Source organism: Coregonus lavaretus, assembly GCF_964263955.1.
Source record: "Coregonus lavaretus genome assembly, chromosome: 13".
Lineage (NCBI taxonomy): Eukaryota > Metazoa > Chordata > Actinopteri > Salmoniformes > Salmonidae > Coregonus > Coregonus lavaretus.
This window is the reverse complement of record NC_140000.1, coordinates 8,829,546-8,961,409: the sequence shown is the minus strand read 5'-3', so window position 1 is coordinate 8,961,409 and position 131,864 is coordinate 8,829,546. Positions and strand designations below refer to the sequence as shown.

The following is a 131,864-nucleotide window of genomic DNA, read 5'->3' as shown; positions in this document are numbered from 1 at the left end:
GGGGCTGTATCATTGCGGTATCAGATTTGGTTGTCATTCTTACCAAGTGCAATACATATTTTTAATTGAATCTGTCTTTTATTGTCGATCTTGTTGTTTGAACCAAGAGATTACTTAAGATAAATATGAATCAATCAGTCGTGCTGTGTGATTGGCCAGATGTAGTTTGTGATGGATGTGATTCGCTGTTGGCGTTTTCTGTTACCTGTTGGTACTCCCAGCTGTCGGGGATGAAGAGGTTGTCTCTCATCGTCATGGTGAGGTCCAGCCGGGGGAGGGCGTGGCACATCCTCACCCATAGCGAAGGAGTGTAGCTGGGCACGGTCGCCATGGCAGCCATACTCTATCGCCTAACCCCCCCTTCTCCACCCTGTTGGAAGGAAGTAAGAGGAGAGAAGGGTTAGAAAAATCAAAGGTGTGTGAGTGATACACATATTCCAAATCTCCACACCAGTGCTGGACCAATGAAAAATACTATGAGTAAACAAAGCCTTATGCAGTATGTGATGCCGGGTGATGGCTATTGCAACTGAAATATTGTCTGTCTAACACCCTTTCTTACACACTGTGGTAGAGCCAGGGAAGAAAGTTGAGACGGTTCAGAACAACCCTGCCAAGGGAGGGAGGGAGGGAGGGAACTAGGGGACATCAGGTCACCAACCACCCCCTCCTCCAGTCTGTGGTTGAACCGTTGTCAGCCATGCTCATGTTCACTGAAACTTCCTATTGCATCAATCAGTGTACTGTAGGTGGGTCAGGACAATGTGAAGTTGCCTCTAGACTCTGATCTAAGGTGAGGTTTACATTGTCTTCTCCTAGACTCTGATCTAAGGTGAGGTTTACATTGTCTTCTCCTAGACTCTGATATAAGGTGAGGTTTACATTGTCTTCTCCTAGACTCTGATCTAAGGTGAGGTTTACATTGTCTTCTCCTAGACTCTGATCTAAGGTGAGGTTTACATTGTCGTCTCCTAGACTCTGATCTAAGGTGAGGTTTACATTGTCGTCTCCTAGACTCTGATCTAAGGTGAGGTTTACATCGTCTTCTCCTAGCCAACATTCCATGGAGGTCCGAGTGTCTGCAGGTTTTCGCTCCTCCCTTGTACTTGATTGATTAATTAAGGTGGTTGTCTAGGTCTTAATTGAAAGGAAAAAAACAAAACCTGCAGACACCGTGGAATGAGTTGGACACCCCTGTCCTAGACTCTGCTCTAAGGTGAGGTTTACATGGTCTTCTCCTCATGCTTAAGGTAAAGAATTGTGAAAGTCAAGGTAATCTAATCCTAGTCCCCTGTAGTTCAGTTGGTAGAGCATGGCGCTTGCAACGGCAGGGTTGTGGGTTCGTTGAATGTATGCACTCACTAATTGTAAGTCGCTCTGGATAAGAGCGTCTGCTAAATGACTAAAATGTAAAATGTAGATCAGAGCTATGCCTAAGGGCTTCTACCTGAAGCGAGGAGGTATGCAGGGTGAAACCAGACAGATCTTAAATAAAGATAACATTGTGGAGCAGAAACCAAAGAGCAAGAGCAGACATTCACCTTCTTTTCATTGCTAGATATTTTTGTTCAGCTTCAATGCCATGTTTGGATCACGGTCGTGGGCAATTCCATTCCAATTCATTCAAGAACTGAAGTGAAATTCATCTGGCTGAACTACAGTGAGGGGAAAAAGTATTTGATCCCCTGCTGATTTTTGTACGTTTGCCCACTGACAAAGAAATGATCAGTCTATAATTTTAATGGTAGGTTTATTTGAACAGTGAGAGACAGAATAACAACAAAAAAATCCAGAAAAACACATGTCAAAAATGTTATAAATTGATTTGCGTTTTAATGAGGGAAATAAGTATTTGACCCCCTCTCAATCAGAAAGATTTCTGTCTCCCAGTTGTCTTTTATACAGGTAACGAGCTGAGATTAGGAGCACACTCTTAAAGGGAGTGCTCCTAATCTCAGCTTGTTACCTGTATAAAAGACACCTGTCCACAGAAGCAATCAATCAATCAGATTCCAAACTCTCCACCATGGCCAAGACCAAAGAGCTCTCCAAGGATGTCAGGGACAGGATTGTAGACCTACACAAGGCTGGAATGGGCTACAAGACCATCGCCAAGCAGCTTGGTGAGAAGGTGACAACAGTTGGTGCGATTATTCGCAAATGGTCAATCTCCCTCTGCCTGGGGCTCCATGCAAGATCTCACCTCGTGGAGTTGCAATGATCATGAGAACGGTGAGGAATCAGCCCAGAACTACACAGGAGGATCTTGTCAATGATCTCAAGGCAGCTGGGACCATAGTCACCAAGAAAACAATTGATAACACACTACGCCGTGAAGGACTGAAATCCTGCAGCGCCCGCAAGGTCCCCCTGCTCAAGAAAGCACATATACAGGCCCGTCTGAAGTTTGCCAATTAACATCTGAATGATTCAGAGGAGAACTGGGTGAAAGTGTTGTGTTCAGATGAGACCAAAATCGAGCTCTTTGGCATCAACTCAACTCGCCGTGTTTGGAGGAGGAGGAATGCTGCCTATGACCCAAAGAACACCATCCCCACCGTCAAACATGGAGGTGGAAACATTATGCTTTGGGGGTGTTTTTCTGCTAAGGGGACAGGACAACTTCACCGCATCAAAGGGACGATGGACGGGGCCATGTACCGTCAAATCTTGGGTGAGAACCTCCTTCTCTCAGCCAGGGCATTGAAAATGGGTTGTGGATGGGTATTCCAGCATGACAATGACCCAAAACACACGGCCAAGGCAACAAAGGAGTGGCTTAAGAATAAGCACATTAAGGTCCTGGAGTGGCCTAGCCAGTCTCCAGACCTTAATCCCATAGAAAATCTGTGGAGGGAGCTGAAGGTTTGAGTTGCCAAACGTCAGCCTCGAAAACTTAATGACTTGGAGAAGATCTGCAAAGAGGAGTGGGACAAAATCCCTCCTGAGATGTGTGCAAACCTGGTGGCCAACTACAAGAAACATCTGACCTCTGTGATTGCCAACAAGGGTTTTGCCACCAAGAACATTTTTAACATGCGTTTTTCTGGATTTTTTTGTTATTATTCTGTCTCTCACTGTTCAAATAAACCTACCATTAAAATTATAGACTGATCATTTCTTTGTCAGTGGGCAAACGTACAAAATCAGCAGGGGATCAAATACTTTTTTCCCTCACTGTAACTGAATAGAAATGGGACCTGCCCACACCTGGATTGGATGAGTGTGATTCCTCTCTTATCCAGGGGACATCAACTAAACTAACTCCCCTGTCATTATGTATGAAAAATGTATGCACTCACTAACTGTAAGTCGCTCTCGATAAGAGCGTCTGCTAAATTACTAAAATGTTAAAAAAAAAAAATGTAATCTCTACTAACAACCTAATTCATCATCCTCCTTCACCTACGGGAGCAGAGTAGGGGAGATATGGGGAGGCCCAGTGGCAATCTCAGCCACACCACACAACCAGCACTATATAATGGAGGCAGAGTTGGGTCAATACAAGAGGGAGATTCAACCGCCATCAGACCAACTATCAACACACCATCCCTCAACCATCCTGGAAATGAGAAGATACTATGAGAGATAATAGTATGTCGACAACAATGATGCACTGTAGCAGCCTTCACACAACCACCCTCCAAAGGGAAGGAGAGAGGGGGGAAAACAAGGGAGAATAGGACATTCTTCATAGCCAAACTCCACCACCACACCCTGCTGAGAGACACTGCTTCCCCTCCTTTCCTAAAGCCCTGCCGAGGGGGAGAAAGTAGGGTAAATACAAAGGGAAATCTGGTTAGCCCAAACAGACACTGCAATCTACATTACAATCACAGAGCTATGTAGAGGATATGAGGGGGAGGGTAAGGGGGCCACAACACTGATTGTGCAGATTAAGAGAATATCAGGGTTTTACAGTTGAAGACGAGGGTTTCAAGAGAGCCTAGGAGATGAGATCAGCACAGACTAGATCATTGACAGGAGTTGTACTGAGGAGTAGAGACGGGGGGTTGTACAGTACTGCTCTACATACAGGGAGACAGACAGATGGACGTTGAGTCAAGATACAATACTGTATTTGATAGCGTCTAACAGGGAGGGATTCTTAGATTTGGATTCTGCACCAGGCTCCTATCTTGCTTTTGCTGTCTTTGAATGTTGCAGAACATTCAACATTGTCTCACATGAATTCTCAGCCTTTTTAATGATCCATCTGTATGAGCACACAACTCTACATTTGAATAGAGGCACTAGACACGATAAAGAATCAGATATGACCATATCTGATCTATTTTATAAATATCAATCCAGTCTTTTTACTGTAGCAGCCATTTAAAATCAATGACGTCTCCATGGACACAGTCCAGGTGTTGGGGTCATTGTTTGGGATGTGTGTGTGTGGTGTGCATGCATGTGGATTTGCGGCATCCCTGGCCCAGAGAGGGTTATACAGACATCCCAGACAGTCAATCCCAAGCTCATTAGAATAAGACAGTTTGCCTTAATGGCTCCAAACCCCCAACTGTTACTAACAAAACCAATGCCAACACTCCATTTCACTTATGAAACTAGCGAGGAGCAGAATGGTTTCTCACACTGCCGTCCATCTCTTCACACTGAGGCTGTCAACAGATTCATGTTATTGTTGTAGTCTTACATTGTTATGGCCAGACTCAGATGGTAAATCAACAGACAGGAGTTTCATGTTATAGTCTTGAATTATTAGGCTGTGAGGTTGGTAGAGGATACTGCCACATTAGGTCAATTATAGGAATGTTATAGTGTGGTTAGACTATAGTGTGGAAGTGTGAATTGAAATTCAATTCATGTTACAAGTTACGGAGGGAGGCAGGGAGGCAGGGAGGCAGGGAGGCAGGGAGGCAGGCTCAAGTTGACGTGATGCTTCCTGCCAGCTTGTTATCATGCTGGTTACCATTGCATAACTGAAGGCAAATAACTGGGAGTTTGCGCTCACATGATAGAGGGAGCAAGGAGAGAAGGGGAGAGGAGAGGGAGATGGAAGTAGAGAACCCAAAACATAGCCTTCTGTGCTGTGCACTAGCTGCTTCAAAACCAACAAGAGACTCTCAGGAACAACAAAGCTGAGGGGAAATGGATAGAATACAGTAGAATAGACGTCAACTATCTGTCACTGCACTGAACCAAGCTGACTGAATCAGCCCTGGGAATGTCTCTGTTTTGAAACAGTCAGTCAGGTATTTGTATTGAGTGAGACTCCAGAATGTGTTTCTCTACGAGGCCATTTTGTAAGGCGGTTAATGAGGAAGATGTGCAGCTGGGAAGAAAATCCTCTTTGACAGTAAAGCCACCTTCTCCTTTATCATGCATTGAACCACACATTCTCATTACTACACATCACAAACAACAGCTTTGATCTGGGTCACTGGGTATGAATAATGACATGCAACAGAAATCATCATGCCACACGTTAAGGCCCAATGGTCCCCTTAATGATCACTTAACGACACTCTTAATGACTGCAGTTTATGAGACAGCTATCTGACCCTGTGATGATGCACACCACAGCCCAGTTATCGTCAGTCAGTGGGGACATGAACAGCCCATTCAGTGTGTCTGTGTGAGGAGTACTGTATCTATAAATACATATCATTTTCAGAACCACAAAAACAGACTATACTAGAGGTTTAATTGTTTTATATAAAACTCATATTCAAGTTTCAGTTGAAATTCATGTTTGTGCAAACAATTTCCCACCAGGATCACGCACACACGTTTTAACAATCATTGTGGGTAACAAACAATTGATTTCCATTCAAAATCCTATTTTTCCTAACCCTTAACCTAACCTTAACCCAAAATTAACCCTAACTCTGACCCTTATTCTAACCCTAACCCTAATTGTAACCCTAACCCTAAAATTTCATTTTTTCTTGTGGGGACCAGCAAAATGTACACACTTGTCCGATTTTTGGATACAAGGATAGTTCAACCAAACCATACACACACACACACTTCCCCAAATCAATGAGATATTGAGTGCATTCGGCTGCAGGGTACTCAGTGCTGTAGAGTCAATAAATCCAACATGGAGCTTTGGAGTGTACAAGAGGACAACATACGGTACCAAGAGGATAGACAAATGCTCCCACACGAACAAGCTCATTGAGAATCTTGCACAATGTGAAATGTAGCATTTGAGAGAGGCTTGCTGAAGATTAGCCAAGCAAACTATTCGGTGACATAAAATGTGATATTTTATTAATATAAATAAACTCTTATCATTCCCTCCTGAGTGGCTCAGTGGTCTAAGGCACTGCATCACAGTGCTAGCTGTGCCACTAGAGATCCTGGTTCGAATCCAGGCTCTGTCGTAGCCGGCCGCGACCGGGAGACCCATGGGACGGCGCGCAATTGGCCCAGCGTCGTCCAGGGTAGGGGAGGGAATGGCCGGCAGGGATGTAGCTCAGTTGATAGAGCATGGTGTTTGCAACGCCAGGGTTGAGGGTTCGATTCCCACAGGGGGTATGAAAAAATTAAATAATGTATGCACTGTAAGTCGCTCTGGATAAGAGCGTCTGCTAAATGACTAAAATGTAAATGTAATAAAGTCGAGATTGACAAAACAATTCAAAACAGAGTGAATCAAACTAACATCGTTCAACCTCAATGTTTTATAAATCATTTCCTAATTTCAACATCAGCCAATGCACACACATTGTGTAAAAATCCAAACAACCTTTGATGTAAAACCCAGGCTTCTCTCCACTTTCCATCATTGAACATAAACTGCAATGGCCTAACAGTGCATGATGAATCTATTTCACTTGACTGCCCATTAATCTTGTAGAATACAGAGACAATTAACCCATGGTGAATGAGTGATTGGAGAGTGATCCGTTTCTTACCTTTGACTGTAGCGTTGGGAGAGTGTTCTGTTATCTCCTACTCTTCTCTGGGGTTCCGTCAAATCTACACACTCACTGAGGTATACCGTTGGCAACCATCAGCGCTGGATCCTCTTGAAAAAAACTCATTCTGGAAAATATAGGCTTCGGGACATGAACCCCAAAAATATGATAAAAGGGAAAAAATGACAAGGTCTGTTTTTGGTTTTGAAATATTAAACAGCCTGTGATTGTTTGGTTGTCTGGTCACAGTGGAGAGGTGCTTGTGTTGATGGATAAGAGAGGAGCCCTCAGTGAGTGAGTGAGTGAGTGAGTGAGAGTGAGAGAGAGAGAGGGGATTAGGATTGAGAAGACACCCCAGAGGGACCCTTATCGTTGTGTCGGAACCCCATGCAGGCAGCAGATCGCTCAGCCAGGCGACTTCACAACAAGGCAGCGACACGATTGTGCCCAGCGATAATTAATCTGTTAACGGGGATTAGGGTTCCGTCCCCTCTCAGCTCACACACATGATGATGCTGCTGGGCGACACAGACACAGCTCTAACTGAAACCCCCATCAACACTCAGTCACACACACAACATACCAATCTACACTCTCAGATTATGCAAAAATTTGACAAAAATTAACAAATCATCACAAAAAAATCTAAGATTGTCTAAATGCAAAACGAGAAAAGGTCCAATGATTCGAGTTTGAGTTACATTTCAGATTTCTGGACAAAAAAAGCAAAATCCACAAAATATTTGTTGAAGAAATCTCCTGTCTGGTTAGGCAGGGCAGTGTTTTGCTGTGTTGTGCAGAGAGGAGGAGAGAGGGAGAGGTAGAGATGCACATATATTTAGACAGAAGCAAATAAGCACACCACTTAGATGGATACTGAGGGCAAGAGAGAAGGGAGGGAGGGAGGGAGGGAGGGAGGGAGGGAGGGCAACAAAGATATTGTGAATAGGAAAAAAGATGGGTTGTCAACTGGGCAATGAGTGAGCGTGAGAGAAAAAGGGAGGGATGGAGGGAGGTTGAGCGATGAACAGAGGGAGAGGGGAGAAGTGACATGCAATGGATTTGTAGGCAAAACCAGTTTCGAGTGGAGACTGCGAAATAGTAGCAAATCCATGATTCAACAACAACCAAGAAAAGCAGAGATAGAGAGAATAAGAGAGATGGGAAGATGGGAAGATGATAGATGGTCTTCCATGACCGTGGGTGATTTGACCGAAAAAGAGGGGGATTACTAATAAACAATAAAAACAAAGTGAGAGTGGGAGAGTGAGAGACCAGCGTGTTTGTGTGCCATTGGAGGATGGGGGAGAGTGAGAGAGCGAGAGGGAGGGGTGGGGTTAGTTTTTCTGTGTCACTGAAAGGGAGTGGGGGAAGGGAGTCAGAGAGATAATGCGAGCAAGGGAGCGTACAGGAGTGAGTGAGAGAGAGAGAACACACTGACTCATATGTATAGTGTGCGTGTATCTAGGAGGAAAAGGGGGGAGAGAGACAGAAAATGGTATTATGTATGCAAGAGTTACTCAGAGAGAGTTAACCGTGCCTCCATGGCTCTCATTCAGACACAGCACTATACTGTAGCAGCCCATCTCCTCTCTTCATCCCTCTCCTCCCTTCATCCCCTCTCCTCTCTCCATCCCCCCTCTCTCTCTACTTTCTCATCCCTCCCTCTCCTCTCTCCATCCCTCCCTCTCCTCTCTCCATCCCCCTCTCCTCTCTCCATCCCCCTCTCTCTCTCTATCCTCTCTCCATCCCCCCCTCTCTCTCCTTTCTCCATCCCTCCCTCTCCTCTCTCCATCCCTCTCTCTCCTCTCTCCATCCCTCCCTCTCCTCTCTCCATCCCTCTCTCCATCCCTCTCTCTCCTCTCTCCATCTCTCTCCTCTCTCCATCCCCCTCTCTCTCTCCTTTCTCCATCCCTCTCTCTCCTCTCTCCATCCCTCTCTCTCCCCATCCCTCTCTCTCCTCTCTCCATCCCCCTCTCTCTCTCTATCCTCTCTCCATCCCCCCCTCTCTCTCCTCTCTCCATCCCTCCCTCTCCTCTCTCCATCCCTCTCTCTCCTCTCTCCATCCCTCCCTCTCCTCTCTCCATCCCTCTCTCTCCTCTCTCCATCCCTCTCTCTCCTCTCTCCATCTCTCTCCTCTCTCCATCCCCCTCTCTCTCTCCTTTCTCCATCCCTCTCTCTCCTCTCTCCATCCCTCTCTCTCCCCATCCCTCTCTCTCCTCTCTCCATCCCCCTCTCTCCTCTCCCCATCCCTCTCTCCTCTCTCCATCCCTCTCTCTCCTCTCCCCATCCCTCTCTCTCCTCTCTCCATCCCTCTTTCTCCTCTCCCCATCCCTCTCTCTCCTCTCTCCATCCCGCTCTCTCCCCATCCCTCTCTCTCCCCATCCCTCTCTCTCCTCTCTCCATCCCTCTCTCTCTCCATCCCTCTCTCTCCCATCCCTCTCTCTCCCCATCCCTCTCTCTCCTCTCCCCATCCCTCTCTCTCCATCCATCTCTCTCTCCATCCCTCTCTCTCCTCTCCCCATCCCTCTCTCTCCTCTCTCCATCCCTCTCTCTCCATCCCTCCCTCTCCTCTCTCCATCCCTCCCTCTCCTCTCTCCATCCCTCTCTCTCCTCTCTCCATCCCTCCCTCTCCTCTCTCCATCCCTCTCTCTCCTCTCTCCATCCCTCTCTCTCCTCTCTCCATCTCTCTCCTCTCTCCATCCCCGTCTCTCTCTCCTTTCTCCATCCCTCTCTCTCCTCTCTCCATCCCTCTCTCTCCCCATCCCTCTCTCTCCTCTCTCCATCCCCCTCTCTCCTCTCCCCATCCCTCTCTCCTCTCTCCATCCCTCTCTCTCCTCTCCCCATCCCTCTCTCTCCTCTCTCCATCCCTCTTTCTCCTCTCCCCATCCCTCTCTCTCCTCTCTCCATCCCGCTCTCTCCCCATCCCTCTCTCTCCCCATCCCTCTCTCTCCTCTCTCCATCCCTCTCTCTCTCCATCCCTCTCTCTCCCCATCCCTCTCTCTCCTCTCTCCATCCCTCTCTCTCCTCTCCCCATCCCTCTCTCTCCTCTCCCCATCCCTCTCTCTCCATCCATCTCTCTCTCCATCCCTCTCTCTCCTCTCTCCATCCCTCTCTCTCCTCTCCCCATCCCTCTCTCTCTCCTCTCTCCATCCCTCTCTCCTCTCCCCATCCCTCTCTCTCCTCTCTCCATTCCTCTCTCTCCCCATCCCTCTCTCCTCTCCCCATCCCTCTCTCTCCTCTCTCCGTCCCTCTCTCTCTCCTCTCCCCATCCCTCTCTCTCCTCTCTCCATCCCTCTCTCTCTCCATCCCTCTACTCTCTCCATCCCTCTCTCTCCTCTCTCCATCTCGCTCTCTCCATCCTCCCTCCATCCCTCTGCTGTTACACAGAAATATCACCACTCAGACATTCACAAAAATAACCAGTTCAATATTTAATGTCCTTGGAAATCCAAAGGTCATAATTCTTTGCAAAAGCAGATATTTTACATTATCAATGTTGCACCGATCAGTGGATTATATTAAAATATTAATATTAAATTATTACAATTATAAAATCATATCTGCAGCCGCAAAGCAAGAATTGATTGGTTGAGATCCAGTTCCCCTGATGGAAAGATAATATTTCAGTCATTATTATATTAAATAAATTACATTACTAGATTAGTATTAAAGTCTGCAAAATTAAATGTAATGTGGGTGTCCCTCCCTGTGAAAGCTATAGAAATGGTACAATAAATTAGTAATTACAATTACTGCTGCTTCATCATGGTCCGTAGCAGATAGTGGCACTTCAGGAACATTGGGATTTCATATTTAATCAATGAAGTAATTTTCAAGCTGCAATATGCAACTTTTAGGCTGACCCAACCAAATTCACATAGAAATATTAGTTATAGATCTGTCATTGTCATTGTAAGCAAGTCTAAGAAGCAGTAGATCTGTTCTATGTGTGCTATTTCTATGCTCCCCGTTCTTAAGTTTCATTGTTGCCTTTTACTTTCGGTTTTGTACACCAGCTTCAAACAATATTTTTGGTTATATAAAATATATTTCCCAGCGGTTTAGATGGTATAATGATTCTCTACACAAAACAAGCAATGATTGCTTGTTTTGTCACATAAATTGAAATTAGGCAAACTATTTGAATTTTAGCAACCAGGAAATGGAGAAGCGATTTCTGCATATTGCACCTTTAAATGTGAAACCATGCAGACTGTGAGGTGTGGAAATGTAGGTTATTCTGTGCACATGTAGCTCTGTAAAAGAGCACCTCCATACCTAAACAAACACACACCTCCATCTTACCAGAGATTGACCAAACCCAGTGTCTCATAAAACCCATCCCCAGTCATCCCCATGCTACACAGGTGCAGCCTATTTATAGGCAGTCGCCCAAAATTCACCCCCTTACCCACCTTCAGCTCCCCCACCCCCTCAAACACCCTCGCTCCCTCCCTGTCCTTCACCTTGGCCAGGGTGAGGTGGTAGCGTGGTGTGAAGGAGTCCCTGTGCAGCCAGCCCTGCTCTCTGAAGGCCTCCTGTAGGCCAGCGTTCAGCTGCTGGAGGTGGCGCTGAGGATGGGGGCTCAGGTAGAGAACCTTCCCACCAAAGTGCTTCAGTTTCAGGGGGAAAGAGACGGCCACAGGGGGGTTGCGGTCCAAGTAGGCGAAGCGTTGGAGCATCTCCCCAGCGGCGGTGACCTCGGCTGGGCCGGGGAGGACCAGGAGACAGAGGGTGACATGAAGGGAGGAGGGGGGTAACCAGTGAGGGGCGGATGAGGGGAGGAGGGAGGTGAGCTCCTCCTGAAGGCGCTGGAAGGAGGAGAGGATGGAGGGAGTGTTGGCCCGGAAGGTGATGAAGTGGGTGGGCTTACGTTTGGAAGGCCGGCCTCCACCCCTCTCTGTTCTCTGCTCCATCCCTCTCTCTCCTCTCTCCATCCCTCTCTCTCCCCATCCCTCTCTCTCCTCTCTCCATCCCCCTCTCTCCTCTCCCCATCCCTCTCTCCTCTCTCCATCCCTCTCTCTCTGGGCTAGGTCTGGGCCTTTCTCTCCATCCCAGTAATCTTTCCATTCTTCCTCCCCACCTTCCTCCCCCCTGCTCTCTCTTTCTCTCTGGGATAGAGAGATCTGGTCTGCTATGACGACTAAAACGGAATCCTTCCCAACTTCCTCTTCCGAGGGTTCTGATTCTCTTCCTACTTCCTGTTGGTTCAGTGGAGTACTTCCTGTGCCTGGTCTGATCGACTCAGGCATCTGAACACTTGTCTTGCTCTGATTTCTTTCCTCCAAGTGTCCGTTTTCAACATCCTGTTTTATCAGGTACTCTTCACTCTCTTCTCCCTCCTCTGTAGTGACGACGCCATCTTGTTCTTCTCTTGGGTCTTGTTGTTTAACATCTTGTGTCCCTGTTCCTGCCAATAAACAAGCAGATTTTGAAGGGTAACCAAACATTATGACAAAAACATGTTATAGACTAACAAAGTGAAATAGAACAGTATGTTAATCCAGGTTCTAGAGCTGTGTAAATCCCTCACCCTCTCACTCTCCCTTCCTACCTTCCTCTCTCCCTACCTACCTTCCTCCCTCTCTCTCTCTCTCCCTACCTTCCTCCCTCGCTACATTCCTTCCTCGCCCTCTCACCTTCCTTCCCCTCGCTCCCTCACCCTCACCCCCTTCCTCCCCCTCTCTCCCTCTCCCTTCCTCCCCCTCTCTCCCGCTCCCTTCCTCCCTCCCTCACTCCCTCCCCACCCTCCCTCACTCCCTCCCCTCCCTCACCTGCTCTCCCTTCCACCCTCCCTCACCCTCTTTCCCTTCCTCCCTCTCTCTCCCCTCCTTTCCTCACTCCCTCACCCTCTCTCCCTCCCTTCCCTCCCTCACCCTCTCTCCCTTCCACCCTTCCCCCCTCACTCCCTCCCTCCCTCCCTCACTCCCTACCCTCCCTCACCCTCTCTCCCTTCCACCCTCCCTCGCCCTCTCTTACCCTGCTCTTGCTCCTCCTCCTGCCCAAAGGGGGGCGCCAGACACTGTCCAGTGGATCCAAACACCCTGTCAGTCCTGTTGTTGCGGTCCCAGACTCTACGCCCTCTATGGGTGAAGTACTGGATCCTGTGTCTGGGCAGGGCTAGCTCAGAGGAGTAGTCACAGTCGCAGGGGTCGGCATCCCAGTTGAACTCAGAGAAGGGGCGCTCCAGCACCCCAAGGAAGCGGTCCACGTACCCCACCACGAAGTCCGCCGCCTCCACCGACGGGTCCCACAGGATCCGCGAGATGACGTCATCGGCTGTGCGCATGCGGGGCTTCTTGGTTGATTCTGAGGGGAGAGAGAAACACGTTTGTCAGCTAGTTATACTTAGTTTGCAGTAAATTTTAGTGGGTTCTCATATGTTCAGTTAGATTTAATGGAGGGAAATTGTACCTTTTCCCTCTGTGTCTTTTGGCTGGTTTGTTTTACTGCCTTTTGCTTTCTTCTTGAGTTTTCCCTCCTTTTCTCCATCATCCTTCCTGTTTTCCTGGTCTATAACAGCCTCTGGGTCGTCTAATGTTGGAGTGCTGAGGAAGAGGGAAGGAGAAAGAGGGATTTTATTCATCACTATGGTCAATGTAAGAGCTGACCTGTTAGGTCTACCTCATACTGATAGGACAGTGACCCCTTAGATGGATGTATTTTAAGAGGTTTATCTAGATGTCTAAACAGATGCATTCATTTAACTCAGCTATTCTTTACTATTCTACCTCTTCACTTACCTATGCTATGGAATTAACTACCTATCTATCCTATTTCTATTGTGCTACATAATTGATTACCACTTGGTTCAGAGGCTCTGTCTGCTGTGAGGGCATCAGCCAACATCACAGATACTGATTCTCACAAGAGGGAAAACAACATCTTCTTCTGAAGATTCCACTGTCACCAGGCAGAAGGCTTAGTAATGAGAGGGAGGACTCAGATTCTGAGGGCCATCTGTTTAGGGCTGGCAGCTATATGCTTTGAAGATTTCTGTCTTTCTGTCTTATTTTGTTGTTCAAGTGGTTAGAAGTCTGAAATATACTGAATATTGAGTAAAATATTAGCCCCTAACCCCTGGGCATTTTCAGCTGTTCTAGGGCTGCACAAACATTATACATCAGACAATTTAATTCATGTTTTTTTAACCATTACATGAATGTTAAAGAAATGTTTAGACATCACAGTAACAATGTCATCATGGCACCATCAAAAGTCGAAATGCAATGTTACTTAGCCATTGCCCTGTCAAAATTCCTGGTATATAACATTATGTTCTTACAGGTCGGTGGTGAGCGTGTTAGCTACAGACCTGTGAGATCGACGACACCTGTTTCCAAAACGACACTTTCCCAACAAGAAGAACTGACAGACACCTGCTCCCTCCTCCTGGCCTAGTACATCAGAGAGAGAGAGAGAGGGGGGGGGGGGGGGGGACAGTTATTTTGCAGACTGTTTCATCCAAAGTCAGTTACGAAACAATACAAATAATGAGCTGAAATATACTGATTCATATTCTCTTGAGGCCTTATATAATATGTGGATGGTAGTTTGTCCTTCCCAGTGTTATCACAGTGTCCTTGGATTTGCCTAGTTTTAGATTTTCCATTGAGAACAAATGTTAAATTCCCATGTATTGGTCCACCAAGACCAGTGTGTATATAAAGAAGGAGACTGAGCCCAGTAGACTACATTAGTTCTGAAGAGACATTGTTTCAGAATGAGGGGTGCTGTAGCTCTGCAGGTGTTGCTGTTCTGTCTGTCTGGGACATGGGGTCAGGGAGAGAGAGGAGGGGTCAGAGAGAATGACATCACTCAACAGGGTCATGATTACCCAGAAATTACCCCCAGACACGCAACCTACCAGACCAGCCAACCTGACACAGTCTTTACTGAACTGAAGGAGCTGAGAGACATGGTGGTGGAACAGAGAGTGGAGCTGAGGAACATGTGGGCCAGTGACAGCTAGTGAGAGCCAGGTGGACGAGCTGCAGAAAGAGGTGGTGAACCAGAGAGTGGAGTGTCACTTTGACTGAACTGCACTTCCACAAGAACAAGGTGGAGGAACTGGAGGGAGCCAATGCAGGTAAAAAAAATAATTTGCTAATATTTAAATCGAACAGACAACGAACAAAATACCATTCTGTTACTTAATATTGTTCTGTATGTTATTGCAGTCTCTGAAATCAAGATTAAAGAGCTGAAAATAGAAAATGCAGGTAACAGTTTAAGGACCTACAGCTCTCAAAATATGTTCTCCGTTTTTGTTCTCTCTAATTCCAGGCCAAGCAGCAGAACTGTCAGCCATGCAGGCCAGTGACAGCCAGTGAGAGCGAGAACTGATGTGGATTTTTACATTGATATGGATTTTTTAGATTGGTACATCGCTGTTGCTAGGCAAGACCTTAATTAATTCCTCTCACTAGGTTTGTGTGTGTGTAAAATGGGCATCTGACCTGTCATCGGGTCAAATTCTACAGCTGTCTTATCTTATCAGTGACTGAAATCAGACTGTGACCCTGTGGCTCTCCTTAGGCATATCCCTGGAACAAGCCAGGGTTGAACAGAGTTCAGGCTAAACCCTTTGTCTCTCCTTGGGCATCTTCTTGATTAATTACAGCATGACGGGTTGGGCTTGGGTATGTTTGAGAGATTGATTGTGGACCTGCCATGTCCACAATCAATCTCCAGGTCAAGCCAGGGTGAGCCGGGGTTGAACAGAGTTCAAACTGAACATGATTTTGCATGACAAGCCTTATTTGGTCAAGAGGTGAAAACTGGAGACAGAGGTGGTGGAACCAAAGAGGGAGGGGTTAAGCTAAAATGTATGTAAAATGACTATATAAACTGAGAGCTGGGAGGTTGAAAAGGAGATGCTCTGCAGACCACTCGGCTTTGTCCATTGTAATAAAGTCTATCTTAATTCTACAAAAACTCCGGAAATACTTTGGTTCTTTGATCAATATAAGGACGAATTTGCCACAACAGAACACATGTACAGTATTGAAAGAGCTTAATGATGACAGATGAATCATTTGTTTACAGTCGGTAGGATTTTTCCTTTCCCCCAGTAGATCATTGAAGAGTTAATATTTGCTCTGAAATGTCTCTCTAGCCCAGGAGGCCAGACTGAGTGCCAGTGAGAGAGGTGGAGGAGCTGAAGAAGGAGAATGCAGGTTAGAAAACACACAAATGTAGTTCATGTGCCACACTGACATTTTCTTCACAGGTGTAGGATTACTGTGTATACTATATCATATAATGGGAAATAACATACACTACCGGTCAAAAGTTTTAGAACACCTACTCATTCAAAGGTTTTTTCTTTATTTTTACAATTTTTCTACATTTTAGAATAATAGTGAAGACATCAAAACTATGAAATAACACATATGGAATCATGTAGTAACCAAAAAAGTGTTAAACAAATCAAAATATATTTTATATTTCAGATTCTTCAAATAGCCACCCTTTGCCTTGATGACAGCTTTGCACACTCTTGGCATTCTCTCAACCAGCTTCATGAGGTAGTCACCTGGAATGCATTTCAATTAACAGGTACGCCTTGTTAAAAGTTAATTTGTGGAATTTCTTTCCTTCTTAATGCGTTTGAGCCAATCAGTTGTGTTGTGACAAGGTAGGGGGGTATACAGAAGATTTGGTAAAAGACCAAGTCCATATTATGGCAAGAACAGCTCAAATAAGAAAAGAGAAACGACAATCCATCATTACTTTAAGACATGAAGGTCAGTCAATCCGGAAAATGTCAAGAACTATGAAAGTTTCTTCAAGTGCAGTCGCAAAAACCATCAAGCGCTATGATGAAACTGGCTCTCATGAGGACTGCCAAAGGAATAGAAGGCCCAGAGTTACCTCTGCTGCAGAGGATAAGTTCATTAGTGTTACCAGACTCAGAAATTGCAGCCCAAATAAATGCTTCACAGAGTTCAAGTCACAGACAAATCTCAACATCAACTGTTCAGAGGGGACTGTGTGAATCAGGCCTTCATGGTCGAATTGCTGCAAAGAAACCACAACTAAAGGACACCAATAAGAAGAAGAGACTTGCTTGGGCCAAGAAACACAAGCAATGGACATTAGACCGGTGGAAATGTGTCCTTTGGTCTGGAGTCCAAATTTGAGATTTTTGGTTCCAACCGCCATGTCTTTGTGAGACACGGTGTGGATGAACGGATGATCTCCGCATGTGTATTTCCCACCGTAAAGCATGGAGGAGGAGGTGTGATGGTGTGGGGGTGCTTTGCTGGTGACACTGTCTGTGATTTATTTAGAATTCAAGGCACACTTAACCAGCATGGCTACCACAGCATTCTGCAGCGATACGCCATCCCATCTGGTTTGGTCTTAGTGGGACTATCCTTTGTTTTTCAACAGGACAATGACCCAACACACCTCCAGGCTGTGTAAGAGCTATTTTACCAAGAAGGAGAGTGATGCATCAGATGACCTGGCCTCTGTGAGAGCAAAATTACAAGATTATGTTCTAATACTGTTATTACATCAAATGGTTGTTTTCTGCAATAGAATAGGGTTCTTAGAACTCTCATGTATCTGTTAACACTGACAGTAGATTTACGATGCCTTAGGTGATAAACCTAACAAGCCACATTCCATTCATGTGAGGAAGATGGCTCCAGTCTGACTGAGCCTGCAGTTTATAGACCCAATTGGTGTTTGTGTATAATGAGGTACAAGGGAGAGATGGCTCGGGTATGGCTAATGATGAGAGGAACCTTGTTTTGGGGGCCAAACTCTGGTTTCTGTACAATAAGAACAGTCTTCATGGCAAATCCTATCTGGCTGGGGGATACTCCTTTCTCAAATATCAAGTCTCACCTTGTGACCCATTCCATACATCTGTTATTTGTCATGTAGACTAAGAGAGTGTATCTTTGCTATGAAATTTATTTGTATTCTTTGTGTCAGGGCTCTCAGCCCAACAGTCAAGAGTGTTGGGCCGACCAGCCTCGTTATTGCAGAGCTTTTCAACCCAACAGTCAAGAGTGTTGGGTCGACCAGCCTCGTTTTGAATAAAGTCATATCCTGATTGGTGATTGACCTTGTCTCTCCTCATTATTGATTACAATTTCCACTACACCTCCACAATCCCCCGACCTCAACCAAACTGAGATGGTTTGGGATGAGTCGGACCGCACAGTGAAGGAAAAGCAGCCAACACGTGCTCAGCATATGGTGGAACTTCTTCAAGACTTTTGGAAAAGCATTCCAGGTGAAGCTGGTTGACAGAATGCCAAGAGTGTGCAAAGCTGTCATCAAGGCAAAGGGTAGCTACTTTGAAGAATCTCAAATATAAAATATATTTTGATTTGTTTAACACTTTTCGGGTTACTTGAGGTACAGTGAGGGAAAAAAGTATTTGATCCCCTGCTGATTTTGTACGTTTGCCCACTGACAAAGAAATGATCAGTCTATCATTTTAATGGTAGGTTTATTTGAACAGTGAGAGACAGAATAACAACAAAAAAATCCAGAAAAACACATGTCAAAATTTCTATAAATTGAGTTGCATTTTAATGAGGGAAATAAGTATTTGACCCCTCTGCAAAACATTACTTAGTACTTGGTGGCAAAACCCTTGTTGGCAATCACAGAGGTCAGATGTTTCTTGTAGTTGGCCACCAGGTTTGCACACATCTCAGGAGGGATTTTGTCCCACTCCTCTTTGCAGATCTTCTCCAAGTCATTAAGGTTTCGAGCCTGATGTTTGGCAACTCGAACCTTCAGCTCCCTCCACAGATTTTCTATGGGATTAAGGTCTGGAGACTGGCTAGGCCACTCCAGGACCTTAATGTGCTTCTTCTTGAGCCACTCCTTTGTTGCCTTGGCCGTGTGTTTTGGGATATTGTCATGCTGGAATACCCATCCAAGACCCATTTTCAATGCCCTGGCTGAGGGAAGGAGGTTCTCACCCAAGATTTGACGGTACATGGCGCCGTCCATCGTCCCTTTGATGCGGTGAAGTTGTCCTGTCCCCTTAGCAGAAAAACACCCCCAAAGCATAATGTTTCCACCTCCATGTTTGACGGTGGGGATGGTGTTCTTGGGGTCATAGGCAGCATTCCTCCTCCTCCAAACACGGCGAGTTGAGTTGATGCCAAAGAGCTCCATTTTGGTCTCATCTGACCACAACACTTTCACCCAGTTCTCCTCTGAATCATTCAGATGTTCATTGGCAATCTTCAGACGGGCCTGTATATGTGATTTCTTGAGCAGGGGGACCTTGCGGGCGCTGCAGGATTTCAGTCCTTCACGGCGTAGTGTGTTACCAATTGTTTTCTTGGTGACTATGGTCCCAGCTGCCTTGAGATCATTGACAAGAGCCTCCCGTGTAGTTCTGGGCTGATTCCTCACCGTTCTCATGATCATTGCAACTCCACGAGGTGAGATCTTGCATGGAGCCCCAGGCCAAGGGAGATTGACAGTAATTTTGTGTTTCTTCCATTTGCAAATAATCGCACCAACTGTTGTCACCTTCTCACCAAGCTGCTTGGCGATGGTCTTGTAGCCCATTCCAGCCTTGTGTAGGTCTACAATCCTGTCCCTGACATCCTTGGAGAGCTCTTTGGTCTTGGCCATGGTGGAGAGTTTGGAATCTGATTGATTGATTGCTTCTGTGGACAGGTGTCTTTTATACAGGTAACAAACTGAGATTAGGAGCACTCCCTTTAAGAGTGTGCTCCTAATCTCAGCTCATTACCTGTATAAAAGACACCTGGGAGCCAGAAATCTTTCTGATTGAGAGGGGGTCAAATACTTATTTCCCTCATTAAAATGCAAATCAATTTATAACATTTTTGACATGTGTTTTTATGGATTTTTGTTGTTGTTATTCTGTCTCTCACTGTTCAAATAAACCTACCATTAAAATGTAGACTGATCATTCTTTGTCAGTGGGCAAACGTACAAAATCAGCAGGGGATCAAATACTTTTTTCCCTCACTGTACCTACCTACATGTATGAACATGAGAGTACACTCTGGGCCAGCTAACGTTACTGAGTGCTGATGGAAAGTGTTGAACTCTTCCTGCTCCCTGTTTTTCCTCTGATGCAGGTGTCTTCACAGCACCAGTGAGAGGAGTCTACTACATCAGATTCACTGCCAGTCATGCCCCTAGCCCAGGAGACATTGGTGTTTACATGTACAAGAATGACAAGAGAATCATGTTTAATTATGCACACAATCCTGGTGGAAATCGTAGATTTGTGGTAAATGCAGTGACTCTAGAGCTGAAGGAGGGGGATGTGGTCTACATGAGTCTCCCCTCAGGCATGGGGCTGTATGATGATTCAGATAACCTCAACACCTTCAGTGGCTTCCTACATTTACATTTACATCATTTAGCAGACGCTCTTATCCAGAGCGACTTACAAATTGGTGCATTCAACTTATAATAGCAAGTGGGACAACCACTTTTTTTATTTTATTTTTTTATGGGGGGGTGGGGGAGGGGTGGGGGTAGAAGGATTGCTTTATACTATTCCAGGTATTCCTTAAAGAGGTAGGGTTTCAAGTGTCTCCGGAAGGTGGTCAGTGACTCCGCTGTCCTGGCGTCGTGGGGGAGCTTGTTCCACCATTGGGGTGCCAGAGCAGCAAATAGCTTTGACTGGGCTGAGCGGGAACTGTTCTTCTGTAGAGGTAGGGGAGCTAGCAGGCCAGAGGTGGATGAACGTAGTGCCCTCGTTTGGGTGTAGGGTCTGATCAGAGCCTGAAGGTAAGGAGGTGCCGTTCCCCTCACAGCTCCGTAGGCAAGCACCATGGTCTTGTAGTAGAAGCCAGTGGAGTGTGCGGAGGAGCGGGGTGACATGAGAGAACTTGGGAAGGTCGAACACCAGACGGGCTACAGCGTTCTGGATAAGTTGTAGGGGTTTAATGGCACAGGCATTAAATGGCACAGGCAAGTGCCTGGATTAGGACCTGTGCCGCTTTCTGTGTAAGGTAGGGTCGTACTCTGCGAATGTTGTAGAGCATGAACCTGCAGGATCGGGTCACCGCTTTGATGTTAGCAGAGAACGACAGGGTGTTGTCCAGGGTCATGCCAAGGCTCTTTGCACTCTGGGAGGAGGCCACAATGGAGTTGTCAACCGTGATGGCGAGATCATGGAGCGGGCAGTCCTTCCCAGGGAGGAAGAGCAGCTCCGTCTTGCCGAGGTTCAGCTTGAGGTGGTGATCCGACATCCACACTGATATGTCTGCCAGACATGCAGAGATGCGATTCGCCACCTGGTTCAGAAGGGGGAAAGGAGAAAATTAATTGTGTGTCGTCTGGTAGCAATGATAGGAGAGACCATGTGAGGATATGACAGAGCCAAGTGACTTGGTGTATAGAGAGAATAGGAGAAGGCCTAGAACTGAGCCCTGGGGGACACCAGTGGTGAGAGCACGTGGTGTGGAGACAGATTCACGCCACGCCACCTGGTAGGAGCGACCTGTCAGGTAGGACGCAATCCAAGAGTGAGCAGCGCCGGAGATGCCCAACTCGGAGAGGGTAGAGAGGAGGATCTGATGGTTCACAGTATCAAAGGCAGCGGATAGGTCTAGAAGGATAAGAGCAGAAGAGAGAGAGTTAGCTTTAGCAGTGCGGAGAGCCTCCGTGACACAGAGAAGAGCAGTCTCAGTTGAATGACCAGTCTTGAAACCTGACTGGTTTGGATCAAGAAGATCATTCTGAGAGAGATAGCAAGAGAGTTGGCTAGAGACGGCACGCTCAAGAGTTTTGGAGAGAAAAGAAAGAAGGGATACTGGTCTGTAGTTGTTGACATCGGAGGGATCGAGTGTAGGTTTTTTGAGGAGGGGTGCAACTCTCGCTCTCTTGAAGACGGAAGGGACATGGCCAGTGATCAAGGATGAGTTGATGAGCGACGTGAGGTAAGGGAGAGGTCTCCGGAAATGGTCTGGAGAAGAGAGGAAGGGATAGGGTCAAGCGGGCAGGTTGTTGGGCGGCCGGCCGTCACAAGTCGCAAGATTTCATCTGGAGAGAGAGGGGAGAAAGAAGTCAAAGCATAGGGTAGGGCAGTGTGAGCAGGACCAGCGGTGTCATTTGACTTAATAAATGAGGATCGGATGTCGTCAACCTTCTTTTCAAAATGGTTGATGAAGTCATCCACAGAGAGGGAGGAGGGAGGGGGAGGAGGAGGAGGAGGATTCAGCAGGGAGGAGAAGGTGGCAAAGAGCTTCCTAGGGTTAGAGGCAGAGGCTTGAAATGTAGAGTGGTAGAAAGTGGCTTTAACAGCGGAAACAGAGGAAGAGAATGTAGAGAGGAGGGAGTGAAAAGATGCCAGGTCCGCAGGGAGTCTAGTTTTCTTCCATTTCCGCTCGGCTGCCCAGAGCCCTCTTCTGTGAGCTCGCAATGAGTCGTCAAGCCACGGAGCAGGAAGGGAGGACCGAGCCGGCCGGGAGGATAGGGGACAAAGAGAGTCAAAAGATGCAGAAAGGGAGGAGAGGAGAGTTGAGGAGGCAGAATCAGGAGATCGGAGGGAGAAGGATTTAGCAGAGGGAAGAGATGATAGGATGGAAGAGGAGAGAGTAGCGGGAGAGAGAGAGCGAAGGTTGCAACGGCACATTACCATCTGAGTAGGGGCAGAGTGAGTAGTGTTGGAGGAGAGCGAGAGAGAAAAGGATACAAAGTAGTGGTCGAGACTTGGAGGGGAGTTGCAGTGAGATTAGTAGAAGAACAGCATCTAGTAAAGATGAGGTCAAGCGTATTGCCTGCCTTGTGAGTAGGGGGGGACGGTGAGAGGGTGAGGTCAAAAGAGGAAAGGAGTGGAAAGAAGGAGGCAGAGAGAAATGAGTCAAAGGCAGACGTAGGGAGGTTAAAGTCACCCAGAACTGTGAGGGGTGAGCCATCCTCAGGAAAGGAACTCATCAAGGCGTCAAGCTCATTGATGAACTCTCCAAGGGAACCTGGAGGGCGATAAATGACAAGGATGTTAAGCTTGAATGGGCTAGTGACTGTGACAGCATGGAATTCAAATGAGGAGATAGACAGATGGGTCAGGGGAAAAAGAGAGAATGTCCACTTTGGAGAGATGAGGAATCCTGTGCCACCGCCGCACTGACCAGATGCTCTCGGGGTATGCGAGAACACATGGTTAGAGGAGGAAAGAGCAGTAGGAGTAGCAGTGTTTTCTGTGGTAATCCATGTTTCCGTCAGCGCCAAGAAGTCGAGGGACTGGAGGGTAGCATAGGCTGAGATGAACTCTGCCTTGTTGGTCGCAGGAGGGCAGTTCCAGAGGCTGCCAGAGACCTGGAACTCCACGTGGGTCGTGCACGCAGGGACCACCAGATTAGAGTGGCAACAGCCACGTGGTGTGAAACGTTTGTATGGCCTGTGCAGAGAGGAGAGAACAGGGATAGACAGACACATAGTTGACAGGCTACAGAGAAAGGCTACAATAATGCAAAGGAGATCGGAATGAAATGAACTAAAAATCTGGGAAAGCGAGAGAGCAGGGCCTCCCTCACTTACGTTTCACTGAAACACTCAAATATAACTCTCCCAACTTCCACTTTAGAAATTATAATTGTTGTAAACTACAGCGGTTCAATGTTTCTAGAAATAGACTCTAACTTAGTTCATTCAGCTAGCTAACTTGGTACACCGAATCATATGACGCCAAAGCCAACTAGCATGCCAGCCTCCAATAACACGGTTTAGCACCAATACTTGGTTACAACAAACCACCAGTGTGTTAACACGCCAAGCAGATCATTCGTGTCCGTGTCTAACGTTGTGGCTTCCTACTCTTCCCTATGTGAGGGGAATCATTTCAAATCATAGGCCCAATAACACTATGTAACTACTAATGAAAATTCTTAATACAATTATATTCAGAAAACTGATGGGAGTGATATCTAATCTAAATCACATACCACCACACCTTGAATGATGTCATAGTTGAGGTTTTAATGAGACTGCTATTGTGCAACTTCTGATTAGGACAACCAGGACTCATTATGTCAGGGGTGTCAAACTCATTCCATTCAGGGCCTAGTGTCTGCTGGTTTTTGGTTTTCCTTTCAATTAATACCTAGACAACCAGGTGAGGGGGAGTTCCTTACTAATCAGTGACCTTAATTCATCAACAAGTGAAAACCTGCAGACACTCAGCCCTCCGTGGAATGAGTTTGACACGTGCATTATCGCCTTTCCATTCATAAATCTCTCCCAACGTATTAGCTTTCACTGATTTCCCAACATGAATGTTAAACAGTATCTGACACACATCTACAGTATTACTGGTGTGTCAGGCACGTAATTTGTCCTTAGAGGAGGGGTTTCGCATAAGAAGTATGATAGTGCATAAAACATTGCAAGTGTAATTCCATCCGTTCTTGGCACTGACAACATTTGGACTGGACTGACTTGGCTCGCAACCTAATGACACTAGAGGGGGTACACAGACAGTTTGGTTGGTTTCTTCCTTTCCCAAAAGTAGGAGTAGGATGAACTCACCCCTAGACACTGACCTAGGTTAGTTATGTTTTCCTTAGAAGTTAGCAAGAGTGAGCTGATCCTAAATATGTGCCTAAGAGCAACTTCCACCAGGAGCTTTCTGAGAGAGTGGGGGAGTAACAAGTGGGAAAATCACAGCTTTCTCCCAAATATCAAATTAAATGTTATTAGTCACATGCTTCGTAAACAACCGGTGTAGACTAACAGTGAAATGCTTACTTATGGGCCCTTCCCAACAATGCAGAGAGAAAGAAAATAGAGAAATAATAGAAAAGTAATAACACGTAATAATAAAAGTAGCTCTCAGAGAGATCACACTGTCTGATGAATGCACCTAAGATCTACTCACAGTGTGGAATTTCTGTGGAACATATTATCGTTACTTACGCAAACCCAGACTTCCTTTAGGGAAGATGAGGATGGGGTGAACACCAGTGGAGGCTGGTGGGAGGAGATATAGGAGGACGGGCTCATTGTAATGGCTGGAATGGAATAAATGGAACGATATCAAACACATTGCACATATGAAAACCACGTTTGACTCCGTTCCAATAATTCCATTCAAGCCATTACAATGAGCCCGTCCTCCTATAGCTCCTCCCACCAGCCTCCATTGGTGAACACCCAACTTCCTAGGTACCTCGATATTAAAAACGGTCCTTCATAATTTGATCATACCTAGAAAAACTTCAGTGTTGTGTAATTATCAAAACATTAACATTTTCTTTCGCTGTCATTTCTGCTCTGCCTCTAAAGAAGCATATATATGTTCTAGTTAGGCCTACATCTCATACGAGTACATAACTGTAAGTCGCTCTGGATAAGAGCGTCTGCTAAATGACTAAAATGTAAATGTACCAGCAGTGCACACTGAAACCAACTGAATGACAAAACATTACCTGCTGTCACCTGAGGTCCATCTTGGCTGTGACGGGCTGGGACCTCTGTCTTTGGCCCCTCTGTAGATCTATGCTCCTGTGCTCTCCTGTCCTCCAGGTTCTCAGCTGAGTCCAAAGGCAGACCTGTCTCCTCTGACGCCATAGTCAATCAACCTGTGGGTGTAAAAGGTTATTATACAAAAGTTGTAACTCTGTTTCTGACTGTTAACATAACATTACAAGCACAACCAGTTAATAAATCAATCACTTTAGCAAATATTGATTTTGGAAATACAGTAGCTAGATATTTAGAAGTAAGTTGTGCTAAAATAGCTAGTAGCTTGCTACCTAAGCTAAGGAGAATGGAGAGAGGTAGCCTGCTCTAATGAGGAAGTACGTCGCTACAACACACCCAAGAGTCAAGATAACAAGTTATAAGTTACAATGCCTCCCAAATGTTGAACATTAATATAACGAGAATGTAGTACTGTATAATATATGCATTATGATACATTATTGTTGTTAGTTAGCTGAATGAACACCCTCTGACTTATAAACAGATACGTCACAGATTCTGTCTGAAGCTACCGTAAATATGCACTTTGACCTTTGCTATGTTTGTACTGAGGGGGCTTATGGGAAATGTAGGTCTATGAGAACCCTATACCTCAGTGATGACAACAGGCTTTCTTCTCTTCGTTTATTCGTTTAAATAATCATTCAAATCCTCAAAACAATTGATACTATAACATTTTCTATACTAGGCCGTTTATAAATTGACGATAGTTTGTTATAATTTCTTACCGAAGAGACTTTACCAAAATTGTGCGTCATCTGTGCGGTCCTCCTGGATCCAAAGCTCGTGACTCCCCTCATCACATGACGACTACCACCAACCAAGAGAGCGAGCGTATGAAGAAAGATCAGTGGAAAAAGTATAAACAAAGGCGAATACAGCAACAAGACAACCTTTGTGAATTAATTATAAATTAGAACTTGCGTGTGCATTGGCGACTTATTTTCCATGCTTTTAAGAAAAGTGATCATGATCTATTTTCGAGACATTTGGCGGTACTGTGCTAGGGGTTAGCTTGTCAGCAATGTCCTTATGTGATGTTTTCATGCAATCTGATCGCCTGTAATTTGTTGCATTGATTGTTCACGCTGCTTTAATCAAGGTAAGTGTGCTTGACTTATAGGTGTCCATTTAGAAAGGTTGTAGCCTTTAAAATTGCAAGTAGGAAACTTTCACCAGCAATGAAATTGTATTACCTTTCTGTGTAATCAATCATCAATGTTTACACTGTGAATCTAAAGACAAAGCATTGACAATAACACACCTCTGATCACCAGTCAACTCTCGCAGGCCAGTTTTTTTTAAAGACCTTTATTTAACTAGACAAGTCAGTTAAGAACAAATTGTTATTTACAATGACGGCCTACACCGGACGACGCTGGGCCAATTGTGCGCCGCCCTATGGGACTCCCAATCACGGCCTGTTGTGATACAGTCTGGAATCGAAACAGGGGGGTCTGTAGTGACATCTCAAACACTGAGATGCAGTGCCTTAGACCGCTGCGCCACTCGAAAGGTACTCGGGAGGTACTGGCCGTTCTGCCGCGGTAGGCAAGGCTAATAAAATAAGATGTTATTGGTCAAACACGTGTTTAGCAGATGTTATTGCGGGTGTAGCGAAATGCTTGTGCTTCTAGCTCCGACAGTGCAGTAATATCTAACAATTTCACAACATATACCTAATACACACAAATCTAAGTAAGGAATGAATTAAGAATGTATACATATATGGACGAGCAATGTCAGAGCGTCATGGACTAAGATACAGTAGAATAGTTTAGAATACAGTATATACATATGAGATGAGTAATGCAAGATATGTAAACATTATAAAAGTGGCTAGTGTTCCATTTCTTAAAGTGGACAGTGATTTCTAGTCTATGGCTATAGGCAGCAGCCTCTAATGTGCTAGTGATGGCTGTTTAACAGTCTGATGGCCTTGAGATAGAACCTATTTTTCAGTCTCGTGGTCCCAGCATTGATGCACCTGTACTGACCTCACCTTCTGAATGATAGTGGGGTGAACAGGCAGTGGCTCGGGTGGTTGATGTCCTAGATGATGTTTTTGGCCTTCCTGTGACATTGGGTGCTGTAGGTGTCCAGGAGGACAGGTAGTTTGCCCCCGGTAATGCGTTGTGCAGACCGCACCACCCTCTGGAGAGCCTTGCGGTTGCGGGCGGTGCAGTTGCCGTACCAGGCGGTGATACAGCCGGACAGGATGCTCTCAATTGTGCATCTGTAAAGGTTTGTGAGGATTTTAGGTGCCAAGACACATTTCTTTAGCCTCCTGAGGTTGAAGAGGCTCTGTTGCGCCTTCTTCACCACACTGTCTGTGTGGGTGGTCCATTTTAGTTTGTCAGTGATGTGTACGCCAAGGAACTTGAAGCTTTCCACCTTCTCCACTGCGGTCCCGTCGATGTGGATAGGGTGGTGCACCCCCTGCTGTTTCCTGAAGGCCACGATCATCTCCTTTGTTTTTTTTATGTTGAGTGAGAGGTTATTTTCCTGGCACCACACTCCCAGAGCCCTCACCTCCTCCCTGTAGGCTGTCTTGTCATTGTTGGTAATCAAGCCTACTACTGTTGTGTTGTCTGCAAACTTGATTGAGTTGGAGGCGTGCTTGGCCACGCAGTCATGGGTGAACAGGGAGTACAGGAGTGGGCTGAGCATGCACCCTTGTAGGGCCCCAGTGTTGAGGATCAGCGAAGTGGAGTTGTTGTTTCCTACCTTCACCACCTGGGAGCCAGGAAGTCCAGGACCCAGTTGCACAGGGTGGGGTTCAGACCCAGGGCCTCAAGCTTAATGATGAGCTTGGAGGGTACTATGGTGTTGAATGCTGAGCTATAGTCAATAAACAGCATTCTTACATAGGTATTCCTCTTGGCCAGATGGGATAGTGCAGAGTGATGGTGATTGCATCGTCTGTGGATCTATTGGGGCGGTAAGCAAATTGAAGTGGGTCTAGGGTGGCAGGTAAGGTAGAGGTGATATGATCCTTGACTAGTCTCTCAAAGCACTTCATGATGACAGAGGTGAGTGCTATGGGGCGATAGTTGTTTAGTTCAGTTACCTTTGCTTTCTTGGGTACAGGAACAATGGTGGCCATCTTGAAGCATGTGGGGACAGCAGACTGGGATAGGGAGAGATTGAATATGTCCGTAAACACAACAGCCAGCTGGTCTGTGCATGCTCTGAGGACGCGGCTTGGGATGCCGTCTGGGACGGCAGCCTTGTGAGGGTTAACACGTTTAAATGTTTTACTCACGTCGGCCATGGAGAAGGAGAACCCACAGTCCTTGGTAGCGGGCCACGTCGGTGGCACTGTGTTATCCTCAAAGTGGGCGAAGAAGGTGTTTAGCTTGTCCGGAAGCAAGACGTCGGTCTTGGCGACGTGGCTGGTTTTCCTTTTGTAGTCCATGATTGTCTGTAGACCCTGCCACATACGTCTTGTGTCTAAGCTGTTGAATTGCGACTCCACTTTGTCTCTATACTGACTATGTGCTTGTTTGATTGCCTTGCAGAGTGAATAACTACACTGTTTGTATTCTGTCATATTCCTAGTCACCTTGCCATGGTTAAATGCAGTGGTTCGCGCTTTCAGTTTCGCGCGAATGCTGCCATCTATCCACGGTTTCTGGTTAGGGTAGGTTTTAATAGTCACAGTGGGTACGACATCTCCTATACACTTCCTGATATACTCAGTTACCGTATCGGTGATTTAGTCTAAATTATTTTCGCAAGCTACCCGGAACACATCCCAGTCCGCGAGATCAAAACAATCCTGAAGCGTGGATTCCGATTGGTCAGACCAGCGTTGAATAGTCCTTAGCATGGGTACTTCCTGTTTGAGTTTCTGGCTATAGGAAGGGAGAAGCAAAATGGAGTAGTGGTTAGATTTGCGGAAAGGAGGGCAGAATTGTCCCAGTAAACAAAATGACGTTGAAAAGCCATCTAACGTACGTATTTTCCAGACGTTGAAGTTAGGTTTATTTTAGGTTATGAATGAAAGGTGAAAAGACGTCTTGAGTGGAGTACATTAGAGTAAAGTAGGGTACAATACAGTATACTGTACTATACTGTGCTGTACTATTGTACTGTACTGAACTATACTTTACTTTCCTGTACTGTGCTCTACTGTATTGTACTTTTCTTTACTGTACTGGCCAAACTTGTGAAACATAGATGTCTATGATTGGTACAGATTTGGTCCAGTAAACTGTTTGGGCCAAGTCGAGGCCGGTCCGTACCGGACCAAATCTGAACCAATTATAGACGTCTATGTTTGGGCAAAAATACAAAAACAAGACGTCCAAAAGACATTGGCCCGTGCTTACTGAGGTGTGGCCTACTGTTTAGGCCCCAATTACATTTAAAAAATGCCCAACCATGTGGTAGGCCTACCTTTTGTAAAAAGGGCAATTGCATTGGCTTTATTAGTACTGATTCCTGTGACTAGTCATTTTGGCTCATTTAAGCTCTGAATATCAGCTACCCAACTTTATCAGAAGTTATCCTGAGCCTATTTGCAATGAGAATCAACGTGTTTACATAGCGGGAAATGCAGAAGTATTTAATTTTTCGCTATGATCATCTTGTCAAAAATGTATGGATACAAACTTGAAACCACTGATTATCATGACAATTTAGCCCACTGGGTGAAACTCCTAGACAGTAGGCTTGGGTGGTATCCAGATTGTCATAACTTTATATGGTCCCGTGTGGCTCAATTGGTAGAGCATGGCACTTGCAACGCCAGGGTTGTGGGTTCGATTCCCACGGGGGACCAGTACGAACAAATATGAAAATGTATGCACTCACTACTGTAAGTCGTTCTGGATAAGAGCGTCTGCAAAATAACTAAAATGTTTTTAAAAAATACCAACCTTGTGCCATACCGGGAAATTCGGTAATACTGCCACTGAACACCTGAACACAAGGGGTGCTTTTTTCAAACCCCACTGATACACTGAAAACGGAAGGTTTGCTAACGAGCTAATTTCGAAAAATGTTGTGCAGTTTCTGACCTAAACTATACAAGTAACTCAGAAATGCTGTTCACAGTTTGCTGCACGCAACAACAACAAAATATTAGCCAGCAAGGCTCTTGATCCAGGAGGGGAGTCTCTGCTGTTACCAAGCGAATGCTTGATTTTGGAAGAAGCTAACCACTTAGCTAGATAGATAACTAGCTACTAAATTAGCAAACCAAATGCACAACTTTAGAGAATTTAGCACATTTTAGACAGTTAACTTAATAGTTACAAGATATCTAGCTGGCAAACATTTAGTTGTGAATTCCATACTGTATAGTGCCTTGCAAAAGTATTAATCCCCCTTGGCGTTTTTCCTATTTTGTTGCATTACAACCTGTAATTTAAATTGATTTTTATTTGGATTTCATGTAATGGACATACACAAAATAGTCCAAATTGGTGAAGTGAAATGAAAAAAATTACTTGTTTCAAAAAATTATACAAAATAAATAACGGAAAAGTGGTGCGTGCATATGTATTCACCCCCTTTGCTATGAAGCCTCTAAATAAGATCTGGTGCAACCAATTACCTTCAGAAGTCACATAATTAGTTAAATAAAGTCCACCTCTGTTCAATCTAAGTGTCACATGATCTCAGTATATATTCACCTGTTCTGAAAGGCCCCAGAGTCTGCAACACCACTAAACAAGGGGCACCACCAAGCAAGCGCACCATGAAGACCAAGGAGCTCTCCAAACAGGTCAGGGACAAAGTTGTGGAGAAGTACAGATCAGGGTTGGGTTATAAAAAAATATCCCACGGAGCACCATTAAATCCATTATTAAAAAATTGAAAGAATATGGCACCACAACAAACCTGCCAAGAGAGGGCCGCCAACCAAAACCCACGGACCAGGCAAGGAAGGAGTGCATTAATCAGAGGCAACAAAGAGACTAAAGATAACCCTGAAGGAGCTACAAAGCTCCACAGCGGAGATTGGAGTATCTGTCCATAGGACCACTTTAAGCCGTACACTCAACAGAGCTGGGCTTTACGGAAGGGTGGCCAGAAAAAAGCCATTGCTTAAAGAAAAAAATAAGGAAACACGTTTGGTGTTCACCAAAAGGCATGTGGGAGACTCCCCAAACATATGGAAGAAGGTACTCTGGTCAGATGAGACTAAAATTGAGCTTTTGGCCATCAAGGAAAACGCTATGTCTGGCGAAACCCCAACACCTCTCATCTCCCCGAGAACACCATCCGCACAGTGAAGCATGGTGGTGGCAGCATCATGCTGTTGGGATGTTTTTCATCGGCAGGGACTGGGAAACTGGTCAGAATTGAAGGAATGATGGATGGCGCTAAATACAGGGACATTAAATCTAGAGGGAAACCTGTTTCAGTCTTCCAGAGATTTGAGACTGGGACGGAGGTTCACCTTCCAGCAGGACAATGACCCTAAGCATACTGCTAAAGCAACACTCGAGTGGTTTAAGGGGAAACATTTAAATGTCTTGGAATGGCCTAGTCAAAGCCCAGACCTCAATCCAATTGAGAATCTGTGGTATGACTTAAAGATTGCTGTACACCAGCGGAACCCATCCAACTTGAAGGAGCTGGAGCAGTTTTGCCTTGAAGAATGGGCCAAAATCCCAGTGGCTAGATGTGCCAAGCTTATAGAGACATACCCCAAGAGACTTGCAGCTGTAATTGCTGCAAAAGGTGTCTCTACAAAGTATTGACTTTGGGGGGGTGAATAGTTATGCACGCTCAAGTTTTCTGTTTTTTCGTCTTATTTCTTGCTTGTTTCACAAGAAAAAATATTTGGATCTTCAAAGTGGTAGGCATGTTGTGTAAATCAAATGATACAAACCCCCCAAAAATCAATTTTAATTCCAGGTTGTAAGGCAACAAAATAGGAAAAATGCCATGGGGGGTGAATACTTTCGCAAGCCACTGTGATTAGATCACCTGGCACATGCTGCACAACAGTGAGTGACTCACAAGGCTCCGGTCTCTCGTCGTGGTGTGCTTGTAAACAAACACCACGTGACTGGAGACTACAGTAAGCTTAATAATAATGTGGTAGGTGAAATGAAGAACGCAATGTTATTTATCTCCTAACGTATTGTTGACTGCAGGTATTTACTTAAAAAGTTGCTAGAAATATTCAAATGTATTAAAAAAACTTCTAAGATATAGTTTCAACAGTATTGATAGTATTGAAAAATCATCCAGTGGCTTTTCCCAAATACCCTGGTATACGGTATATACGGTATGTACGGTGTACCGCCCAAACCTACTAGACAGCAGTTGTGAGTAGCCTGATTGTCCATTCCATATTGTCGATTTTACTTTGACCTGTCTTGTTTTTAAGGTATGATGTTTGTTAACATGCCATATTCACATTGAAGCACTTTTTTTTTTTTGATTGGGTGCCATTTAGGTTACGCTATTTGATTGGACAAACGTGCATGATGTAAAAAGTGTCTGTCTCATGACATTGTCATAAATTTGATCTCCACTCCAGCCTGTTTTATACAGAAAAGGCCATATACTCTTTCTGCCATAGGCTATAGGCTACATTATTTATGTTAGATAATTTTTTGATGGAATGTTGGTGGAGCGCCGCAGCGGTGCATCTCTCCAACAGCACCCTGGAGAGACGCGCTCGGCATGGACAAGCAAAATATGCTTTTGACAAAGTGGGCACTGCTTATCACGGGGCGGCATCGGCACTCACCTAAATAGCACATATGCCACTGGGTGAGATAAATTGTCATTCTTTTTGGGCAGAATTATGTGAAGTTTTATGTGTTGTTGGTGCGTCTTGGTCAGTTTATCTTGGAAAATGCCGCCCTCGTCAATCTGCCGCTGTAGGCGGCCGCCTAATCCTGCCTAAAGGGCGGGCCCTGTTCTCTCCCCCTTCAGATGAATGCTCTGGTAGCGCTCTGTCACTTCTGTGAGCTCCATGGCCCCCGGACCCTGTTCTGCACTGAGGCTCTGCACCCCCCGTCCCCCACACCCTCCCAGGCTGGCGCCCCCATACCCGGGGACAGGGAGTCGGACAGAGAGGGAGAGGGACTCACCATGAGGGCGAACAGCTCAGCTACACAGAGGGGAGACATGTGTGAGGTGAGTGGGATATTTGTGTGAGAGATGAGTGAAGGGCTGAACGGACAGAATAGAAATGACTTTGACTAATTAGTTTTGTCTAATAACTATTCTTTCTGGCCATCTCTCGTTTTCTCTCCCTCTGTTCCCCTCTCTCTCTCTCTCCCTCCCTCCCTGTCTCTCTCCATCTCTTTGTCAGGGCTGTCGGTCTCTCCCAGCGTCTCACCCAGGCTTCGTCAGTGTGGACAGTGAGACAGGCATCCGGTTCCTCAGCCACCAACACCCCAGACAATCCCAGCTCTTCAGTGTGGTCCGCCAGGCCTGCGTACGCAGCCTCAGCTGTGAGGTAACCACCTGTGTGTTCGTGTGTGTGTATACAGTGAGGGAAAAAAGTATTTGATCCCCTGCTGATTTTGTACGTTTGCCCACTGACAAAGAAATGATCAGTCTATCATTTTAATGGTAGGTTTATTTGAACAGTGAGAGACAGAATAACAACAAAAAAATCCAGAAAAACGCATGTCAAAAATGTTATAAATTGATTTGCATTTTAATGAGGGAAATAAGTATTTGACCCCTCTGCAAAACATGACTGAGTACTTGGTGGCAAAACCCTTGTTGGCAATCACAGAGGTCAGATGTTTCTTGTAGTTGGCCACCAGGTTTGCACACATCTCAGGAGGGATTTTGTCCCACTCCTCTTTGCAGATCTTCTCCAAGTCATTAAGGTTTCGAGGCTGACGTTTGGCAACTCGAACCTTCAGCTCCCTCCACAGATTTTCTATGGGATTAAGGTCTGGAGACTGGCTAGGCCACTCCAGGACCTTAATGTGCTTCTTCTTGAGCCACTCCTTTGTTGCCTTGGCCGTGTGTTTTGGGTCATTGTCATGCTGGAATACCCATCCACGACCCATTTTCAATGCCCTGGCTAACGGAAGGAGGTTCTCACCCAAGATTTGACGGTACATGGCCCTGTCCATCATCCCTTTGTTGCGGTGAAGTTGTCCTGTCCCCTTAGCAGAAAAACACCCCCAAAGCATAATGTTTCCACCTCCATGTTTGATGGTGGGGATGGTGTTCTTGGGGTCATAGGCAGCATTCCTCCTCCTCCAAACACGGCGAGTTGAGTTGATGCCAAAGAGCTCCATTTTGGTCTCATCTGACCACAACACTTTCACCCAGTTCTCCTCTGAATCATTCAGATGTTCATTGGCAAACTTCAGACGGGCATGTATATGTGCTTTCTTGAGCAGGGGGACCTTGCAGGCGCTGCAGGATTTCAGTCCTTCACGGCGTAGTGTGTTACCAATTGTTTTCTTGGTGACTATGGTCCCAGCTGCCTTGATCATTGACAAGATCCTCCCGTGTAGTTCTGGGCTGATTCCTCACCGTTCTCATGATCATTGCAACTCCACGAGGTGAGATCTTGCATGGAGCCCCAGGCCGAGGGAGAATGACAGTTATTTTGTGTTTCTTCCATTTGCGAATAATCGCACCAACTGTTGTCACCTTCTCACCAAGCTGCTTGGCGATGGTCTTGTAGCCCATTCCAGCCTTGTGTAGGTCTACAATCTTGTCCCTGACATCCTTGGAGAGCTCTTTGGTCTTGGCCATGGTGGAGAGTTTGGAATCTGATTGATTGATTGCTTCTGTGGAGAGGTGTATTTTATAAAGGTAACAAACTGAGATTAGGAGCAATCCCTTTAAGAGTGTGCTCCTAATCTCAGCTCGTTACCTGTATAAAAGACACCTGGGAGCCAGAAATCTTTCTGATTGAGAGGGGGTCAAATACTTATTTCCCTCATTAAAATGCAAATCAATTTATAACATTTTTGACATGCGTTTTTCTGGATTTTTTGTTGTTGTTATTCTGTCTCTCACTGTTCAAATAAACCTACCATTAAAATTATAGACTGATCATTTCTTTGTCAGTGGGCAAACGTACAAAATCAGCAGGGGATCAAATACTTTTTTCCCTCACTGTATGTATGAGCGTGGGCGTGTGTTGCCGTTTTTCTTGCTTTAAGACTCATCACTGTTTGTCAATACACAAGCCTTTAGTTAAGGGAGGCCGGTAGTCCCCTGTAGCTCAGTTGGTAGAACATGGCGCTTGCAACGCCAGGGTTGTGGGTTCGTTTCCCACGGGGGGCCAGTATGAAAATGTATGCACTCACTAACTGTAAGTCGCTCTGGATAAGAGCGTCTGCTAAATAACTAAAATGTAAAATGTAGATCAGAGCTATGCCTAAGGGCTTCTACCTGAAGCGAGGAGGTATGCAGGGTGAAACCAGACAGATCTTAAATAAAGATAACATTGTGGAGCAGAAACCAAAGAGCAAGAGCAGACATTCACCTTCTTTTCATTGCTAGATATTTTTGTTCAGCTTCAATGCCATGTTTGGATCACGGTCGTGGGCAATTCCATTCCAATTCATTCAAGAACTGAAGTTAAATTCATCTGGCTGAACTACAGTGAGGGGAGAAAGTATTTGATCCCCTGCTGATTTTTGTACGTTTGCCCACTGACAAAGAAATGATCAGTCTATAATTTTTTTTTTATGTAACGTCCCGAGCTACTAAGTTCTTTCAAGCTTTCAAATAGGCACATTCTTCTCTCCCCTGCAACTCTTCCCCGGGTCCTTAGTGTACAAAATAAAGTAGTGCACTATATTTTCTGTCAATATACCTGCCAAAATAATGGTTAATAAACAACTCTAAGGGGGGGCCCTATAAAATATTTTATATACAGCATACAGTGGGGGAAAAAAGTATTTAGTCAGCCACCAATTGTGCAAGTTCTCCCACTTAAAAAGATGAGAGGCCTGTACTTTTCATCATAGGTACACGTCAACTATGACAGACAAATTGAGAAATTTCTTTCCAGAAAATCACATTGTAGGATTTTTAATGAATTTATTTGCAAATTATGGTGGAAAATAAGTATTTGGTACCCTACAAACAAGCAAGATTTCTGGCTCTCACAGACCTGTAACTTCTTCTTTAAGAGGCTCCTCTGCCCTCCACTCGTTACCTGTATTAATGGCACCTGTTTGAACTTGTTATCAGTATAAAAGACACCTGTCCACAACCTCAAACAGTCACACTCCAAACTCCACTATGGCCAAGACCAAAGAGCTGTCAAAGGACACCAGAAACAAAATTGTAGACCTGCACCAGGCTGGGAAGACTGAATCTGCAATAGGTAAGCAGCTTGGTTTGAAGAAATCAACTGTGGGAGCAATTATTAGGAAATGGAAGACATACAAGACCACTGATAATCTCCCTCGATCTGGGGCTCCACGCAAGATCTCACCCCGTGGGGTCAAAATGATCACAAGAACGGTGAGCAAAAATCCCAGAACCACACGGGGGGACCTAGTGAATGACCTGCAGAGAGCTGGGACCAAAGTAACAAAGCCTACCATCAGTAACACACCACGCCGCCAGGGACTCAAATCCTGCAGTGCCAGACGTGTCCCCCTGCTTAAGCCAGTACATGTCCAGGCCCGTCTGAAGTTTGCTAGAGTGCATTTGGATGATCCAAAAGAGGATTGGGAGAATGTCATATGGTCAGATGAAACCAAAATATAACTTTTTGGTAAAAACTCAACTCGTCGTGTTTGGAGGACAAAGAATGCTGAGTTGCATCCAAAGAACACCATACCTACTGTGAAGGATGGGGTGGAAACATCATGCTTTGGGGCTGTTTTTCTGCAAAGGGACCAGGACGACTGATCCGTGTAAAGGAAAGAATGAATGGGGCCATGTATCGTGAGATTTTGAGTGAAAACCTCCTTCCATCAGCAAGGGCATTGAAGATGAAACGTGGCTGGGTCTTTCAGCATGACAATGATCCCAAACACACCGCCCGGGCAATGAAGGAGTGGCTTCGTAAGAAGCATTTCAAGGTCCTGGAGTGGCCTAGCCAGTCTCCAGATCTCAACCTCATAGAAAATCTTTGGAGGGAGTTGAAAGTCCGTGTTGCCCAGCGACAGCCCCAAAACATCACTGCTCTAGAGGAGATCTGCATGGAGGAATGGGCCAAAATACCAGCAACAGTGTGTGAAAGCCTTGTGAAGACTTACAGAAAACGTTTGACGTGTGTCATTGCCAACAAAGGGTATATAACAAAGTATTGAGAAACTTTTGTTATTGACCAAATACTTATTTTCCACCATAATTTGCAAATAAATTCATGAAAAATCCTACAATGTGATTTTCTGGAGAAAAAAAATCTCATTTTGTCTGTCATAGTTGACGTGTACCTATAATGAAAATTACAGGCCTCTCTCATCTTTTTAAGTGGGAGAACTTGCACAATTGGTGGCTGACTAAATACTTTTTTTCCCCACTGTATATTCCCAAATTATGTTCTCACCACACAGGCAGACAGGGGAAATATTGCTGGAAATTAATTAGCAGATATTGTGTTAGCCACTATTGGCTTAAAAAGCCAAACCGAACACGGGATAAAATTAACTTTTTGGTCCACCAGCCACTGTGGCCGGTAGATTTAAAAATCTACCGGCCACTCAGAAAATATTTTTCCCCCGCTAATATTACACCAACAAAACACAAAAAAACGGATGACATGCTTTGTAATTTTCTAAAACAATGAATGTATTGCTAGTCAGAAGCAATGTGGTATATTGTTTAATTTAATTTTTTGTGACCTGAGTCTTTTAACCAAAATATCACAGATGAGACAAAAAATGTCACCTGCCCCTTTAGGGTGATTCGACTCGGGTCATGTTTGTGCCTGTGAGATTGTCTAACTAGTAGAAGCGTTGTCTTCGCTTCCCTAAAAGTTGAAACTCAAACATAGAAAAACAACCTAGCTTGTGAACAAAACAATGTAAATAGCCAAGAAACACAAGGACAAAGTTTCACTTCAGTAGACTTTCATTTCAAGGAAATTAGACCAACTCTTATGCTTATGCGCAGCGCTTCTAAAAATGAATATTTCACTCCGCTCTTCCTGTGCGCACAGCCCCCAGCCAGGCAGTGTTGCAGCACGAGATGGAGAAGACAGAGGCCTCCATCATTCTTAAATGGAAGAAGTTTCGAACCACCAAGACCCTTCCTAGAGCTGGCCGCCTGGCCAAACTGAACAATCGGGGGAGAAGGGCTTTGGACAGGGAGGTGACCAAGAACCAGATGGTCACTCTGACAGAGCTTCAGAGTTCCTCTGTGGAGATGGAAGAACCTTCCAGAAGGACAACCATCCCTGCAGCACTCCACCAATCAGGCCTTTATGGTAGTGTGGCCAGACGGAAGCCACTCCTCAGTAAAAGGCAAATGACAGCCTGCTTGGAGTTTGCCAAAAGGCACCTAAAGGACTCTCCGACTATGAGAAACAAGATTCTCTGGTCTGATGAAACCAAGATTGAACTCTTTGGCCTGAATGCCAAGCATCACGTCTGGAGGAAACCTGGCACCATCCCTACGGTGAAGCATGGTAGTGGCAGCATCATGCTGTGGGGATGTTTTTCAGCGGCAGGGAGACTAGTCAGGATCGAGGGAAAGATGAATGGCTCAAAGTACAGAGAGATCCTTGATGAAAACCTGCTCCAGAGCACTCAGGACCTCAGAATACATAAAAGGTTCACCTTCCAACAGGACAACGACCCTAAGCACACAGCCAAGACAACGCAGGAGTGGCTTCGGGACATGTCTCTGAATGTCCTTGAGTTTGCCCAGCCAGAGCCCGGACTTGAACCCGATCGAACATCTCTGGAGAGACCTGAAAATAGCTGTGCAGTGACGCTCCCCATCCAACCTGACAGAGCTTGAGAGGATCTGCAGAGAAGAATGGGAGAAACTCTCCAAATACAGGTGTGCCAAGCTTGTAGCGTCAAACCCAAGAAGAATCGAGGCTATAATTGCTGCCAAAGGTGCTTCAACAAAGTACTGAGTAAAGGGTCTGAATACTTACGTAGCGGGGATATTTCCGTTTGTAATTTTTAATAAATGTGCAGAAATTTCTAAAAACATGTTTTTGCTTTGTCATTATGGGGTATTGTGTGTAGATTGATGAGGGATGTTTAAAAAAAAATCCATTTTAGAATAAGGCTGTATCGGAACAAAATGTGGAAAAAGTCAAGGGGTCTGAATACTTTCCGAATGCACTGTAGATATACAGTACCCGTCAAAAGTTTGGACACCTACTCATTCAAGGGTTTTTCTTTATTTTTACTATTTTCTACATTGTAGAATAATACTGAAGACATCAAAACTATGAAATAACATATATGGAATCATGTAGTAACCAAAAAAGTGTTAAACAAATCTAAATATATTTGCCTTGATGGCAGCTTTGCAGGGTGGCTAATTGAAGAATCGCATAAAATATATTTTGATTTGTTTAACACTTTTTGGGATGCTACATGATTCCATATGTGTTATTTCATAGTTTTGATGTCTTCACTATTATTCTACAATGTAGAAAATAGTAAAAAATAAAGAAAAACCCTTGAATGAGTAAGTGTGTCCAATCTTTTGACTGGTACTGTATGTATACAGTTGAAGTCGTACATTTACATACACCTTAGCCTAATACATTTAAACTCAGTTTTTCACAATTCCTGACATTTAATCCTAGTAAAAATTATCTGTCTTAGGTCAGTTAGGATCACCACTTTATTTTAAGAATGTGAAATGTCAGAATAATAGTAGAGAATTATTTATTCAGCTTTTATTTCTTTCATCACATTCCCAGTGGGTCAGAAGTTTACATACTCCATTAGTATTTGGTAGCATTGCCTTTAAATTGTTTAACTTGGGTCAAACGTTTCGGGTAGCCTTCCACAAGCTTCCCACAATAAGTTGGGTGAATTTTGGCCCATTCCTCCTGACAGAGCTGGTGTAACTGAGTCAGATTTTAGGCCTCCTTGCTCGCACATGCTTTTTCAGTTCTGCCCACAAATGTTCTATAGGATTGAGGTCAGGGCTTTGTGATGGCCAATACCTTGACTTTGTTGTCCTTAAGCCATTTTTTCACAACTTTGGAAGTATGCTTGGGGTCATTGTCCATTTGGAAGACACATTTGCGACCAAGCTTTAACTTCCTGACTGATGTCTTGATGTTGCTTCAATATATCCACATAATTTTCCTTCCTCATGATGCCATCTATTTTGTGAAGTGCACCAGTCCCTCCTGCAGCAAAGCACCCCCACAGCATGATGCTGCCACCCATGTGCTTCATGGTTGGGATGGTGTTCTTCGGCTTGCAAGCCACCCCCTTTTCCTCCAAACATAACGATGGTCATTATGGCCAAACAGTTGTATTTTTGTTTCATCAGACCAAAGGACATTTCTCAAAAAAGTACGATCTTTGTCCCCATGTGCAGTTGCAAACCATAGTCTTGCTTTTTTATGGTTTTGGAGCAGTGGCTTCTTCCTTGCTGAGCGGCCTTTCAGGTTATGTTGATATAGGACTCGTTTTACTGTGGATATAGATACTTTTGTACCTGTTTCCTCCAGCATCTTCACAAGGTCATGTTCTGGGATTGAGTTGCACTTTTTGCACCAAAGTACATTCATCTCTAGGAGACAGAACAAGTCTCCTTCCTGAGCTGTATGACGGCTGTGTGGTCCCATGGTGTTTAAACTTGCGTACTATTGTTTGTACAGATGAACGTGGTACCTTCAGGCATTTGGAAATTGCTCCCAAGGATGAACCAGACTTGTGGAGGTCTACCATTTTTTTTCTGAGGTCTGGCTGATTTCTTTTGATTTTCCCATGATGTCAAGCAAAGAGGCACTGTGTTTGAAGGTAGGCCTTGAAATACATCCACAGGTCACTTCCAATTGACTCAAATGATGTCAATTAGCCTATCAAAGCCATGACATCATTTTCTGGAATTTTCCAAACTGTTTAAAGGCACAGTCAACTTAGTGTATGTAAACTTCTGACCCACTGGAATTGTGATTTAAGTGAAATAATCTGTCTGTAAACAATTGTTGGAAGAATTACTTGTGTCATGCACAAAGTAGATGTCTGCTAAATGGCATATTATATTATTATTATTATTATGTCCTAACCGACTTGCCAAAACTATAGTTTGTTAACAAGAAATTTGTGGAGTGGTTGAAAAACGAGTTTTAATGACTCCAACCTAAGTGTATGTAAACTTCCAACTTCAACTGTATATACAGTGGGGAGAACAAGTATTTGATACACTGCCGATTTTGCAGGTTTTCCTACTTACAAAGCATGTAGAGGTCTGTAATTTTTATCATAGGTACACTTCAACTGTGAGAGACGGAATCTAAAACAGAAATCCAGAAGATCACATTGTATGATTTTTAAGTAATTAATTTGCTTTTTATTGCATGACATAAGTATTTGATACATCAGAAAAGCAGAACTTAATATTTGGTACAGAAACCTTTGTTTGCAATTACAGAGATCATACGTTTCCTGTAGGTCTTGACCAGGTTTGCACACACTGAAGCAGGGATTTTGGCCCACTCCTCCATACAGACCTTGTCCAGATCCTTCAGGTTTCGGGGCTGTCGCTGGGCAATACGGACTTTCAGCTCCCTCCAAAGATTTTCTATTGGGTTCAGGTCTGGAGACTGGCTAGGCCACTCCAGGACCTTGAGATGCTTCTTACGGAGCCACTCCTTAGTTGCCCTGGCTGTGTGTTTCGGGTCGTTGTCATGCTGGAAGACCCAGCCACGACCCATCTTCAATGCTCTTACTGAGGGAAGGAGGTTGTTGGCCAAGATCTCGCGATACATGGCCCCATCCATCCTCCCCTCAATACGGTGCAGTCGTCCTGTCCCCTTTGCAGAAAAACATCCCCAAAGAATGATGTTTCCACCTCCATGCTTCACGGTTGGGATGGTGTTCTTGGGGTTGTACTCATCCTTCTTCTTCCTCCAAACATGGCGAGTGGAGTTTAGACCAAAAAGCTCTATTTTTGTCTCATCAGACCACATGACCTTCTCCCATTCCTCCTCTGGATCATCCAGATGGTCATTGGCAAACTTCAGACGGGCCTGGACATGCGCTGGCTTGAGCAGGGGGACCTTGCGTGCACTGCAGGATTTTAATCCATGATGGCGTAGTGTGTTACTAATGGTTTTCTTTGAGACTGTGGTCCCAGCTCTCTTCAGGTCATTGACCAGGTCCTGCCGTGTAGTTCTGGGCTGATCCCTCACCTTCCTCATGATCATTGATGCCCCACGAGGTGAGATCTTGCATGGAGCCCCAGACCGAGGGTGATTGACCGTCATCTTGAACTTCTTCCATTTTCTAATAATTGCGCCAACAGTTGTTGCCTTCTCACCAAGCTGCTTGCCTATTGTCCTGTAGCCCATCCCAGCCTTGTGCAGGTCTACAATTTTAGCCCTGATGTCCTTACACAGCTCTCTGGTCTTGGCCATTGTGGAGAGGTTGGAGTCTGTTTGATTGAGTGTGTGGACAGGTGTCTTTTATACAGGTAACTAGTTCAAACAGGTGCAGTTAATACAGTTAATGAGTGGAGAACAGGAGGGCTTCTTAAAGAAAAACTAACAGGTCTGTGAGAGCCGGAATTCTTACTGGTTGGTAGGTGATCAAATACTTATGTCATGCAATAAAATGCAAATTAATTACTTAAAAATCATACAATGTGATTTTCTGGATTTTTGTTTTAGATTCTGTCTCTCACAGTTGAAGTGTACCTATGATAAAATGACAGACCTCTACATGCTTTGTAAGTAGGAAAACCTGCAAAATCGGCAGTGTATCAAATACTTGTTCTCCCCACTGTATATTTTTTTTAAATGTATTTTATTTTATTAAAAACAATGAATAAACTTTGGCCTCTCTCCACCCTTTCTCTTTCTCTCCCCCGTCTCCCTTCCTCTCTCCCTCCCTGCCTCTCTAGGTGTGTCCAGGCCGTGAGGGTCCTATCTTCTTTGGGGATGAGCAGCATGGTTTTGTGTTCTCGCACACCTTCTTCATCAAGGACAGCCTGGCCCGGGGCTTCCAGAGGTGGTACAGTATTGTCATGGTAGCCATGGACAGGATCTACCTCATCAACTCCTGGCCCTTCCTGCTGCGCCACCTCAGACTCACTATACAGAGTCTACAGAACACAGCACTGAAGGTAAGGACACACACACACACTAACACACCATGCTAAATGTATGGGACACAGTTATATACACACACGTTAAAACAAACTTACGGTCACAAATACCCAAACTCACTTCCATACATAACGTGAACATAGAACATAACACAAACAAACATGCACACAAACACTTACTGCCAACCAGAATAGAGGGGCCATGTTTGACTTCTCTCCCACTTATTTATCCTCCCTCCCCCTATCCTCTATAGGTGTTTGACAGTGAGCAGTGTGTGTGTCCTCAGAGGGCGGTGAGGATGAACAGTGTGTTCTCTCCTGCTGTCTTCCCCCACCAGAGGAGTGGTAACGCGGCCCGCTCCCTGCCCTCCCTCACCCAGCACACCAACCTCTGGGCCAGCCTACACTCCTCCTTCAGCTGGTGAGATAGCTAACACTCGCTAACTGTAGCTAACGATCACTAAAGTTACTAATCTAAACAATAGCAGACATACAGTCAACATCAGGCATGGTCATGCAGTGTCTAACCCAGTTGTTTGACACACTCTCTTGTGTTTTCTCCTCTACTGCAGGTTACTGAAGGCGTGTGGTAGTCGTCTGACAGAGAAGCTGCTGGAGGGTGCTCCCACAGAGGACACACTGGTTCTCATAGAGAGACAGACAGGTACACACTGGTGCTCAATTGCTCATAGGCAGCCGGATAGGTACACACTGGTGGTCATAGAGAGACAGACAGGTACTCACTGGTGCTCATAGACGCATAGGTAGGCAGACAGACACATGTATACTGGTGCTCATAGAGAGACAGACAGGTAGGCCGAATGGTAGACAGATAGACGGGTACACGCTGGTGCTCATAGAAAGACAGACAGACAGACAGGATAACTCTAGGGGAGGGAGACACGGAGACCAGTTTAACGCTAGTCAGAAGGACATATTACCCCATATGGCTCAAGTTAAAAGAAGTGAATAAAAAGGGTGTGATCTGATTTTTGTCCTTCTGGGTAAAGTGTTCCTGACAGCGTTGTCATCAGAAGTCATGTGTTTGCCCAGTGTGTCACAGTGGAACAGGAGCCCGTGTCTACAGTACAGTTTTTTGGCCACAGTTTTTTTTTTTCCATTGCTCCCCCCCCCCCCCCCCCCCCCCCCCCCCTTCGGCTCTGATATGCAAGTCACTATTACACTTCAAATAAATAAAATGAAATAATAAAATAGATACACTACCGTTCAAACGTTTGGGGTCACTTAGAAATGTCCTTGTTTTCGAAAACAAAAGCACATTTTTTGTCCATTAAAATAACATCAAATTGATCAGAAATACAGTGTAGACATTGTTAATGTTGTAAATGGCTATTGTAGCTGGAAATGGCTGATATTTTTTAATGGAATATCTACATAGGCGTACAGAGGCCCATTATCAGCAACCATCAGTCCTGTGTTCCAATGGAACGTTGTGTTTGCTAATCCGAGTTTATCATTTTAAAAGGCTAATTGATCATTAGAAAACCCTTTTGCAATTATGTTAGAACAACTGAAAACTGTTGTGCTGATTAAAGAAGCAATAAAACTGGCCTTCTTGAGACTAGTTGAGTATCTGGAGCATCAGCAATTGTGGGTTTGATTACAGGCTCAAAATGGGCAGAAACAAAGAACCTTCTTCTGAAACTCATCAATCTATTGTTGTTCTGAGTAATGAAGGCTATTCCATGTGAGAAATTGCCAAGAAACTGAAGAACAGCGCAAACTGGCTCTAACCAGAATAGAAAGAGGGGTGGGAGGCCCCGGTGCACAACTGAGCAAGTGGACAAATACATTAGTGTCTAGTTTGAGAAACAGACGCCTCACAGGTCCTCAACTGGAAGCTTCATTAAATAGTACCCGCAAAACACCAGTCTCAACATCAACAGTGAAGAAGCGACTCCAGGATGCTGACATTCTAGGCAAAGTTGCAAAGAAAAAGCCATATCTCAGACTGGCCAATAAAAAGAAAAGATTAAGATGGGCAAAGGAAGACAGAGGAAGATTGGAAAAAAGTGTTATGGACAGACTAATCGAAGTTTGAGGTGTTCGGATCACAAAGAAGAACATTTGTGAGACGCAGACCAAAAGAAAAAATGCTGGGGGAGTGCTTGATGCCATCTGTCAAGCATGGTGGAGGCAATGTGATGGTCTGGGGGTGCTTTGGTGGTGGTAAAGTGGGAGATTTGTACAGGGTAAAAGGGATCTTGAAGAAGGAAGGCTATCACTCCATTTTGCAACGCCATGCCATACCCTGTGGACGGCGCTTGATTGGAGCCAATTTCCTCCTACAACAGGACAATGACCCAAAGCACAGCTCCAAACTATGCAATAACTATTTAGGGAAGAAGCAGTTGTGGGAGCAGCTTGACCGTATGGTACGTAAGAAGTGCCCATCAAGCCAATCCAACTCGTGGGAGGTGCTTCAGGAAGCATGGGGTGAAATCTCTTCAGATTACCTCAATAAATTGACAACTAGAATGCCAAAGGTCTGCAAGGCTGTAATTGCTGCAAATGGAGGATTCTTTGACGAAATAAACGTTTTGAAGGACACAATTATTATTTCAATTAAAAATCATTATTTTTAACCTTGTCAATGACTACATTTCCAATTCATTTTGCTATATTTCCTATTCAAACTCATTTCATGTATGTTTTCATGGAAAACAAGGAAATTCCTAAGTGACGCCAAACTTTTGAACGGTAGTGTACAGTGGGGAAAAAAAGTATTTAGTCAGCCACCAATTGTGCAAGTTCTCCCACTTAAAAAGATGAGAGAGGCCTGTAATTTTCATCATAGGTACACGTCAACTATGACAGACAAAAAATCACATTGTAGGATTTTTTATGAATTTATTTGCAAATTATGGTGGAAAATAAGTATTTGGTCACCTACAAACAAGCAAGATTTCTGGCTCTCACAGACCTGTAACTTCTTCTTTAAGAGGCTCCTCTGTTCTCCACTCGTTACCTGTATTAATGACACCTGTTTGAACTTGTTATCAGTATAAAAGACACCTGTCCACAACCTCAAACAATCACACTCCAAACTCCACTATGGCCAAGACCAAAGAGCTGTCAAAGGACACCAGAAACAAAATTGTAGACCTGCACCAGGCTGGGAAGACTGAATCTGCAATAGGTAAGCAGCTTGGTTTGAAGAAATCAACTGTGGGAGCAATTATTAGGAAATGGAAGACATACAAGACCACTGATAATCTCCCTCGATCTGGGGCTCCACGCAAGATCTCACCCCGTGGGGTCAAAATGATCACAAGAACGGTGAGCAAAAATCCCAGAACCACACGGGGGGACCTAGTGAATGACCTGCAGAGAGCTGGGACCAAAGTAACAAAGCCTACCATCAGTAACACACTACGCCGCCAGGGACTCAAATCCTGCAGTGCCAGACGTGTCCCCCTGCTTAAGCCAGTACATGTCCAGGCCGTCTGAAGTTTGCTACAGTGCATTTGGATGATCCAGAAGAGGATTGGGAGAATGTCATATGGTCAGATGAAACCAAAATAGAACTTTTTGGTAAAAACTCAACTCGTCGTGTTTGGAGGACAAAGAATGCTGAGTTGCATCCAAAGAACACCATACCTACTGTGAAGCATGGGGGTGGAAACATCATGCTTTGGGGCTGTTTTTCTGCAAAGGGACCAGGACGACTGATCCGTGTAAAGGAAAGATGAATGGGGCCATGTATCGTGAGATTTTGAGTGAAAACCTCCTTCCATCAGCAAGGGCATTGAAGATGAAACGTGGCTGGGTCTTTCAGCATGACAATGATCCCAAACACACCGCCCGGGCAACGAAGGAGTGGCTTCGTAAGAAGCATTTCAAGGTCCTGGAGTGGCCTAGCCAGTCTCCAGATCTCAACCCCATAGAAAATCTTTGGAGGGAGTTGAAAGTCTGTGTTGCCCAGCAACAGCCCCAAAACATCACTGCTCTAGAGGAGATCTGCATGGAGGAATGGGCCAAAATACCAGCAACAGTGTGTGAAAACCTTGTGAAGACTTACAGAAAACGTTTGACCTGTGTCATTGCCAACAAAGGGTATATAACAAAGTATTGAGAAACGTTTGTTATTGACCAAATACTTATTTTCCACCATAATTTGCAAATAAATTCATAAAAAATCCTACAATGTGATTTTCTGGATTTTTTTTCTCATTTTGTCTGTCATAGTTGACGTGTACCTATGATGAAAATTACAGGCCTCTCTCATCTTTTTAAGTGGGAGAACTTGCACAATTGGTGGCTGACTAAATACTTTTTTCCCCCACTGTATATATCTTGGAATAAGTCCCGATATTGGGTGTTTGGATATCTTTTTAACAAAGTCCTGTTTTCTTCTTAGAGCAAGAGGAGGAAATGAGTTGCTGGGAAGGAGCAGAAGGGGGTGGGTCTAGACCCCAGTGCCAACAATCGGAGTGCGAGCTGTACAGAGACTTCTTGTTTGACGAGGGGAAAGCGGAGGTGTATCCTGGTCCAAAGTTCAGGTCCTTGAGACATTTAAGACAGGTAAACATTGGTGTGCCTTTCAATAGTCTTTTTATTTTCTTTCTCCCACATCATGAACACTTTAATTTCTAGCACATCACACATCGTACTTAATTCTGTTAACCACTTGGTTTCAAAAGAAACAACTATGTGGATCAGTTGGTTGAAGAGGGAAACCAATATCCTCCTCTTCTTTTGTGAGTGCATTTCTTGTCTGTTTCCTAGTGATGATATCTGTTATCTGGTCCACAGGTGCTCGGGACCACTGATTTCCGCCAGCTAGCGTGGCACGTGCTCATGGGAAATCAGGTCATATTGAGAGGGGCGGACCCAGGGCTCATCCATTCAGCATTCACCATGCTGAAGGTCAGCTAATCAAAAGTTTACTCATCGTATCCCCCTATAAAGAATATTCCTCCATAACATAAAGTTCTAAAATGTTGCAAGACATTGCCATCTTGCGCAAACTACTGTAGAAATGCCATATTACAGTAGCTGGTAGAGGTCTGTCATGTTTACCTCGTCACTGAGGGCCAGTAGTTTTCACTGACCGTATGTCATGACCAGGATAAACTAGGCCCTACTCATCACTAACCACATGGTTTTGTATATATCCCATCAGGCCTTGCTCCCGGTGGGCTGTGTCCGCTCTGTGCCTTACAGCACCCAGTATGAGGAAGCATACCGATGTAACTTCCTGGGCCTCAGCACTGACGTTCCCATCCCCACACACGTCAGCTCCTCAGGTACACAAACCCAGAATACATCACTGTGGTCTGCTTATAAACTGCTTATAATCACTATTACATATGATAGTAATGTGTTAATAATAAAATACTGTATGATAATGATATTAATTATAAGTGCGAACAGAACAACGTTTTTCTTATCCCTAAAATATGTCCATCTTGCTGTGTCCCTTCCCAGAGTTCTCAGTGTTGGTGGATGTGGTCAGTGTGGAGAGGGGCTCTCTGTACTCTGCTGCTTGTGGTGAAGACATCGTCTCACTCTACCAGTTCAACATCAGCAGTGCCAACTCACAGCCCACAGACAAAGGTGAGGAAATACCCCAACTGGACAATATACAGTGCCTTGCTAAAGTATTCATCCCCCTTGGCATTTTTCCTATTTTGTTGCATTACAACCTGTAATTTAAATTGATTTTTATTTGGATTTCATGTAATGGACATACCCCAAATAGTCCAAATTGGTGAAATGAAATGAAAAAAATAACTTATTTCAAAAAATTATACAAAATAAATAATGGAAAAGTGGTGCGTTCATATGTATTCACCCCCTTTGCTATGAAGCCCCTAAATAAGATCTGGTGAAACCAATTACCTTCAGAAGTCACATCATTAGTTAAATAAAGTCCACCTGTGTGCAATCTAAGGGTCACATGATCTGTCACATGATCTCAGTATGTCATATGATCCCGAGCCGACTAGGTGAAAAATCTGTCGATGTGCCCTTGAGCAAGGCACTTACCCTAATTGCTCCTGTAAGTCGCTCTGGATAAAATTTAAATATACACCTGTTCTGAAAGGCCCCAGAGTCTGCAACACCACTAAGCAAGGGGCACCACCAAGCAAGCGGCACCATGAAGACCAAGGAGTTCTCCAAACAGGTCAGGGACAAAGTTGTGGAGAAGTACAGATCAGGGTTGGGTTATAAAAAAATATCTGATACTTTGAACACCCCACGGAGCACCATTAAATCCATTATTCAAAAATAGAAAGAATACGACACCACAACAAACCTGCCAAGAGAGGGCCGCCCACCAAAACTCACGGACCAGGCAAGGAGGGCATTAATCAGAGAGGCAACAAAGAGACCAAAGATAACCCTGAAGGAGCTGCAAAGCTCCACAGCGGAGATTGGAGTATCTGTCCATAGGACCACTTTAAGCCGTACACTCCACAGAGCTGGGCTTTACAGAAAAGTGGCCAGAAAAAAAACATGACTTAAAGAAAAAAATAAGGAAACACGTTTGGTGTTCGCCAAAAGGCATGTGGGAGACTCCCCAAACATATGGAAGAAGGTACTCTGGTCAGATGAGACAAAAATTGAGCTTTTTGGCCATCAAGGAAAAAGCTATGTCTGGCGCAAACCCAACACCTCTCATCACCCCGAGAACACCACAGTGAAGCATGGTGGTGGCAGCATCATGCTGTGGGGATGTTTTTAATCGGCAGGGACTGGGAAACTGGTCAGAATTGAAGGAATGATGGATGGCACTAAATACAGGGAAATTCTTGAGGGAAACCCGTTTGTCTTCCAGAGATTTGAGACTGGGACGGAGGTTCACCCTTCCAGCAGGACAATGACCCTAAGCATACTGCTAAAGCAACACTCGAGTGGTTTAAGGGGAAACATTTAAATGTCTTGGAATGGCCTAGTCAAAGCCCAGACCTCAAGCCAATTGAGAATCTGTGGTATGACTTAAAGATTGCTGTAAACCAGTGGAACCCATCCAACTTGAAGGAGCTGGAGCAGTTTTGCCTTGAAGAATGGCCCAAAATCCCAATGGCTAGATGTGCCAAGCTTATAGAGACATACCCCAAGAGATATACGTAAAAATGTATGCACGCATGACTGTAAGTCGCTTTGGATAAAAGTGTCTGCTAAATGGCATATTATATTATATTATTACTTGCAGCTGTAATTGCTGCAAAAGGTGGCTCTACACAGTATTGACTTTGGGGGGGTGAATAGTTATGCACGCTCAAGTTTTCAGTTTTTTTTTGTCTTGTTTCTTGTTTGTGTCACAATAAATAAATAAAATGCATCTTCAAAGTGGTAGGCATTTTGTGTAAATCAAATTATACAGACCCCCCAAAAATCCATTTGAATTCCAGGTTGTAAGGCAACAAAATAGGAAAAATGCCAAGGGGGGGTGAATACTTTCGCAAGCCACTGTACTATATACAGTCATGGTCAAATGTTTTGAGAATGACACAAGTATTGGTCTTCACAAAGTTTGCTGCTTCAGTGTTTTTAGATATTTTTGTCAGATGTTACTATGGTATACTGAAGTATAATTACAAGCATTCCATAAGTGTCAAAGGCTTTTATTGACAATTACATTAAGTTTATGCAAAGAGTCAATATTTGCAGTGTTGACCCTTCTTTTTCAAGACCTCTGCAATCTGCCCTGGCATGCTGTCTATTAACTTCTGGGCCACATCCTGACTGATGGCAGCCCATTCTTGCATAATGTCACGCCCTGACCTTAGAGATCCCTTTTATTCTCTATTTGGTTAAGTCAGGGTGTGATTTGGGTGGGCATTCTAGTTTTTCTATTTCTTTGTTGGCCGGGTATGGTTCCCAATCAGAGGCAGCTGTCGATCGTTGTCTCTGATTGGGGATCATACTTAGGCAGCCTTTTTCCCACCTTAGTTTGTGGGATTTTGTTTTTGTGTAGTGGCTTTCTAGCCTGCAGACTTTACGTTTGTGTGTATTTTGTTGTTTTGTCTGTGTTAATCGAATAAAGTAATATGTTCGCCTACCACGCTGCACCTTGGTCCATTCCGTCAATCCACGAGCGTGACACATAATCAATGCTTGGAGTTTGTCCGAATTTGTGGGTTTTTGTTTGTCCACCCGCCTCTTGAGGGTTGACCACAAGTTCTCAATGGGATTAAGGTCTGGGGAGTTTCCTGGCCATGGACCCAAAATGTCAATGTTTTGTTCCCCGAGCCACTGTTATCACTTTTGCCTTATGGCAAGGTGCTCTATCATGCTGGAAAAGGCATTGTTCGTCACCAAACTGTTCTTGGATGGTTGGGAGAAGTTGCTCTCGGAGGATGTATTGGTACCATTCTTTATTCATGGCTGTGTTCTTAGGCAAAATTGTGAGTGAGCCCACTCCCTTGGCTGAGATGCAACCCCACACATGAATGGTCTCAGGATGCTTTACTGTTGGCATGACACAGGACTGATGGTAGCGCTCACCTTGTCTTCTCCGGACAAGCTCTTTTCCGGATGCCCCAAACAATCGGAAAGGGGATTCATCAGAGAAAATGACTTTACCCCAGTCCTCAGCAGTCCAATCCCTGTACCTTTTGCAGAATATCAGTCTGTCCCTGATGTTTTTCCTGGAGAGAAGTGGCTTCCTCGCTGCCCTTCTTGACACCAGGCCATCCTCCAAAAGTCTTTGCCTCACTGTGCGTGCAGATGTACTCACACCTGCTTGCTGCCATTCCTGAGCAAGCTCTGCACTGCTGGTGCCCCGATCCTGCAGCTTAATCAACTTTAGGAGACGGTCCTGGCGCTTGCTGGACTTTCTTGGGCGCCCTGAAGCCTTCTTCACAACAATTGAACCTCTCTCCTTGAAGTTCTTGATGATCCGATAAATGGTTGATTTAGGTGCAATCTTATTAGCAGCAATATCCTTGCCTGTGAAGCCCTTTTTGTGCAAAGCAATGATGACGGCACGTGTTTCCTTGCAGGTAACCAACGTTAACAGAGGAAAAACAATGATTTCAAGCACCACCCTCCTTTTAAAGCTTCCAGTCTGTTATTCTAACTCAAACAGCATGACAGAGTGATCTCCAGCCTTGTCCTCGTCAACACTCTCACCCGTGTTAACAAGAGAATCATCCTTTTGTGGCAGGGCTGAAATGCAGTGGAAATGTTTTTGGGGGATTAATTTCATTTTCATGGCAAAGAGGGACTTTGCAATTAATTGCAATTCATCTGATCACTCTTCATAACATTCTGGAGTATATGTAAATTGCCATCATAAAAACTGAGGCAGCAGACTTTGTGAAAATTCATATTTGTGTCATTCTCAACTTTTGACCACGACTGTACAACATCAACATGAAGGTATACATTATACATGCCTTCTTCAAGGGCCTCTAGTTGAAAACAATGAGGGCAAAGTTCAAAGAGATGCAATTAGTCGTGTGAAATTTCCTTCCATTAACTTTCTAGTGTCCATCTATTGACCTGAATTTCTCTTGCTCTCTCCCTGTCTCTCTTCACCTCTATCACTCCCCCTCCCTTGCTCTCTGTCCCTCTCTCCCGCCCTCTCTCTCTCTTCCCCCCCACCCCTCTCTCAGGTCCCACGTTGTTGAATAAGATCGAGGTGGCGTTGTCCAATGAGAACCTGTCAGTGGACGTGGTCTCTCACTGTCTGCTGTGTCTGAAGGAGGAGTGGATGAAGTGAGTAACAACAACCCTTCTGATAAGCAGGGAATTTCCCTAAACTTTAAAGTTTCACTTCTTTTGCTTTTTCTAAACAGGTCATGTATTATGTAGGTGTGCAACTGTAGATATTGGGGCATTAAACAATCAAACAAGGCCCCCAATGAAACCCCCCAAAACCCCAGACTGGTTACATTGGCTGTGCAGTACAGGATGATGTGGAATGCTTAATGTAGTCCAGAATCATTGGGAAATTCCAATAACTCCTCCCACCCCCCTCTCCCTCACTCTTCTCTCCATACCCGTCCTCCCCTTAACCCAACCCCCCCCCCCCCCCCATCCCTTCAATTCCTTAGTAAAGTGAAGGTGCTGTTTAAGTTCTCCAAGGTGGATGGGCGAGGGAGGGAGGACACCCAGAAGGTGTTGGCCCTGCTGGGTGCCACAGGGCCTGGGGAGGAGGACAACGTCAGGCTGCTCAAGTTCTGGATGACAGGACTCAGCAAGACCTACAAGAGCCATCTGATGACTGCTGTCAGAGGAGGGGAGAGGCCCCTTAGCCAGTGAGAGAGCAGTGGGAGAGACCATACAGCTGGAGTGAAATATACTGCATCTCAGCATAGGAGGCTGGTGGGAGGAGCTATAGGAGGGTGGGCTCATTATAATGGCTGGAATGGAATAAATGGAACGTAGTCAAAAATGGTTTCCATATGTTTGATGTGTTTGATACTGCTCCATTTATTCCATTCCAGCCATTACAATGAGCCTGTCCTCCTATAGCTCCTCCCACCAGCCTCCTCTGCGTGTATCTCCTACTGTATCTGGGCAGACGGAGAGAGAAAGGGAAAGAAAGCGAGTGGGAATCAGTGAGGAATGACAGATCGACTGACTGAGGGATGCGTTTGGGTCCAGGTGGTGACTTCATTAAAACTCATCCTTCACAATAAAGAACAAAAATCCACTCCATGGTTCGGTTTCAAATTAATAATTTATTCAGATACTAATTACTTATTACGTTTTACATAATGTATCTGGTTTTTTATTTATCAAAAGGGAATTCTTATAGGAACACTGTCCACAATTGTATGTGTAACTTATTATAAAAGTGTCAATAGTTTGTTAACACATTGTACAGAGATATTCAAATAAAAGAACTGCTTGAGCTGAAACTGAAATATTGGTGTGATATTCATCCTTTTCCCCGACTGGCACCATCTTGTGGAGAGTCATTAAATCAAAGAAAGAAGGGAGAAAAAAGTAGGGGGGGGAGGGGGGATAAACTGGTGTCCTTTGCCAGCTCCCACTCACATGCTTTTTTACAATGAGTGGCTGTCAGCCAAGAAACCTCAAGTGGTGTAAAACAACAGTCCTAGGTCTTCGGGTGTCCCGCAACATAAAAACCCTTGCATAATGAGCTCTCAGTCCCTCAACATATCATTGTGTTATATTCTACCACATCAGCAGGGGCTTCTTCCCTAACGAGCTAGTAACTCATTATTAAAACTAAATAACTGCAAAGCGTTTTGTGTTTTCGCAGTTATTTGATCTCTTTCAGAAGGCTTTTGCTGAAGTCTGCAGACTTGTAAAATCCACTGGCACGAGGCTTTGATTTTATTATTTTTACTGCGTATGTATATAATGATTGTGCAAATTACTGCATATTATAACATACATTTTTGTGTGTAGTTCTACTTGTATTGTAGTTCTTAAAAAGACTGGGTGAAATTTGAGAGCTAGTTTTTTTTAGAATAAATGGAAAGTACCAGCGAATCATACATACTTAAAGAGCATTTCCAACACAGAACAAAGAAATCCAGTTGGTTACACATGACCCAGTCAATGTTTGATTTGATATTGTAAACTGTTGGCCAGCCCGCTGGTGGAACGTTAGGTCTTATGATATAGTAGAGTAGATAATAAAACAGAAAGTTACAGACGCAGAAATATCATATCCCTAAGACATGCGAACATGGGAGGTTAGCATTTTTGGTGGGGTATGATATTTTTGCATCTGTAACTTTTTCAATCATCATTATTTACGATTCATTCAGGACTATCCGTAATCATGGTAGCATCCACATTAATGTAGAAGTGTTTAGAAACATATTATATTCTTATTTACAATAAAAGTGACAAGCTTGATGTAATAATTGCATGCTAGGAATATGGGACCAAAAACTAAACATTTGACTACTTTAATACACATATAAGTGAATTTGTCCCAATACTTTTGGTCCCCTAAAATGTGGGGACTATGTACAAAAAGTGCTGTAGTTTCTAAACAGTTCACCCGATATGCAGGAAAAAAAATTCAAATTAAAGCTGACAGTTTTCACTTTAACCTCATAGTCATTGTATCATCCAAAGTGCTGGAGTACAGAACCAAAAGAAGAAAAAATGCTTCACTGTCCCAATAATTACAGAGGGCACTCTGGGTAGAAGCTCAGACACAGATCTAGGATCATCTTATCCTTCTCACATCCTAACCTGAACCATAAAGGAAGAATATGCTAAACTGACCTGAGATCAGGGATCATCCTACTGCCCTATGCAGAGGACCAAGGTGAAAAGGGTTAGGACTGATGGTGCCTCTGGGAGGCTGAAGAATGTTGGTCTGATGGACTGCAGAACTCTGTCTTCCTTTTCCCTTTGGACCTCTAGAACATTCATTGTTTCTCTTGGCCCATGTTTAAAATGTAAGTGACACAAGAAGTAGTACTACAACAATTACTACGTAAAACCTGAACATGACAATGTACTAATTGATCAACTTCTGATCACCCCTCACTTTCCCAATACTAGTTTGTCATATTGGGGGGGGGTTGAAAACATACGGCATGACTTAAGCCTGCTGAGGCCTCATTTGGATTTGGGGGTGGGGTGCAGAGAGAGAGAGGCAGACCTGGCACACTGCCCACAAAATGAGGTGGAAACTGAACTGCACTTCCTAACCTCCTGCCAAATATATGACCATATTAGAGACACATATTTCCCTCAGATTACACAGACCCACAAAGAATTCGGAAACAAATCCAATTTTGATAAACTCCCATATCTATTGAGTGAAATACCACAGTGTGCCATCACAGCAGCAATATTTGTGACCTGTTACCACAAGAAAAGGGTAACTAGTGAAGAACAAACACCATTGTAAATACAACCCATATTTATGTTTCTTTATTTTCCCTTTTGTACTTAACTATTTGCGCATCATAACAACACTGTATATAGCCATACTATGACATTTGAAATGTCTCTATTCCTTTGGAACTTTTGTGAGTTTAATATTTATGGTTCATTTTTGATATTTTATTTCACTTTTGTATATGAACTATTTCACTTACTTTGGCAATGTAAACATATGTTTTCCATGCCAATAAAGCTCTTTGAATAGAGAGGTGAAATGACTGGTGGTGGGAGGGTCTGAGAGACTAAAAGGGAGCAGATAGCAAGCACTTTCACTTTCAGGCTAGCTTCTGTCTGAGCTCACACAGACAGACTGCCCAGAGAGAGGGAGAGATATTGGGTCCATTAGCCAATATAAAGGGTGAGAAGAGAGTGAGGTCTGTAATATACTGGGTCATTAGGGAAACAGAAAGGGGAAAGCGAGGAAACGGGAAAGGCTGCTGTTTGACAGGCTGATAGGTGGGGAAATCCAAAGTGAGAGCGCAGTGCAGATTGCGTGAGAGAGAGAATGGGGTAAAGAGATTTGGAAAGTACCAGGGAGACAAAAGGAGGAATTCTAAAAGAGAGGTCAACGAAGCTGGAGTCTCAACTGTAGTAGAAGAAGAAAATACAGAGCTCAGAGCTCTCTCTCGTTTGTGTCACACACTTGAAGGAGCCGCAGAGGAAACTTTGCCTACTCAGACCAGAGGACTTATTTGATCTGCGTATTGCATGCTTTCAACCACAGAAATGGAGAAGTGGCCTTTCTCATGAAGATAAAAGGATGTCACGATCAGGTAAGAGGAATTCAGTGATGACCTCAATTCAGAGTATGCAAAAAGTGAATTGATTTATTAGTGGATTTGTATTTGTTTAAATAATTTCACCACATTACCATTGTACTGTAATTCATATAGTGGTTCTGTAATTTAGGTTTGTAGTTCATTTCCTCAAACTATTAATTAAAGCAATAAGTTAACATGAAATCATGATGTTTCTCAATAAGCATGTGGCTGGAACCACATGGGCAGGACACATAAATGTTCCATCCATTAACCTGCTGCATTGCTCTGTCGCTCTCTCTCTCTCTCTCTCTCTCTCTCTCTCTCTCTACTTCGATCTCTCTCACACAGTTTTACTGTTGCTATCAATATTGACAGTCCAAGGTAGTGGATGTGATGACTTTTTGAGGGGGATCGTCAAGAATCTTCAAACCACCATTAACTCAGACCACGCTGGATTTGTGAGTTTAACATTGTGGCTATCCTGCATGCACCCTGAGTAATGACAGTGGTTTAAACAAATATGCTTTCACTTCCTAGTGGTTACATTTTTTGTCAATTAGATTGTTTGTCTATTGGCATAGATGCTCTTGTGTATACTGTGATTCCTGAACCATTTTTTTCCTCCAAGCGTAAGGTGTTCCCTAAAGACTATCGGATTTCCCACCACTACAATGACAACCTGCTGTGTAACACTGATCCCGTGAGGCACCATCTATTGATTAAATGACACCATTTGAGTAAATGATTTATTTTCGTGTTTTATACAAACATGTCACACTTAGGGTATCTGATATATATATCATTAAATCCTTCATTCTGATTCTCTGTTGAGCAATACGGGAGGACGGCTCGTGGTAACGGCTGGAGCGGAATGAGTGGAATGATATCAAATATACAGTATCAAACACGTGGTTTTCATGTGTTTGACGCCATTCTATTCGCTCTGTTCCAGCCATTATTATGAGCCTCCACTGGTTCCAGTACTCGAAAGTCTACCTTTGTGTTGTTGTCAGCGTTACCGGGGAGGATAATCAATAACTCAGCACAATGATGATCAGCTCTGTGTTGTGCTCCGTTTATCCAAATCATCAGCGTAACCGCTGTGTCTAAAATCCTACCTCTGTCTCGGCTGTCCCTCCAGTGTTGTGTGTTTCGTGCTGCGACTGTTCTCTCTGACTCCTGGCTCAGGCTCCGCAGCCAGCTGTGGCCAGAGCACCATAGCTTCGAATTCATCTCCAACCTTATACAAGCCCTGGATGACAGGGGTATGACAAAAGGGGTACGTATACTTTACCATCTCGTGGACATACTCTAGCCATAGTCGCGGGAAGTATGGGTGCTGCAGCACCCCCAGAAAAACCAGAATAAAAAAATAAAACATGTTCTTTTTTCACAAAAGTAGTGCACTGGTCCTTTACTAGTCCAGTATTAGTGGACCGATATAGCCCTCTGTAGTGCCGGCAAAACGTTCTTCCCCAAACTACTTCCCAAGGCTATGACTCTATTAGTCTGTATGAACTGTTTTGGATAGAGAGAGTGTACTGTAGGTTGCCATAGGGGGTGAACAAGTAGCAGCATGTACTCAACAGAGACTGACACAGCAGCCTTAAACATTTTGGACTACTGTAAAAATAAAACATAACTGTGCCTTGGCAAATGCAACAAAACACTATAAAGATGTGTTGTTGTTACAGTCAAAAATGACAGAAAAGGGCTAAAACAAGGGAGGTAACGTTTTTTTTCCTGACCATGTGGCCTGACTTATAACCAGCGCATAGTTTTCCTGTTCAGGTCACCTATAATGTACGCAATGTATATAACAGAGGTTAACTCCCCAGAGAAATGGCTATCAATCAATGACGGAGCACTTGCACTTGTTTGTTAAATAACCACTCCTCTCCTCCCTTATCCCCCTTTGCTCTCCTCCCTTATCCCCCTTTCCTCTCCTCCCTTATCCCCCTTTCCTCTCCTCACTTATCCCCCTTTGCTCTCCTCCCTTATCCCCCTTTGCTCTCCTCACTTATCCCCATTTGCTCTCCTCCCTTATCCCCCTTTCCTCTCCTCCCTTATCACATCCCTCTCTCACAGAGATTCGATGATCCTGACCCTTCTGTTCTTCCCTCCGCCGCCTCCTCTCTGGAGGAACTTCTCAACTTCACTTCATTTGTTTTCTCCAAATGGCTGGAGCTGGGGTGCTCGACCTCGGTGGACACTTGTTCCTTCCCCACTCTGGCCTCTCCTGCTGTGGAGGAAGAACGGGCAGATCTGGAAAGTAAAAAAGTGAGGTTGTTAACCACACGTGCAGTTCACATGCAACACAGGGAGAATGGAGGGGAAACCGGGATGAAGTTATACATCACACAGCCACCAACCAATAGCAGCCCACCATCCAATGGGCTTCCTGGTTCTACTAGGATCCTCCTGTTATGTGGACTAACCTGGATGCTACTGTACAGAAGTTGCTATAGTTACTGAAGTGGATCTCTTCAATGGCGCACACAAAATGCAAAAAAAATAAAAATAGAATCCCTGCTTTTGAAAGAATACGTCCTTTTGTTTTTGCAATGTGTTTTGGAGCACTGGTTGGCTTTTTCTTCTCAATCTGTCTGTTCTAGCTGTTCTAATGCAGTAAGCTTTGGCAATCAAGTGACTGACATGCACATTCAATTGTTGCACTGAATGTACAACTGCAGTCAAGTTTATGTATAGAATAACAACATTTTAACTCACTGTCTGCACACCAGAGTTCTATTATCATAGCCATAAGAAACCGTTACGTACCTATACAACATACCCATACAACATAGCCATATGTATTAAAAGCCATATTCTACTCAAGCTAACTAAACACTAACAAGTGTTTTATATTGAGTAAGCTACAGCACATCAAATATTGTCCAATATTTCCGAACAAATTCATATGATGTTTACAATGTTTGTCTGTTGGTCTTCAATTAATGTTTTAATTTTTTTCTGTGAACTTTTGTACATACTGCATCTTGTAAATAAAAACCATGCAGCCGTTATGAGTTTCTCTGATGTCGTCGTGTGTAGTGATCTCTGAGTACTATACTCCTGAGTGGCGCAGTGGTCTAAGGCACTGCATCGCAGTGCTAGCTGTGCCACTAGAGATCCTGGTTCGATTCCAGGCTCTGTCGTAGCCGGCCGCGACCGGGAGACCCATGGGGCGGCGCACAATTGGCCAGGGTAGGGGAGGGAATGGCCGGCAGGGATGTAGCTCAGTTGGTAGAGCATGGCGTTTGCAACACCAGGGTTGTGGGTTCGATTCCCACGGGGGGCCAGTTTGAAAAATAAAAAAATAATGTATGCACTCACTGCATTCTCTTTCGCTGTCATTTCTGCTCTGCCTCTAAAGAAGCATATATATGTTCTAGTTAGGCCTACATCTCATACGAGTACATAACTGTAAGTCGCTCTGGATAAGAGCGTCTGCTAAATGACTGAAATGTAAATGTATTGACTGTTACCATTCCTAGTGTTGGGAGTATTGCGCAATTGCTGCAGAGCTGCACTGCTGTCTGATTCTGAACAGCTATCCTTTTTCTTTGTCTTCTACAGGAAGACTTTTGTCAAAGTAAGTTGTAGTTCAATTTAATTTTTATGTATTGATCTACATGTTATTAAGTAATTTGAATCAGGACTATCAGGCTGTTTTTATTTGCCCAATTATTAGCAAAAGAGCTGATCTGATTGGTCAAAAGACCAATTAGTGAAAAAAAATTCAGAATTAGGCTGCCTGTGTAGACGTAGTCTTACAATTTCTGTTTATTACAATTCAATCTTTGATTTATGTGCCTTATCTGCAGTTACTGGGTAGGCCTACAACTGAGTCATTCCACTCTGGTTACTAAAGCAGTTCCAAAGTAACTGAATGGCATGAAGGGTAACTCAATGTAAAGTGTTGCCTAACGGTCTATCATAGACATTAGTAAGAGAATCCAGGGCCTTTTTTTTTTTTTTTTTTTTTTTTTATATAATAATTTTTTTTTTTTTTTTTTTTTTTTAGTCATTTAGCAGACGCTCTTATCCAGAGCGACTTACAGGAGCAATTAGGGTTAAGTGCCTTGCTCAAGGGCACATCGACAGATTTTTCACCTAGTTGGCTCGGGGATTAGAACCAGCAACCTTTCGGTTACTGGCACAACGCTCTTACCCACTAAGCTACCTGCCGCCCCAACTTGATCTTGGCCAGAACAATGTGTCATTCTCTGCTCAGCTTCCAGGCTGATTCCTGTGAGTATCACACTGACTGAACAGTTGCAGCTGCAGAGCTGAAGAAGGGAGCTGTTGGGAATGCACTTTGCATGGAATGTAGCTTCACAACTCAATTATAGGAGATCTTTCTTCTCACACAAATCACTCATATTAATTACAAACATCAGGTACATGTATGCATGCCCATGCATGCACACACCCTGACCCACCCACGCATTCACACGCACACACACTTTAAACAGAACACTTGCAAAATCTTTGATACAAAAAGAAGGAGCCCTTTTTTTCCTGCTGTTTAGAACAGAACTTCCATTAAACTCAGCCAGGTGCTTTCTTTAACGCACACAAACTTTAAAAAGCAAGGCTCATAGACCGACAACAATATCCCCAAGACATGTCTCACTTCCTTTTGTAAATGTAGAGGCAGCAGAATGAGCATCAGCCTTATTGAGAAACTACGATAAACCTCTGCAGACACAGTTAGGAGAGAGAGAGAGACAGTTGAGAGAGAGTAATAGTGAAGGTGTAAACTTGGCAGTAGAAAGCCTAAAAAGTATATTTGACCTTTCACCTTCCCTATCAAATCAAAAAATTGAAAGCAGACAATCTACCAGAATCTGAAGTCAAATGTCTACTGTTTGCTGATGATCTGGTGCTTCTGTCCCCAACTAAGGAGGGCCTACAGCAGCACCTAGATCTTCTGCACAGATTCTGTCAGACCTGGTCCCTGACAGTAAATCTCAGTAAGACAAAACTAATGGTGTTCCAAAAAAGCTCCAGTTGCCAGGACCACAAATACAAATTCCATCTAGACACCGTTGCCCTAGAGCACACAAGAAACTATACCTACCTCAGCCTAAACATCAGCACCACAGGTATCTTACACAATGCCTAGTTGGACAAAGCTTATGGGAAAAGGAATAGAGTTTTTGTAGGGTTTTTGGATAAATGCCGAAAATATGGTCTGTGGTAAATACAGGCTTAGGAGATCTTATACGTTTTTTTCTATGAGAAAATCTTCATCAGCTAACATCACTTCTTGAGAATTTTGAAGCATTTACACTACCTGTCAAAAGTTTTAGAACACCTACTCATTCAAGGGTTTTTCTTTATTTTTACTATTTTCTACATTGTAGAATAATAGTGAAGACATCAAAACTATGAAATAACACATATGGAATCATGTAGTATCCAAAAAAGTGTTAAACAAATCAAAATATATTTTATATTTGAGATTCTTCAAATAGCCACCCTTTGCATTGATGACAGCTTTGCACACTCTTGGCATTCTCTCAACCAGCTTCATGAGGTAGTCACCTGGAATGCATTTTAATTAACAGGTGTGCCTTTTTAAAAGTTAATTTGTGGAATTTATTTCCTTCTTAATGCGTTTGTTCCAATCAGTTGTGTTGTGACTAGGTAGTGGGGGTATACAGAAGATAGCCCTATTTGGTAAAAGACCAAGTCCATATTATGGCAAGAACAGCTCAAATAAGTAAAGGGAAATGACAGTCCATCATTACTTTAAGACATAAAAGTCAGTCAATACAGAACATTTCAAGAAATTTGAAGTCGCAAAAAACATCAGGTGCTATGATGAAACTGGCTCTCATGAGGACCGCCACAGGAATGGAAGACCCAGAGTTACCTCTGCTGCAGAGGATAAGATCATTAGAGTTACCAGCCTCACAAATTGCAGCCCAAATAAATGCTTCACAGAGTTCAAGTCACAGACACATCTCAACATCAACTGTTCAGAGGAGACTGTGTGAATCAGGCCTTCATGGTCAAATTGCTGCAAAGAAACCACTACGAAAGGGCACCAATAAGAAGAAGAGACTTGCTTGGGCCAAGAAACACGAGCAATGGACATTAGACTTTTGTCAAAAGTAAGTTGTAGTTCAATTGAATTTTTATGTCTTGATCTACATGTTATTACACATTAACTAGTAAGTAATTTGAATCAGGACTTTCAGGCTGCGTTTACACAGGCAGCCCAATTATGATATTTTGCCCAATTCTTGGCAAATGCTGATCTGATTGGTCAAAAGACCAATTAGTGTAAAAAATATTAGTATTAGGCTGCCTGTGTAAACGTAGTCTTACAATTTCTGTTTATTACAATTCAATCATTGTTTCATGTGCCTTATCTGCAGTTACTGGGTAGGCCTACAACTGAGTCATTCCACTCTGGTTACTAAAGCAGTTCCAAAGTAACTGAATGGCATGAAGGGCAACTCAATGTAAAGTGTTGCTTAATGGTCTATCACAGACATCAGTAAAATAATCCAGGGACTTGATCTTGGCCAGAACAATGTGTCATTCTCTGCTCAGCTTCCAGGCTGATTCCTGTGAGTATCACACTGACTGAACAGTTGCAGCTGCAGAGCTGAAGACGGGAGTTGTTGGGAATGAACTTTGCATGGAATGTAGCATCACAACTCAATTATAGGATATCTTTCTTCTCACACAAATCACTCATGCCCATGCATGCACACACCCTGTCCTACACACACACACACACACACACACACACACACACATGCACACTTGCAAAATCTTTGCTACAAAAAGAAGGAGCCCCTTTTTTCCTGCTGTTTAAGACAGAACTTCCATTAAACTCAGCCAGGTGCTTTATTTAATACACACAAACTTTCAAAAGCAAGGCTCATAGACCAACAACAATACCCCCAAGACATGTCTCACTTCCTTTTGTAAATATAGAGGTAGCAGAATGAGCATCAGCCTTTCTGAGAAACTACGATAAACCTCTGCAGACACAGTTGAGCGAGAGAGAGACAGTTGAGAGAGAGAAAGAGAGAGCGAGAGAGAGAGAGGATGTAAAGTAAGTGCATCAGAAGAGGAATCACAGCCAGGAATGTTGCACAACATCAAAACAGACAGTGAGAGTCAAACAAACAGATGCACACAGCTAATGTTTGCTGTCCTAGTATGAGGAGAGGACAACCACAGAGAGGACAGATAGATAACTTTCTGTTTTTCTTTCTGTTTTAATTAACTGCTTCATACCCCCAGGGTTGGGAAATAACATAAGACAGCAAAAGTACAAATAACCTATGCAAATTGGACAGTAAAGTTGTGTAGGGCCAAGGGATCTCAGGGGGACTGCAGTAAATACCGTAGAGATAGATAGAGGACACGTCTTTGTATCCGAGCCATTATAGCACCTGTGACAGCATGGGCAGCGCCATTGAGGCTATCTCCATTTTGAAATAGTCAACTTTCTTCTTCACGATTGGCTGATCCCTCCTGATGACACGGTTGGACATGACTCCAACAGGGTCACCAGGAGGGATCAGCCAATGAAGTTGGAAGTCCCACCCAGTTGACTACATTAGAGAGAGATAGTAATGGTGTCTTTTTGTAGGCACTAACTCCGCCATGGTTAGTTGGACAAAGCCTATGGGGAAATGAATGGAATTTTTGGAGGGTTTTTGGATAAACGCCGAAAATAAGGTCTGTGGTTAATACTGGTTTAGGAGATTTGATAAGTTTTCTTCTATGAGAATCTTCATCAGCTAACATCACTTTTTGTGAATTTTGAAGCATTTATGTAATTAAAAATACACATAAAGCACAGAAAAGACTTCATCATTCATAAAGGTCATGTTAGCTGACTGATATTATCTCATAGAACAAAATGTATAAGATCTCTGATCTTCAAAGTCTGTGTTAACCTCAGACCTTATTTTTGCCGTTTATCACAAAACCCTGTTCTTTCCCCATTCATTTTCCCAATAGTAATGGCTGAACGAACCTGAGGTAACTCATTTCTGTTTTTGACGACTACAAGCTGGCGAGCTCTATGGCGCTGCCCATGTTAATACGACCTTTTGGACACTAGAGGCCTCTATCATTCTCTATGGTAAATACCCATCACCATTACACCAGAAGTAAAAATGTTGACCAGTTGGTGGCATAGTATTGATATTGCATGACTGAAATTGCAATGATAATGCTCAGGCTCAGCAATGCAAGTTTGGACAGTAGGCTCAGTGGCGATTTTAGCATGTAAATCTTCGTGGGTCAAACTCGCAAAAATGTTTTTTGATGCATGCCAGCAAAGCCACTACACTACACAACACAACACTAAACAATACATTAATTGCACTATAACGGTGGCAAACGGTGCCAAACAAAGGGTGCCTCACAAATTGTTAGGGCCTACATAAAGCTGGCCTAACAGCAGAGCTTTCCTTTCAGCACCATGGAGTGAATCCTTACCGATGCTACACGTGGCTATCAGCTGAGCCTTCTCTGGCAGCGAAACAGTTCATTCAGCCTCATTTACTGACTTTTTAATAAGCATAGTTGATATGGCTGATTTGCTTAAACAAATGTGGTTTCTAATGACAATTGAGATGTACAAACTATGGCATAAGGGAACGATGAGTGGATAAGAGGCAATCCGTAATTTCGAACAAGACATTAATGAGCGTGCTAAAACGGACGTAGTCAACATTACTATTTGTTCAGCACTTTTGAAATGTACAGCCAAAGAATTCAGAACATGGGCCGTTCTGACAGTATTATCCTTGTACACTAAGTCAGAACCGTAAGATAAATAAAGGGGGCATATACATTTTTTACATTTTAGTCATTTATTTTTACTTTTTTTGTTAATAATAAATGCACTGTTGGTTAAGGGCTGTAAGTAAGCATTTCACTGTAATGTCTGCACCTGTTGTATTCGGCGCATGTGACCAATAAAATTTGATTTGATTTGATTTGATTTAGCAGACGCTCTTATCCAGAGCGACTTACAGTTAGTGAGTGCATACATTATTTTTTATACTGGCCCCCCGTGGGAATCGAACCCACAACCCTGGCGTTGCAAACGCCATGCTCTACCAACTGAGCTACATCCCTGCAGGCCATTCCCTCCCCTACCCTGGACGACGCTGGGCCAATTGTGCGCCGCCCCATAAGCAGACAGTGAAGCTCTTACAATATTCGATGATGACATTTCTCTAAAACAGGCTATACGCTAGATGTGCACCACCAAGTCAGAACAGTAGTACTAAGTTATGAGGGGGAAAGGTACCAAATTATTAGGGTGAGGCACATGAGCTGCTAACAGCTTACTACACAACATACACTTAGTATTACTTTCTTAGCTACAGAATACATATTTCCCTGGCATATTACATAATTTATGCAGCAGCATACAATACATTTTTGGACTCACCGTTGTGCTGTGCTCACTTGAACAGGAAGGTGGCACGGCGGTCCTTATTGTGGGCAAATTTTGTCAATAAACTTTGTCATCAAAGTCTGGCATTCTCTGTATTTATGGTGCTTTCAAGACAACTTGGAACTCAGAAAAAAAACAAGGTTGAATCATGACATTAGTGATCTTCAGGTCGGAGCTCTAGAAAGATGCTGAATTCCCGACTTGGAATTCCGAGTTGAATGACCGTTCAAAACGTATTTTCCCAGTTGGAACTTGTTTTTTCAGAGTTCCCAGTTGCCTTGAACTCATTACATTTACATTTACATTTACGTCATTTAGCAGACGCTCTTATCCAGAGCGACTTACAAATTGGTGCATTCACCCTATAGCCAGTGGGATAACCACTTTACTTTTTTTTTTTTTGGGGGGGGGGGGGGGGGGGGGGGGTAGAAGGATTACTTTATCCTATCCCAGGTATTCCTTAAAGAGGTGGGGTTTCAAATGTCTCCGGAAGGTGGTGAGTGACTCCGCTGTCCTGGCGTCGTGAGGGAGCTTGTTCCACCATTGGGGTGCCAGAGCAGCGAACAGTTTTGACTGGGCTGAGCGGGAACTGTGCTTCCGCAGAGGAAGGGGAGCCAGCAGGCCAGAGGTGGATGAACGCAATGCCCTCGTTTGGGTGTAGGGACTGATCAGAGCCTGAAGGTACGGAGGTGCCGTTCCCCTCACTGCTCCATAGGCAAGCACCATGGTCTTGTAACGGATGCGAGCTTCAACTGGAAGCCAGTGGAGTGTGCGGAGGAGGGGGGTGACGTGAGAGAACTGGGGAAGGTTGAACACCAGACGGGCTGCGGCATTCTGGATGAGTTGTAGGGGTTTAATGGCACAGGCAGGGAGCCCAGCCAACAGCGAGTTGCAGTAATCCAGACGGGAGATGACAAGTGCCTGGATTAGGACCTGTGCCGCTTCCTGTGTAAGGCAGGGTCGTACTCTCCGAATGTTGTAGAGCATGAACCTGCAGGATCGGGTCACCGCCTTGATGTTAGCGGAGAACGACAGGGTGTTGTCCAGGGTCACGCCAAGGCTCTTCGCACTCTGGGAGGAGGACACAACGGAGTTGTCAACCGTGATGGCGAGATCATGGAACGGGCAGTCCTTCCCCGGGAGGAAGAGCAGCTCCGTCTTGCCAGGGTTCAGCTTGAGGTGGTGATCCGTCATCCATACTGATATGTCTGCCAGACATGCAGAGATGCGATTCGCCACCTGGTTATCAGAAGGGGGAAAGGAGAAGATTAGTTGTGTATCGTCAGCGTAGCAATGATAGTAGAGGCCATGTGAGGATATGACAGAGCCAAGTGACTTGGTGTATAGGGAGAAAAGGAGAGGGCCTAGAACTGAGCCCTGGGGGACACCAGTGGTGAGAGCACGTGGTGCGGAGACAGCTTCTCGCCACGCCACATGGTAGGAGCGACTGGTCAGGTAGGACGCAATCCAGGAGTGAGCCACGCCGGAGATGCCCAGCTCGGAGAGGGTGGAGAGGAGGATCTGATGGTTCACAGTATCAAAGGCAGCAGACAGGTCTAGAAGGACAAGAGCAGAGGAGAGAGAGTTAGCTTTAGCAGTGCGGAGAGCCTCCGTGACACAGAGAAGAGCAGTCTCAGTTGAATGACCAGTCCTGAAACCTGACTGGTTTGGATCAAGAAGGTCATTCTGAGAGAGATAGCAAAAGAGTTGGCTAAAGACGGCACGCTCAATAGTTTTGGAAAGAAAAGAAAGAAGGGATACTGGTCTGTAGTTGTTGACATCAGTGGGATCGAGTGTTGGTTTTTTGAGAAGGGGTGCAACTCTCGCTCTCTTGAAGACGGAAGGGACATAGCCAGCGGTCAAGGATGAGTTGATCAGCGAGGTGAGGTAGGGGAGAAGGTCACCGGAGATGGTCTGGAGAAGAGAGGAGGGGATGGGGTCAAGCGGGCAGGTTGTTGGGCGGCCTGCAGTCACTAGTCGCAAGATTTTATCTGGAGAGAGAGGGGAGAAAGAAGTCAAAGCATAGGGTAGGGCAGTGTGAGCAGGACCAGCAGTGTCATTAGACTTAACAAACGAGGATCGGATGTCGTCAACCTTCTTTTCAAAGTGGTTGACGAAGTCATCCACAGAGAGGGAGGAGGGGGGGGGGGGGGGTGGGGGGGAGGATTCAGCAGTGAGGAGAATTTGGCAAAGAGCTTCCTAGGGTTAGAGGCAGATGCTTGGAATTTAGAGTGGTAGAAAGTGGCCTTAGCAGCAGAAACAGATGAAGAAAATGTAGAGAGGAGGGAGTGAAAAGATGCCAGGTCGGCAGGGAGTTTAGTTTTCTTCCATTTCCGCTCAGCTGCCCGGAGCTCTGTTCTGTGAGCTCGCAATGAGTCATCAAGCCACGGAGCTGGAGGGGAGGACCGAGCCGGCCGGGAGGATAGGGGACACAGGGAGTCAAAGGATGCAGAAAGGGAGGAGAGGAGGGTTGAGGAGGCAGAATCAGGAGATTGGAGGGAGAAGGATTGAGCAGAGGGAAGAGATGATAGGATGGAAGAGGAGAGAGTAGTGGGAGAGAGAGAGCGAAGGTTGCGGCGGCGCGTTACCATCTGTGTAGGGGCAGAGTGAGTAGTGTTGGAGGAGAGCGAGAGAGAAAAGGATACAAAGTAGTGGTCGGAGACATGGAGGGGAGTTGCAGTGAGATTAGTAGAAGAGCAACATCTAGTAAAGATGAAGTCAAGCGTATTGCCTGCCTTGTGAGTAGGGGGGGACGGTGAGAGGGTGAGGTCAAAAGAGGAGAGGAGTGGAAAGAAGGAGGCAGAGAGAAATGAGTCAAATGTAGACATAGGGAGGTTAAAGTCACCCAGAACTGTGAGGGGTGAGCCATCCTCAGGAAAGGAACTTATCAAGGCGTCAAGCTCATTGATGAACTCTCCAAGGGAACCTGGACGGATAGATGACAAGGATATTAAGCTTAAATGGGCTAGTGACTGTGACAGCGTGGAATTCAAATGAGGAGATAGACAGATGGGTTAGGGGAAAAATTGAGGATGACCACTTGGGAGAGATGAGGATTCCTGTGCCACCACCCCTCTGACCAGATGCTCTCGGGGTATGCGAGAACACATGGTCAGACGAGGAGAGAGCAGTAGGAGTAGCAGTGTTTTCAGTGGTAATCCATGTTTCCGTCAGCGCCAGGAAGTCGAGGGACTGGAGGGTAGCATAGGCTGGGATGAAGTCAGCCTTGTTGGCAGCAGAACGGCAGTTCCAGAGGCTGCCTGAGACCTGGAACTCCAGGTGTGTGGTGCGTGCAGGGACCACCAGGTTAGAGAGGCAGCAGCCACGCGGTGTGAGGCGTTTGTGTAGCCTGTGCGGAGAGGAGAGAACAGGGATAGGCAGAGGCATAGTTGACAGGCTGTAGCAGATGGCTACAATAATGCAGAGGAGATCGGAATGAAATGAACTAAACATCTGGGAAAGGAGAGAGCAGGGCCTCCCTCACCAAAAAAATATAACTCTCCCAACTTCCACCTCAGAAACTATAATTGTTTCACTGAACCACCCGAATAAAACTCTCCCAACTTCCACTTTAGAAATTAGAATTGTTGTAAACTACAGCGGTTCAATGTTTCAAGGAATAGACTCAACTTACTTTATTCAGCTAGCTAACTATGACGCCATAGCTAACTAGCATGCTAGCATCCAATAACACACAGTTTAGCACCAATACTTGGTTACAACAAACTACCAATAGTGTGTTAACACACTAAACAGATAATTCGTGTCCGTGTCTAGTTCTTTCATAACGCAGCAATAATTAAACGTTGGCTAGCTAGCACAAATATATTGTATTTAGCTACTACAGTACAGCTAGCTGGTAGTGTTGGCTAGCTAGCAATGGCTGCTGTGTTGACTTTGTTTGAAAAACGGCGTCGCTGCGAACGAATGTAGCTGGCTAAAAGGATATTGTATTTAGTTGCTACCGTTGCTAATAGCTACTCGCCAGCTAGTCCAGGAGGTGAGTTAGCTAGCTAGCTTCGTGCTACACCCGGCACCGCCAAATACAAAAGTAACCTACAATAACTACATACAACAACTACCCACAACAGCCCACGATGCCTACCTATAATACCTAATAATATACAGCCCACGATGTCTACCTATAATACCTAACTACAATCTAAATACATAGTTTAAGCCTTACTCGACAAAGCCCAAGCTATGTATAAAGCCAAACTTACCCGACGCCAGCTGTCTGGGTGGCAGACTGCAATCAGTAGCTGTAATTAAGTACAGCAGCTACCAACCACCTAATGTTAATGCCTCGGATAACGAGGTTAGAAAAACAGCTGAATGGTAGGTAGCTAGCTGGCTCAACCACAGGTACTCTTAAGCGTGAAATAACATTGGAAACAACTAACCACAGTTGCTAAAAGTTACCAGTAGCTACCCGCTAGCTAGCTAGCTTTGTTGGTCCAAGTAGTGGGTTAGCTAGCCTCGTGCTTCGCCGGGGTCCGCCGAATACAATACTTACCTACAATAATTACCTACAATAACCTACAATAACTACCTAAGTAAACTACCTATAATACCTAACTACAATACCTACCTACAATCTAAATACATGGTTTAAGCTTTACTCAACACCATATAAGAAGCCAAGCTTACCTCCTGCTAGAGAAAACACAACCTCTCCCGACCACCTCCGACTCCACAATTAGGGACGATTAAAGACTGAGATCACCCAGTTCCGAGTTTCCAGTTGTTTTGAACGCAGCAGAAGTCATGCTGGATTGACAGCATGGACAATGTATTCAACCATTTCTGGCCCATGGTGTTGCATGTGAATGTTTATCCTTTATAAGCTTGGAAAAGAGACCCTTAAACCCAGACTTGGACCACACACCCTCTCCACCGAATAGAAGGCTAGTGATTGCTTTGCAACACTTGCAGTTAGTGACTGATTTCTTCCAAACCACTCTGATGAATTTGCGATTTCCAACTTGTTGTGTAATGTTTATGTCCAATGGCCGATGAGCACTGATACGTTTTATCTATAATTTATCTTCATATAACAAGGATTGAAAAGGATTTGCCAGTAGATTGTCGACTTGATTCTTGATAATGACTGCTTGTCTAGCTTGCTAGCTAAGATTTTTAAAGTATGATGTTGACATGGTCCTTCCAATCAAAGCTATGGTAGATATAACGTGATTTGATGTAATTTTATCTGTGGCCAATGACCTTGAGCCTTCTTGGATGGGCACTTCTAATGTAAATCTATGGCAGCAACCAAGGGGCTTGAACTTTCTAGCTCTCCCTGTAGATTTTGCGGTGACGTAGTGTCCCCATGAGTGACAGAACACTGAGCAAATCACGGCACAACTAGATAAGATTACCAACCCCTACGCTCTGTATTTCCTGCTGGCTGCTCCTGCACCACAGAAAGCACTGAGCTAGGCTGAAACACCTGCATTTTGGAGCTGCCTTACTCAAGAAAGCAAAAAAGAGATCATGTTTGTATGCGGCTCTGACCCACCTGCTCTGAATGGGTGGCCACTGAGTAGGCTAATGCCTACTGTTTTCACAATCAGCTATTTTCAAATGTGGTTCACTTTACATTTTGTAATACTTTTTGTTTATCCATAAGATTACAGTAATTCCTTCCTTGGTTAGATGCTTTTAGAATTAGTGGACTTTACTGGCAGTAGCAAGGGTCAGGCAAAATTCCAGACTGTCTGCCAAAGAGGTCAGGAATCCACATCAGCTGAATTATTGTAAATGAGAGCGAGAGAGAGCGCGACCACGTGATCAATCCACCGGAAGTAAGCAAAGCCTAGCCCCTCTCAAAATGTCGGCGCCCGGAGAAGACACGCTTCCGAACGAAGATGGAGAGATGGAGGAGATGGAAGGGGGTGGCAGCGACGAAGACGAAATGGAAGAAGAGGGAAAGTATGGAGAACAGCAAACTCAAGTTTATGTCCCCGGTATACAGCCTCTCCAACCCGGAGAGGAGCTTGAGATGGACCGGTCGGCTTACCGCATGTACCACGAGTGTCAGACAGGTTGGTCCAACAGTTAACAGCTAATCGGGTTATTTTATTGCCATCAAACAAATCAATTTGAATGTTTTCATCAAACAAATCAATTTGAATGTTTTAAACTGACAATGTCACGAACTGTTATTTCAAATGTATTGGATAGCTTGTTAGCTAACGTTATAGCATTCGTTTGTAATTCACCAAAGATTGATCTAGATGGGCACAGCTTGCTGATTGTTTTGCTTTGTCACCATCTACCCCCTCTCAGGTGCTCCTTGCCTGAGCTTCGACGTGTTGAGAGATGCGAAGGGAGACGGCAGGGAGCAGTATCCCCTCTCTATGCTGCTCTGTGCAGGCACACAGGCCGACGCTGCCCTCAGCAACAGGTAGCTGTCACACCCACCGATCCATAACAATGACATTCAGCATACCCTCAGACTGCCTACCTATTGTGAGGCTGGTGTAAAAGGATCCCCAAATACTCACATTGAACATACTTTTTGCACACCCCGCAATTGGTAGTCCTTCATTGCCCAGGCCTCGTTGACTTATCCTACCATACCTTTTCTCCTCCTTCCTCTAAGACTGGTTGTCATACGCATGCACAACCTCCACGGTACTACGGAGAAAGAGAAGGAGGGGGACGAGAGCAGTGATGGAGAGAGTGATGAAGATGATGATGAAGATAAGAAGCCACAGATGGAGCTGGCCATGATGCCTCACTACGGAGGGATCAACAGAGTCCGAGTGAGTGAGTTTTGTCGGAGAGTAGCTGAATGTCTCTTGCACCCTCCGTTTGTTATTCTGTACATGCACCTTGATTGGACTGTGTGTGATGTGAGGCAGTAGTATACTGTGGTTTGAAAGGCTCACCATCAACGTTGTCTGTTTCCCCACCAGGTGACCCATCGTGGAGATCAGTCATTGGCTGCTGTCTGGTCAGAGAAAGGTCAGGTGGAGATATTTGACCTCCGATCCCAGATGGAAGCCGTCCACAGTTCAGCTGCCATGTCATCCTTCGTCAAACAGCAGAAGGAAGCTACGCCCCTCTTCAGTTTCTCAGGTCACATGACGGAGGGCTTTGCCATTGATTGGTCGCCCAAAGTACCTGGTGAGTTGATCCATTTCCATGTCTGATGTTTTAGTACCGCTGTGTAGATACCGTTCTATGCATTAGGGGACGTCTACGCTGTCGGCTTAAATCCCAAATTAATGTTTTGTCTAAAAGGTCGGCTGGTCAGTGGCGACTGCAAGAAGAACATCCACGTGTGGGAACCGCGAGAGGGAGGGACTTCCTGGCAGATCGACCAACGGCCTTTCAGTTCTCACACCAAGTCAGTGGAGGACCTGCAGTGGTCACCCACAGAAGCCACGGTATGAGGGGAGAAGCAGTAGGATGTTAGGCTGAGTGACAATATCAATAGGCTTAAAGAAACTTTAGCCTTTTTTAATGTCAGTAGAAGCAGACATGAAATGAGGTCAGTTGCAGAATTACAGCTAAAACGGCAACGTTCTGTCTCATTGTCCTCTTTTTCTTCCTCCTCCCTCTTTTTCACCCTCCCCCAGGTTTTTGCGTCCTGCTCTGTGGATCAGTCCATCCGGGTCTGGGACACCAGAGCCCCGCCCAACTCCATGCTCTGTGCCAATGAGGCACACTCCTCAGACGTCAACGTCATCAGTTGGAACAGGATTGAACCATTCATCCTGTCCGGCGGGGACGACGGACTCCTGAAAGTTTGGGACTTGAGGCAGTTCCAGGTAAGAACTGCAGTAGGGTTAAGTTGCTCCTCGACATTAGTCTAAGGTTGGGATTTAGGGAGGGTCAGCTGATCCTATGGCACGAACCAGGGCCAGTTTCCCAAAAGAAACTTAAGGCTAAGTTCATCGTTAGAACCTTTGTAGGAGCATCATTAAATCGCCTAAATATGTGTACGCGACCAATAGAATTTGATTTGACCGTCTTAGACCACTTGAACAGCTAAGTGTGTCGTTAGATGCTTTTTTGCCCATTGACTTCACTTTATGCACAAAGTTCTCTGCTAAACACAGAATCAAGATGTTTAGGCCATCTGTCTCTCTGCAACCGCCAATAAATTCCGAACGAAGTTGACTACAAATACAAAGTTGCCAAAGTTTTTGCATTTTTTACAAACTGATGATAAAAATATGCTTCAACTGAAAACTGAGATGACTGCATTAACAGATGAATAAAGTTTAGGCTACATGCCTATATATTTAAATCATATTGAAATCAATTTCATGTTAATTAGGGACGGAATGATACTATTTAGTATCATGGCAAGGAAACAAAACACAAAGCAGATTTAGCTTCTTTAGGAAAACAGCCCTAATGTTGGAAACCAACATCATTATGTTGTCAACCAGAGTCACATTTATTTATTGTCCAAGCTATAGCACACAATGTTTTTCATACAGCAGGTTTTTAAAGGACTGAAAGTTTGGCCTGCGTCGTGTTTTCATTTTTGCCATGGAGAAATATTGCAATACTGGTATTTTCACAGCCCTAATGTTAATTGAGTTGAGTTCTATTTTGCTAATTGTAGGCTACTGTTTGTAGTTTTTGCCTCCATATATTTCATGGTGTGTAACATTTGCACAATGATGTGCCAAATCTTTATCTGGTGCATTATTATAAGGTAATTATAGGGTAGGGCCTAATGCATATACCCTAAGCAGTAGTATAAGCAGCCTCAATGTTGGCAGTTAAAGGTGATCTAGAAGCTGATCCGTCATCAGTATTGTGGAATAATTCTAATGTAAAGGTAAGATTTAAATGGAGAAAGCTGATCTTTGCGCATCGCTGCTTTTCTTTCGGTCCGATCAGTATCGACACATGCCTCAACAACACACTTAGCAAACATTCTCTCTGCGTGGTGTTTTGGGAAAAGCATGTTACATCTTCGGCCGTTGTAGGAACAATGCATCATAAGCCTAAATTCCATCGCTATCGGTAAACTGGACCCTGGACATGTCATCATGGCCTTGCCCAATACCCATCAGCAAGCACTGTGGGGGAGTATTTCACAAAGCATTCCAAGTTAGCCAGTTAACATAGGAAAAACCTGTCATAACTTATTTTGATAAAGGAAGCCGCAGTTGATGCTTGGTTAGTGAGTAAAGTCTCAATACTTGTTGGAGAAGTTTGTCATCATAGCTACTGCAACATGAGACTAGGATGTAATACCGGTGACTGGTATCCCAGGACTTCCCAACCAAGCTCCTTCCCATTTCCCGAGAAAAAGATTGAGGGGTCCCGTGGACCAATGGCGTAATATAATTTTTTTAAGCAGCACTAATGCAAAATATGCACATGAGAATAGCTCCTCCCAGAGTGCGAAGAGCCTTGGTGTGACCCTGGACAACACCCTGTCGTTCTCCGATAACATCAAGGCGGTGACCCGATCCTGTAGGTTCATGCTAAATATGCACATGAGAATAGCTCCATGCATGAACCGGACATACCAACTCTGGCTTCATTCATAACCTACATTAGACCAGTCATCACAACGCTAGCAGCCTACCATATTTAGTCTATAGACCTACTCAACATAAAGTCTTCAATAGAAAACTTCACATTCATAAATTGCATTGCTGACTATCGTGTAGGCTACACGCAACCTCTTGACACAGTTACTGAAGACAATCTCAAATTCACAAATCTCCAAGGTATCTGTGTGGCACTGGCAAAGGCTCACAATATAAACTGCAGCTACTCACTGTTAACAAAATGGCAGGTACATTGTGTGCACAAACACACTCAAGGAAATAGACATTTGCAACATTGTTCCATTACATTTTACATTTTAGTCATTTAGCAGACGCTCTTATCCAGAGCGACTTACAGTTAGTGAGTACATACATATTTGTATTTATTTTTCATACTGGCCCCCCGCGGGAATCGAACCCACAACCCTGGCGTTGCAAACACCATGCTCTACCAACATCCCTGCCGGCCATTCCCTCCCCTACCCTGGACGACGCTGGGCCAATTGTGCGAGTTGCCAAACATCAGCCTCGAAACCTTAATGACTTGGAGAAGATCTGCAAAGAGGATTGGGACAAAATCCCTCCTGAGATGCGTGCAAACCTGGTGGCCAACTACAAGAAACGTCTGACCTCTGTGATTGCCACCAAGTACTAAGTCATGTTTTGCAGAAGGGTCAAATACTTATTTCCCTCATTAAAATGCAAATCAATTTATAACATTTTTGACATGCGTTTTTCTGGATTTTTTTGTTGTTATTCTGTCTCTCACTGTTCAAATAAACCTACCATTAAAATGATAGACTGATAATGTCTTTGTCAGTGGGCAAACGTACAAAATCAGCAGGGGATCAAATACTTTTTTCCCTCACTGTATTGGTATAATCATGTCAGATTTTCCCCCCTGCTGTTATATGCTTTTAAATAGCATTTCCGGTTTGAACAGGAATACCAGTATATTACCGGGATGGTTGCATTTTCTGAAAGGGATTTTTTGAAGATTTTCTGGAAAATATGAAACCCTACATGAGACTAACAACCACATAAAAAGGAATGGAAGCAATGCAAACACCGTAAATGGCATCTTTGCATCATTATCTCACCATCTGGGTTGGTTAGTTTGTGTTTAAAATGGCTCCATTCGCAACTTAGTCTTCACTGCACGCCACTGCTGTTGAACAATCACACACTAGCATCAATCTCTACCTGTGTTTTCTTCGCATTGGACAATGATGCGATAAGTTCTCCTCTTGTCTCCCCCACCGCTTCTCCTCTACACCCACAGTAATCCTGTCTTATCCTGTATGATGGCATTTCAAGATGTGGGTGGAATGCCGAGGAAAAGTTGGCTCCCACACACTGGCCCGCTTTTTTTAGCTTAGAGGTTTAGAGATTTGATATCACTCATTGACGTGCCGGAGGAGCACCAAATCAACACATGGTCTGCCTCGTATTGCGCTTTAGAACCCTTAAACTTGGGAGGTCGTGCATAGGACTGGTCTGAGGCCAGTGTGTGTTTGTCAAGGCAGATCTTAGACATAGTTATGCAGTTAATCTAAACCAGAATGTTCACAACAGAAGTGAGGAGAGATGATGCTAAACCGTAATATTATCTACTTGTGCTTTCAGTCGGGCCGGCCGGTGGCTAACTTCAAGCAGCACAGCGCGCCAGTGACATCAGTAGAATGGAACCCTGTGGACTCCAGCGTGTTCGCCGCCTCTGGAGCGGACGACGTGGTCAGCCAATGGGACCTGTCGGTGGAGTCATGCGATGTGGGTGCGAGGTCGGAGGGGGTGAAGGACCTGCCCCCCCAGCTGCTGTTCCTGCACCAGGGTCAGACAGAGGTCAAGGAGATCCACTGGCACCCGCAGATACCCGGGATGATGGTCTCTACTGCTCTGTCAGGCTTCAACGTGTTCAGGACCATTAAACGCCTACAACTCATCCAGAATGCCGCAGCCCGTCTGGTGTTCAACCTTCCCAAGTTCTCTCACGTCACCCCGCTCCTCCGCACACTCCACTGGCTTCCAGTTGAAGCTCGCATCTGCTACAAGACCATGGTGCTTGCCTACGGAGCTGTGAGGGGAACGGCACCTCCGTACCTTCAGGCTCTGATCAGTCCCTACACCCAAACGAGGGCATTGCGTTCATCCACCTCTGGCCTGCTGGCCCCCCTACCTCTGCGGAAGCACAGTTCACTCTCAGCCCAGTCAAAACTGTTCGCTGCTCTGGCACCCCAATGGTGGAACAAGCTCCCTCACGACGCCAGGACAGCGGAGTCACTCACCACCTTCCGGAGACACTTGAAACCCCACCTCTTTAAGGAATACCTGGGATAGGATAAAGTTCTACCCCCCCTTACCCCACCCCACCCCACCAAAAAAAAAAACATATTGTAAAGTGGTTATCCCACTGGCTTAGAGGTTTAGAGAGGGCGGAGGGGGTGATGGACCTGCCCCCCCCCCCAGCTGCTGTTCCTGCACCAGGGTCAGACAGAGGTCAAGGAGATCCACTGGCACCCGCAGATACCCGGGATGATGGTCTCTACTGCTCTGTCAGGCTTCAACGTGTTCAGGACCATCTCTGTATAGTGGGGGGTGTGTGTGTGTGTTAATGGTTGACTATGGTGTGTATGCTTGTGTGTGCGTGTGTGAGAAAGGGTCTAAGTGTGTGCCTGTGTTTTTGACTACAGTTATCAGTCCCCTCACCGCTCTGTTGGCAGGCATTTACCATGTAATGTGCACGTATATTACAGTTTGACTGACTACACCTCTCCCCGTTTATCATTGACCTCATCTGTAATAGTTTACAGAGGTCATGTAGATGACTGTTCCTTCTGGCCTATACATGTTGCAGGTGTACCAACATGTACAAAATAAAACACATTACTCAATTATTGTTAGGCGTTTAGTTTTTTTTCAACCCAACAAAATGCCTGTTGATGTTCTGTTGGTTGACATGGTGAAGGAATGAGATCAAGATCATGAGTTATTCATTTCTATTGATGTACACTCCCCTATGTCTGTGATGCTAAAATTACATTTGGCTTGGAAATCAAAGGGTTTAGTACAGAATGTCACCTTTTATTTGAGGGTATTTTCATATATATATGTCCACAGTTGTTGTGTACGAATACCCATACAAGCGTACTACAGACTTAAACTGCATAGTACGTACTCATCATCGCATACTATTTTGCAAGTACCACTTAAAAAGTATGCAGCATGCGATGGCTGCAACTCAGTAGCGGCTCCTGACTGGCTGAGTATGTGGGGCGGGGCTGAGAGCTGGTGGATTTTTCCAAATTCAACAGACATGTATCGCATTAACCAACCATATAATAACTATTTTCCAATTTGATTAATTTCTCTAAACTCTGAATAGAATAGGAATGGAGTTCTAGGCCTACTCAGGCTGGTTATAGGAAGACCATCACATTCAACCTATATCGTACTAGACCATACAGCCCATCTATCCTATTGAAAAAGGACTGAAGACAGAAACAGAATCTGGTTCCATTTCAACATATTTATTAGTGAAACCAAAGTGTTGTAACATAAATTAAATCAAACAGCCTGGTAGTACACACACAAACGTTTCAAATGTTAAAATCAAAGGGCTATTGCACATAAAACATGGACAGTCGGGTGCATGCAAATTCAGAACTGCTGGACAGCACCATAATAAACTAAAGTACTGATCATTGGGAACGAGATCAGAATGAATGCTAAGGCTTGATCCATTAATTAAATAATTAAATAGGTAGACTACCCTACAAAACTAAAACAATCCATATGTTCAAATTAAAAGGCCTGATTAATATGGCATCAATAATGCAGCCACATCCCAAGTCCCTGGTGCCTACACATTCAGAAATCAAAAGATGGTTTAGTATTTAGTTTAAAAGCTCTGACAAAGGCCAAGAGAACAATAATACTTTTCAATGAGAAAACAGAAATCCACTTTGGGTATTTTTTTTTTAAGAAGAAGAAAAAAGACTAGTCTATGATGCCATACTCGTGATCATTGTAAGGACAACAAATATATTTTGATTTGTTTAACACTTTTTTGGTTACTACATGATTCCATATGTGTTATTTCATAGTTTTGATGTCTTCACTATTATTCTACAATGTAGAAAATAGTAAAAATAAAGAAAAACCCTTCAATGAGTAGGTGTTCTAAAACTTTTGACCGGTAGTGTAGGCAGTAGCAAAAGCTAGCCAAAAGATCAATTTTACTGGTTGAAGTATAAAGCAGTTGATTTGCGATAATGACACAAACATTATATTAAGCAGGACATTCATACAAGCCTTAAAATCCAATTATAATCCAAAAGTACTGTGAAATGCACTCATAAGCAACATGTAAATAGAGGCTTTTTTTGCTGGTGTTCTATAAGACTCCCCCTTGTTCTGCCACCAACTTGCGACATCGCCCTCATGTGGCAATGTTTGTATACACAGAAAGGAGTCTATTTACAGCTTGTTTTGGTTGCGTTTCGGATTATGTTTGTCCAATAGGAAGTGAATGGTGAGTAGTGTATTGTGTCATTTTGGAGTCACTTTTATTTTAAGTAAGAATAGAAGGTGTTTGTGAACACCTACATGAATAAGGATGCTACCATGATTATGGATAATCATAAATGAATCATGAATGATGAGTGAGAAAGTTAGAGGAATAAAGATCTTACCTCCAAAAGAATGCTCAACAAAATGCTCTAACTTTCTCACTCATTATTCATTAAGGATTTTTCTTAATCATGGCATTATCAGGATTGATTTAGAAGTGTTCAGAAACGTATCTACTCACTTACAAAGAAAATTACTCCAGTCATCATTCACCATTCAGTTTCTATTGGGCAAAACACAACCAAAACAAACTGCAAATGCATCCAACAAGTTTGTAGTCACAATTTTGATGTAGTCAATGAGTGCTAGGAATTTGGGACCAAATATTAAACTTTTGACTAATTTGGTAGACTACAAGCGAAATGTGTCCAAATGCTTGACATATTCAAATGGGTAACATTTCTAAATGGTAAATCAGTTATGTATGAAAATACCCTAAAATAAAAGGTGACATTCTGTACTGTCACCTCATATGAAACATTTAATCTCAAATCCAAAATGCTGGAGAATATAGACATTTTAAATGTTGGCATCCCTGTCCAAATACATACGTAGGAGAGTGTATTCTCTCATTCATATTCCTGCCATCTTTCCACACAAGTTAATGAGTACACTGACACAAGGAAACACTTTGCTGAAACATTAGAATGTAAGGAAATATGTTTATTGAAGTAACCAGCATATCCAAGAGGATCCATCATGAGATAAAGAACATGTCCAGAGGCATTTATTTCCAGACCCCATCCCCTCCTCCCTACAGCATTACTTGTACAATGTTGGTCCAAAATAAGTATTAAATATAAGGGCATACATGCTTTGCAACTGAAATTCAAAACATGAGATGAAGCACATAATTTTCAGAAATTGTCAGTGGTTGTTAAAAACAATAGTAAGAGCTTTTGTAATTTGACTACACAGGCTAAATGCATCAGATTTAAAATAGGCCTACATTTGATGTCATTTAGGTCAGAAAAACTCTGACTTGAGAAATGTTCACAGTTCAATATAGGAATGATACTAGATTTATTTAATAAAAACACCATAGATTTTAAAGCTCTAAATAAGAGGAAATTCTTAAAATGAGGTTTCCATAAACAGAGTAGGGTTGTTCCATGAAATGAGTTGCTTTTGCATCCTTTTTATATTTTAAGTAGAAATTGTGCACCAATATTGGATTTTAAAAGCCTGTTATATTAAATGAAGTGCCCTTTAATATAGACCACATGGAGAATTCAATAAATCAGATTTTTCTTTAGATGAATAAAATTCAGCATTGACATGTCCCTCTGTGCACTGACTTCTCAGAAGATTTTAACCCACTTATCCACAAAATGTCTCCAGGTTTTCACCTTCATTGTAAAGCCTTCTGTTGCTTTGACAGTCATTTCTGAAGATTATTTATTTCATGTGATTAGTGATTCATTTTAAGGTATAAAACAACAACCTGTCCCTCATTTTAAGGTCAACCCTGTTCCGTGAACTGAACTTGTCTTAATATCATGAAACTATTCCTTTTTAAATATTTTCTTTCAAAATAAACATTGAACATCTAATATCCTAATCATACTGTAAAAGCAGGTGAGCTGGTTCTACTCTTTTTGGCAATTTTCTGGTGTTTTGTGGTGGAAAACTGAGTGGGTCAAGCATTACCTCGTCAACCCTGCTACCCATAGCTACAGGCTAATAATGTTTTAACAATTTAATAACATTTTGTGTACCTTGCATTCAATTGCCCCCCCTGTTGAATGCAACAAGCTTCCATTCTCCCTGTCACAAGGGGATTTATGGCTGATTTAAGATGAAATCATCAACCCTGTTACGGTCAACCCTGTTACTTTATTTGGCACTCAATAGACACTTATAATATTTATTTTATTTAACCTCTTGAGATGGGAAAACGTGTTTTATTAAGTTGAACATGTGCTCGTTGTTACAGAAAATTAAAATGAGGTGAAATATATATATAGTTTTTTTTTTCTTCAAGTTACACTACCTAAAAAGGACTAATTTCATGGAACGACCCAGTGGCATTTAACAAGAAAACTATGAAACACTCAGAAAAAAACACTTTCCATGAATTAGGTGGAGAAACTGGTGGCAAAGAATGATGTATTTGTCCTGAAAAGGCTGGTTCATTTAGTTTGTTTCTAAAGAGCATTTTAAGACTCAAGGCAAAACGGTCAACAAAGCAATTTGCTCTGAGCAATACATGATATGAAAATACAACATAAAGAAGAAAGACATGGCTATAGTGAGTTAAAGCACAGGGATATGAACAATACAACTCCTTTTAAAGGCACCTTCGGCATAAGTATTTCTGTATCATATGCGCTTCCTCTTTAGAAAAAAGAACACCTTTGACCTGGTAAAAACTAAAACATTTCAATTTGCCTTAATCATTGTCATTTAACAAACTGTCATTATCTTTTACTGAGCATTGATTCAACAGTAAAGCTTCCAGTTTCTTGAAATGAATTAAAGTGCTGCAAAATAGGCTATTTATTCACCGAAAAACAACTTGGCCTAAAACAATACTAGGCTATTCTTTGTGTATTTTGAATTGAGACAGATAATAAATTGAAGTACAGAGTCTGTAAAAATTTTAGCATTTCAAATATGATGTGAATACTAGGTGGCTATTTCAAAGGTTAAATATTTTTGTCCATTAATTGGATCTTATAAGATTGATTCAATGAAACGAATTCCTGCAGTAACTGTTGACTAACTGCACATCTATGACTGAGGATCCAAAGGAGCAATTTGGTCCCAAAAGCATTTCAACAGAGACTCTTCAAATATCCAGTTGTTGTTCTGAAATACTTAGCTTTGGTTAAACCTCCCTTTTGAATGATAATTTGCAGAATGATGCATAGAGGAAGTAAACTGTACATAGTTGACAACCAACGAGGAATCATTTTATCCTCTGATTGGTTGACGTAAGACGCAGCGTTGCACTCCTATAGGCCGATTTCTTCATCAAACTCATCTTCGAATGTGTAGCCCCGTCCATTGTCTCCCCCTTCCTCTTCCTCCTCCTCCTCCTCTGAATCAGTTTCTGAGTGACAGTTTTCAACCCTCCTCCTGTCCAATGGGTTGACACCCTCATACTCTGAGCTGTGTGAGGAGGCGGGACTGGAAGGCGAATCTGCCTTGTGATTGGTGGGCTGTACCTCTATTCCCGCGATTGGCACGCTGATGACGTTGTTTCCTCTGTCTCGATCTTCCTCGGTGAGAATCACACACTCCTCCTCACCGTCTAACCCCTGACCTTCCTCCTCCGACGCTTGGCGAATGATCTCCTCTCGTTTGTCGCTGAATCTCACCTTCGGCCTCAGGCCTTTGGCCTTGATCCCTCCCTCCCCGTCTATTATCCTTCCATCTCCCTCCATCCCTAGAAGCTTCTTCTCATTCAGCTCGTTCCTTATGCTGACAGACTGCTCCTCCGCCGCCATTTTGAAATTCTCCACTTCAACGACAAGACTTTTGCTTGGACTGAAGACGTCTTCCTCGTTAGCGCGGGTCCCAGTCCAGTCTGAGTCCAGCCCCAGTCCATCCATCACCCCCAGCACATCACCCATGATGGACGGGCCCAGGTCGAAATCCATATCGAGTGTGAAAGACGACACCGACCCGGAATGCTGAAGCTCACTGTTCAGTGGGCTTCCGAAGTCATCCGTGACATCATCAGTGTGGTTAAGTGGCGTCTCGGAATCGACAGGCGCCATTGAGTCGTTTGTTGCCGTGGCACCCGGAGACCCAGGGTCAGGGCTGGGGCCGACAGTAGCAAGGAAGGAGGTGTCACCGAAAGCATCTCCGCCCCTCCCGATGTGCATGGTGTGGCGGAAGTCCCCCAGCGGAGCTGAGATCATGGTGGGGTCCAGGCGAGGCGCCTTGTGTGAAGACTTGTGGAGTGGCATGACAGCTGAGAGAGGGAGAAAGAATTATGGAGAAAGGAGGCAGGAGAGAGAGATGATGGGGTAGAGAGGGAGAGAAAAAGAGGTGTAGAGAGAAGAGAGAAAAATGTGAGTGCATTAGAGGGTGGGAAAAAAATGAGAGTGACAGAAAGAAAGAGGCCAGAGACAGAGGAGAAAAGAAAAACAGTTGGATGAGACAACACATCAAGCAGAAACATGATCTTCTATGCATCAGAAAACGCACTGGCTGACTAAATGAAACAACTAACGAACTACTTTGACGTAATCCATTTATGCTGACTCTGAGAAAAGTTCAGTCAGTGTGAGACAAATGTCAACTCAATAAACCTACATAACAGACGTAAAATACCTTCACAAAGGTATTTTGCCAGTATATAAGCCTACAGTGAACGGAAGTCCATTCTAGACTGTCAACATGACCGATAACTGAGAGAAAGTGAATATGAGGGGCCCAGATCCAAACTGTCACTGAGGGGCCATTTCCCTTGAGAAGTGTCACTGTACTGGGTAGACTTCTATGGTCTTATAAATTATAAAGTGATCTGTCATGACTCAATGAAAACATCACTGTTGTGCAAGAGTGTGAGAAACTAACGAGTCGTTTGGCACTGATATTTATGCCAAGGCCATGCTGGGACTTGCAAGTGAAACATACTCAGGCAACGCAAGAACATACTTCTGCCTGGATTTCTTCCCTCGGGGTAGGAGACTTTAAAGCCATAGACAAACATATGCCCATCTATGCCCTATACTCTACAAATGAACCATAGCAAAGCCTTTGACTTGATGATACAGTCAATCAAATTGGTGTTGCAATCGATCATCAACATTATCCACTATCTAGGGCAATATTAAAAGCAATTACAGTGGGACATAATTCACTATTGCATTGAATTGAAAATGGACTCAAACCGGTGTTATTGAGCTATTAAAAACAATGAAGTAACCTACATTTAAAAACCAGTCTGACATTACTGTCATTTGTTTACCAATAACTTTCATCAAAGGATGAAACAGTAAGAGGTAGAAAGTTAGTCCCTATGTGCGTCCCCTTGTCCTGTAAGTGACATGCCTCATCAAAGCAAAATCAACAACTCCTCAGAAAACGGATCGCTTTTATGCGGCGAGGCAGGCTATATTATGTCAAACTTACTGCCATCCATAGCGGGGGACCCCATTTCCCCCCTCCAACATTCCAATAAATAGCGAATGTCTGCGAATTGAACTCTAAAACGTACCATATACATTCCCCAGCAGTAGTAGTCTATGGAAGGCCATACTGAGTGAGTGCAATTGCGAGGAAAGAGGGCAAAACTTGCGCTCCGCCGATCAAGTTTCTGAGTGGAGTGTTTCCAAAGCAGAAAAATTATGGAAAACTTACTTTGATTACGCTGGTGTTTCGCTTCCTCCCGCCTCACTATCCCTTTTTTCATCTGTCTTTTCTTCTTTATCTTCTCTTTTAGATTCTTCTCGCGCTTTCCCAGCGTCGTTCGCCCCTTTCTAATATTTCTTTTTCTAAGGGATTGGCAAGGAAGTGACGCGATATTTTATTAGGGAGTGTTTTACAGAGGGAGAATGACGGGGTCTAGGGTCCACATCAGGTGCACACATGATAAAACAATCAATAACTAAATGTTTTTGATACAAGGTTTTTGGAACAAGTATGTAGCATAATTAGGCTACATTAATGATCAAAGAGATTTTCTCTTTGTCTCGCTCACTCTCTCTCTCCCTCAGCCAACTCCCTCATAGCTGAGGGTGGCGGTCAGAGGTTGGTGTCATTCCTGTTCAGATCAAGAAATTGACTACAATTACTCCCTTTTCGGAATGCTGTCAGGCAAGTCAGTCCTCATACTCAACCACTGAGCAGCACAACATGCTTGGTCCTAGAGAGCACTGTCTGTGGGGTCTAATTGAAGCACTCAGTTCCTCTTTCCCGCACTTAGGTCAGTATCGCTAATATCCTTCTTGAAAGTGGACTTTGAGGAAATCCTGGATCTAGGTAATCAGAATGCTGCCTGCTGCTGGAGGAAGACCTTCCGGTTGCTGTGGGACTGGAGGAACTGTCTCTCTCAGCTTCCTCTCCATTCAGTGCCATCTCACACATACTTCCGGGAATCACACAATGGTGAGGCATGGAAGTGACTCATTGTTTGTGGGATTTCGTCACCCAAGGTTCATATAGCTGTGGGAGGATGTGTCCAAAGGTTAAATTGAATGGGGAGGCAAACGGGAAATGAGGTTGAGGTACAGCACACCGTGGGAATTGAATTCAATCCAGGGAAAATTTAAGTGTTTTCTACTACCCATCAAGTCCCAAATACAACCCCTGGATGAACCAGTAGACTAACAGGAACCAGTGAAGGTGCTTGTGGTCACACTGATGAGTGCCTATGGAAAAGAATAGACATACAGTGCCTTCAGAAAGTATTCAGACCCCTTGACTTTTTCCACATTTTGTTACGTTACAGCCTTATTCTAAAATTGATTAAATTGTTTTTTTTTCCTAATCAATATACACACACAATACCCCATAATGACAAAGCAAAAACAGGTTTTTAGAAATGTTTGCTAATTTATTAAAAATAAAAAATAAAAATATCACATTTACATAAGTATTCAGACCCTTTACTCAGTACTTTGTTGAAACACCTTTGGCAGCGATTACAGCCTCAAGTCTTCTTGGGTATGACGCTACAAGCTTAGCACACCTGTATTTGGGGTGTTTCTCCCATTCTTATCTGCAGATCCTCTCAAGCTCTGCCAAGTTGGATGGGGAGCGTTGCTGCACAGCTATTTTCAGGTCTCTCCAGAGATGTTCGATCAGGTTCAAGTCTGGGCTCTGGCTGGGCCACGCAAGGACATTCAGAGACTTGTCCCGAAGCCACTCCTGCGTTGTCTTGGCTGTGTGCTTAGGGTCGTTGTCCTGTTGGAAGGTGAACCTTCGCCCATGTCTGAGGTCCTGAATGCTCTGGAGCAGGTTTTCATCAAGGATCTCTCTGTACTTTGCTCCATTCATCTTTGCCTTGATCCTGACTAGTCTCCCATTCCCTGCCGCTGAAAAACATCCCCACAGCATGATGCTGCCACCACCATGCTTCACTGTAGGGATGGTGCCAGGTTTCCTCCAGACGTGATGCTTGGAAATTCAGGCCAAAGCGTTCAATCTTGGTTTCATCAGACCAGAGAATCTTGTTTCTCATGGTCTGAGAGTCTTTAGGTGCCTTTTGGCAAACTCCAAGTGGGCTGTCATGTGCCTTTTACTGAGTGGCTTCTGTCTGGCCACTCTACCATAAAGGCCTGATTGGTGGAGTGCTGCAGAGATGGTTGTCCTTCTGGAAGGTTCTCCCATCTCCACAGAGGAACTCTAGAGCTCTGTCAGAGTGACCATCTGGTTCTTGGTCACCTCCCTGACCATGGCCCTTCTCCCCTGATTGCTCAGTTTGGCCGGACGGCCAGCTCTATGAAGAGTCCTGGTGGTTCCAAACTTCTTCCATTTAAGAATGATGGAGGCCTGTTCTTGGGGACCTTCAGTTACCCCAGGGGGCTAGTTACCCCACGTTACCCTACCAGGCGTTTTTGAAGCACACAGTGTTTCAACATGGGATTGATTTCAGCAACAATGTTGGGAAGACAAACAATCAGAGTGCTAATTATGGGAGGCCCAGTTGGGTCTCCTGAATGAGACATGACCCAGCTAGCACATAACATTCTAAGAACCATATATTTCTTAGAGCTTGGTGAGAGTGTGGTTGTCCTATGGTTATTTTGCATACAACCTTCCCACAACCTTCTAGGAATGGTGCAGGATACCCAGCTAGCACATAACGTTCTGAGAACCATATGTTTCTTAGGTGGGAATTTCAGTACTTCACTATAACGTTTCCATTTTCCATTTCCATTTTAGTCATTTAGCAGACGCTCTTATCCAGAGCGACTTACAGTTAGTGCATACATATTTTTTTTGTACATACTGGCCCCCCGTGGGAATCAAACCCACAACCCTGGCGTTGCAAGTGCCATGCTCTACCAACTGAGCTACACGGGAATATGTTTCCCACAGGTTTCCTCATGGTTCTATTTAAAGTCATGTTCTCAGAAAGTTCTGAGGACATTAAGAAACAACGAACTTCTGTGGGAATGTCTGTACTTCAGCATAAGGTTTTGTGCAGGTTTCCTCATGTTCTTAGAACATTAAGAAAACGTTCCATAAAAAACACAAGAAAAGATTAGTAACGTTCAAAGAAAGTTCTAAGAATGTTATTTAAAAAGAATGGAAGTAAACAGTTTGCCTGTTCTGGGAACATACATTTTTAGGTTGCAGGGAGGTTCTGAGAACGTTTTACTATGGTTCCCTGGAAGTTTTCGTGGGAGGTTTTATTAACGTCTGAGAACGTAAATTATAGGCTATTTGGAGGTTTTTGAAAAACGTCCTTAAAACTTTAACTGAATCCTATAATTTTCGTTCTCAGAACAAATTAAACGAACACCCCCACCTCTGTGTCATGGTAAAAAATATAAAAATGTTTTTTTTATTTTTTTGCATAGGGCAACCAACCCATCATCAGCATCTGGCTCCGAGGCGCATTCCTCTGAGACAAGGCCATACCCCAAACTATTCAATAAAATGGACATCTGTGCCCAGTGCAGGTTGTCATCTCCGGACAGTCCCGTATCTCAGCCCCTTTTCAGGTGTCCCAACTTTTCTTTTTATAAAAAATGTATTAATTCAGACTACAAGAGCGTAGACCCAATGACAATCGCTGACAGGCTCTTGAACAGCTTCTATCCCCAAGCAATATGATTGATAAATAGCTAACAAAATTGCTTCACGGACTATCTGAGTTAACCTTGTATCTTTATTGACCTTTATTGATCTTTATTGACCTTATTGTCTCTATGTACATTCTGATTTTTCAGGGGGCACCCTCAACATACCTACTTCCCGTGGCTATACACAGATCAATTTCCCAAAACGGAAGAATTATTATTATTATTTATTTATTTTTAATTTAGGAACTCTGGGTCTTGAATTACTGTTGAGAGTTAGAATAGTAGAATACACAAGGTGCCATTTTGAAATTTGGTTGTGGATCAGCAGTTTTTCTCTTGTTATGTCAGTCACTACACAGTCACTCAATTAACCCATGTCAGCTAACGTTTTTTAGATTGATAAATGAGTCTAGCCAGCTATCTAAACTTGTAGTAATCATGGTCTAATTACCGCCTGGGGGGCCCCTATTGATTTTGTTAGTCACTCACTTAGGACCCCCAAAAGGCTAGGGCCGGCTCTGACTGCACCTGTGGGTATGGATGTGGGTACAAAGACCCACGAGTCACTGCGGCCAATCTTGATGAGTTCAGATTTTTTGTGGCCCACACCCCCATCAAAGTTGCCCACCCCTGGTCTAGACTATCTTATCACATTCACCTTGCTTGACAGTTGTGTGGTGGAGGATGAAGAGTCTTACATATGTATATGTATCTTTTAAAAAAAATATTATACTTATAACAGCTTTTCACCAGCAGGAAGAGTAAAAACATGTTTTATTCAATATTATTCGGTAACAACAAGGGTTAGTTAGGGTGTTTAACAACAATAACTTCATTATCCAAGTGTAGTGGTTGTAATGAGAAGGCAACATTTACTGTGAAATCTAGGAACAAAGTTGGTAAGTATTTTCCTCCAATGAGAGGAGGCGAGACAAAGGAAACGGAAGGCGAGGCATCCGTTCCATATCTAATGCACTGCCATTTTGTTTCTCAGTTGAAGATCCATTGCATCCACGGTTGTTCATGTGAAATGGCATTATTCGACGTTTAGATATTGCTTTATATTGTGTTTTTCCTTACATTTAAAGACTGTCTTGTTGAGAAGTAGTGGATGGTAGAGTAAACTACTGAATGACCAACTTTCCTTGTATATTGAGATTTAATTGTTATTGTTTACGTTTGGGTCGAAAGGCCGACGACGTTCTATTAGCTTGGTACTGTAGCTAGCTAGCTATCTCGGTGGCAAAATGGCGGCGAATACGACCCAGACAGCTCCAGCTGCTAACTGGTAAGACCTTAAATTATCAAGTTTAACATCATATCGAGCTTTCGGATATGTTCTCACTTTATTTTGACCTGTATTCTAGCTAGCTACTGTTGGACATTGACATTTAACGTTCGAAGAATGCCTGCGAATCGCAAGCGTTCGTCTCGTTCCCTTAGCTAACGTAGCTACGTTACCTAGCTAACGATAACGCGTAAGTTTACGGTCTAGTTAGCTAGTTAACGTTAGCTAGCTCCTGCTTTCCTGCAACTTAGTATCAGTTGGCATTCTCTACTAGCAAACACCACCAACTATGTAGTAGGTAGTTATTATGATAGGCAAGGTAATTAGCTAACTGGGTCACAGTCCCGTAACTTAACATCCATCTAAGACTCTCACTAAGTAACGTTATCTTCCAGACCGGGTCACAACAACTGCTAGTATCAACATGATTTACTTGCTACACTGCATGTTCTGCCCCATTTGACCATAGAGAAAGTCAATCTGGAGAACATTGGTCCAAGAGTAGACACTTGATGACCCCTCCTGGATCTGAAAGAGATTGATGGAAACTTCACCTTGATTCGCGTAGCTTTCACCTAGGTGACACGTCTTGTCATATCTACGATGGGTAATCAAGAACTGGTGTAATAGGGCTAATGGGTTGATTCCAGAGCGGGCAGTTGACCTACTCTTGTCTGACTTGTCATTTAATCGCTAGTTGTCAGCAAAGTTACTGTCTCTTAAATATAGTCTGGGCCAGGCGATGACTGTTTTATTCTGTAACAGCAGGGGTTCTTGCTATTCTTCATGTGGAGTCAAAGCACTCTTATTTTGAGCTTTGCTAAAAATACCCTCTGCTAACAGAGAGATATTTATCTCCCACCAATGAGAATGTCCCATTTTATTTAGGGGGCCACAGAAATAGCAGGCATTGAATCTTGTGTGTGTGGCAAGGCCATGCTCAAGCAGCTGCGATACTCCTTCAACAGGTTACCTTACTAAAATGTATTCATATACACTGAACAAAAATGTATCTAAAATGTTGTGCAAAAATGTGTTTACATCTGTTAGTGATCAGTTTGCCTTTGCCAAGATAATTCATCCACCTGACAGGTGTGGCATATCAAGAAGCTGATTAAACAGTATGATCATTACAGAGGTGCACCTTATGCTGGGGTCAGTAAAAGGCCATTCTAAAATGTGCAGTTTTGTCACAACACAATGCCACAGATGTCTCAAGTTTTGAGGGAACGTGCAATTGGCATGCTGACTGCAAGAATGTCAACCAGAGCTGTTGCCAGAGAATGTAATGTTAATTTCTTTACCATAAGCCGCCTCCGACGTCGTTTTAGAGAATTTGTCAGTATGACCAACAGCCTCACAACTGCACACCACGTTTAACCACGCCAGCCCAGGACCTCCACATCCGGCTTCTTCACCTTCGGTATCGTCTGAGAACAGCTACCCGGACAGCTGATGAAACTGGGTTCGCACAAACTGTCAGAAACAGTCTCAGGGAAGCTCATCTGCCTTTATGGTGTCGTTTGGGCAAGTGATTTGCTGGTGTCAACGTTGGGAACAGAGTGCCCCATGGTGGCGGTGGAGTTGTGGTATCGGCAGGCATAAGCTACGGACAACGAACACAATTGCATTTTATCGATGGCAGTTTGAATGCACAGAGATCCCGTGACGAGATTCTGAGGCCCATTGTCGTGCCATTCACCCCCCCGCCATCACCTCATGTTTCAGCATGATAATGTCGGCCCCATCTGTACACAATTCCTGGAAGCTGAAAATGTCCAAGGTCTTCCATTGCCTGCATTCTCACCAGACATGTCACCCATTGAGCATGTTTGGGATGCTCTGGATCGACGTGTATGACAGCGTGTTCCAGTTCCAGCCAATATACAGCAACTTCAAACAGCCATTGAAGAGGAGTGGGACAACATTCCACAGGCCACAATCAACTGCCTGATCAACTCTATGCGAAGGAGTTGTGTCGCGCTGCACGAGGCAAATAGTTGTTACACCAGATACTGACTGGTTTTCTGATCCACAACTTTTTTTAAGGTACGCTAACAGTCAAAAGTTTGGACACACCTACTCATTCAAGGGTTTTTCTTTATTTTTACTATTTTTTACATTGTAGAATAATAGTGAAGACATAAAAACTATGAAATAACGCACATGGAATCATGTAGGAACCAAAAAAAGGTTAATCTCTTTAAAGATCTGACCCTTTTTTCAATTTTCGCCTAAAATGACATACCCAAATCTAACTGCCTGTAGCTCAGGACCTGAAGAAAGGATATGCATATTCTTGATATAATTTGAAAGGAAATACTTAGAAGTTTGTGGAAATGTGAAATTAATGTAGGAGAATATAACACAGATCTGGTAAAAGATAATACAAACAAAAAAACATGTGTTTTTTGTTGTTGTTGTATCTTTGAAATGCAAGAGACAGGCCAGACAGTGATGTAGGATTCTAGATGTATATTAGAAGTTGTCCACCAGATGGCAGCAGTGTGTGTGCAAAGTTTCAGACTGATCAAGTGAAGAATTACATCACTACACAATATTTTGTATGAAGTCTGCCAGGAGTTTCCCCAAATTTGCTGAATATGTTTTCAAGTACATAACTATAGAGAACATACAAAAATGCTATGGTAATACAACATTTTATTTTGCACACACACAGGAATGTCATAAATGATGGATCATTACTTCCCTACAGAAAATACACTAACCTTCACACATCTAGATGGCAGGGTGGGTGTGGAGTCAGAGGTCAAACTGTAGAACCCAGTTCCTACATTTGAATATAAATTTTTTTATTTTTCAAACAAAACTACACTACATTTTATCCATGGGAACCTCAGGATGACAAATCAGAGCCAGATTACTGAATGTAAGTACATTATTTACCTTGAGGTGAATGTACCAAACCAGTTGCCGTGATGAAAGTTTTTTGTTGTGCACTATCCTCAAACAATAGCATGGTATTTTTTAGCTGTAATAGCTACTGTAAATTGGACACTGCAGTTTGATTAACAAGAATTTAAGCTTTCTGTCCATATAAGACATCTATGTCCCGGAAAGTTGGCTGTTGTTTACAACACCATTCTAGTCACATATCGCATATTGAGCGACAACCGTCCCGTATAAGGGACACCGATCCCGTAGAGGTTAAACAAATCAAAATATAGTTTGTTTGAGATTCTTCAAAGTAGCCACCCTTTGCCTTGATGACAGCTTTTCACACTCTTGGCATTCTCTCAACCAGCTTCACCTGGAATGCTTTTCCAACAGTCTTGAAGTAGTTCCCACATATGCTGAGCACTTGTTGGCTGCTTTCCCTTCACTCTGCCGTCCGACTCATCCCAAACCATCTCAATTGGGTTGAGGTCGGGGGATTGTGGAGGCCAGGTCATCTGATGGAGCACTCCATCACTCTCCTCCTTGGTAAAATAGCTCTTACACAGCCTGGAGGTGTGTTGCGTCATTGTCCTGTTGAAAAACAAATGATAGTCCCACTAAGCCCAAAGCAGATGGGATGGCGTATCGCTGCAGAATGCTGTGGTAGCCATGCTGGTTAAGTGTGTCTTAAATTCTAAATAAATCACAGACGGTGTCACCAGCAAAGCACCCCCACACCATAACACCACCTCCTCCAAGCTTTACGGTGGGAACTACACATGCAGAGATCTCACAAAGACACAGCGGTTGGAACCAAAAATCACCAATTTGGACTCCAGACCAAAGGACACATTTCCCCCAGTCTAATGTCCATTGCTCATGTTTCTTGGCCCACTAGGTCTCTTATTCTTATTGGGTGTCCTTTAGTAGTGGTTTCTTTGCAGGAATTCGACCATGAAGGCCTGATTCACACAGTCCCCTCTGAACAGTTGATGTTGAGATGTGTCTGTGACTTGAACACTGAAGCATTTATTTGGGCTGCAATTTCTGAGGCTGGTAACTCTAATGAACTTATCCTCTGCAGCAGAGGTAACTCTGGGTCTTCCATTCCTGTGGCGGTCCTCATGAGAGCCAGTTTCATCATAGCGCTTGATGGTTGTTGCGACTGCACTTGAAGAAACTTTCAAAGTTCTTGAAATGTTCCGTATTGACTGACCTTCATGTCTTAAAGTAAGGATGGACTGTCGTTTGTCTTTGCTTATTTGAGCTGTTCTTGCCATAATATGGACTTGGTCTTTTACCAAATAGGGCTATTTTTCTGTATACCCCCCCACCTTGTCACAACCCAACTGATTGGCACAAATTAACTTTTAACAAGGCACACCAACAAATGCATATGTATTCCCAGTCATGTTAAATCCATATATTAGGACCTAATACATTTCAATTGACTGATTTCCTTAATGAACTGTAACTCATAAAATCTTTGAAAATGTTGCATTTATATTTTTGTTCAGTATAGTTACTGATTTCCAAAAATAATGAATCTTATCTCTTGAGTAAAGAATTGGTGAGCTGTAAATATCGCTGGTTTGGTGGTATTATCTTCCAAGTTAACAAACCTGAATCTTAGTCACGTTGGTCATGTTAAATAGGCTGTATTCGCTTTTCAGAGTATTCCAGTGTATCGGACATTTGTTTGGTTTCCATACTGAATGACTGACAGTCACGTGTCTCCTGTCTGTTGTAGGTCGTATGGAGCAGCACCAGGTCCAGAGGGCCAGACAGTCTCAGAGAACCCAGAGTGGGAGAAGGCCAGACAGGCACTGGCCTCCATCAGCAAGACCCAGAGCGCCACCAAGACCGCTCAGGCCAACCGGACCACAGCACAGGTGTGTGGATGCTTATGTGCCCATGTCTGTGTTTTGCTTCTGGAATGCGTTTGTTCACTTACTGTAATGCAAGTTCCCTACGTTAATGAAGTGAAATTCTGCTTAGGAAAGGGGTTTCATATTTTCCAGATTTCAGTTATATCGGTCTAATTCAGGGGTTCCTAAAGTTTTTGGCGCGCGACCCCATTTTGATATTTAAAGGAAATTGCGACCCAACCATGTAAAAAAAGTTATGTGATCAACCGCAAATGTTTACTTTTTAAATTGGGGCTATGACAGTCTTACAAATCAGTCTGACAGTACTTTATGGTTCGAAGTGAATGAAATGCGTAAGAAAGGTATTGGGAAGTTCAAAAGATCATCAGGCAATAATTTTGTATGATATTCTGTGTAGAAAATAACATCACTATTAACCACATTTCCATCCACAGTTTTCATGCAAGTAAAGTCATATCGTATAAAAAAAATCACAACAGCTGTGATGGAAACATTTGTATAAATGCCGACAGATCATTTGTTCATTCGACATGGTGGGATATTTTTGTCTCTGTAAAATGTATAATGCGAGAAATGGCGGTGGAAATGTCTTTATGCGCAAATACTGATATAATAACCATCATATCGACGCAAACTTGGAGTCCACACAATGATATGGTGTGTGGTCCGCCCACTACAACTCGGGAAACCATGCAGTTTGTTAGGCTACAGATGAAGGAAATGATTATGAACGTCACAGGCTATTGAAAGTGCACGCTATGAACTTGACGCTCCTTTCCAATAAATATCGAGGGTCTTATTCTGGTGACATGATGATCGATGCTTGACTGCTGTTTGACAAATACAAATATCCATAATAATCTCATCATGTAGACTGTCCTACCTGCACATAATACCCGCACTGTATCTGCAAGCTGTTGGCTAGAGAGCATGTACCAAGACCAGAGTTGGCAAATTTGCTGTTTAACGCAACAGTTTTTGTGACCAAACTATCGGTGGAGTTGAAAATGTGACGGAAACACATTGAACTTTTGATTTTTGTGCACTACATCATCACGCACAGATTTTTCTCTGCAACAAGTCAGTTTGGTGGAAACACACAACTGGAGGGAAAATGCGTATATTTTCTTTATGCTGATTTTAGATTATTCGCATGAAAATTTGTTGCCAATTGAATGGAAATCTAGCTAGTGATGTTATATTTCCCCCAGTCTGATTTAGTGCCTGGTTGTCCATTCTGTTCTATTGAGTCCTGTGCGACTTGTGCGCATTGTAGCGGGAAACAGAATACACATATATGTTCCTGAAAGTCTTCTCTTTCAGTGATGGGGCCATAATATTTTGTAGCTTAAACCATTCCAAAAGAGAGTCACATTTATAGGAAAAAAACTGAAACCACTCAGTTTATTACAACCTCATCTACCATCTAGCGGCTACCGGACGTTACTGACGTAATCCCAGTGAACCAAGCGCAATTGTTAATTATTTTTACTTGAGAGTTTCTCCCACGACCCCATTTTGAAATGAAATGCTGGTCTAATTGTTGCAATTGTTGGCATAATAACAGTGTCTATTCTAAAGCCGGGTGTACACTACACGACTTTCAAAATCCTAACATCGCTGAGCCTCTCACATTAAACAACTGTCTTTCCTGTTGTTGTTTTTTGTCTTGCCAACGTAGTGGTGCGCACAATAAACGATGTGGCACATATTGGGTCACACACTACAAGATTCTTCACCTGGTTGTGGGGATTCTCCATACCACGCTGTCTCGCCAAAACAATGATGTTATGTGATTACATTTAACGTAGCTACAACGAGTTGTGGCTCAAAGCAGCCTCATAAACGTTTTCAGTCAGACATTCACGCTTCCCATACAAAGTTGAAATATCTAGCCTACATTTTGAATTGAATAACATTGCTTGTGAACTTCAGAGCTGTAGCGATTTTAAGCTTTGGCTAAAGGCAAGTACAAACACATACTAGTAGTAGTCATGGCTCCTGCTCCAGAGTCTACATATTCTGGGTAATGCAAAACAACGTCATCTCGCTGGCTTCTTCTCTGGCGAGCTCTCATTGGCTATTGCTGATCATCGTTCTCAAAACTTGTCATTTCACATCTCACACTACAAGAACATTGCAGATTTTGTGCCGATAAAATCAAACATGTTTGAAAATATTGGGACGTCTGGGATTGCTTAAAGACGAGATCGGTAGCCCTCAGATTGAGTCTGACCCGCTCACATTAAACGAGCGTCGGTGATGGCCGCGTGCCCAGAGTAGGCAACAACATGGGGATTTTGTCTCCGATCTCCAAAACGTGTCTGGGACAGCTAAATCGGGCCCAAAATCGTGTAGTGTACACCCAGCTTTAATCTCACAGGAGCTTGTTATTGGAAACAATGTGTTACCTCAACAGTTATCTTACCTTGACGAGTTGTACTGCATGGACGTTTTTCTTCCTGACACAGACACACTGTCTGATCTGGGCCCGTATCCACAAAGTGTCTCGGAGTACGAGTGCTGCTCTAGGATCAGGTCCCCACCTGTGTATGTAGTCTTAATAAGTAGGATTCTAAAAGGCAAAACTGATCCTAGATCAGCGCTCCTACTCTGAGGCTTTGTGGATACGGGCCTAGGTGTTCCTGACTTTTCCCCTGAATATGATTCAAATGGACGAGTAGGCTTTCGTTCTGATTTTCTGTGTTGTACACGCACATCCCTCCAGAATCCAATGTAATCTCTCCATCTCTCTTCACTTAGTTGTCTGTTTGTGTTTGTTTCTAGGCTGGTCAGTTTCAGCCTGCAGTAACTGAGTCCACAGCCATACAGCAGCAGCAGCAACAACAGTACTACCAACAGTGGTACCAACAGAACCAGCAGCAGCCGTATCCTGGATACACCTACCCCTACAATTACTACTACCCCATGGCCCCGGGCCCTGTAAGTGGACATATCCTCCACATTTCAGATGAACTGTAATGTAGTCCTTGGCAATGATTTCACCAACACTGATGCCGGCTTTATGCCCTATAGCGTTTAGATAAGGAATTGGAATTGTTAGATTTAGTTAAAAACGGCACTTTTCTACTATAAATGAACCGTTCACACAGAATACACAACATAAAACCATTTATTGAAGCCAAGCCAGTACCACATTTTGAAGTGTGTTTTCCTCTAATTCTCCAGTATGGTGGTGGTGGCTATCCTCCTCAGGGTCAGTATGGTGTACCTCCAGGACCTTACCCCTCTCCCACCACTCCAACTGGACAGGTAACCATCAGAAAACTGCTGCTGTTGCTACTTCATCAATCACGTTTTCAGTTAACTTCACTGACTTCCTCTATTGCAGTTTATTTATGAATCATTGACTAAATGATTCCCCAATGCCAGACATTTGTGTAAAAATTACTTTCTGTTTCCGGATAAAAGTGCACCATTGTATGAATTAAGATGTAATTGATGACCGGCATTTGAATAATGTTCTATTTTTACCCTGACAAGCGTCCCTAATTATCTCCCATGGTCAGGTACAACCCTACACTGTTGATTGGTCAATGCATCATGCTGCCTTGTAGACAAAATGACAGAGCGGCACAGATTACTGTTTGATTTGAGAAGGGCGCTCCTCCCTCCCCGCTTTCGTCTGATGACGTAACAGGCCTTTGCCGGTGCCCCGCGGTTCAGCATAATCGAATCCGCCCACTGAGAATCTGTCTTGAGCTGAAGTCTCTTGCAGTTAGAAAGCTTTGCTCTGCATTTCTCCTTTCATATTTAGATATTCTCAGTTTCAAGTTTTTGCAATTTATTTTTCCCCATCTATTCTTTTCCCCTACCTTCCCAGCCTCCATCTCTGCCCATGATGGATGACAAGTCCTCCAGCTACCCCCCTCAGCCTCAACCTCCTCCGCCTGCTGCCCCTCAACCACCCCCCCAGAGCCCCACGAGCTCTGAGCATCCCCCACCCCCTCCTCCCCCAGCCGTCCCTCCCCCTCCCAACTCCCAGTACCCCCTTCCTCCAGGGCAGAACTCCTACAACCCCAACAACCCCATGCCTTACCCCAACAACGACCCCAACCAGATGAGAGGTTACAACCACAACCAGGGCAGGCCCAGCTATGGGCAGAGCTACCAGACTCAGAACTCGTACCAGCAGCAGCAGAATAACAACCAACACCAGCAACCAGGACCGGGTCAGTATGGACCAGGAGCTGGGAGAGGAGAGGCCAACAAAAACAAGAACCATCAACAACAACAACAGCCACAGCAACAAGGAGGACAAGGACAGCAGCTCTGGCACCGCATGAAACGTAAGTGTGTGAGGGTGTTGACGTTGTGTGTTTGTGTTCAGGTATCTTAAGCATAGTTTTTCTGTCAGCTTATCTTCAGGTTTGTGTTTGTTTCCCATCACTTGGTGTTATTGTCTTTGTTTCAATGCCTTCTTTATTGTCTTCCACAGAGGCACCTGGAGCAGGTGCAATGAAGTTCAACATTCCCAAGCGACCCTACGTCATGACCAATCAGAGTTTCCCTCCTGGGGAACAACCCACCGGATTGGCTGCTACTCCTTCCTCCCCAGCTGCTGCTCCTGCTGCACCTGGCGGTGCCCAGACACGGTGAGGAGACAGCTACTAATGACACCAATATATGTCTTTACTATCCTTACTAACTACTGGGGAAGAATGATTATTCTTAATCATCTAATTCAATGCACATCAAAGACCCTTGATGTGTTTAAAATCTGCATCCAATAGGCTTCTGAAGTACCATGTCCCTCTTTCTCAAACTAATCATTAGTCACTTCAAATTGACCTAGTACCCCCAAACCGATTTCCTTCCCCCCGATTTACATAAAAATGTTGCCCTCAGGCCCCAGGACTGGCCCCAGGCGATGAAGGAGTATGTTCAGCGCTGCTTCACAGCCTGTGAGAATGAGGAGGACAAGGACCGCACCGAAAAGGGGCTGAAGGAGGTCCTACAGAAAAGACTACAGGATGGGTCTGCCTACACCATCGACTGGGACCGCGAACCTCTGCCTGAGTGAGTGGAGCAGTTGTTCTTGAAAAAGCCTGATGTTTCACTGTCTAGGAACTTCTAAAGCCTGAATCCCCTTTTGGAGACCAAATGCCTCATTTCTGTCTAAACCCTATCAAGAGGTGCTAGTCATCCTAACCCTTTCTCTCCTCTCTCCCCATCCAGACTGAAGGCCAAGCAGTCTCGCTGGGAGGCTGTATCCACCCAGAGGACTCTGGAGAGTTCCGTGGGCCGAGGTGGGGGTACAGGTGGGGCTACGCGGGGCAGGGGTGGTGGGGCCAGGCTGGGGCACTACAGGAACGTCTTCTCCCAGAGAAGCCCCTCATCCAGCTCCTCAGGCTCCTCCTCTCGCTCCCCCTCCCCCTCCCACAGCCGACACAGGGACCGCAATGGCCAGAGACACAGGCGCAGGTGAGAGACAGAGAGAGTGTGTATGTTTTGGGCTAGTCCAGTGATTTATGTTTTTTCGTCATAATTGGCCAGGTATATTATTTGTCCCAACCTGCTTTATTATAGGTAAAATATTCCCCTTAATATAGTATAATGATAGCCACTCTAAAAAGAGAAAGTATGCTGTGTAGTTTTATCTGTTGTTGTAATGTCCTGTTTGTTCTCCTCTTCCAGTGACTCTGAGTCCCAGTCGGACAGCAGCATGTCCAGTGACCTCCGAACCCAGCTTCCCCGGCGCAACCAGAAAGGAGGGCGTGGCCGTGGGGGCGACAGGGACCGGGGCAGAGGGGGTGGAGAGAGGGGACGAGGAAGGGGCGGAAGAGGCAACAGAGGGCGGAGGTAACAAGCATGTTTTGGCCTAAAGTAAAATTCCACTCAATGTTTGTGCAAGTTTTCAGGATGTATAATTTTCAAAATACAGAAATACAGCCGGTATGATGCATTTTGCATCATATTGTGCAAAACTCTGCATCATATGATGCTAAATGCATCATACCGGCTGTATTTTGAAAGGTGTATATATCTTTACTTTATTGCTGACATGCAAAACATTCTGGGACTTAATCAACAATGGACTAATGAAACAAATACCAAAAGTTAGTTATTGGGTGAAAATTGACCCACAAACCAATATTCACCTTTCCCTGATTCTCATTGTGCTGATCACATTTCTGCTTCTCTTCTCCTCAGAAACATGGATGACGCTAACTCTACCGTCCTGGGCAAGAAGAGGAAAGGTGGGAACGCCGGCCTAGACTTCCACGACCCCCACCGGGAGGCCAAGAAACAAAGCCGAGCGGCACGCTTCCACAACACCAAGATGCGCTCAGAGCCTCTGGTGCTGTCCATCAACAACCTGGAGCTGCCCAAGGAGGACCTGAGCTGGGACGACTGTCCCATCGTGGGCACCTGCCAGGAGATCACCAAGATCTACCTGAGACTCACCTGTGCCCCCGACCCTGCCACCGTGCGCCCCGTATCTGTGAGTATCGCCTGTCACCTGGAATGAGATGATCCTTATTTGAGACCCATCTTCAGATGTAGTGATACTCGTCTCCTAATCCCCTGTCTCTGGCCAGGTGCTGAGGAAGTCTCTGTTGGCGGTGAAGGCCCACTGGAAGACCCGCCAGGACTACCCCTACGCCTGTGAACAGATGAAGTCCATACGACAGGACCTCACGGTCAGTTTACAAGTCCATTTTAGTTTTGTCTAACAGGCACTTTGTCCTCACTCGGTATTTGAGTCCTATTGTATGAGGATGTGAAAACCAGAGGCGTCTCTCTTCTCCTCCTTTCAGGTCCAAGGAGTTCGTACAGAGTTCACAGTGGAAGTATACGAGTGCCACGCACGCATCGCTCTGGAAAAGGTGAGAGGCCATCTCCATACATTGTCCCCCTTCGCTACCTTTTAGAGACAGTCATCTGACATCATATTTGATGTCAGGCGTCGTATTTGAGTTTAAAGGTGCGGTGTCGTGCTAGATGTGCATTTTTCTCTAAATGTTTGCGTGGTTACCAGGGCGACCACGCAGAGTTCAACCAGTGCCAGATGCAGCTGAAGGCCCTGTATAAGGACAACCCGTCAGAGAACATAGGGGAGTTCACTGCTTACAGACTACTCTACTATATCTTCACTAAAAACTCTGGAGGTAACTTACCACCTGCCCACACCTTCCTGATATTCCTCATCAATCATTATACTTCTGCATTGGATTTTGGCTCGCATAGCATTGAGCTTAATGTCCTGATTTTCTTGGTTGCGTGTTCGCCCCCCAGACATCACGACTGAGCTGGTGTACCTTACTCCAGCGCTGCGGGCGGATGAGTGTGTGTCCCACGCTCTCTCCCTCCGCGCCGCCTGGGCTCTGGGAAACTTCCACCGATTCTTCCAGCTCTACCGGAGAGCCCCACGCATGGCATCCTACCTCATAGACAAGTTTGTGGAGAGGGAGAGGATGATCGCTCTCAGGGCCTTATTCAAAACGTAAGTCAGAGGCCTTTCATCGAAGTCCATGGTTCCTACTAATTCATCATTTTACATAGTTGTATGTAGGATAGAAATGCTCCAACTTTAAATTGCCTCTCCCTCTCTTCTCTGTGTTTTTCCCCAGATTCAGACCAGACTTGCCGGTGGAGTATGTGCAGTCCAGTCTGGGCTTCCTTTGTTTAGACTCTTGCATGGCCTTCCTCACAGGCCTGGGGGTCACCTTCTTCCCCTCTGACCCCAGCAAGATAGACTGCAAAACCAGCTCAGCCTGTCTGGCAGCCTCCTGAGGGGGTGGGGGGTTTACCAGGGAGGGGGGAAAGCACACTAAAGGGAGATACTAAGGGATAGACAGGGTGAAGAATGTACCCTACAGTTCTACTGCACTGCAGTTCAGACCTGTCCAGTCATTATATAGAGGGAGACTAGTGGTTAGACTGACACTACAATTAAGTCCTGTAGAAAGAGGGAGATATGCACTAGGACCCACTAAATCACTTAATGGTAGAATGCAGTGAGAATCCCACCCACAGATGCACTGCGCTCACAGATATGGACTGTATAACAAGCGTGCGAGGGAGATTATCTGCATACATGCTGCACATCAAATACATTTAGAGTAGCTTAGCTCCACACATCTCTGATCAACTCAAGATATTAATTATACCATCGACTTAGAACATTTTAATGACGAACAGATGATGTTAGGGATTACTTCAATTTAAGACCCGAAGATCAAGCGCCAACTCACACAGATCAGGGACGAGCGTAGCCTCAAGGTCTCCCATCCACTATCGCTCTCAGAAGTTTTAAGCTAACAGTGTTCTGTTATGTTTTTCCTTCCCTCAAGTCAACAGCCTCAAACTCAAGCGAAGACGAGCCTTGAGAACCCAAGAGAGAAATGAAAATGAAAGGAGCTAAAGTCATCCCTCAAGCCCTCATCCAACAGGCTGCTCGTCTACTCCAAAACCAAACCAACAACCAGAGAAGAGGTTCTTCTGTTCAGGTGTTCGGCTCTAGAGACTGTGCTAGCCCTTTGCTGCTTTCTGGAAGCCTCCGGTGATCCAGCGTCCAATCCGGGAGAAGAGGAGATGGTGGTTTGTATGCCCTGTCCTGCCCCCCCTTCCCCCAAGCTGTCTACGATTGGCCATCAGGTGGGGAAAGTTACCCCCACTTCCTGTTCCTGCCTAGCCCTGCACACTTGGCCCCCCTGAAAGGGATTGACTGAGAAATCTAAAGGTTCTGATTGGCTCCTTGCCCAGTTTGGCCAAAGCCATCCTTACCACCCAGTTGTCCACTACCCACAGTCCCCTGCTTCATCCTTCAACAGTCGTCACCCACAGTTCATCAAAGTCTGACCACAAAGTTTACATCACAGTTATATCTGCTCTCCAATATAGTAGACCTCCAAGCCTGGTGTCTAGTCCCTTCTGGTAGGCATTGACTTATAAAGTGTGATGGTGGATACAGTCCCCTAGTGTTTACCAAGAAGGGCCTCTGCAATGCCTCGGTATGTGTCCAGGAGGCAGGATATCCACCTATAGTCCATCTATCCCCTGAGAGCAGGCAAGGATGTAGTCTCCCACCCCTTAAGAGTACCAAATAACCAAGTTGAAGCTCTGGATGAGCCTGTGGTGTTTCCTGAGTTACCCGATCAACAGCCCCCTCAGCTGCAGCTGCATGGAATATCGGTGGTCAAGCGCCAAGGAGAATTCAGCTCCACCAAGATGGTGGCAAAGTCTCCACCTTCAAATGTGGCGGCTGGATCAATTCCACCATACAACAGATGGAGATGAGATCGCTGTCTGCAGATGGAGATGAGATCGCTGTGTGCGGATGGCGGCACGTCTGGGTTTGTATGCTCCACGCTCTGTTCAACAAGGCTGAGTATGTGTGGCTGGTAAGAAAAAATGACTCTTGGTGTGCTGGAAGGAGGTGGATGACAGCACGGCAATGATCACCTGGTATTCACTATGGGCTCATTCACAAACACTAACCATTGGTTTGGATTAAGGTGTATGATATGAAGTCTATGGTAATTGCTTAACTTCCATTCACAGGTGATGATAGTGTGTCTGAAATTGTGCTGTAAAATTAAGGGCGCCAGTATTAACCCTTGGGGAACACCCTTCATTGGCAAGACAATGATAAAGCCAAACTGTCAAATTATCCAGGTGCAGATACCTTTTAAACCTGAATTTGTGTAACTATCTAGTGTAGAAAATTGAACAAACTGTCTCAATTGTAAAAGGACATTCTGCCACAAAAGGTTAATTTAGGACATTAATGTTTACTGCGAAAGCACACCACTCTGCTTATCAAATGTTTGTAATCAAATAATCTGGTTATATATTTAAAGCTAAGAAATCACCATGTGATATTTTTAAACCCCATTGCAGACATTTTGGTTTTCATTAAAGAAAGGTGAGAGTGAAGGATTGTAGAGTAGTTATTTTGGGGTCTGGCTGGAATGTGGTTTTAACCAATCAACATTTAGGATTAGACCCACCTGTTGTATAATAGGCTACATCGCTGTGTATTCTCTTGATAAGATCTGAAGAGAGGAGACTAGTGTGGAGAGTTAATTGTAAATCAACATAATTGGCAATACATAAATATAACCTAGAAATGGAACATGAGTTGGTGATAACAGTTTACCAAACATCAGCATATATACCCCTTGTTTTCAGGCATGACCTTGAAGAGTATTACCTTGATTCAGATCTTGAGCTTGAGGTATTTTAGTGCGTTCAGTGCCATTGCAGAGATATAAAATGTTGTCACATGCGCCGAATACAACAGGTTCAGACTGTGAAATGCTTACCTACGAGCCCTTTCCCAACAATGCAGAGTTAAAAAGTATGAAAAATTATCAAAATAAAAAAGGGAAATGGTAACACAATAAAATAACAATATATACAAGATAGGAGTCTACTTTCAGGATGAACAGAAGTCGGTGTGCTGTAAAAAATGTCCTGTGTGCTCATCTATAGAGTAGATGTGTCAGTATCTAATGTACATTGTTGTGGATTCAGTTGACCTTTTTTTTCTTCTTCTCAGTAACTAGTATTCATTGATCATTTTGATATTTATGTTCACCAGGGTAAGTGTAATTTTGACAAACGTATATGGTGAATGAGAAGCTGAAACATTTTAGATATGGGTAATAAACAATTAATTCTAAAAGACACTTGATGTGAATATGTAAATTGAAATTACCAATCTAAAAAGTCGGATGATTTCCAATACATTGCCTATCACCTTTTTGATATTACCGTGGATTAAAATGGGGAATTGATAGTCACTGCTTTTTGTAGTGCAAACACTAGCGTGATTTCTACCCTACATTTTTGACAAGGTTTTACAGGGATTGAAAATGGGATTGCTGTATAAACCAAATATTTTTCTTGCCAAATTTCACTCAGATATGCTAACTTGGTTGACCCCTTTAATTTCTTACTCATTTTTTAAATGCTCATCTTTTGTAAACCCATTTTTTAGATTTTATTTCATTCATTTCTGTGTCATCATTTCTGGCTATCTGTACTCATGAACCCCTTAGAGCAGTGGTATTCAAAGTCGGGATCGTGACCCCTAGTGGGGTCGTGAGGGAACTGCAGTGGGGGGGTCGCCAAAATGTTACAAAATAAATGCAAAAACATAGTTCATATTGTATGGGACAATATAGAAACGTTTTTGAGAAAGATCATTTTTATTGAGTAAATGTATTTATTGGTTTCTTTTCATTTTGATGAGATGAACGTGTAATGAATTGAAGGTTATTGAAGGTTAGCCTCTTTTTTGGGGGGGTTGTCAGTAGATTTGGGGTGGGTGGGGTCGTGAGAAATTCTTCCGGGATAGAAAATTTGGTCCCCAGAAATTCTGGTGGAAAAAAATGGGGTCCCCGCTGAACAAGTTTGAATATCACTGCCTTAGAGATAAGAAATGTACTAAAACCACCACACAGCATCCTGATGGCAAGAAAAAGGTTTGGTTGAAGGCACTGCACTCCCATCAGCCAAGAAACAAACTGTTACTGTGTGTGTTTGTGTTGCTCAAGTCTCCCATTTGTCAATTTCTTTGGAAGTAGTTTGTCATAGGGCAAACCCAGACCTGTTTCAGATTAACAGTGACTTGGCTGTTCTTTGGCTGGTGTGAGTCAGTGTTTTGATATGGTAACATATCAATATGGTAACGTAATTATGTTATTATTATTATTAATATTCTTAATGGTTGGATTGAGAGAGCCTGTAATATAATCATATGACTGCAGTATCAGTTTCAATATGAATGTCTTGATAGGTAATCCGTCTTCTCAGCAACCCGTCTACCCATTTATAGACCCCTTTGTTTCATTTGACTGGCAGTATTTTGTGTGTTATGTGCTCTTGTTTCGGTCACTAAGATCCTTAATTTCAGAAGTTGTACTCATGACTCAACGTGTCTCTTCTCTCCTCCTCTTCACCTTCCTATCCTCTGTCCCTCTCTTTACTTTTCCCCACTCCCATCACCAGTCCTTTTCTCTTATTTTTCTTCTTGCAGTACTGCATTACAGGAGCAAAAGGAATGTGAAAAGAGAGCACCTCCTCCCCAGCCTCCAGAAGAAAGCTGGAGAGAGGGAAACGTGTGAGAAATGCAAGACTTGATACTGCCAACTCAAGTTCAAGCCATTTTGTCGCTATGACCTGAAATGTTGCAGTGTCTTATACATGGGAGCCTGACTTGAATTGTATTACGTTTTATTTCTGAAAATACATTTTAATCAAGTCTTTTGAATGCATTTTATTTGACTATTCTTAACTTGAATCAAGAAAACTATTTTCCACTCTAGTTTGCCAGAAACCATTTTGGAACATTGTTGCAATTTCCGTCTATAGTTAGGAATGCCTATACCTGTAAACCATCAAATGTGTTAATGTATACTGTTTGTCCAGAAACATTTGCATGTGTTTTTGTTTTTCATAAACCAGTATGTTCCTTAGAAATAGCTTTATCATTATGTCAACTTCTCGAGTACAGATCAATATTTGGTAAGGCAACCTTTTTTGGCATGTGAATTCTTGGCGTCTCTGTAACCTCTTGATGTATTTGTCAGCTGCATCTCATGTTGTCTACTGGTAAATGAATTTGGCCACATTTAGGTATTTGTCGTAACTTTTCACCTGCCAGATACAACGGGAGTTAATTTAACTTGGTAACACAGTAATAAGTATCTCTAGCATGTAAACTACTTTTTTTGGATTTCAAATGGATCTGGACATACAGCATACAATTTCCATTATATCAAGGATAATACTCAATTCCATTCTATACTTTTTTTTCTTGTCTGCTTATATTTGGCTACATTCCTGTCCGTTTTGAGTAGTCCGGTAGAAGTTGGCTCCCATATCAGAATATTTGAAATGTGTTTAACACAGGTTTGTTGACATGCTCTACTTTGATGTTAGATGGATTATGGTTTATAGTATGATTGTCTTGCTCTGTAACTTTCCTAAACAGGATGCTGTTCTGTCTTGCTTGTCGCAGTTGATTTCAGACACCTCTTCAAGTGAAGTGAAGTTTATGTAGTATACTGTCTCCTGGTCAGATTTGTTTAACATTGCAGAACCTCTCATATCTCACATTGATGCTTTTAATTCTGATACATTCATTTTTTTGTTCAATAGTGTTTCCAACTATATATTTCCATGTAACTAACAATGCTTCTCTTTAAAATCTGCTGCTCCTTCTCTCTCAACTGTTCCTTCTGACACCCTATGGGTTTGTTTTTTTCTCACTTCTTGAATTTCTTGAAGCCCATCAATGTGTAACTCCTGCCTCCGTTTTGTCCTGTTAGACTGCACTTGAAGAATTCCCTTTTCTTACTTCAGCCTGATGCATCGGTTCATTTTTCATCTTTTCATTTTTCACTGTATTTAGTGGACTTGTTCTTTTGCTCCTTTTCACTCCTCTCTCTCTCCTTACCTGCATGTGTCCCCTCCCTCTTCCCTTTTATCAGAATCTCTTTCTCATTTCTCCACCCTCTTCATGTTGAGAATCTGTTTGCTAGTGACTGTTTTTGCTGAGTAACTATCCATTCTCAGTAGTAAGTATTGCTTCTACACTGCTCAGGTGGTTTCTGTTGCAGCTAGCTGAAACTAAAGGATATACCTGCAAAATATATCCTCCCCAGTCTCATCCCTCCCTGGATTGTATTTGAAATGAAATACTCCCGTTTTGTAAATACTGTGTATATGCATTTTTTTTTCTTAAACCTAATAAAATAAAAGTTTAGAAATAAGTATTGTTTGTCTTGAGTTATTGAAGTGACATTTTACACTTATACTTAATCATAATATAAAAATTGATGCTGAAGATTGAGATTGTATCAAACCCAGAAGACTACTCACACTGAACATTGACAAAAAGGCATTTATTGAAGAAGAAAACTATGATCAGAACTGAGAGACAGCAATGACGAGTACTGCAGCAATGGACAATCAATCATATTACAGGGACAGTTCAGTGAGTTGATAGATTGACATTCATCACATTCAAAGTCCTGATTTTTTTCTCAACTCATCTGAAATTCCTGCTTTCACATCACTTGACCATCAACATGATTGCACTGTTTCTAGGGATTGGCACTGAACTTTATTCAAGGAACAATATTAAATGTCAAAATAATATGACAGAAAAGAGACTAAAGAATAGCTCACTATGACCAGAGAGCAGTTTTAAAAGGCATGCAAAGATGGAAGCAAAATAATGAAGAGGAAATTGAGTAGGCTAAAAGCTACAGGGTAAAGAAGCAACAAGCACTGTTAAAGCTACAAGCCACAGAATAGCGATATAAATCCTAATTAGCATGTATTATAGAGAACTACAGATAGGTGGACAGGAAGTTCTACAAGATACACTACTGAAGAGAAGTTCAAAATAAGTTATAGGAAGAGAAAAGGACTAGTTTGTAAAAGCACACGGGAATAAAAGGTGACAGACTTGAAAGCAAGATTTGAAAAAAGACATGGAAGGGTCAATATAAATAGAGAAGAAGAGGTACACGAGAAAAGAGAGCCGACTTCAGAGAAAAATGAAAGCTATGGGCATAGAACATGACAGAGAAAAAGGAGAGGAGATGGAAGATGCTGACTAGACTACTAAAAGATGAAAGCAGTTTTTCAGAGCTCAGCAGAAGACCTAAAGAGGGACGGAGAGGAGCAGAGGGAAAGAAGAGGACCTAAAGAGGGACAGAGAGGAGCAGAGGGAAAGAAGAGGACCTAAAGAGGGACAGAGAGGAGCAGAGGGAAAGAGGAGGACCTAAAGAGGGACAGAGAGGAGCAGAGGGAAAGAGGAGGACCTAAAGAGGGACAGAGAGGAGCATAGGGAAAGAGGAGGACCTAAAGAGAAGCAGAGGGAAAGAAGAGGACCTAAAGAGGGATGGAGAGGAGCAGAGGGAAAGAAGAGGACCTAAAGAGGGACAGAGAGGAGCAGAGGGAAAGAAGAGGACCTAAAGAGGGACGGAGAGGAGCAGAGGGAAAGAAGAGGACCTAAAGAGGGACAGAGATGAGCAGAGGGAAAGAGGAGGACCTAAAGAGGGACAGAGAGGAGCAGAGGGAAAGGTAGGTAGCTTAGTGGTTAAGAGCGTTGTGCCAGTAACCGAAAGGTCGCTGGTTCTAATCCCCGAGCCGACTAGGTGAAAAATCTGTCGATGTGCCCTTGAGCAAGGCACTTAGCCCTAATTGCTCCTGTAAGTCGCTCTGGATAAGAGCGTCTGCTAAATGACTAAAAATGGAAATGGAAAGAGGAGGACCTAAAGAGGGACAGAGAGGAGCAGAGGGAAAGAGGAGGACCTAAAGAGGAGCATAGGGAAAGAGGAGGACCTAAAGAGGAGCAGAGGGAAAGAGGAGGTCCTAAAGAGGGACAGAGAGGAGCAGAAGGAAAGAGGAGGACCTAAAGAGGGGCAGAGAGGAGGAAATATATTTACAAAAAATAGAAGAAATAGACAGCACAGTAGAGTGAAGGAAAGCAATGAGCTGAGAAATAAAGGAAGATGGTAAGAACATTTAGAAATTTTTTAAATAGGAGAGATAAATAAATGACAGAAAACAGAAAAATAATAAATAGGAAATTAGTTATAGCTTAAAGCTAACAGAAAGATAGAACTCACAAGTCAGGTAAAAGAATCAGAAGGTTGTAATGTTAGTATTCTGAAAGAGTTTATATTAATAGAGAAAGTAAATACCAAAGCATAGAGTGAAGCAGAATTACAGAAATGATCAAAGCCAAGAAAAGTAAAAGTAGCACAGCTAGATGACTACAAGACAGCTAAGAGGACAGTGTGTAAAAAGCAAAAGGAGAATTTAGCAAGAAAGAGGAAATCTGAAATGAAGAGAAAAGAACTGCAGAAAATCAGTAGCAGAGGAAAAGCGCAATAAAATTCAGAAACCGAAGATGGGAAAAGAAAAAGCAATATTGAGTAAATAGAAGACAGCAAGAGGAAAGATGAAGCTAGGAAAAGGAAAATAAGGCAGAAAGGCTGTTGGGAAAATAGAGAAGAGGACAGCAGAAGTAAGACGCCAGGAAGGAAACATTACAGTGAAAGAATATAGGACATGTACAATTTAGAGAAAGACATGATGACATACAGAGTCAAGATGGTGAGGAAATTATTTGAACGTGTCAAGGCAGAGAAAGAAAGTTTAGAAAATGAAGACAATAGCATCAGGCAAGAAGAGGACAGGAAAATGTTAAGAAAGACAGAAAGGGTGAAGAAAGACAGAAAGGGTGAAGAAAGACAGAAAATGTGAAGAAATACAGAAAGGGTGAAGAAAGACAGAAAGGGTGAAGAAAGACAGAAAATGTGAAGAAATACAGAAAGGGTGAAGAAAGACAGAAAGGGTGAAGAAAGACAGAAAGTGTGAAGAAAGACACAAAAGGTGAAGAAAGACAGCCATAAGATAAATACAGAAAAGGTGAACCGGATAAAGAGTGAAGAAACATGAGAAAAAGTTTAGCTAAATAAGTTAAAAATTGCTATTAGATTGAAAGAAGGGGACATTATAGATCTGATAGCCATGCATAAAGAAAATAGAAAAATAACGACGTGTAAGCAGAGGAGTTTGAAAGAGAGAGAGCGAGTGTAATGTTTACTGTTCATTTGTTTATTATCCATTTCACTTGCTTTGGCAATGTAAACATATGTTTCCCATGCCAATAAAGCCCCTTAAATTGAAATTGAATTGAGAGAGAGAAAGAGAATGAGAGAGAGCGAGAGAGCGAAAGAGAGAGAGAGAGTAGAAGTAAAATGGTAGAGCAGCTATTTGAAGAGGTGCTTGATATGTCTCTTTTTCCATATTATACATTGTTACTACGTGTAACAAATACCCTGATGAAGGCATCACAGTCAAACCGTTGTTGAAATTGAATAATGAAATGAATCAGTAAACAAAGCAGTAAAGAAAGAGAGGGGAAAACATACAAAAACTAAAGATAAACTTTGCATAAAAAGAGGTACAGCCCATAGGTTGAAACACACAATAAGACCACACAGTAAAGCAAGGCAGGCACAGGGCTGGGTGTCTAGGTCCTATACTGCAGCATCCCTAGAACCAAGCATACAACATTTGAGATACTAAACTCAAATATGAAGTTACATGCGCTGATCTTAAGTTAGAATTCAGTCCATACAGTACAAAGGTACTAAACCAGAAACAGTTGCATAAACATATGCAGACAGTCATTTCTGTAGTGCACTCACAACCTTCTTGCACTGGTATCAGTCAGCCTCAAAGCTTACAGTTATAGCAGAGAAAAGGAACACAGCATATATGTTTGAGCAGAAGAAGGAAGGACTGCAAAAAGAGGCATTGAAAAAGAGAAATGAAAATGACAGGAATCAAAGAGAGGAGAGGAAAGGGAAACAGAAACAAGGTTTTATTGAGAGGTCAACAGTCAATCTAGAGGACAGGATAGAGAAGGAGAGATGGAACCATAGAATTACAACTCATCTGATTCTTTCTATGGATGGAACACAGATTCTCAAACAGAATGGAGAGATGCAGGCGAGAGAACAGGAAGAGGAAACCGGACACAACATCATAGAGTTTAACAGGACAGAGGAAATAAGGGAAAGCACCATAGAGGTTACAGGCTCGTCAGGCAGAGCGAAATAAAACCCAGAATGAGGCTGCCATAGAAAAATTATCGAGTGGGTTAGGGAAGTTTGACGAATAGCTAGTATTTAACATTGAGCATTATGCAAAGCAGAAAGATAGAAGCTCAACAATGAAAAATATAAAGAAATGTTTTGTTACAGTTCATTTGTTGACAGAGAAGTAATGGCTACAGAATGCTCTTTTGACAAGTGAAAAATGTTTAGAATCAGAGGTAGATTGTTAGGAAAACAAAAACAAACGTACATTTTATGCAAATTATAGTTTTAGGGATCTAGAAGCATTTAAAAAAAGATGACTGTGCACATTAACAATACCAGTACCATTGCTGTCTCTCATAGCTTGTGCTTTGTTAATTGAGTATTGATGTCGTCACATACTCCCACACACACATACACACATACACACACTTCAACGTCCTCAAACAGTGCGCTACATCATTGACAAAACCAGTGTCATCAAAAATCAGTAATTTAACTGTATAAAATGTCATTGTACTCTACAATTTCATTCTTGAAAAGTCGAAAGCTCAGACGTTGAAAAAAACGTTTTTTACAAATGTCACCATGAAGAGAAACCAGTATTGTTGTGCCACTTGAGTTGCAGTATTGTACCATGAAGTCCAGCCAATGAAAAATAATATGGCTCACATTCAACTCTCTCTGTTAGAATAGTGAAAGAGTAGCTTATAAAGCAGGTACGGAGGCAGAAATCTTTACATTCTTAAACCCTGGAACAAATTAGTGGCACAAACAATACAAATTAAGTGTAAAATAAAGGTTTTAAATAACTGTCTATAAATTAGATCAGGCTCTTTATCCTATATATATTCTCCGATAGAATAAATAGTGAATAGCTACTACAGTATTTACACGTTCAGTCGGTTGGATTTTACAGTCTCCCAAGGGAGGAAGGGGGTCAGACAGGAAGTGACACAGAGCTCAGTGATATCATAACCTGTCCTGCATTGTTGTCCTGGGACTGGCCAATCGCGGACGAGGTGGCGGGGTCACAGAGCGGCTTCCAGGCTACCATTGGGCAGCTCAGTAAGGGGTGAAGCGGTTGTATCCTCCTCTGTACAGACTGGCCTAGAAATAAGTAGAAGATATGATAAATGATGGTGGATCGGTGCCCACTGGCGGGTTGAGGCTGATTCCTTTTTGAGGCTCAATTAAAGTCTGGCTCGTGGCTAGAAACAATGGTCTGGATGACTTAGTGGGTCACATGAACACTTTAAAAGTTGGAGTGGTACTGCTTATGAGTTTTAAAGAGGCTCACCATTGTTCCGACTCCGTATGCTGTCGAGGGTCCCACTGAATGGTGGTAGGGATCCGTTGCAGCAGCATAAACTCGGCCATATCTGATGGACAGACAAAACAAAACCCAAATGAGAAAACATACTAAACCAGCCTGGTCCCATAGACTAGACGTTACATGGTTAACAAAAATCCGGGAAACTCAAAATAGTATGATATGTTAAGTTTGGTATGGTTACATAAGACAGCAGGATACTTAAGGCAAAAACGAAAGGAGGGTGGGCGGTTCGGAGTGGATGGATGGGCGTATTACGCAAACGTCATGTTCGAATTTCATCACGGACAACATTTTAGCTAGAAACGTTGCAACTACTTACTACTTTTTAGCTACTTTGCAACTACTTAGCATGTTAGCTAATCCTTCCCCTAACCCTTTAACCCAGGGTTCTTCAATTCCGGTCCTGGAGGGCCGAAACACCTCTGTTTTTCATCCTCTCCTTCTAATCAGGGGCTAATTCAGACCTGGGACACCAGGTGAGTGCAATTAACTACCAGGTAGAAATAAAAAACAGAAGTGTTTCGGCCCTCCAGGACCGGAATTGAAGAACCCTGCTTTAACCTAACTCCTAAACCCTAACCTTAACCCTAACCTTAAACCCTACCCAATTTAGCCACAACAAATTTGAATTTGTAACATATCATACGTATTGCAAATTTGTAACATATTGAACGAATTGTTGTAATTCGTAACATATCATACGAATTGTAATTCGTAACATATCATATGAAATGGATGATGGACGTCCACTAATTAATGCATACCATACCAAATGTAACATATCATACTAATTTGAGTGTCCTGGATTTTGGCTTACTATGTTAGTCCAGGTTACTAAAGGTGTGCTAGTACTGTGTTAGAACAAACAGTGAGGCCCTATAGAACAGACTTGAAGACCACAGAACCTCAGCATCAGAGTGCTGCTTATCTCATGTTCTAAGTCCCATTTGAAGGAAAAAGTCCTTCAAATCCTCATACAAACGGAGTCACATTGTCAGTCATTGGGCACTGCTGCTCACCCATCACTGTATGTTGCTGTGGCAGCGGATGCTGATTGGGCGACTCTGTACGCTGCAGGATACCCGCCCTGATAGGAAAAAAGATATTCAGAGACAAGATAAGCTTTTAGCTAAACACAAGTTAGACAGCCTGAAATTAAGATGAAATCAGAAGAAAAACGTCCACTTACATAGACTTCAGCTCCATATAATCCATCTTGGTACACCACACTGAAAGGAGACATTCTATCATTCACACATTAAAAAGTGAAAATTAAAGCATTTACTTACACTTACAATGGAAATTGTTATTAATTATTCAAATAGATTTTTTGAAGATAGAAATGATCTTACCCAGGGTAGGCGGGCATGGCAGTGGGTGTGGCTGCAGCAGCTGAGCGAATTGTGTTGTAGACAGCCCGGCCCCGCCCACGCAGCGGTGAGCCCCGATAGGCCAGGGTGGGAGTAGCTACGGGGTAGGGGAAACTGGCAACTGAGGAGGGAGAGAAAGAGAGAGAGCTTACAGTACCCACTAGGATATGTACTGTAGCGACCCTACCTTCATAAGCATGTTTATTGACTCCCCCAAGGGAGCATGCTTTCTTAGAGCCATCTATAAGAGAGATTGAGTATCACAGGTGGGTTCTGAACCCGGGTCTCCCACTCTGGAAACCCATGTCTTAACCATTAGACCAAAAGGCTATATTTCCTCCCCTACAAGAGGTCATGAATTCTGATTGTGTTTGATAGGGATACAGTACATACTAGGACATATATTAGAAGGACAAACAAATATTGAAATAATCAAACTCACCCGAAAACTCACATTGAAACTCACCGGTGTAGAGTTCAGGTGCATACATCGCTCCCATGACAGGGTTGATCTTCCATCCAGGGGCTACGAAGAGAGAGAAAGAGAGAAAGAGAGAGAGAGCGAGAGAGAAGGAGAGAAGGATAGAAGGAGAGAGAGAGCGAGAACGAGAGAGAAGGAGAGAGAGCGAGAGAGATGAGAGAAAGAGAAAAAGAGAGAAGGAGAGAGAGAGAGAGCGAGAGAAAGAGAGAGAAGGAGTGAGAAGTTGAGAGAAAGAGAGAGAGAGGTTAAACAACAAGTAAAGGAGAAAAGAGACGGTGGAGGTCATGGAGAGTAAAGGGAACACACAGACACAGTTCAGAAGTACAGAGTGCATGTCCAACCCCTCCCACAGGCCATGGAAAGGTGTCCAAATAACTTTAGGTATCTTACTTGAAACCTCACCATTCACAAGAGGTGTTTGGGGCTTCTTGGTGACTATTCTGGCTGTAGCATTGTTCACCTGCACAGACAGAGAGGACCATTTCTTAGATAGACAGACAGACAGACAGACAGACAGACAGACAGACAGACAGACAGACAGACAGATAGATCGATAGATATTCAAGATAGACATACTATAGATAGTTATTCCTCACCTCAACCTTCCTCCCCTCAACGATCGTTCCGTTCAGTTTTTCCCTCGCTCGGTCTGCTTCCATTGCGCTCTCAAAGGTCACAAACCCAAAGCCCTGAGAGACGGAAGGAGAAACATTTCTGATCGTCCAACTTGTCATTGTCTTAGTAAGGCAACAACAATAGGGCAACCAGGTTTCATTCATTCAGTTTGTAATTTCTGATATTGAGTGGTCTCTCACCTTTGACCCTCTCTCATTAAAGATAATCTCCACATCCAGGATCTTGCCAAATTGCTGAAAGACAAAACCAGATCATAATCTTGTCCATAGGTTTTCACCGAGGTTATAAGAGATTACATAATGTCTCGTAGGATGACATCATGTCTCGTAGGATAATAAACCCTGACATAACCACTTGTTGTGTCTCTCACCCCAAACATCTGTCTGAGGTCTGGGTCTCTGAAGCGGAAGGGGATGTTGGAGACGTGGAGGCGTTTGGGCTGAGCCTTGCCTGACCCCTCCTCATCGCTACCACTTCCTGTTCCGCCCCCTGATGACACTGACACGCTCAGAGCCTGGGAGTCAGAGGTCACCGGAACCAGGGCATCGTCCTGGGAGATAGAAGAGGAGGAGGAGAGGAAGAGAGGAAGAAGAAGAGGAGGAAAATGAAGAATAGAGGAGATGAGGAGGAAAGAAAGGAAGTGAAGGAAGGGGAAAGGAAGGAAAGGAGCGAAGGAAGAAGAGGAGGAAGAGAATAGACAGAGGAAGAGCAGAAGAAGAAGAAAAAGAAGGAGAAAAGGGTGGGGAGCAGGAGGAGGATAGAAGGACAGAGAGCAGCAGAAGGATATAGAAAAGGTTTCAAGGGAAAGGTAGAGAAAGAAGGGGGGAGATTACAGAGGAAAATAAGGACATGTTGCCAATTGGTCCATGCACTTGTACACCTCTGAATAAACAACTAATTTACAATTTATTAAAAGGATTCTGAGATAAAGCAGTTTTTTTCTTCAAATCTATCAAAACAGTTCACATGTTCTGGTACAGTGTCCAATTACAGAGGCATCACATTGCATTAGAAAAATGTCGATCATTTTAATTGAATCAAGTGATCACAACTCAGTCCAAATAAGCATTCAGCACCCAGTGATCCTTTTCAGGCAGGAGTGTGGAGGTGTGAACAGTACCTCATTTTAGTGAGGCGTTTAAATACATGCCCGTTAGAAAATATCAAAAGATATGTACACCAGAGGAGGCTGGTGGGAGGAGCTATAGAAGGATGGGCTCAATGTAATGGCTGTAAAGTTGTTTCCATGTGTTTGATGTGTTTGGTACCATTCCTTCGATTCCATTCCAGCTATTACAATGAGCCCGTCCTCCTATAGCTCCGGGCACCAGCCTCCTCTGGTGTACACTAATAAAATATTAGACTACATAGTCATGTTGATTCAGTTATAACAACCAGCAAATATAGAAAGTAACAGCTCCCCCAACAGAAAGACTTTGGAGGAACTGTAACTAAATACAATATATCATACTGAACATAATTGTGATGAATTATACTTATTAATTCATAATAACTAGGTAGTTCAGGTGACATAGATTATATAGACACGTAAACAGTAAGCCTGCAGGAATACATTTTCATGATATAATCTCATTAAAATGCCCCCATGCAAAACCATACAGGATATAGTAATGTGCTTAAAAACCAAAACATTCACTATCCCACAATGCACCACGATGCCAGTGTCTGTGTGTTGGTCCTCCAAAAACCAAGGGATTATATGAGTCCAAACCAGAAAATTAAGATAAAAAAATATTGCACCAAAAAATGAGTGAGCGAGAGCAGTGGGGGAGAGAGGAGCGAGGGAGCAGAGTGCAATGTGAAAGAAAATAAAAATACAGCAAAGGAAAAAATAGCAAAAGTGAAAAATATCTTTCAATTGAAAATCTAAGTGAATGCAGGCTTGAAAGAAGTCAGATAAATATTAATGCAATTCAAAATACAGATCCTAATATGCAGAACTAAAAACACAGGTATTATTAGCATTATAATATAGGAAGGCTGATAGAAAGAGATAGAGAGTGCACAATGTCTTCAGAGCAACGATAAAGAATAAATTAAACAAAAAGATAAAGTGAACAAGGCAGGAACTTGCACAAAAAGCTTGGGTTGGGGTGAGGAGTGGGAGCTGGGAGGCATAGTGCCGGGCAGGGTCAAAGTTGAATGTTCTAAATGTCAGTTTAGGGTCACGGTGCTGCTTTTTTCTGCCAAAGGTTAAAGATCATTACTCAAGATTCCAAGGGGGCATGTATTAATAAGTGGGGTAGAAACAGAGGGAGGGGGATAGAGAGACACATTCACGCGGAGAGAGAGAGAGAGAGAGAGAGAGAGAGAGAGAGAGAGAGAGAGAGAGAGAGAGAGAGAGAGAGAGAGAGAGAGAGAGAGAGAGAGAGAGAGAGAGGGAGAGAGAGAGAGAAAGACAGAGAGAGAGAGAGCTTCACACAAACACATACAGTACATACTGTACAGAATACTGCTGTGTTGTTATATACTGGCTTCCCATGGCAACCATAGTTAGGACAGCATGGTTCACACACACACTATCAGAGTCCCATCCACACACACACACACCAGAAACAGGCTTTGGGGAAGTGGGACAGTGGAGAGGGGGGGGGGGACAGTGGAAGAAAGGGGTGGGTGGGTTGGGTTGGATGTTGGTGTCATGTCACGATGCAAAATTGATTTCTGAACCTGGCCGATATTTCGGGGGAGGGGGGGGGGGGGGGGGGGGTCACCAGGTCGGCCTCCCCCGTTGACCCCACCTCCATGATGTGTGGCGGCGTCTCAACTTTCCCACGAAAATCAGGACGGACCTTGTAAGTCAGGGGCTCTAGTGATGGAATATATAAACGTGGCCATAAAAGTCAGTTATGACATGAGAAAGAGCTGCTGAGGCAGGGAAAAGGACTTCACAGTCACAATGCATTGACCTTTATTCACCATTCACCTCTGTCTGTGTCTAGAGTAATGACCTACAGTAAATGAAGCCTACCAGGACACTGGACATAAACATACAGTACATGTACATGTTTTCCTCATTATAAGTTCATTAACTGGCCATTGTTCCTAATGAAAATACACAAGTTCCCCATCAAATACATGTCATGTTGTGCTGTAGGCTATATGAAAATAAATACTAGGACATTTTACATTGAACCCTGATAACTATGCCATAACATATACCAAAATACATTTCAATTATAATCCTACATTGAAATACTGTGTTGTTCCATTCTCCTGTGTTGTTAACTTCTCCTTTCTCAACTTTCTTTACCCCAACCCCCTACCAGTAACCTGATGCATGATCTTACACAGACATACTGCATGTTAACAACTTTGGGATTACATGCTCTATTTCCAGATAAATGGGAGAGGGGACGAGAGAAGCAAAGAGAGAGAGAGATGGAGGGGATTCACTTTCAAAAACGAATCCCCTCTCAGCTGCCCCTATCTGCTCTGCTGGGTGTCAGGGGAGATTCCCCTACATGGGCACAGGAGTGGAGGTGGGGAGCTAAACATAGAAGTACTATGGTACTCTGTGTGTGTGTGTGTGTGTGTGTATGTGTGTGTGTGTGTGTGTGTGTGTGTGTGTGTATGTGTGTGTGTGTGTGTGTGTGTGTGTGTGTGTGTGTGTGTGTGTGTGTGTGTGTGTGCGTGCGTGCGTGTGTGTGTGTGTGTGTGTGTGTGTGTGTGTGTGTGTGTGTGTGTGTGTGTGTGTGTGTGTGTGTGTGTGTGTGTGTGTGTGTGTGTGTGTGTGTGTGTTTGTGTGTGTGTGTGTGTGTGTGTGTGTTCCATGTTACTAACAAAGAATTTCCTCAAACTTTGTATGACATGTTGTCGTTGATTAGAATAAAATCCCCTCCTAGAAATATGTTACAAACAACATGTGATTCCCCCCTATACACATACAGTATATACATATCTTGATTAAAAGGTATCTCTGTCTCTCTATCTTTCCTGGACACTACTTCTATAGTCACACACCTCCAGTCTATTATGTTGTTCTTACCGTGCTATTGGCTGCCAGAGTGTCAGCCCCTTCGTGTTGTGGGCCCTGATAGACTCTGAGCTGGTGATGCTCCTGGTACTCTGAGTTGGGGTGGGCGGGACTATAGTCTAGAGGAGGAAGTCTGCCTGCAGGTGTGGGAGGCCCTTGTCCTGGTGGAGGGTATGAGGGAGGCTGGGCATAGACCTGGGGGAGGGTGGGGTCACCACTGCCGGCCTCCTGGCCCGGGCCTCCCTGTGATTGGATGAGAGAAGGGAATTGGTCAATAATCAATCAAAATAACATTGTCATAGTATCTATCCAACCTAGCTGTAGGATAAACCATATTAAAATTATAATAGTGGGTGTGACACTTGTTATAAGAAACAAAATAATCCATTACTATCACCAAATTATTCATTAATTACATTAAAATAGACAATTTTTATTCACAGCATACATTCATTGACAATGTGTGAGTGACTTCCCATAGAATCATGTAAGCACAAAGACCTCAGGCTTCATAGAAGTCCTTTTCTCTGAGTCTTTGAGTGTAAAATATCACCTGGGAAATGTCTTATGGTTGAGTGGGGCTGGGCAGCTTAGATTTGCACAGCTGGTACAAAACTAGAGGCCCTTAAGAAAGATCCACACTACAATCCCATACCTACAGTACAGCTCATTGTGATGCGTATACTATTCCTTTTGAGGATTCATTCACGATTCAGCATCCTTTGAAAAAGAGTATCTGGCAAATATTCAATACTTTACCACTTATGCCAAAGCAGTGCACCTACAAATGTAATGTAATGAAAAAACAACTCAGCACGGAATTGATTCCAGACTAATACCTTCAACGTCATCATAATCATCTAATCAATGTACCAAATCCATTCCAATCCATTGATTCTTCAATGTACCAAAACCAACAGCAAGTAAGCAGAGAGTTCACACAGTGAAGTGACCAATTATCACACAATGAAAAGTGATGGTGGTGACACAGACACACAATAGGAGAATAGATGATTATCTTACCCCGTCACTGCATATCTGATGCTCTGGTACATTGTCCAACAACTGCCACATGTTTTAATGCCAGCTTCCACCCGCCCACTACACCATAAGTTCTACTCAACCACCAATCACATCACAGGAGTGCTGGGGGAAGGGGGAGCAGGGGGGGCTATGCCAGCTGTGGTCATTTGTACCTGTCAATCACTTTTAACCCCTCCTTCCCCTCCTCACAGAAACACACACTAAAAACGTAGGAGAGCTACCCACAAATCAGGAATTTCTACATTTAAAAGCTAATACTGTAGCCGTATTTCAACTTGCCCACTAAAAGGTCACCTCTAAGAATACTATCCTTATTAATACCCTGTTATTGCCGACATATTGCCTTGTAGACATTCCTATGCCTTGTAAATATTCATATCATTCCAATACCTTCTTTTTGACCAGACTCTTCGAAGAGACAAAAACAGGTGGGCAACATTTGAGTAGTTTTATATCGTTCACATTATAACACAGTAATAAACCCTTATATCTCTACTCTGAAACCGACCAGAGGTCAACCAGAAGATCGGCAAAGCCATTAGTAGATTTTTGTGTTGTCCTTTACAGTTGTAAACATAGTTAGTGTCACAAGGTCTAAAGGCCTATATATCAGACTGGCTGTAATTTAATACAGATTCATGTTGTTCTCTCCAACCTCTTCTCCTCCTCCCACCTCTCTCGCTATCTGTCCATCAGCTGTTGCACTCATCGGATGGGGGGAGATAGGACTGATTGTGAAATTGAAGAGGGCGAAGTGGAGGGAAGGTGTCATTTAAACCTTGTATGATAAGCTGATTCTGATATGTAACCCAAGAAGAGTGTCCTACATTCTCATAGGTCTAATAAAACAGTGTGTCTACTGCAGGTAAAACAGCAGCATCAAAGATCTTACTATACTAAGATATGAACTAACACTCGCACTTGTCTTTTCCTGCTAGCACTGACTTTGCTGATAACTTCATTTATTGAAGAAAAATGTAGTTGCTATGATTGTGATATGTGGTTGTCCCACTTAGCTATTTTAAGATTAATGCAGTCGCTCTGGATAAGAGCATCTGCTAAATTACTGAAATGTAAATGTAATGTAAAATGTAAGATATACTATCTTAGTTCACTATAAGTGGAACAGGAACACCTTGTCTGTGTAGGTCTCAGATTCTTCCTATCAAACACTTTCAGTACAAAGGACACGATTTCTCTTCACAGACCACACGTGTTCCTCCTTTACCTCTGAATTCTTAATTTATAAGTTCCACTGGGAGATGGTCAGGAGTGAGACTGATCATCTTGAATGTATTAGGTCTCTAGAATAGATTTACAGACATATCATTTACAAGGTTTGTCATTTAGCAGATCATCTTATATATTGCTTTCAAATGGGCCGAAACAACAACCATGTCAAAAACATCATAGTAAAACCTTAAAAGATAAAATGGTATTTACATGTACTACTCTGCATCCGGTCTGCTAATATTGGAAGGCATGGGTGTTGTATATTTGGGTTTATTCCAGGGTTGGCGCATAATAATTCAGCAAACTGTCCTTTTAGCTTTCACATGGCAGGTCCTGGCGATCATGTTTTAGTACACACAGTAACTGGGCCATGTTAGAGGACACGTCAACACAGACACACATGCCTGTATTGTGTCCCTCGCCCCACCTCACCCCCCAATATCTGACCTTCCCAAGCTCACACCATACATGGAGAGTGCCAGAGAGGGGGGAGATAATAGAATCTCTTTGATACTTGCATTGGCCACCTTCACACACACAAACTCTCTCTCTTTGTCTCCCACTCTCAGCACAGTATCACATTGTCAGTAAACAAACATTATACACAGTATCTCTCTATGTGTCTCAACATTGTTCCTTGCAGTCTTTTTTTGATTGCCACTTGTTCCCCTCTGTCCTTCCTCCCCCTATTCAGCTGTCAGGTTTCAGGGTCAAAGGTCAACAGCTCTGAGACAGGTGTTTGCTGGGACAGCTGATGGAGGATTTACACTCCGAAGACGACAGCAAACTGCAGATGTGCCCTTTAAGAGGGCTCATATAGCCGGGGATACAAACGCATGGACAAAAACATACGCACACACCCTATGGCCTACTATATTCAGTATGTTTACACTGAGTGTACAAAACATATTTCCATTACATAGACTGACAAGGTGAATCCAGGCGAAAGCTATGCTACCTTATTGATGTTAAATCCACTTAAGTCAGTGTAGATGAAAGGGAGAAGACAGGTTAAAGAAGGATTTGTAAGCCTTGAGACAATTGAGACATGGATTGTGTATGTGTGCCATTCATCAGAGGGTGAATGGGCAAGACAAAATATTTTAAAATATTTAAGAACGGGGTATGGTAGTAGGTGCCAGGTGCACCGGTTTGAGTGTCTCAAGAACTACAACGCTGCTGGGTTTTTCACACTCAACAATTTCCTGTGTGTATCAAGAATGGACCACCCCCCAAGGACATCCAGCCAACTTGACACAATTGTGGGAAACATTGGAGTCAACATGGGCCAGCATCCCTGTGGAACGCTTTTGACCCCTTGTAGAGTCCATGCCCTGACAAATTGAGGCTGTTCTGAGGGCAAAAGGGGGTGCAACTCAATATTAGGAAGGTGTCCCTAATGTTTTGTACACTTAGTGTATATTACATCCAGTATACAGTAATATGGAATAGGTAATATGATCACAAACACAGATCATCAGACATTTTACTCCGCTGTCATGTTCTGATCATAGCACAGTACACTGGTCCTCATCCCCCTACTCAGGCTACACACTATCAGGATATCAGGATACCCCCTTATCTACAGACTGCATGACAGGGCAGCCATTTCTCTCTGTGTTAATCTACTTTTCAAGGAACAGGCTAAAAATACAGGGGCTGTGACACAGAGAGACAAGGAAGACAGTTTCCAGACACACATCATATCTGTGCTGGCATTCACCAACGGGTTGTCAGGGACTCACACACACAACACACACACACACACACACACACACAAAACAACCTGTTGGCACCACTGAGACCTGCAGACTAAATATAACTGCCAGTGTGTCCTTGCATTTAAAACAAATGGGTTTGTCCCTATCAACAGTATTTAGGCCTAGATGCAGCTGTTTGCAATCTCATCACACAAATATATGCTGGCAACCAGTTGCTGTGACCCACCACTACATTTTGCTGTGAACTACTCTGAAATAAACATAATCATTTGGATTCTTTTGAAATCGAGTTCAATAAACCCCTTTGCTATCATCATCACGACAAACACAAACAGTATTATTTATATTGCATAATATGGTGCCTGAATACATTTCATCTGAATGTACCTTTCGATTTCACAGGCCCTCCAACCTGTTGTTTGTGTCATGATGACATGTCATTCCACGGGCCAGTGATTCAGCATATTCAGTGACTCAAAACCAAACTATCTCAATGACGCTTGAGATGAGAGCCATGTATACAGAATTCAATGGGCGCCATGTTTGCACCAACAGCTATGCAGGATAGTTTGCTGATCTCTGTATGTGGTTCTGGGTCTACTGACAGAGTACCAAGAATGACATCCAATGCTAGACGCCAGGCCTAAAACATGGTAGGAATAGGGGGAGAGAAGGAAAGGGAAAACAGAGGGATTGAGAGAGAGAGAGTGAGACAGAGGTAGATTACCTGTACTAGGCTGGGGTAACATTGGGCACCCTGGGGATAGACGGGCAGTCCGTAAGGCTGAAGAATCACTGTAGGAGAAGAGAGCATGGTGCATAGCCCGAAAACCACCAGGAGAGAGGGAACGGTGGGGAGATGGGAGGACAAAAGAGGGTGAAAGGGAAAAGGATGGTATGCTCAGAGGAGATGAAAAAACAAGGCAGGAAAATCTAATAAGAGAGAGTAGAATCCAAGTGAAGAAAACACAGAAGGTCCAAGTGAATGAGAGGAAGAGCAGTAACGTCAGAAGGATAACTGTCAACCATCAACCTCTCAGCTTTGAAAAAATAAAAACAAACTCCCTAAACTAAGAAACAGTCAGCCCATCTAGGTAGGAAGACAGGACATGGCAGAGAAGTTAGAAAGAGCACTGCTGTGTGTCTGTCAGCCTGTCAGTTGGTCGGCCTGACAGACAGAAACACATGTAAAGGGTCCCGTTTCAGGGTGTTATAAATAGTCGCTGTCTCTCTCTCTCTACCACCTCCACCCCCTCTCTCTCAATCTGTCAATTAGCTACTAGGTACCATATGCACACTCTTCTGTTGTGAGTGCACGTGCAACATGTTGTTTGAGTGGGTGTGCTGGTTAATAGGCTATCACTTTTCTAAAAGCATTAGCTACCCTTGCAACAAAAAAACGAATAAAACAACAAACTCAGACTGGTCCATTTGTTGTGTGTAAATCTCTGCTCTCCGTCTCCCAGTAGCACTGACAGTGGTGGCTGTCAGAGATTTATGTGACAGCTGGGTCTCACACACACACACACACACACACACACACACACACACACACATACATAGGATGCTGGGCTAACACACACACACACACATTTTGAGACATTTTCTAAACAATGTTCAATATTCGAACAGAGGCCTAAACAAAAGCTCACAAAATAATACATGGCAACGTTCATTCCGTGTAGTACACTAGACTAGATAGTTGTTTGAAAAGTTCGTTGTTCTTGTTCAGCAAGTGAAAATAAACGGTTTTGGTTTAACTAACAAAGTGGTAGTTTTAAAGTTGAACAACAGAGGGGGGTATTTCACCAACTGCTGCTTTGAAGTGGTGTCGTCACATATTGATGGGAAATGTAGTTCACGGGATCCATATAAATACTGGAGAAATCCAATTTGACTTCCTCTTTATCGCACTAGCCTGTGGAACACAGGTAATAATAGGCCATGTTATTTAGTGTCTGTCTTGTTTTTCCGTAGAAGTAGGGTCGCAATGTTGGAAAGTATTGAATGTATACGTTTAATTGTGCATTTCGGTAACGGCGAACATCTTTTGTATATTTTTGGCATAACTTCTGCCATATTCGTTCATGTCAGTCGGACACGCACTTTACAACGTGGTTAGCACGCTAACGTTAGCTAGCAAGAGTGACATGGCGCCGGTGAGGCCAAACGTTAATGTACTGTAGTAGTCGATGCATCTTCTCAACGCAATCCTTAGACGCTAGTTACTTGGCTAGTTAAATAACTAACATGTTCCCAGTGTTGGTTTCAACGGCCAAGTTACACTAGTTACTTAGTAACTACAAGGATAACCACTAGCAGAGCCTCTCTCAGTAAACTGACCCTGATCAATACAATTACATCTACTTATAGTTTGCTAATAGCATAACTGCCTTATTACACATGTTAGTATTAATGGTGTATGACGTATGATGGTCTGCAGAATAATTAACATGGGTCGAGATTCATTATGTCCACTTGTGTAATCGCTATATTGGAACTGAAAAGCCATATCAATTATTCCTCAGGCACTTTGACCAACCATGCCCGTTGCCAGGAGTTGGGTTTGTCGCAAGACCTATGTCACCCCCCGTCGCCCCTTCGAGAAGTCTCGTCTCGACCAGGAGCTTAAACTTATCGGTATGTGTGCAAATACCAGGTTTTGATTCATATTTATATTGAAACTGCTGGTCTCTAAATATCTTGTTTTTATTCAGTAAATTGACTTTAATCTCTCTCAGGGGAGTATGGTCTGAGGAACAAGCGTGAGGTTTGGAGGGTGAAGTTCACCCTGGCCAAGATCCGCAAGGCCGCCAGAGAGTTGCTCACTCTGGATGAGAAGGACCCCAAGCGTCTCTTTGAAGGTACACCACATCTAGCTTGTGCTCTGAGCTATATTTTGACTGCTCTTAGAAATGCTTTGCGCTGTTAGCTAGTTAAACATTGGCCAATGATTTAACATTTTGATATTCAGATTGTCTGTGGTGTCAAGAATTCCTCGTGAATGAGGCCGTCAGTCAGATTTCCAGATGCCCTAAGTCAGGGTTATTCAGATCTTACCCTACGAGGTCCAGACTACTGCTTGTTCTGTTCTACCTGAATTCATTGCACCCACCTGGGGTTCCTGGTCTCTATTAGGTCCAGATATATTTGAGGGCCCTACGTTGTGATTGAAAATGGTTATCTTCTAGGTAACGCCCTGCTCAGGCGCCTGGTGAGGATCGGTGTGCTGGATGAGGGCAAGATGAAGCTCGATTACATCCTGGGCCTGAAAGTGGAGGATTTTTTGGAGAGGAGGCTGCAGACGCAGGTGTTCAAGCTGGGCCTTGCTAAGAGCATCCACCATGCCCGCGTTCTCATCCGCCAGAGGCACATCCGGTAAGCTAAGGAAGATGGTCACTAGATTGCCATGCTTGAAAGGACAAGTCGGTAGATCATTACACTAGTCTGTTATTTTGAATAGCGTCTATGATAAACTTGTGACGGGTTGGTGATAAACCATTTGTAACATGTATTTTTCTAAAATGTTGTCCTTTCTCACATGGCTACACTAACTGTTCAGGTGACTATTGTTATGAGGTGACTCAACTCATGAGATACTTTCTCAATCCTTAGAGGGCCTCTGAAACGATAGCGCGTCGCTGAGCGCGGTTTAACATTTTCAGCAAGGTCAATTCGGTAAAAAACCGTATACCTTGTCTATGACTGCCCAGAGCCAATCCTGCTGATCAAGAGTGGGCAAACAGTTTCAGCAAGGTCAATGCAGTAACAAACTGTATACCTTGTCGATAAGACTGCCCAGAGCCAAGCAAGAGGCAGACTGCTACCATGGCTTATTGGCTTGACAGGTAATGTATGGGGGATTGCACCTCGGGCAGATATGTGTACCAATGGTCATGGCAAACTGTCAAGTGTATGCTGTGTATTTGACTTGTAAGGCAATCGCAGGGTCTTCAATTGAGTTTGGTAAGAGTAGCTTACCTCATCAGGCAGGCCGATGATTAAAATGAATATTCAGACTTCCTGTGTTGTCAAGAATTCCTCGTGAATGAGGCCTGTCATTGATGCCAAACTATCCCCATCTAGATGGTTATTTGTTTAGGCTATTAAATGGGGGGTGGAACAAATCACTCATTGATCTCTCCTTTCTCCCTCCAGTGTGCGCAAGCAGGTGGTGAACATCCCCTCCTTCGTGGTGCGCCTGGACAGCCAGAAGCACATTGACTTCTCCCTGCGTTCACCATACGGTGGTGGACGCCCCGGCCGTGTCAAGAGAAAGAATGCCAAGAAGGGCCAGGGTGGCGCTGGAGGAGCTGATGAGGAAGAGGAGGATTAAAATGGAGGCTGACCGGGGGTGTTTGTCTGACACTTAATGTTTTTCAATAATAATAAAAATTATTTGACTTTACTTCAATTTGTCATTTTCACAATAGACTACGCATAATGGCTACATTAGGGTTATAAACTCAGCAAAAAAAGAAGCATCCCTTTTTCAGGATCCTCTTTCAAAGATAATTTGTAAAAATCCAAATAACTTCACAGCTCTATTGTAGTGTTTAAACACTGTTTCCCATGCTTGTTTAATGAATACATACAATTAATGAACATGCACCAGAGGGTAGGCAATTAAGGTCATAGTTAAGAAAACTTAGGACACTAAAGAGGCCTTTCTACTGACTCTTAAACACCCTAAAAAAAAATGCACAGTCCCTGCTCATCTGCGTGAATGTGCCTTAGGCATGCTGCAAGGAGACATGAGGACTGCAGATGTGGCCAGGGCATTAAATTGCTATGTCTGTACTGCGAGACTCCTAAGACGGCGAGAGAGGACGGACAGCTGATCGTCCTCGCAGTGGCAGACCACGCGTAACACCTGCACAGGATCGGTACATCCGAACATCAAACCTACGGGACAGGTACAGGATGGCAACTGCCCGAGTTACACCAGGAACGCACAATCCCGCCATCAGTGCTCAGACTGTCCGCAATAGGCTGAGAGAGGCTGGACTGAGGGCTTGTAAGGCAGTTCCTCACCGGCAACGTCGTCTATGGGCACAAACCCACCGTCGCTGGACTAGACAGGACTGGCAAAAAGTGCTCTTCACTGACGAGTCGCGGTTTTCTCACCAGGGCTGATGGCTGGATTCGCGTTTATAGGCGAAGGAATGAGCGTTACACCGAGGCCTGTACTCTGGAGTGGGATCGATTTGGAGGGGTAGGGTCCGTCATGGTCTGGGGCAGTGTGTCACGGCATCATTTGACTGAGCTTGTGGTAATTGCAGGCAATCTCAACGCTGTGCGTTACAGGGAAGACGTTCTCCTCCCTCGTGGTACCCTTCCTGCAGGCTCATCCTGACATGACAATGCCATACTGCTCGTTCTGTGCGAGATTTCCTACAAGACCGGAATGTCAGTGTTCTGCCATGGCCAGCGAACAGCCCGGATCTCAATCCCATTGAGCACGTCTGGGACCTGTTGGATCGGAGGGTGAGGGCTAGGGCCATTCCCCCCAGAAATGTCCGGGAACTTACAGGTGCCTTGATGGAAGAGTGGGGTAACATCTCACAGCAAGAACTGGCAAATCTGGTGCAGTCCTTAATGCAGCTGGTGGCCATACCAGATACTGACTGTTACTTTTGATTTTGACCCCCCCCCTTTGTCAGGGACACATTATTCCATTTCTGTTAGTCACATGTCTGTGGAACTTGTTCAGTTTACGTCTCAGTTGTTGAATCTTGTTATGTTCATACAAATATTTACTAATGTTAAGTTTGCTGAAAATAAACACAGTTGACAGTGAGAGGACGTTTCTTTTTTTTGCTGAGTTTAGACGTGTGATTGTTGGACATTTTATGGGAATAATGTAATTTGGTCCTTTGCTCTGTGTTGGATATTGGAGTGACAACTCATCTAATTTTATTTGTCACATGCTTTGTAAACAGGTGTAGACTAACTATGAACTGCTTACTTATGGGCCCTTCCCAACAATGCAGAGAAATAGCTGAAAAATAACATACTGACTAACCATAACTTGATTAGATACACAGGGTACCGAGGTGATGTGCAGGGGTACTAGGGAATTGACATAGATGGTAAGTGACTAGGCAACGGGATAGATGAACGGTGACCCGTCAAGAGGGCAAAAAAGGGTCAATGCAGATAATCTGTAGCTATTGGTTAAGTATTTAGCCGTTTTATAGCTTGTGGGTAGAAGCTGTTCAGTGTCCTGTTTGTTTCAGACTTGTTGCATCAGTGAGGTGTGGTATCAGATCTGACCATTTTTAGGGCCTTCCTCTGACACTGCCTGGTGTAGAGGTCCTGGATGGCAGGGAGCTCTGCCCCAGTGATGTACTGGGCCGTACACACTATCTTCTAGCGCCTTGCGGTTGGATGCCAAACAGTTGCCATACCGAGTGATGCAGCCGGTCAAGATGCGCTCAATAGTGCAGCTGTAGAAATTTGATCTGAGTGTCCATGCCAAATATTTTCAACCTGAGGGGGAAAGGTGTTTTCATGCCCTCTTCGACTTGTGTGTGTGGACCATGATAGTTCCTAAGTGATGTGGACACCGAGGAACTTGAAGCTCTCGACCTGCTCCACAACATCCTTGACGATGTGGATGGGGGCTTGCTCGTCCCTCCGTTTCATGTAGTCCACGATCAGCTCCTTTGTCTTGCTGAGGTTGTTGTCCCGGCACCACACTGCCAGGTCTCTGACCTCCCTGTAGGCTGTCTGAAGAAATAGCACAGGGTAAGTGCTTTGTCTGCCCTAACTAATGGGATTGTGGATTTGTGGTGAAGAAATATAGGTAAAATGCATGTTTTATCCAACAGCCTAGTTAGACTGACTATATTCATACATTTGCCACTCTTGAAATGGACTCAAAAGGCCTGTGGTTCAAATGATAACAA

At 43.7% G+C, this 131,864-nt stretch overlaps 9 protein-coding genes across 16 annotated transcripts in view; 5 read left to right on the top strand and 4 right to left on the bottom strand.

Moving 5' to 3' along the window:
- Nucleotides 1-340, bottom strand: part of LOC311139341 (protein tweety homolog 1-like) — a gene marked incomplete at its 5' end in the record, with an annotated part of 9,177 nt that extends 8,837 nt beyond the window's left edge. The window contains one exon of the mRNA XM_084174214.1: nt 206-340. Coding sequence (XP_084030340.1) covers nt 206-340 — 135 coding nt within the window. The remainder of the gene's footprint in view (nt 1-205) is intronic.
- Nucleotides 341-10,314: 9,974 nt separating this feature from the next.
- Nucleotides 10,315-26,159, bottom strand: LOC311140196 (leukocyte receptor cluster member 9-like). Of its 5 annotated transcripts, none has more exons than XM_084175142.1 (6): nt 26,078-26,159; nt 25,295-25,447; nt 14,212-14,293; nt 13,311-13,444; nt 12,876-13,205; nt 10,315-12,306 (listed from the first exon to the last, which is right to left on the bottom strand). In XM_084175142.1, the coding sequence occupies exons 2-6, from the start codon at nt 25,434-25,436 to the stop codon at nt 11,198-11,200; spliced, it is 1,797 nt and encodes a 598-aa protein (XP_084031268.1). In that variant the 5' UTR covers nt 25,437-25,447; nt 26,078-26,159; the 3' UTR covers nt 10,315-11,197. The 5 variants fall into 5 exon arrangements, with proteins under 5 accessions (XP_084031268.1, XP_084031269.1, XP_084031270.1 ...); XM_084175143.1 differs by lacking the exon at nt 26,078-26,159 and adding an exon at nt 25,622-25,832; XM_084175144.1 differs by lacking the exon at nt 26,078-26,159 and adding an exon at nt 25,686-25,832.
- On the top strand, nt 26,153-54,367 carry LOC311140198 (folliculin-like). 4 transcript variants are annotated; one of them, XR_014614124.1, is made up of 13 exons: nt 26,153-26,451; nt 33,255-33,458; nt 33,637-33,783; nt 43,317-43,538; nt 43,775-43,941; nt 44,093-44,184; nt 47,902-48,065; nt 48,297-48,410; nt 48,667-48,790; nt 48,972-49,100; nt 53,111-53,213; nt 53,552-53,809; nt 53,986-54,367. XR_014614124.1 is itself a non-coding variant. In XM_084175147.1 (12 exons), the coding sequence occupies exons 2-12, from the start codon at nt 33,255-33,257 to the stop codon at nt 53,757-53,759; spliced, it is 1,674 nt and encodes a 557-aa protein (XP_084031273.1). In that variant the 5' UTR covers nt 26,153-26,451; the 3' UTR covers nt 53,760-54,367. The 4 variants fall into 4 exon arrangements, 2 of the variants coding, with proteins under 2 accessions (XP_084031273.1, XP_084031274.1); XR_014614125.1 differs by lacking the exon at nt 26,153-26,451 and adding an exon at nt 31,926-33,089; XM_084175147.1 differs by having other exon boundaries at nt 53,552-54,367.
- A 2,250-nt stretch (nt 54,368-56,617) lies between these two features.
- Nucleotides 56,618-60,166, top strand: LOC311139836 (uncharacterized protein). The gene is made up of 5 exons (XM_084174811.1): nt 56,618-57,154; nt 57,491-57,600; nt 57,771-57,842; nt 58,284-58,421; nt 59,231-60,166. Exons 1-5 carry the CDS (start codon nt 57,142-57,144, stop codon nt 59,615-59,617), a joined length of 720 nt encoding a protein of 239 aa, XP_084030937.1. The 5' UTR covers nt 56,618-57,141; the 3' UTR covers nt 59,618-60,166.
- Nucleotides 60,167-72,411: 12,245 nt separating this feature from the next.
- Nucleotides 72,412-79,016, top strand: LOC311140733 (glutamate-rich WD repeat-containing protein 1-like). Its single transcript, XM_084175941.1, has 7 exons — nt 72,412-72,640; nt 72,885-73,002; nt 73,201-73,363; nt 73,517-73,727; nt 73,845-73,990; nt 74,183-74,374; nt 77,750-79,016. The coding sequence occupies exons 1-7, from the start codon at nt 72,427-72,429 to the stop codon at nt 78,458-78,460; spliced, it is 1,755 nt and encodes a 584-aa protein (XP_084032067.1). The 5' UTR covers nt 72,412-72,426; the 3' UTR covers nt 78,461-79,016.
- A 2,384-nt stretch (nt 79,017-81,400) lies between these two features.
- On the bottom strand, nt 81,401-86,794 carry LOC311140489 (uncharacterized protein). Its single transcript, XM_084175566.1, has 2 exons — nt 86,069-86,794; nt 81,401-84,674 (listed from the first exon to the last, which is right to left on the bottom strand). Exons 1-2 carry the CDS (start codon nt 86,118-86,120, stop codon nt 83,710-83,712), a joined length of 1,017 nt encoding a protein of 338 aa, XP_084031692.1. The 5' UTR covers nt 86,121-86,794; the 3' UTR covers nt 81,401-83,709.
- A 3,658-nt stretch (nt 86,795-90,452) lies between these two features.
- Nucleotides 90,453-105,438, top strand: LOC311140407 (leukocyte receptor cluster member 8 homolog). The gene is made up of 15 exons (XM_084175448.1): nt 90,453-90,748; nt 95,397-95,538; nt 98,323-98,478; nt 98,725-98,808; nt 99,380-99,845; nt 99,995-100,151; nt 100,405-100,575; nt 100,735-100,980; nt 101,194-101,358; nt 101,710-102,001; nt 102,099-102,200; nt 102,318-102,386; nt 102,539-102,668; nt 102,796-103,003; nt 103,131-105,438. The coding sequence occupies exons 1-15, from the start codon at nt 90,708-90,710 to the stop codon at nt 103,291-103,293; spliced, it is 2,592 nt and encodes an 863-aa protein (XP_084031574.1). The 5' UTR covers nt 90,453-90,707; the 3' UTR covers nt 103,294-105,438.
- A 3,962-nt stretch (nt 105,439-109,400) lies between these two features.
- On the bottom strand, nt 109,401-122,029 carry LOC311139340 (RNA binding protein fox-1 homolog 1-like; the record flags this gene model as incomplete). Its single annotated transcript, XM_084174213.1, has 12 exons — nt 109,401-114,245; nt 114,436-114,517; nt 115,491-115,558; nt 115,661-115,700; nt 115,824-115,962; nt 116,308-116,367; nt 116,725-116,782; nt 116,919-117,011; nt 117,138-117,191; nt 117,329-117,508; nt 120,968-121,198; nt 121,979-122,029. The coding sequence occupies 12 exons, from the start codon at nt 122,027-122,029 to the stop codon at nt 114,201-114,203; spliced, it is 1,101 nt and encodes a 366-aa protein (XP_084030339.1). The 3' UTR covers nt 109,401-114,200.
- A 4,830-nt stretch (nt 122,030-126,859) lies between these two features.
- On the top strand, nt 126,860-129,361 carry LOC311139466 (small ribosomal subunit protein uS4). The gene is made up of 5 exons (XM_084174346.1): nt 126,860-126,884; nt 127,482-127,593; nt 127,695-127,817; nt 128,145-128,331; nt 129,112-129,361. The coding sequence occupies exons 2-5, from the start codon at nt 127,497-127,499 to the stop codon at nt 129,287-129,289; spliced, it is 585 nt and encodes a 194-aa protein (XP_084030472.1). The 5' UTR covers nt 126,860-126,884; nt 127,482-127,496; the 3' UTR covers nt 129,290-129,361.
- The last annotated feature ends 2,503 nt before the right edge of the window (nt 129,362-131,864 follow it).

Bases quoted from the DNA above. Each gene is read 5' to 3' on its own strand.
- LOC311140196 (XM_084175142.1), bottom strand. From the start codon at position 25,436: ATGGCGTCAGAGGAGACAGGTCTGCCTTTGGACTCAGCTGAGAACCTG. The intron at 13,445-14,211 runs GTCTGTAGCTAA...CCTCTTCCTCAG, and splicing joins AGGTGTCGTCGATCTCACAG to CACTCCAACATTAGACGACC. The intron at 12,307-12,875 runs GTAAGAGAGGGC...GTTTATTGGCAG, and splicing joins GGAGGAGGAGCAAGAGCAGG to GAACAGGGACACAAGATGTT.
- LOC311140198 (XM_084175147.1), top strand. From the start codon at position 33,255: ATGAATGCTCTGGTAGCGCTCTGTCACTTCTGTGAGCTCCATGGCCCC. The intron at 48,066-48,296 runs GTAAACATTGGT...TCTGGTCCACAG, and splicing joins CCTTGAGACATTTAAGACAG to GTGCTCGGGACCACTGATTT. The intron at 48,791-48,971 runs GTACACAAACCC...GTCCCTTCCCAG, and splicing joins CACACACGTCAGCTCCTCAG to AGTTCTCAGTGTTGGTGGAT.
- LOC311139836 (XM_084174811.1), top strand. The intron at 57,601-57,770 runs GTGAGTTTAACA...TTTTCCTCCAAG, and splicing joins ACTCAGACCACGCTGGATTT to CGTAAGGTGTTCCCTAAAGA. The intron at 57,843-58,283 runs GTGAGGCACCAT...CTGTCCCTCCAG, and splicing joins TGCTGTGTAACACTGATCCC to TGTTGTGTGTTTCGTGCTGC.
- LOC311140733 (XM_084175941.1), top strand. From the start codon at position 72,427: ATGTCGGCGCCCGGAGAAGACACGCTTCCGAACGAAGATGGAGAGATG. The intron at 73,991-74,182 runs GTATGAGGGGAG...ACCCTCCCCCAG, and splicing joins GGTCACCCACAGAAGCCACG to GTTTTTGCGTCCTGCTCTGT. The intron at 74,375-77,749 runs GTAAGAACTGCA...TTGTGCTTTCAG, and splicing joins GGGACTTGAGGCAGTTCCAG to TCGGGCCGGCCGGTGGCTAA.
- LOC311140489 (XM_084175566.1), bottom strand. From the start codon at position 86,120: ATGAAAAAAGGGATAGTGAGGCGGGAGGAAGCGAAACACCAGCGTAAT. The intron at 84,675-86,068 runs GTAAGTTTTCCA...TCCCTCTCTCAG, and splicing joins GAAACACCAGCGTAATCAAA to CTGTCATGCCACTCCACAAG.
- LOC311140407 (XM_084175448.1), top strand. From the start codon at position 90,708: ATGGCGGCGAATACGACCCAGACAGCTCCAGCTGCTAACTG. The intron at 102,002-102,098 runs GTGAGTATCGCC...GTCTCTGGCCAG, and splicing joins CCACCGTGCGCCCCGTATCT to GTGCTGAGGAAGTCTCTGTT. The intron at 102,201-102,317 runs GTCAGTTTACAA...TCCTCCTTTCAG, and splicing joins CCATACGACAGGACCTCACG to GTCCAAGGAGTTCGTACAGA.
- LOC311139466 (XM_084174346.1), top strand. From the start codon at position 127,497: ATGCCCGTTGCCAGGAGTTGGGTTTGTCGCAAGACCTATGTCACCCCC. The intron at 127,818-128,144 runs GTACACCACATC...GTTATCTTCTAG, and splicing joins CCCCAAGCGTCTCTTTGAAG to GTAACGCCCTGCTCAGGCGC. The intron at 128,332-129,111 runs GTAAGCTAAGGA...TTCTCCCTCCAG, and splicing joins ATCCGCCAGAGGCACATCCG to TGTGCGCAAGCAGGTGGTGA.